Below are 144,179 nucleotides of genomic sequence, written 5' to 3' on the forward strand. Positions count from 1 at the left end.
TAAGTTTTCTACAAAAAGCATTACTTTATGACTCGTTTCCAACATATGCGTATTTGCTCCTTGCAGCTGAAGATTCAACGTATTTAATTTCTAACATGTCGACCAAACAGCTCAATTTCGTCTCTCATAAAGGATTCTACACTTCTTGGCTTCCTGCTAGTTATCATCTTCTAGAAAAATAGCGATTCCTAATCCATAAACACGTTGCAAAAATTTCAGTGCACACACACATGTACACAAACACAAAGTTTCAGATACTTCTCAAAGTTTCAAAACTGGTTTTGTCAATGTATCGAATCCACCGATGTTGCGAAACAGCAATAAATTTACGTGCTCTAGGCAGTTTGTAAAGTTTGTAACTTCGTTACTTTAGCTTAAAAACCCTCAAAATCAGCGAGGGAATGGGGATACACTACGAAAATTATGACGGAAAATTCGGTCGCAAATACTAAAAGATTAAGAAACGCTGGTGTAGAAGATCTGTACGCTTAGTGACAAAAGTAAAATCATAGTTTGTATATAGCGGTGCACAATCTAGACCCCAACAGGTAGAAGGCATGTAGCTAATGGGGTCCTGAAAGCAATATCAAGCTATGAAATGTGACTCTCTAGACGTGGACAGGTCTGTGACAGCGAACTTGTCCTAGAAACAAATCATTGTCCTTTAACTGCCAGGTAAGTGGGAGGCAGCTAAGAGAGTTCTATCTTCAATAGTACCACATCTGATAAAGCAGTGTAGCGTTCAAACCATCCTTCCGTTTGGTAACAGTTTTACGAGCTTAATTTATGGATTGTTTGAAAATGTCGTGTTATTTTCTTAAGCCCATTTATTTCTTCACATAACCAAGCGTATGAGCCTTTCATCATGTACAAACAAAACAATAGTTATATTTTTTTATTTATACAGCGATTGGTGTTACCGCAGAAAAATTTCTGCCTTCATCTTTACAATTTTATCCATAAAATTAAGTTCAGTAGTTCACACGATTTAACTCACATCATGTGCCTATGGAGTACCGTTTAAATTGTACATCTGCATTAGTGATTTCTTGTAAAAAAAGGCCACAGTTCGTAGTAACTGACGGGAATGTTTTTAATTTCCCAAAATGGTTTTATAGGCCTTCTGCTGTTCTTAATCTATATAAATGATTTAGGAGACAATCTGAGCAATCAATTTACGTAGAAGATGGTACTGTCATTTACCGTCTAGTAAAGTCGTCGGCGAATCAAAACGATTTAGGAAAGATAACTGCATAATGTGGAAAGTGGCAATTGACGTTGAACAATAAAAGCTGTGAGGTCCTCCACGTAGGTGCTAAAAATAAATTCCGTTAAATTTCGGTTATTCGATACAAGCACCAATCTAAAGGCTCTTGGTTGAACTGGCTGTCTAGAGACTATAGTTACAAGTAACTTAAACTGGAATCACAACTTGGAGAATTCTCTGCGGAACGTGAACCAACGACGACGTTTACCTCGTAGAACACTTAGAAAATACAACAGACCTGCTAAAGAGACTGAGTACACTAACTTTGTCAGTCCCCTTGCGGAGTCCTGATGCGTTGTATGGGATCCTTCCCAGATGGAACGATCAAGCTAGGTATCGCACATTGGACTCGCATTCGGGAGGACGGCCGTTCAAGCACCCGTCCAGCCATCCTGATTTAGGTTTTCCGTGATTTCCCTAAATCACTCCAGGCAAATGCCGGGATGGTTTCTATGAAAGGGTGAGGCCTTCCCAAGTCCTATGGGACCGATGAACTGGCTGTTTTGTTCCCTCCCCCAAACCCAACCAACCAACCTGATTGGACGGAGGTCCTCGCGAAATTTCAAAGACGGTAGCTCGTTTAGCATAATCGCGAATCCGAGAAGATAGTGTGGCAGATATCATAATCGAGTATCTATCAACAAAGGTGTTTTTAGCTGCGATGAAATCTTCTCACCTGCCATCATCTACCTATGCCAAAATGTTTTGTAGAGCCTCACGTACATTGCGATAAATGACCATCAAATAAAATAAAATAAGAGAAATCTTAGCTCGGAGAGAAAGATTTGGGTGACCATTTTCCACCTGTGAGATGGGAAAGGTCGAGAAACGGTCTGAAAGTGGTTCTACGAATCCTCTTCCAAATATATGATATAAGGCCTGGATTCGAACCGAGGTCTTGTGCTCACTAGGCATATGTGCTAAGTAGTACGCCACCCTGGGGCAGTGGCTGTGCACAGCTGCACACACTACCCTAGCATTCCTCCCTCCTTAGCCCAAACTCCCATTCACACTCAGCCCACCTGATGTTTTCCCTAAGCTCGAACAACATTGCAGAGACTCTGCAACTGTATTGGAATAGCATCTCAGCTTCGAACGGGAGGGGATCCTGCCTGCAACCCAGGCACAAGTCTAAAACATCTACGAGTATAATGTATTTATGCAGACTGAAGCGAGTAATGAATATTTGTATCAAGGCTAGGATTCAAACCCATGTCTCCTGGTTCTGGTTGCTAGGCAGACGCATGAAGCACCAGGCACAGTGGCTTTGCATAACTCCTCGAATACTGTAGCACTTTTCCCTCCTAAATCCCAATTCCCATTCACACTTCAACCTCAGTGCATATGTACTTCATATATGTTGAGACTTGGTAAGATATCTGGAACTATATTGTTTTATTTGAAGTAAGTTTGAATTGCAGAGTATTTATGCAGACGTAGATGCAGAACTAGCGGAAGGTGTTAAAGTATTGGGGGCAAATAGTTTTTAGCTGCCCAGTACTGTCCTACTTTTCCTCCTCTTAGGACACATAAGTAGCCGAACTTCTGTAATAGCCCAACAGACATCAATACTGATTTGAAAATTCTCAAATGCAGCAACAGCACCCCACAAAAACAAATAATTTTGAGAAAATTATCAAATACAAAGAACCATAGTTGAAGGAAAGCAAGAAATAAATGAATACACAGTTCTCTCCAGTGGAACTCTGTTCTCTACTCTCAAAGAATTATTAGATAATATCAGCCTATAGAACTCCCCCGCGGTTCTAGGCGCTACAGTCTGGAACCGAGCGACCGCTACGGTTGCAGGTTCGAATCCTGCCTCGGGCATGGATGTGTGTGGTGTCCTTAGGTTAGTTAGGTTTAATTAGTTCTAAGTTCTAGGCGACTGATGACCTCAGAAGTTAAGTCGCATAGTGCTCAGAGCCATTTGAACCATATGGAACTCCCGCCTCCCCCTACACGTTCACACAGACACATTCATACGTACATACACACACATAAAAGTAAAAATAAATAAATAAAATTATAATAATAAAAATAAATCCTCAAACCTATTCTCTCTCTCTCTCTCTCTCTCTCTCTCTCTCTCTCTCTCTCTTTCTTTTCATACGCGCACACACACACACACACACACACACACCAGTGAGAAATTCAAAACAACCACCTATGACATCTTCAATTGTTCCACAGTCTGCCATCTTGTTTTTACACCTTCTACTGTTCCACTGTGCGCCATCTTGTTATTATAGCTGGTAAAGAGTGACAGGGACAGTGACAACTCAATACATAGAACTTGACAATGAAGAAGATGACGAAAAAAGAAAGGGTAAGTGAAACATAATGTAAATAGACACACACACTCACACATACAACCTTTCACATGAATTATTAATCTCTGGCATTGCCACAACACTTTAGAAATATCAATTTTTGCGTAAATGTTTTGCCTACATTAAGTTGTATATAGTTGCAGGTGACAAACTGTAAAGAAAAATAGTCACTGTAAAAACGTAATACAGCATGAAAACCACGCCATGTGCTAAGAAGATACGAATACACAATTTAATGCGGTCTTCAAAAATCTATGATTACGATTTAGAAACTAATATTGATATATATTTGCCAGCCGAAGTGGCCGAGCGGTTCTAGGCACTACAGTCTGGAACGCGCGACCACTATGGTCGCAGGTTCGAATCCCGCCTCGGGCATGGATGTGTGTGATGTCCTTAGGTTAGTTAAGTTGAAGTGGTTCTAAGTTCAGCGGGACTGATGACCTGGCCAGCCGAAGTGGCCGCGCGGTTCTGGCGCTGCAGTCTGGAACCGCGAGACCGCTACGGTCGCAGGTTCGAATCCTGCCTCGTCCATGGATGTGTGTGATGTCCTTAGGTTAGTTAGGTTTAAGTAGTTCTAAGTTCTAGGGGACTAATGACCTCAGCAGTTGAGTCCCATAGTGCTCAGAGCCATTTGAACCATTTTTGAACTGATGACCTCAGAAGTTAAGTCCCATAGTGCTCAGACCCATTTGAACCAGTTGTATGTATTTAAAGAACATTCCTTATGTTTAACAGCCATAATAATATTTTAAAAAACCAATTATGATTGTGCAACTGCAGTGAAACATGTCTGGGACAAAAAACAAAATTGTGTTTTGCTATAGGCGGACCCCACTCAAAAACATATGTTATTGTTAAAGCAAACACAGACAAAAGAGCTTCACCATCAAGATGATTATCCTGTAGTACTGTTATCTTCTGACGTTGACTGTACGATAACATCGATAAAGCAGGGTATCAGAAGGACGACCCCTCACACGCTCATTCGTATCTGCACGCTCCACACACGTAAGTATTCCCCCTCGGCGGGCGGTATTGTCCGCTCGGAGACGCCTACACGAGCCGCTTCCAGCAGACTGGGAAACGTCGGCGAGCAGCGGGAACCATCCCGCAGTGTGTTGGCCACTCGGGTGCCTCTCGTAATGGAGAGGCTTCCAGGAAGCCGCCGTGAGCGCGCGCACCGCCTCTTGGGCGGTCACGTACGGGCTGATAGCTGTCGCACAAATCACCGTGCCCGAGCCGCCTGCGATCACCACCGCGCACGCGCCATCCTCTTAAGTGGAAGTGCGTTAGCGCATTTAAGCAGTCGGTCGGCGCGCTTTCATTGTAGATGCTCGGATCCGATTCCCAACAGCTCTCTGCATTTTTGTTGTATCCGCAGACTCTAACCAACCTGTACACCGCTTACGAAAACTATCCTCTTTTCCTCTCGTAAAGACTTCCATTTCATTGATTAGCAGTTCTCACTTTTTTGCAGCCTCTTTACCCAACAATTCGTAGCTTTACTTTGAATGCTCTAACCTCCCTCTGACTCAACGTTTCGTCTTATTTTCTCCTTTCAGCAAAGTTTCTGGCTGTCGTAGATCACCTCACACAATCTTTATTTTCCTTCTCTAAAAATTACCAATATCTTTATCTTCTCGTATATGCTATCTAATATTTGTTTATGTGTATATTTTCATAGTACCTCACCCAACAACCTCGCACCTTGTTCCTTTTGTTTCCAATTTTTCTCTAGCTGGACAGTTTCTCTCCTCCACTAATTGCAAGACAGTTAACTAATTCCGGACGCCGTAGAACACCTCACACAAATCCTTTCTTGCTTTCGCATGTAATTGTCAGTACCCTTATTTCCTCACCTATCCTTTCCAATATCTTTTTTTTTCGTAATTTACATGCTACCTATTACTAGCTTCTTGGGTTAGTCGTATTCTTCCGATTGTTTTAACGCCTATATCTGTCCGTACTAATTATATCCTACAACCCCAAACCTTCATGTTATAACCTCTATTTAGCTCAACAGTTCCCCTCCTGCACTAATTACAAAATTTTGAGAATTAAAACACGGTGGAAGTACTCTGTAATCTGTGTATTATCCGTACAGTTGTCCTATTTCAACCCTGAGTCGTCTTCAAGCATATGATTTAAATCTCACGCTTCATTTCACATTTTAATACATCTCTTGTACATGTGGACACGTATACATCGTGTTTCTGTGAGTAAGGAACATGTTGTGGCTGTGGACTCTTACGAAAATAAAATTTTTATTACAAAATAGTTGAGTAATTCTGAATGCCGTGGTACACTTAAAAATATTCTTGCTTTTCTTAAAAAAATATGAAAAAATCTGCCAACCGGTTGCATAGGTTTTCTATATACCTTGACCAGGTTTCTTCACCTCTAAGGGTGACTTCATCAGAAGGTAAGGTAATTACATGAAGAATATATCGTCAAACCTGGTCAAGGTATATAGAAAACCTGTGCAACCGGTTGGCAGATTTTTACATATTTTTCAAATTTGTGTATAGGGTTGCTGCAAACGTCAGCAATGTTCAAAGTTGGATTCTTGCTTTGTCTTATAATTTCGAATACGCTAATTTGCCCGTATGTCCTTTATAATACCTCTCTGTTTCGTAGTTTGTCTACGTAGCACTAACTTTCTATAGCAATCATCCTCTTTCGATTGCACTGACTTCTCTTACAAACTCCTGTATTCTCACACTTACCCTACAACCTCGAACCCTATCCTACATGTTCTACTCTAACTGTACAGTTCCTCTCCTCCACAAATTACCAAATAGTTTTCTAATTTTGAATGCAGTGGAGCACTTCACAATTGTGTTTGTCTCTAATGATAATAAATATCCTAATTTACTCATGCATATTTCTAATATTCCTTTATTTCGAACTTTTCCTGTCTACTCAACACCAACCTATCAGTACACTTCTTACAGTAATAATAATCTCTCGACCGCTTTGACGCCTGTTAATAACTCCTTGTTTTTCAGAACTATTAAACGCAACAATCCAGAACTACGTACTACACGTTTCCAGTATTTCTCTAAATCGAAATTGTCTCTCCTCTACTTCTTTCAGAAACGAACTGATACTGAATGTCACGGAACGCATTACAGAAAAAATTCACATTTTTTCATATTAATAACAGCAGAAAAAGAAAGGGTAAAAACAATTAAACGTACAGGTATAAAGCAGTGACGGCTGAAACAGAGGAAGAACTGCAGACTACGATGGAGAGAGTTTTTAAAGAAAAAAAAATGGTATTCAATGATGCTAAATGAAGGAGAGATCAGAATGATGAGATTCAGCTAACATACTTTTGTGAAAATAGTGAATGGAAAGACTTCGGGACAGTCAAAAACCTTTTAGTTACTTAGGGTGTTTGTAAAACTGTGTGGATAAAAGAGATTTTGGATTAATGAGGCGAAAAAATGTTCTTCACATTATCAGTAAACGAGGTGTACAATTGTGGCACTAGCACAGTCTTCTCCGAACACAAGTTACCCAAATCTGCAGCAATAACGACGTCTTTCTTACCACAATTTCTTTGGAAGATCGCTCAGCATTTCTGTATGCACTGTTCCGATATGATACGGTCTTACCAACGCATTTCGAAAATCCTTCGATGAGCAATGAAGAAGTACTTCTAAGAGCGCGAGAATAACGGAAACTAGTGAAATGATATGAGTGAAACGTGTTGTATCTTACGAACGGTTTAAGTTGGAAAGAACACATAGAAAATGCTGTGGGGAAGGCAAACCAAAGACTGCGTTTTATTGGCAGAACACCTAGGAAACATAACATATCTGCCTACACTATGCTTGTCCGTCCTGTTTTGGGGTACTGCTGCGCGGTCTAGGATTCTTACCAGACAGGATTAACAGAATACATCGAGAAATTTCAAATCTTTTTGAGGCGATATCTTCTTACGTAATTTCAAAAACCACCTTCCTCTTCTGAACGCGAAAATATTTTCTTCACGCCGATTCACATTGGTAGAAACGATCATCATAATAAAATAAGGGAAAGTAGAGCTCATACAGAAAGATATAGGTGTTCGTATGTGTGAATACTGGATGACAGTACAAAGCGTTTGACACTGTGCCGCATGGCAGACAGTTAAGCAAGGTCAGAGCATGCGGAATAGATTATCGTATAAGCGGCTCGAAGACATTTTAAGTAAAACAAACCAGTGCGTTAACTTGGATAGCGAGTGTTCCTAAGACACAAGAGTATCGTCAGGAGTGTCCCAGGCGTTACGACCAGACCAAACTACAGTCGTCCGGCCTTAACTATGAATTCTTTGATTGCTCTGGGAGATGGATCGTCTGAAGTGCGACATACGAAATATTACCAGAACGAATTTTCACTCTGCAGCGGCGTGTGCGCTGATACGAAACTTCCTGGCAGATAAAATTGTGTGCCGTGCCGAGACTCGAACTAGGGAACTTTGCCTTTCGCGGGCGAGTGCTCCACCGGCAGAATTAAAAGATGTGAGGAGGGCTGCTGAGTGTGCTTGGGTAACTTAATCGGCAGAGCACTTGTCCGCGAAAGGTGAAGTTCTCGAGTTCGAGTCTCGCTCCGGCACGCAGTTTTAATATGCCGGGAAGTTTCGTATGAAATATTAGTCGACTTTACTGTATTAGCTCACTTCATATAACTAAGTTGATGCGATCCTTTGCCACAGGACTGCTTCATAATTTACAACTGAGACTTGAATAACTCTTTAGTCCTACTCGAAGATGTTGGCTGCTTCAGCTGAGGTCGCGAAACGGGTTAGAGGGCATCCATGCTCGGCTCTATATTGACCTCTGCGTGAGGCCACTGCTGTGCTGAGAGAGAGGGCGTGTCTTCATCTCTCATTCGTCGCTACGGATTGCAGCGAGACATCGCTAATGCCTGTTATATTGATGATCGTTGCCGACTTTGGGGTGACATCACGATTTCTGGACGTTACCAAACTAGAGAAGTGTGACATGCAGCTCTCGTTATGTACATGCACATATAAATGATCTGATGGATACGACTTGCAGCAGTCTGCGACTATTCGCTTTTGTGTACTGCAAAGTCTCCTCGTTGAGTGATTATAAGAAGATACAGGATGACCTGGAGAGAATTTGTACTTGATGTGATGAATGGCAGTTAGCTGTAAATGTGCGAAAATATAAGTTAATGTAGATGAGTAGGAATAATATTTCTGTAATATTTGAACACTGTAGTTTGCTGTCAAAAAAATTTTTCCGGGTTTGTGACAGCATTGTCAATACGTAAAACTGCTGACGTTTTGATCACTGTTGCAGGTGGCCATCTTCAGAGTGTTTTGTAAATAAAAACACCCTGAAGATGATCACTTGCAACACAGACTAAAATCGGTAGTTTTACATATGACAATGCATTCACAAACACGGAAAAATTTTATTTACTGTGACAATGACCGCGGAAGCCCACGTTTATACTGTAGTGTGCTATTTGACAGTCACCTCGCTTACATACATACCCGTAATAGTGCGAAGCCATATGAAAATGGACTAGCACTAAAGTCGGTTGTAGCGAAGATGAATAGTCGACTTCGGTTTGCTGAGAGAACTCTAGGAAAGTGTAACTAATACAAAAAAGAGGCCGCGTATAGTACACTAGACCCAATCTCGAGTGCTGCTACAGTATTTTGGATCCCCATAGGTCGGATTATGTAATTCAGACGCAGTCTGGTAGATTTGTCTCCAGATCTACGTGCAAGTCTGCATCTACATCTGCCTGGATACTCTGCAAATCACATTTAAGTGCCTGGCAGAAGGTTCAACGAACGGAAATGCTCTGTCGACTCACATGGGAATGTGTGGAGGAAAGATGACTTTCTCTTTGCAAAACTTTGTCGAGAAAGTTTAGAGACCCGGCATCTGCGATAGATCATAGTGATCCTACAGCCACCAAGCACGGCAAATACAAAATGCAAGAAGTCGGGGTCGTACTGAGGCATGCAGTCAGTCGTTTTGCCAGTGGAATAGGTTAGGGAGTGACTAGTGGATTCAAGGTTTCTTCTTCCATGTACCATATGATTTGCAGAGTATGTATCTGCAGAACATAGTGAATAGTGATGGTTCCAACTAGGAGCGCTGCGGGAGTCTTACTTTAATTACATGGAGCTGTATAACTGGACGAAGTTAGCGGCAGATTATACAAATGGCACAGTCTATATGGTTACAAGTCAGACATATCAGAGATGAAAGGAAAGCGGGAGAATAGCTGTGGAACCAGATCCTCTTACAGAAGATTGTTTTGAGTCTCGTGGCCCAGCGTGGGGAGCCTGATAATTATTCACTCGTTACGAGCGCTAGCAGGAGCCGTTCGGGGCAGGCCGCTCTGGGGTGAGGTGGGACTCGTCCCGGCAGACCGGGTGCAGTAACGGGCGCGTGCGGACAGACACGTGGGGGCCACGTGGTCTGCTCGCTGCTCGCGGCTCATCCCGCGCATAATGAGCGCCAGGTGAGGCGCCGCCAAGACGTCCCATCACACGCGCAGCGCGTCCACAAAAACCAGAGAGATAAAAGGCGGCGAGCGTGCCACGCACACGACGCATTGCGGCGCGGTTACACGCAAAAACTGCGGCGTCTGTCGCCGATGTCTTCTGCACCACTGGAGCCGCCAGCGAGCAGCGGAAGGCCTCACTGCGCAGCAAGGGACACGTGCGTACGGCCGAGATTTTGTAAGGCGTTGGCAGTCGACCTTCACCTTGACTAAATGTTAGGCACAGCCCAACGGCCGAGTTGTAACGTAATCCGACCCAAGCACTAGCGGTGTCGCGCAGACCTGTGCTATGGAGCTTGCACCGGAATAGGATAGGCAGTCAATAGCTGTGCTACAATGTCCACTCTTCCATGCCCCGTAAGATGGCTTACGGAGTATGTATGTGTGTGTAGAATTTCATGAATAGTTTTGGACCCAACACGAAACCGTGGGGGACACCTCTTCCTTCAGTTACGTGTAGAAGTAGAAATGGACGGAGTTTGTGGAAGATTAAGCAGGTGCCACAAGACAGAGAACACGTAGATTGCTCAGTCACATGGTTATTCCACGAGCCATCATACGACGCATGTAAGAGGGTACTTTGTATCACAGCTAATCACTCCGTATCGTGTTACGGTGCAAGCTTCGTAACACACGTCGGCGACCCAGCTGTGGTAGCGGGTGGATGACCCTCAGGTTGTGGTGTCCCGAGCTCCGCCTCAGAAAAAATAAGGTTCGCAAACAGTTATCCGGATCACACCAGGCTGGTGTTCTGCCAGTTGCGTTGGCTGTTGCAAGGTGGAAATCTCGTACCGCCTTTTCCCTCTTTCCCTGTTCGTGTCGCCGTATCTTCCGCGTCGCTGTGGAGACAGCGCGTGTAGGCAGCACAAGGTGTAGCCGTCAGAACCGCTCTAATAGGCCGTCCACAAGCAGACGCGGCTGCCGGTCGCCGCATTAATCGCGGAAACGCAAACAGTGGACGCGCCCAGACCGTAGCTCCCGCCACTGCTCTTGACCACGGCGGGCCAACTATTTTCCGCGGCGGCCGAATAAATAAAAAGGAACCGCGTGAGTTGTAGCCTCTTGTCCGCCACCGCGACGGCGCGCATATTTCGGGAGCGCCGCCCGGCTCGTAGGCCGCTGGTTCGACAACCGCCTGCTGCGTCATCCGCTGTACGAGGTCAACCGGAAGCCGCCGGACCGCTTGTTAAAGCCTACAGCCTGCCTGGCTCCGACGTTCGTCTGGAAACTTCTGTCCCTCGGCGTCTGAACAGTGGTCACGACTAATCGGTTCCATCGCGCCCGACGAATTCCGTAACAGCTCTCTCGAGTTGACTGAACTCACGTGCATTAGCTTCCCGAAGGCTGTCCAGGAAAAAGGAACAGCATTTCGAGTACCAGAGTTCCACTGCACCTACATCTATTATCTGCAAGCCACGTTGCGGTGTTTGGTGAAGGATGCTTCCGTACCACTGTAATTCCTTTGCCTTCAGTTAGCGAATATTATGTGCAAAGGATAGCTGTAGGCAAAATCTACATTCTTTTCTTGGTAGAACAGCTTCATAATTGCGGCATGGATAAAATAAAACTGGCCAGTAAAATAAGGTAGGCCTTAACGTAGGCATCCCAAATTACATCACCCTGTCGTAGCTCGGATGATGAAGTTGGGTTGGTGCACGAAATACACTTATCAGCGTAAGTGGTTCAAATGGCTCTGAGCACTATGGGACTTAACATCTATGGTCATCAGTCCCCTGGATCTTAGAACTACTTAAACCTAACTAACCTAAGGACATCACACAACACCCAGTCATCACGAGGCAGAGAAAATCCCTGACCCCGCCGGGAATCGAACCCGGGAACCCGGGCGTGGGAACAGCGTAAGTGTTGCATCGATTCGATGTGCCGTGCAAGTGCATTACTATTGTGACTGTTCCTGTACCGATCGGAAGGTCATCCCTGACATTGTTTGCAGAGCTAAACATTGTTACCCCTCGCGATATCCGGCCGCAGTGGCCGAGCGGTTCTAGGTGCTAATGTCTGGAACCGCGCTACCGCTACGGTCGCAGGTTCGCATCCTGTCTCGGGCATGGATGTTTGGCTCAAATGGCTCTGAGCACTATGGGACTCAACTGCTGAGGTCATTAGTCCCCTAGAACTTAGAACTAGTTAAACCTAACTAACCTAAGGACATCACAAACATCCATGCCCGAGGCAGGATTCGAACCGGCGACCGTAGCGGTCTTGCGGTTCCAGACTGCAGCGCCTTTAACCGCACGGCCACTTCGGCCTGCCATGGATGTTTGTGATGTCCTTAGGTTAGTTGGTTTAAGTAGTTCTAAGTTTTAGAGGACTGATGAGCTCAGAAGTTAAGTCCCATAGCTCTCAGAGCCATTTGAACCATTGAACCCTCGCGATACGTGTGGGTAGAACGTAGCAGACGAATGGATTGAAGAATTTCAGTTGAATGTAAAGCAGCAGTAGGGTCGTTTTAAAAACGTTTGAGGAATACGAACACAGTATGCTGTAATAGGCTGGGTCAGCAACTTTCGTTAATCAGCAGAACGAAAAGCCAGTCCGAGTTGCAAAACTTTTCCTTTTATTGATTAGATGACTAGTTTCCTCCCAAGACCCATATTCAAATGGTCTTAACACAGTCGAAATGGCATTTCCGAAGATGTCAAAAAAGCGCAATGAACATTTCCGACGTCTTCGAAAATGTTTCGACTATGGTATGATGATATGAAAATGGGTCTCGTCCAAAAACTACTCATCGGATGAAGAAAAAGTAAAAATTTTGAAACTTGGTTTTTCGTTCTTTTGTTTGAGGCGTAGTAGATTGAACATCCATCATGCTACGAAGACAATCGTGACCAGTCATCGGGTTCGCATCATAAAGTTAGTCGCAGAAGGCTCGTCAACTAGGAAAGTTGCTTGACGTGTGCGCCCTGTCGAAGTGATGAGGTACATACATATAATCGGTTCCATTTATTCAAAAGTAGTTTTAGAACTTAACACCGAACAGTCCGTCTTCATTCGTCAGACGTACAGGCTAACAGACGTCTAAGACTTTTGAATCAAACGAACCGTGGGCTGAAAGCTCCAGAACTGTATTCACCGTTCCAAGAGGCTGCATGACGTCATGTATCGCATCGAACTGTCAGAACACGATTGCACGACGCGAATCTCAATTCCCGACGACCATAGCGAGCACCACGTCTTACACCACAACATTAACTCCATTAGACATGGTCCAGAAATCAGGCAGACTGGATGTCCCAGGATTGGCGTCGGGACGGCCGGAGTGGCCGAGCGGTTCTAGGCGCTACAGTCTGGAACCGCGCGGAAGCTACGGTCGCAGGTTCGAATCCTGCCTCGGGCATGGATGTGTGTGATGTCCTTAGGTTAGTTAGGTTTAAGTAGTTCTCAGTTCTAGGGGACTGATGACCTCAGAAGTTAAGTCCCATAGTGCTCAGAGCTATTTGAACCATTTGATTTGATTGGCGTCTGGTGTAGTTTAAGGAAGAAACGCGTATCTTTTCAGTCACAGAATGTGTGTGTGTGTGTTTGGAGACTACCCGGTGATACCGAAATGACTCCAATACAGTGTCCCACATATGTTGGATACGGAGGGCACCACTCTACGGTATAGTGACGAGGTTATGCAACCATATCGCCAACATTTTGGTGACAGTTTCGTTTTGACGGATGGTGACTCGTTCCTTGAACTAAGAAACATTTATAACTCCATGCCAGACACCACTGTTTAGCGCAGTCTTAGCGCAACCGGTGATGTCAAAACCATATTATAAAGCAGTGTGAAATCTTATTCCAAAAAGGCACCGAAACATTATAAAATGTTACATTTGTCAGGTGGTCATGAGCTAAAATTATATATTGCTCGGCTGTCGGATGAATGACAGTTGCTAAAATCAACAGGACCTATTATGTTTGGCATACTCTGTATTACCTTATTTTTCGTGTATTTAACATAGTTCGATGTTGATTGGCGACTCCATGGAGTGTTCTGTGCACCACGACCAGATAATGGATATAAATGGAAGGAGAAACAGCATTGGTCGTATGTTTTTGTTTTATTATCCGCAAAATCGATTTTCGGTCACTTAGTGACCATCATCAGTGCTCTAAGATACAATTAAAATTGTTAGGCACTGGTATTAAGTCTTATATGATCTCTCTAAGATTGTTAATACCAGTGCCTAACAATTTTAATTGTATCTTACAGCACTGATGGTGGTCACTAAGTGACCGAAAATCGATTTTGCGGATAATACAAGAAAAACAAATAAAATACGACCAGTGCTGTTTCTCCTTCCATAGTTCGTCGTAATTAGTTGTGCACTTATAACACACAATGAAAGTCAGAAAGGTATTGCCACGTAAATATAGTGCGATCACAGCAGTAGAAGGATTAACGCAGTGGTGTCGTAAAAGCAGAAGGATCGCATTTGGTAGCCTTTGTATGTAAGTATCTGCTATACTTTACACCCCATCTGACATGTATGACGTAAAGGCGACTAAATGGACGAAAGATATCTCGTACAATATGGCAGCATCAGACTCACTGGAGAATGGAATGACGCTTGTCGTTGGGGTTCGCACTGCAACGTCTCCCACAGATTCGGGTCACGTCACAACACACACACACACACACACACACACACACACACACACAAGCGCGCGCGAACACACTCGCTCTGTGAGGCCAGATGGAATCGCCGCCATTGGACAATTACCGGCCAACTCCCGGGCCAGTTAACACGGTGTTTACAGCAAACAGCCGCTGCGCTGCGCGACTAACCCGCCGGCACCCACACACACACACACAGAACTCGGCAGGAATTTAGCGTAATGCAGGCCGCTATGCTATGCCGCCTGCGTCGCGCGGTATCAGCAGCTATAGCGGAGCTGCGTGGGCGGACGGAGCGGTGGAGGATGACGCAGTCGCGGCTGATAGCCCCTGGTCACACAGACAGAGAGAGAGAGAGAGAGAGAGGAGGCGGCCAGGGGCGGCAACGGCGGCAGGCGGGGTTGGTGGTGGTGGCGGCGCAGCACCCCCCGCCCACGCGTCGGTTGCGGCGCCCGCCGCTAGGTGGCAGCAGCAGTACCGTTTAACCGCCACTGTGCGCCGTCTTTTGTTTGGACGCCCGTGGACAGGCCTGGAGCGGCCGCTAAACGAGCTCTTTCTTTGTCTCGGCGCCGGCGTCTTCACCGCAGAACACTTCGCGAGAAGGCGGCCGTTCTCTGCTGTTAACCCGAAAAACTTCCAGCCATTTTAAAAATAAATGAATTGAACAAGGAGATGGCTTAACGCAGGATGACCTTTGTAGCGGTGTAGATACACTTTACATGTCAGGCAAGTCATCGGCTTAATTCAGTACATATGTTCACTTATACAAGTCTATTTTTGTGGGATATATCTATACAGAATTAAATTTAAAATACTTTCCACCCACGGTTCTGACCAGGGTTCTCTGGAGGAACCGGAAACCCTTTCCCAAATATTTCCAATTGTGACTCCATTTGCCACACCACCACCTCCTCTGGCTGAAATGCCCCTGATTCTTCAATTGGTCATTAGTTGAGTAGCCTATTCTACTTTTAGGGGTAGGGAATGAAAGTAATATTCTACTTTTAGGGGTAGGGAATGAAAGTAATAATAAATTATAAATACCGACATAGCTCACAAATGCAAAATTGAAGCTATACAATGTGGCGATTGAAACGGGATGTCTCTGTGCCTCAAAGTACCTCACCATAAGCGCTGTGAGACACTTAAATAATTTGGAGAAGTAACAAAGAAGAGGAATGTGAAAAAATTTGTGTCTTAAGTATGTGAATGGGATATGGAAATTGAGAAGCGACAAGGAGTTGTATGAAAAAACTGCGAATGTAATAGATACTATGAGAATTCAGAGGAATACATTTTATGGATGGATAACAAGAGGCTGTCAAAAAATTCGACTTCTTTCCTAAGTATTCAGAAACCCAAATTTAATTGTTTTTAGAAGTTAAGAGACATATACAGGAGTTGGGAATAGCAGACAGACACAGGAAACAGACATGAATTCAGGTAACGGTATAATAAGTCTGAGGTTACGAGAAGAAAAAACAAAAGAAGTATGGATGGATATGGACAGAAGAAAAAGGACATAAATGAAGCAAGAATGAAGAAGTACAGTGAAACTTCCTGGCAGATTAAAACTGTGTGCCGGACCGAGACTCGAACTCGGGACTTTTGCCTTTCGCGGGCAAGTGCTCTACCAACTGAGATGTGCATGAAATATAACGCACAGCGTATTAAGACAAGGACCCGTATTCAGAAGGACAACGGTTCAAATTCCAGTCTGCCAATCCTGGTATGGATTTTCTATAGTTTCGCAAAATCGCATAATAATGCGGAGATGGTTGCTATGAAAAATAGCTTAGCCGATTTCCTTTTCCATCCTCCTGAAATCCGAACCCGTGCTCCCGTCTCTAATGACCTAGTCGTAGACGTGACGTTAAACTGTACACAACCTTCCCACATTCCACGATGCTAAATTCAGGAACCGACAGTGCACTGACAAATTCGCCTTTAACATGGGCTGTGGATACGAGTCTGTGAGAAGTACATTCCCTGCGGATGCTGTCCGGTAGCTACGTTACTAACCGAACGCTCTGCACTTTATTTCGGCCGGCAGGCAATTACGTGCACGGCTAACAAATGAAACTCATTCCCTCTCGCCAAGTATGCTGCTGACTCGGCTGCCTTCCATATATTTCCCGCGATTGATTTTTTGCTCTGCGCCGACGTAGCCGGCTGCGACCAGCGACAAAACGTTTCTTCCTTCCTCACAATGAGGCAATCGGTCTAATATTCCCGTTCGTTACAAAGAATTTGCGGGAGTTCGCGAATGCCGGCAGGTCGCTTCGCGACAGCGGTGAAGAATATCGGCAATTTTGGCTAACGTTGAACGCTGGCCCTGTAAGGACGTGGAGTGGCGGTTCAGACAGAAGCAGACTGAAACAGGCGGGTAAATACATTGGTGCACAGAGGTGCACTAGATCAGGTACAGGAAAGAGGGTGGGGTGGTGGTGTTAGTGGGGGATTATGTGTGGCTCTCTCTGCGGGCTAAATAAATGAAATAATAAAACACGAGTGTTTCATTAGCATATTGCCGCTGTGCTGAAACGACTATGCAGCGTCGGGTATTAAAGCAGTTTGATGTGTGTGTGTGTGTGTGTGTGGATGTGTGTGTGTGTGTGTGTGTGTGTGTGTGTGTGTGTGTGTGTGTGTGTGAGAGAGAGAGAGAGAGAGAGAGAGAGAGAGAGAGAGAGAGGCAGAGTCAGAGAGAGCACAACGTATGTAACGACGTGCAAGTACATTCCGCAGGCCAACGTGCGGTAGATGGCGGAGTATACTTCGAATCAGTGTTTGTCACTCCTTTCCCAGTCAAATCAACATTTACAGCAAGGGAAGCGAAGAGCCTGTGTGCTGCTTCCTGCTTTGTCTTTATGCTTCTGAAGATTCCGATCGAGCTCTAAATTCACTATTTGCCTATAAAAAGGCGTTTAAAAGAAGACAGAAATGCGCTACCATCAATTTTTTTAAAATTTTATTCCATTTATTTATTTTTATTTTACTGTGTTACATTTTTCAGCTATTATCAGTCTTTAGAAGACTTCGATGCGGACCGCAATAATTTCCTCTCCTGTGCCAAATCTGCATCTCGGAGAAGAGCTCATACCTAATGTTCTCACATATTTGTTCGACATATTCCAATTTCTGTCTTTCCCTACCGCATTTACCCTCTACAAATCCCTCTAGTGCCATGGAAGTTATTCTCTGATGTCTTAAGATATCCTATCACACTTTCCCTTCTCCTTGTCAGTGTTTTCCTTATATTCTGCGTAGAACCTCCTCACTTCTTACCTTATCGGTCCAGCTAACTTTCAACATTCTTCTGTTGCTCCACATCTCAAATGCTTCGTGTCTCTTTCATTCCGGTTTTCCCGGAATCCGTGTTTCACTATCACACGTGCTGTGCTCCAAACGGACATTCTCAAAATTTTCTGCCTGAGACTGAGGTCGAAGCAACCGAAGATATTTACTTCTTCAGATGCTTCGGCAGCATACTAAAATAAAAATAATAATATATAAAAAATAAGCACTATTATAAAATAGATACAAAGTATGAAAAGATAAGTACCCTCTGTACAAAGAGCATATTATGGTGTCACCGCCAGACACCACGCTTGCTGGGTCGTAGCTTTGAATCGACCGCGGTCCATTAGTGCGTGTCGGACCCGCGTGTCGCCACTGTCAGGGATCGCAGACCGAGCGCCACCACGAGGCAGGTCTCGAGATACGGACTAGCACTCGCCCCAGTTGTACGGACGACATTGCTAGCGACTACACTGACGAAGCATCGCTCATTAGCCGAGCAGTTAGTTAGAATAGCCTTCAGCTAAGTCCATGGCTACGACCTAGCAAGGCGCCATTAGCCTTACATAGCAATTTATAGTTTGATAGTTATCGTATGAAATGTCTCATCAAGAACGCTGTATACAAATGGTGGATTAAAGTTAAGTATTCCAGCAGCTACGTACTTTTCTTTATAGCATTTATGAAGTATCCTGTTTCAGACCATCAAGTCCGCCTGCTTGCTTAATGGCCGCCTCCCTTAAATAATGTGCGTAGTGTTGGCAATCTGTCAACACTACACATATCATTCTCTATAGAAAACCTATAACATTACATCTGTCGATTACATACAAAAACATCTTTTTAACTATTTGTTTATGTAAGTTGTTCTTGGTATACACTCTGTTCAGAAAGTTGTGTGTAATTTTTAACATGTGTGAGATTCTGCACAAAATGACCATAAGAAAACTATAAGTACAAGTTCTTTCAAATTTCGCCACAAACTACTTATAAAGATCGATAGCCAGCTAAAAATTGCGCATTTTTTTATATTGCAGTAAAGATAACAGAATAAAGTAGAACCTGACACATAAAAAATATTACAGTGGTATAATACACAGAGAAAAACGAATTTGAAAATGGAATAATTTCTCGAAATACGTAGTGTGAAATATAAATAAAAGAAAATCGTGACTGGTAGCAGGAATTTTCTTTAAAAAAACACCGTACAATAACTAAGAAGACCAAAGGACACAGTCAGTTGAAATAAAATATTAAAGGAAAATAGACGGGTGTACTCTGAAAGGGCAAATAAAGAATTCTGTAATTAGAAAAGAGTTTAATGTATTTTGCATGAAGTAAGGAATAGGAAACGAGACAACAGAATGGAACATGCGTATTGAAAAAACGGGAAGAGAAATAATAGTCAGATGTGTAGTATAACGTAGACTTGTAGGAAAGAGAGATTTAGGACCAAGGAAAAGGTGGCTTCTGTGAAGATGGAACAGACTATGAAACTACTGCACTACTGCTTAAAGTAGAGAAGAGACGGCAACTTGACTAAATGAAGGGACTGGTTAAAAAAGACACCCCTGAATCATAAAGGAGTTTTCAATCTGATAATGCAATTGTGTGTGTGTGTGTGTGTGTGTGTGTATGAAGGTAAAAACTATAGAGGGAAACAAGAATTGAATACAGTAAGCAGATCCAGGAAGATGTAGGTTACATTAGTTACGCATAGGTGAAGTGGCTTGCACAGAATCGTCTATAATGGAGAGCTGCATCAAACCAGTTTTCGGAATTATGTGTAAATTACAAATGGAGAAGGAAACATTGTACCTGTTGCTAAGCGTTTTTGTATTTAGGAGTGTTGAACCCGATGAAAAGCTGGGCAAATTTCTTTATTTCGCATCTTGTTGAGTTACCCGTTTACTGTGCTTGCTGCGTAACAGGAAGCGAATGTTTGCGCCTTGCTCGTATCTTATCCTGAGGTATCCACAGCAGGACCTCACACCTTGTCTACCTCGGAGTCCCTTTCTGACTGGCGGTTAAAAACATGTTTCGGAAAATCGTCTTCATCAGCTTATGAATAAAAATATAGATACGTAGGACCCCGTCATAGCTTGCCAGTGGACTGGTTCCGCAACTCACCCAGTTCCCGTAACACAAAAAGACGTGTGTCGTGAAATTCCTTTTCCTCTTGTAGTTCTGCCAAGAGGCGGATGGACATTTCCCTGAAGCCTTCTTTGCGCTTTGGATGTTTGGACTCGTTAAGCACTCTGTCTCATGTGACACACACACACACACACACACACACACGTACATACATGGATATTGTTGCTAAACGAGTCTTTCAACAAGTCACTGCGAAGCAACAAAAGCGGAAAGACGCGAGGTCGGTGTTTGCTCTGACAACACGCAAAGAGACGACACTTTCTCACACCAGTATTCCACTGTTCGAGCGCCTATACCATGCGCGTGTGTGTGTGTTTTTGTGGTTACTCTGCAGCTAATATTTGCTGGACATTTCGACGTGTCTGCGGTCAAACAGTGTCCGCCGGAGCCGTGGTGGGCTTCAAGAAACGATTACTGTCGATACTCGTTGGAAGACGTTTCGCAAATGGGGTCTTGGAACGGAAGGACACGGTTGCGAATGCCCATCCTTCCAACACATTGGAGGAGAATCACGTCGGGAAAATGTTTTTCAGTGACGAGTCAAGAAGCTGGCTGTACTTACCAGAATAAACGCTGCACAGAAATTTTCTAGTTTACAGAAACCGCATGAAAATTCAGGAGACCAGTGTTAACAATTTCTGATGACGCTGGTACCGGCTGTAAACGTAAACAAGAGTTTAAAGGACCAGTTGTATGGAATGAATATCTACTGTGCGCTGATACGGACTGAAAGTAAAGTATACAAGGATTATAGCTCTTTTTTTTTTTTCTCCGCAAACATCTGTTCACATGGTTCAAATGGCTCTGAGCACTATGGGACTAAACTGCTGAGGTCATCAGTCCCCTAGAACTTAGAAGTACTTGATCCTAACGAACCTAACGACATCACACACATCCATGCCCGAGGCAGGATTCGAACCTGCGACCGTAGCGGTCGCGCGGTTCCAGACTGTAGCGCCTAGAACCGCTCTGCCACCCCGGCCGACAATAGTAACAAGGAGCCGAACAAATAAATACAGATGTTTGCGGAGATCTTGCTACGAAATGTACGACTACAGCTGCGAATTCCCAGACTATAGAGTCGTTTGTAAAGATAATAGTATTGTGACAGCGGACGCTAGACTGAGATTCATAGAAAGAATCTTAAGGGAATATAACTCATCCACGAAGAGAGGGCTTATAAGGCACCTGTTCCGCCTATTCGTTATTAACAATGTGGGATGCTTACCACGTAGGACTGATAGAAAGGATAGAGACCATCGAATGAAGAGGAGCGCGTTTCGTCACGGGATCGTTTAGTCGACGCAGGAGCGTTACAGAGATAACAAGTGACAGGCGTTACTAGAGAGACGTTGTGCATCACTAGGAGGCTTAATACTGAAATTTCGTGAGAGCACTTTCTGGGAAGAGTCGGACATCATATTACTTCCTCCCACATACATCCCGCATAATGACCAGGACGAGAAAATCTGAGAAATTTGATCTAATACAGAAGCTTACCGACAATAGTTCTTTCCACGCGCCATTAGCGAGTGGAACCGATAAAGGAGGAAATCAGTTGTGCCAAAAGTACCCTCCACCACACACCGTTAGGTGCCTTGCGGAGTATGATATAGACGTAGACACAGCAGAAATTAAACTAGCAACAAAGTTTACGACACGGTAGATGTAGTGAGACAGCTGTTACTACTTTGGAAGCAAAGTAAACCATGAACGAGGAGGATATGTGAAGCACTATAGCACGAGAATTCCTCGGCAGACCAAGTCAAATGTTATCAGACAGTTGAGAAAAGATACTCTGCGACTGTCCGCCTGGAGAAGAACGCTGTATGAAATCAACGGCTGTGGAAAAACCGGAAAAGAAGAGAATCGAAGAATTTGATATGCAGTGTTATAAAAGTGTGTTGAAAACCAAATGGACTAATAAAAAACGAGTCATCAGAAGAATTGGCGACGATAGAAATGTTTGTAAGCCTTGTCAAGAACAAGGGAGATTCGTTAAGATGTGGGAGCTGTACGGGGTAAAAACTGTAGGAGAAGACAGAGATTGAAATACAGGCAAGAAGTAATTGTGCTGCTCTGAGATGAAGAGGTTGGTGCAGAAGTAGTGGTGGAACGTGTTAAATCAGTCAGAGAGCTGAAGACCCAACAAAAAAAGTAAAGCGAGCATCTTTTACACGTCAATGCCATCGTAGATTACACTAGACTAACACAAAAAAATGGCTCTGAGCACTACGGGACTTAACTTCTGAGGTCGTCAGTCCCCTAGAACTTAGAACTACTTAAACCCTACTAACCTAAGGACATCACATACATCCATGAGCCGAGGCAGGATTCGAACCTGCGCCCGTAGCGGTCGCACGGTTCCAGACTGTAGCGCCTAGAACCGCTCGGCCACCCGGGGCGGCAGACTAACACAGACGTGGTCATATGTACTTTTTGTGTAATACGTTGCTTATCTTTTCCTGTAGCTTACAACCATTTTCCTTAGAATTTCGAATATCTTGCACCATTTCCCGTTGTCGAACACTTTTTTCTACGTCGACAGATCCTATGAACGTGTCTCTTATTTTTCCTAAGTCTAGCTTCCATTATTAAGCGCAGCGGTAAATGCCTCTCTGGTCATTTTTCTTAAAGCCAAGCTGATAGTTATCTAACAGATCCTTAATTTTCCTTTCAGTTCTTATGTATATCACACTCTGCAGCTTCGACGCATGGTCTGTTATGGCGCCTGTGCGATAGTTCTCGTATTTATATGCGCTTTCTCCATTCCAGTCTCATAGATTCTACAAACTAACTTGAATAGTCGCTTGGTTGCCTCTTTCCACAACAGCTTTACAGTCTTGTTTAATGTGAAGTTGCAGGGGGATGTAGGCTTGTTCCACCGAGCGCGGTAAGATACTGTGGTAAAACTGTAGTTTTTTATTCTGGAAGTTGATGCTTTGAAATCAAAAACCACAGTTCGGGTCGAAATTTAAGCAAGTTTGCCGTAAATCATGTAAGACGAATATTAGAATGTTTCCTTTGAAAAGGCAGCTCTGTACTCACGTGGAAGTGTAGCTTAGCGGGCGCCAGGGAGAGAGAGAAAGACATACGGAGTGTTGTCTGTATCGGCGCAGAGTTCAAACACTCGCGCGGAATGAATAACAAATACGCCCGGTGTGAGTACTGTTATATCTCCGTGAATGCCGGACCCTCATAAACAGACACCGGCATCTGCGTTGGAAGCCAGTCCCAACGACAAGCGCGAGTAACACACATATTTCTTTCCACCAGGTGGCAGGGCAGCGTTCACGGGGAGGCAATAAAGCAGCGAAATACCTCGTATTGTCCGTCGGTCCTCCTGATACGAAATACGTTTCTCGCTAGCTCGATGAGAAATACTGTTTGCAAATAAGGGATCTACTACTACATCTCCTCAATCGACCTTACAGTGTGTGGCGGAGGGTACATGGTCTAGCTGTGCGTCTGCAAACAAGGTGGTCATAATTAAACTGACGATGTTCCGAGTAGTGCAGTGCGGGCTATCTACATCGCAGGACGATGAAATGCAGTAGGTATATTGATTAATCGAAACGCTCGCAGAGTACGCTGGAAAAAAAATCCAGTAGTTCCGCTTGCTGCCATCATGGCGCTGTAAGCAGTCAGAATGTGAATTATTTCCTGTTATCAGTATGCTCTTTCTCGCTTGGCGGCACGAGTTGATTTCTTTTGTGAAGTGACAGTGTAAAAGGTTAAGAATATTGAAATTTTCCGTACGAAACGCAGCGCCTGTTGAGAAGAAAGACCGTGCAGTACCGCTAACATTCATTTATCAGAAAGCCAGCAGCAGTAGCGCTGCATTACGGAAACAGCTGCGAAGAGGAGGCTGTATGTTAATGGAGGGATAAAGTATATGATGAAAAGATTTGAAGAAACAGCTGAATTAGGTGGTGCAGCAGGAAGAGGGAGTTGGGCTATTCTGCCGTAGCCATTCGCCGACTGTGCAGCATGTCCGTCAAATTCTTCAGCCACTGCTCGATCTGTGCTACAGGAATTTCTCTCTCCCCCTGATCAACAGTTAAGAATATTTTGCAGCGCTTTCTACACTGGTATCCCTGTTGTTGTTGTTGTTGTTGTTGTTGTTGTTGTTGTGTTCATTCCACAGGCTCGTTTGATGCAGCTCTCCATACTGCTCTGTTCTGTGCAAGCTTCTCCATCTCAGAATAACTACTGCAACCTACTTCCTTTCGAATCTGCTTAGTGTATTCATCTCTTGATCTCGTTGAGCGTATTTTCCCCGGATTTTTCTCATCGGGGTGTAAATTACCATTCCTTGAAACATGTTCGTACAGTATCTCTTCCTTATTCTATGAAGGATTACGAGGTTATTTTCGACTGTCTTGTATGAGGTGAGTTGAGAGGGCGAACTTACTTCCAACGTTTTTGCTGTTTAATTGCCGGCCAGTGTGGCCGAGCGATTCTAGGGACTTCAGTCTGGAACCGCGCGACCGCTACGGTCGCAGGTTCGAATCCTGCCTCGGGCATGGATGTGTGTGATGTCCTTAGGTTGGTTAGGTTTAAGTAGTTCTAAGTTCTGGGGGACTGATGACCTCAGATGTTAAGTCCAATAGTGCTCATAACCATTTGAACCTGTTTAATTCTGTATATATCGTCTTTTAAAATTTCTTCCGACGTAGATTGCCTTAAAATCAGAGCAGTAAATTTTGGATGTGAAAGTTTTGTGTTGTGTCAATGTCGCTTATTAAAAGACGTAACAGATATGGTTGAGATTCATACCCGTTAAGTATACTATGTATTTTTTTTTTTTTTTAAGAATTGTCGGGTCTATACGAGACCTGGCCCTAGAATTGAAACGACACAAACTGTTTTCTGTCTCAGCCGGGTTTCGCGAGAACTCTATCGTCCACGGCTCTCCGTTTAAGTTCTGCAAGCTATGCTGTTGCACTGATGCTTGGGCTATACTTCCCTGCTACGGTCCTAAGCACCGAGTGTAACACGTTAAGTTAGTAAAGATGATATGGCGAACGTCGTACTTAGGTAGAGACTCCTAGGTAGAGACTCCTAAGTAAGCATGATTCTGAGATGCAGTTATTAACGAAGGTTTTATGGCCAGTAGACTACTTAGGTATTCATTCTGTAGTAAGAATGGCCTAAAGATCCGTAAACGGTAATCAACAAATAGTGTTTGCATATTTTTCATTGCGATCTAGAATACTAAAAATTTTTAAAAAATAAGACAGATCGCTCCTTGTCCTTCACCCGGCGGTACAATTAATTTGAGATTATTTTTTGACATTGACAGTGGGGACATACACCATCTGTTGATTTAAAACGCTAAAAATCCTACGTCAGGATCGCAAATTTTCTTTGCTGATTACTGGTTTCGGCTCATTGATGAGACATCTTCATATCAGTCTAAGATGTTGTTCAGCATGTGACAATCATTACACATCGTCGTATTCTTAGAACTAAGTCGCGCTTAAATGAACAAACTACAAAATTTTGTACATGGCTGCACGTTCAGAGATCCCGAATAGTTACAATTGAAAGAGAAACTGTCCTCGGTCACTATATTTTTAACAAATTAACCTCGTTTCAACACTGCTAGGAGTGTCTTCTTCAGAATTGAAAACAAAGAATGATCTATATTCTATAACATGGTTACAGAACGTTTTTAGTCATTATTCTGTCAGCATGTTATAGAATATAGATCATTCTTTGTTTTAAATTCTGAAGAAGACACTCATAGCAGTGTTGAGACCAGGTTAATTTGTTAAAAATGTAGTGACCGAGGGCTGTTTCTCTTTCAATTGAACCAACTACAATTTATCATTTTAGGGTCATTTATCTCTAAGACTACGACGATGTGTTATGATTGACATATAATGATGAACGTTTTAGATCATTTTAGATTGATCTGAAGGTGGCTCGTCAATAATCCGGAACGGTAACCAATAAAGAAAATTTGCGATCTTGGCGTAGGATTTTTGTCCACATCCGTTTTTATCCTTGAGGTTAGAACATCTGCTCTAGGATGCAGCGACAGACGTACATAATTGGTTATGTTCTTTAATACTCTTCCTCAGTGACGTGGCAGCAGTAACACCTAACGGTGAAGGTAGATTTGGATGGTTCGAAATTTTCTGGCTGACTGCAACTACCGACAGCTATCCAGGCAACTCACAACAGGACAAGGTCCCGGGTTCGAGTCCCGGTCCGGCACCAAAAGTTTAAACCTTCCAGGAAGTTTTAGCTCAGTGCCCACTCCGCTGCAGAGTGAAAGTTCATCGCGGGCTTTTTGGCTGAGTCGGTGCTGTCCTGACGGTCGGTCCAGTTGTGGAGTGCGGGCGGAAGCCGCACCGAGGCCGCGATGCGAGTGCTGTGATAAGGGCGGCAGCTCGTGGGAAGCCGAGGCGGCGGCCCTGTTTGCCGTTCCCAGGACACGGGCCGCAGACCCAGCCGCCGTATCTGCCCGACCCGCATCCCTCGGGCTGGTCAGCGCGCAGCACTCTCCGCCACACACCGCACCTTGCCACATTCCGCCCGCGTCCGTAGCGGAGGCGTAGGCCCGTGTCTTCCACAGCGCCTGTAGTAACCAGCGAGTCCGCGATTAGTAAACAGCTCGTTGCTGCAGTACTCGGAGGAACCACTTCGGGGAAAACGACACCGATGTTGCAGCAGGGCAAGTGTCTGACGCACAATAGCGCGGTGATGTCTTGAACGGGAATACAAGTTACAAGCTTGACGGTGGAATAAAATTGCCGCCTGAAGTGTTTAAGGGGCGTAGGACGTCAAACGGGCCGACTTGGAGCAGGAGAGGCACCACAGGACATTTTAATATCCACTGTCCATACTTTTACGAATAAATTCATAAAACTTTTTGAGCATGACAAGTAAGGATTCAGAACTCACATTCATAGCAGTGGAAGTTCGAAAACATAACGAAGTAATTTTTGATACATGGGAAATTTCAACATTTTCTTCACTTACTAATGGCAGCATTTGTTCAAAAATGGTTCAAATGGCTCTGAGCACTATGGGACTTAACATCTTTGGTCATAAGTCCCCTAGGACTTAGAACTACTTAAACCTAACTAATCTAACGACATCACACACATCCATGCCCGAGGCAGGATTCGAACCTGCGACCGTAGCGTCACGCGGTTCCAGACTGAAGCGCCTAGAACCGCACGGCCACACCGGTTGGCAGCATTTGTTGTTATAGGTACAGTTTTCTTCATAAGTAAGAGAGATAGTTCGATGAATTTCGCACAGCATACAAACCATACTTAAAGATGTATGAAACTCTAGAATTTTCCAAATCTATTAAAAACTGTGGTAAAAATTGAGGTAATTAACTACAAAATTTGTGTTTTTTCTAAACATGAAGTTTAAAATACAACAGATCATTCGTTTTTTCATAAATTAAATAAATTCTAGAGTTTCATACACCTTTAAGTATGGTACGTATGCTATGCAAAATTCATCGAAGAATCTCTCTAACTTATGAAGGAAAGTGTACGTATAGCAACAAATGCAGCCATTTAGTAAGTGAAAAAAATGAAGAATTTTCACACATAAAAAAAAAATTGTTATGTTTTCGAACTTTCACTGCAATGACTGTGAATCCTGAATCCTTCCTGGCGATGCTGACAAAGTTTTATGAATTTATTTGTAAGAGTATAGACACTGGAAATTAAAATGTCCTGTGATGCCTCTCCTGCTCTAAGTCGGCCCGTTTGACGTCCTACCCCCCTTAAAAAGCTCACACCCTCTGAGAATATCCTACGTTAAGACACAACTATTACCGGAATACCTAATCAGATATTAGCTAGTAATCCTCCCTCCCCCACCATCATAATATTAGTACCTGACTAAACTTTAGACTCAAATACAGTTGCTTTGAAATTTTTTACTTCTTAAAATGGCGAAAGATAAATGACATTTTTTTTTCTTGGTTTATTGAACCGCGAGCCAACGAATCAATGAGACAACTGGTATTGCTTATTTTAATAACTTTTTTTAATTGAATGATGAAGCAATTCTTATTGCATCGAGAGCGAGGGCTACCTACAGTTTCTCAGAAAAGAGAGTAACTGTCCTCATTAATGGCAGGCACTTGTTACAAAGTACGCTTCCTCAGCACCACTGTTCTCCCTAGCGGCACTTGCTTCATCCACACCCTGCACCTCTTAAAGTCAACCCAGATAAAATGGCTGCCCTGTAATTATTGTTTATAAATGACTTGAATGCTAAACTTCTCATTTCTGACCTAACTGTCGGGCTGGGCTAGGATGGGTGACCATCCGGTCTGCCGAGTGCTGTTGGCAAGCCCTTGTGAGGCAAATTGCGCAGCTACTTGATTGAGAAGTAGCACCTCCGGTCTCGTAAACTGACATGCAGCCGGGAGAGCGGTGTGCTGACCACATGCCCCTCCATATCCGCACCCAGTGACGCCTGTGGGCTGAGGATGACACGGCGGCCGGTCGGTACTGTTGGGCCTTTCAAGGCCTGTTTGGGCCGAGAGAGAGAGAGAGAGAGAGTAGTAGGCAGTACATCAATGTAGTATCCAGTACCTAGTTACTCTGCTGTTAAGCTGTCAATTGGTTCATTTGTCCATTGCGAACTGAATATTGATGTTATTTCTGGACCATTGTGAGAACTACCTTCGATTCGGACAGGCCATTTTCATATATTTAAACGTACATGACATGTACGTCTCAATTTTACTGTCATAGATAAGTGGTACACAAAATGTGTATAGAAGATGGACCATATGAGGAAAATATTGACATGTTCGTTTAACAAGCTTTAACCTCCGCCACGTTTGTACCAGGCGTTAATGCTAGTATTTGAAAAAAAATGTAGTTATTCGTAACCTGTGCAAACAGCACCACAGTCGTAATAAACAGTTGCATAATGGTAACGATTTTTTAAAATAATTTGGTTTAGAGATCGAAATACGGTCAAACCCTTTTGGTTTTTACCCCTCAGGAAATGTTATTTTACCCCTCAGGGCGGAGGGGCGGGGGGGGGGGGAGAGTAATTAACACCAGCTTGGGAAAGACTGCTACTCGATCCCAGTATGCTGGACCAAACGAATTTAAACAGTTTTTTAACTACTGGACTCCCTGCCATTTATTTCGAATGACGTAGTAGTGTCTTTAAAATATCCGTCACCAACCTGCTACAATACGAGAGTGCGCTCCAGTGCAATATAGAAAATCTTTAAAGAGATCGGCGGTTTTAGTACTTATACACAGTCATTTTTAACATTCTTGTATTATTCAGTAGTGCCTGTAAACGAAATTGAACTGATTACAAGACGAATAAAATGAAATCATTGCTTTGTACATGGTGTAACCGATATAAGGGCAAATATTTTTGTGTGTGATACCTTCATATGCACATACATCAGTGTGTTGGTCATTCTGTCTCTGAGTCGAACACTCTTCCCACAAACACATCACAAACTTTGTGACCTGATGTTTCCTGTACAGTCGTAACTGCACTGCTGATTGGACTGCGCCTGTCAGTATAGACCAACCGTTTTACATCCATGTGACCAAACTTCAACATCTGACTTGCCGTCCAGGAGAAAACGGGCATTAATGACTTGGTCTCGCTACGTGTTTTTGGAGGTAACGCCCAATCTACACTCCTGGAAATTGAAATAAGAACACCGTGAATTCATTGTCCCAGGAAGGGGAAACTTTATTGACACATTCCTGGGGTCAGATACATCACATGATCACACTGACAGAACCACAGGCACATAGACACAGGCAACAGTGCATGCACAATGTCGGCACTAGTACAGTGTATATCCACCTTTCGCAGCAATGCAGGCTGCTATTCTCCCATGGAGACGATCGTAGAGATGCTGGATGTAGTCCTGTGGAACGGCTTGCCATGCCATTTCCACCTGGCGCCTCAGTTGGACCAGCGTTCGTGCTGAACGTGCAGACCGCGTGAGACGACGCTTCATCCAGTCCCAAACATGCTCAATGGGGGACAGATCCGGAGATCTTGCTGGCCAGGGTAGTTGACTTACACCTTCTAGAGCACGTTGGGTGGCACGGGATACGTGCAGACGTGCATTGTCCTGTTGGAACAGCAAGTTCCCTTGTCGGTCTAGGAATGGTAGAACGATGGGTTCGATGACGGTTTGGATGTACCGTGCACTATTCAGTGTCCCCTCGACGATCACCAGTGGTGTACGGCCAGTGTAGGAGATCGCTCCCCACGCCATGATGCCGGGTGTTGGCCCTGTGTGCCTCGGTCGTATGCATTCCTGATTGTGGCGCTCACCTGCACGGCGCCAAACACGCATACGACCATCATTGGCACCAAGGCAGAAGCGACTCTCATCGCTGAAGACGACACGTCTCCATTCGTCCCTCGATTCACGCCTGTCGCGACACCACTGGAGGCGGGCTGCACGATGTTGGGGCGTGAGCGGAAGACGGCATAACGGTGTGCGGGACCTTAGCCCAGCTTCATGGAGACGGTTGCGAATGGTCCTCGCCGATACCCCAGGAGCAACAGTGTCCCTAATTTCCTGGGAAGTGGCAGTGCGGTCCCCTACGGCACTGCGTAGGATCCTACGGTCTTGGCGTGCATCCGTGCGTCGCTGCGGTCCGGTCCCAGGTCGACGGGCACGTGCACCTTCCGCCGACCACTGGCGACAACATCGATGTACTGTGGAGACCTCACGCCCCACGTGTTGAGCAATTCGGCGGTACGTCCACCCGGCCTCCCGCATGCCCACTATACGCCCTCGCTCAAAGTCCGTCAACTGCACATACGGTTCACGTCCACGCTGTCGCGGCATGCTACCAGTGTTAAAGACTGCGATGGAGCTCCGTATGCCACGGCAAACTGGCTGACACTGACGGCGGCGGTGCACAAATGCTGCGCAGCTAGCGCCATTCGACGGCCAACACCGCGGTTCCTGGTGTGTCCGCTGTGCCGTGCGTGTGATCATTGCTTGTACAGCCCTCTCGCAATGTCCGGAGCAAGTATGGTGGGTCTGACACACCGGTGTCAATGTGTTCTTTTTTCCATTTCCAGGAGTGTATAAACGTATCACTTGTGGTAGCTACAGTTGCTAGTCAACAAATGACATAAATACTGATGTAATGTTGTTCAGTACCCGTGATAAATAAATGTCGTATGACTAGGGGCCTCCCGTCGGGTAGACCGTTCGCCGGGTGCAAGTCTTTCCATTTGACGCCGCTTCGGCGACTTGCGCGCCGATGGGGATGAAATGATGATGATTAGGACAACACAAACCTAGTGATTGAGCGGAGTAAATCTCCGACACAACCGGCAATCGAACCCGGGCCCTTAGGATTGACATTCTGTCGCGCTGACCTCTCAGCTACCGGGGGCGGACAGTACATCGTAATTAGCTATGCAGAGAAATATTTCCACTGAATACACGTTACACCCTGGGTAGTGTGTTAGCCGCTGACTGTCGATAAAATGAACGTGCGAAATACAGAAAAACTAGATACTTGCAACAACACTAACATGAGGATAAAGTTGTAACTGGCATCACAACTTACAGTGCAACGTATATACAACACCCTGAGAAGCATCGGAGTGCAAAACATAATTTATTTTTTCAGGCTTTCTCGACAAGATTCAGCAATAGTGTGCTTCCGGGTCTTCTGACGAACTGTTGCTTCCATTCTTGTTGCGTGCACTCGCTGCCTGGACTCCAGCTGGACTCGCATCTCCTGATGAGAACGGCTCGGTTGTTCGTGGAAATAGTGTACACACAACGGAAACAACTCATGGGAACACCGGGAAGCCTCCTGTCAACTAAACGCAAACACTGCAATGAAGTACACTGCTTGAGGAAGCTGAAGGTAGCGGTAATAAATGTAAACACTGCTAAGCCGGAATGCTCATGACGAGACCACGGAATGTGAAGCGGTCGGACCATTTGCAGGAAGTTGAGAAATTAATTCAGCCTCTAGCTCGATCGGTTAGTTAGAACACACCATTTACGATGTGCGAATGGGAATTATAATGCAGTGCACAAGGTGGAAACGGCAACAGATTACTGACCGAAGCAGACACATTAAGTCTTCAGTCCGCTTACGAGGAATGGATTGTCGTATCGTAAATCTTGTAAGTCCACTGCCTGCTCCGCCAAGATCAGCTTTTTATTATTATTTTTAATCCGGTGCAGGTGGCAGCTACAAGGTGGGAGTGCAGTAGGAGACGAGAGGCGGGTTTGCCATCCGGGCAGCAAGTGCGTTCATTTACGCAACCCGAGGCAGCCTGCGGGGCAAGAACACGCAGCTAATGGATGTCGGGAGGTCGTTCCGCCTGGGCTTCCACGCTAAAACAAGACGTCGCACCCGTAATGGACATCCAGCACATGCTTAGCGCCGATAGCTGCGGGCAACCGCTCAACACGCGTCTTCTCTCGCATATACTGCACCCAGCAGAGAAGGCTGCAGGCACTATGATTACGCCAACGTTAAACAGTACGACGTATTTACAATGGTGTGCAGAACTTGAGCACAAAAGTATCCTTTGCTTGATGTGTCACTGGCAACTAGCATAGCTTGACGTGGCAAGAACTGCTAAGTATAGTAGAGTAGGTGACTAAAAGAAATACGCAGTGAGAGGAAGAGAAGTGACACTTTTACTCAAATTGTTTCACTGAACTCAGAACAGTTTAGGATGGTCCGCTGGACATTACAAAACGCGGCACATGGTTCTTAATAGTATGAAATTACAATGAAATGAAAACCCTTAGCTGCTTACCGGCGTTGACATACGTCAGCGGGGACATATGAAAATGTGCGCCCCAACCGGGCTCGAACCCGGGATCTACTGCTTACATGGCAGACGCTCTATCCATCTGAGCCACCGAGGATACGGAGGGTAGTGCGACTGCAGGGACTTATCTCTGGCACGCATCCCGCCAAACCCACATTCTCAACGTATTGTCCCGCACTACATTCGTAGTGCCCCCGCCCATTATACTCATTACTCGCGGCGCGTTGCCGATTCCCGTAAGAGTTCGGGCACTGTTTGTGCATCTGCACAGAAGAAGAAGATGGTCAAGTGGACGGTGAGCCTTAACTATATATATACTAAGATGGTATCTGTTCTTTCGGACATGTCCGAAAGATCAGATATTATCGGTGACCAAGGTGTTCTGTTCTTTTCTGAACGTGAGTCTATTTGGCGATGAACACAATCGAAAGAATTAAATCAAAGAAGACGCCTGGTGTCTGAAAGTTTTTCTTTAAGCCGTCCAGTTCCTCAGAGAGCGAAAAGAATTTAGAATTTTCAGTTGTTAAATCGCTTCGATGAATTGGCGAATTGAATAGGTATGCTGGTATGAAATACATACCTGCACGCATTGTACAGTCGCTTGCGGAAAAAGTGAGTGGTAGGGGTGCCTCAGGAATCAGTGCTGGGACCACTACTGTTTCTTCTGCAGGTGAATGATATGCCTATTAAAACGCCCGGTGATTTTAAGACATTTTTCTTCGCAGAAGACACTAGTTTGCATGTCAAGGTTGCTGAGTGCAACGTAAGCAATGTCCCTTGCCGAGTGTATATGTTAACGCAAATTACAGTCGTGTTGTATACGATGGTGCACCTGTGACGCACAGTGAACGCAAATAACATCGTCCGACTTGAGTCGCTTGCCACGGGCCAGAAAGCGGTGGTACCGTCTACGGTAGACAGATTACCAGTGTCGTAAAGATGGGACGGGGTCCTCAGCGGCGCCTTGTACAGTCTGCTGATGAGCCCCACACGTGGGTGAGTCGTCATGAGGATCCCATGTGGGCGGAGGAACCGTTGTGGCTACAAGACAGCAGGCGCCACTCTTCCGCGTAGGGCATGAAAACAAGCCGGCAAACAGCGCTGCAAGTCTCGCCTCGCAAGACTCCAGCGAGGGACTTCACTCACTGTGCTGCTGTCAGCGGGTTCCATATGGTAAAGCACAGCACAGTCACCTACTACTCGTAGCATCTGTACGTTTCTTAAATTGCAGCTATTTTCATCAACATTCCCTGTTTCGTATGAATTCAGCCGTTTAATTTACCACTTCCGCAGTCGAATGTTGTGTTCCTGTCTGTCGTAAGTAACGTACTTGATTCTCGGGAGACACGCCTGTTTATACTGAGTAGTTGTAATTAAAGTACTGCTTCTCACAGAGGTCCAGTGGGCTGTAATTATCGCATGGCAGCAGACTTGGCAAATATGCTAATTCGTTAATGCGGAACCGATTTACGCTAGAAAAAAATTGATTCTGCTTTTGTCCACCAGGTGCAAATGTGGCGCTGTGCAGCATCTCGTCGTCTCCGGTGCTCATATTGAACAACTGTCGAAGTGACGGTTAATAATAACATAAAAATTAATGCTTTCTCAGCTGTTTCACTTTTATGCCCACATCCCATTCCTAATCGATTACACATCGTAACATTTCTACACGTCTTTCTTGCATTCATAGCGCCAGATTTGCACCTGGTGGCCAACCTTGGAACTAATTTTATTTCCAGCGTAAATAGGTTCTGTATTATCGCGTTGGTACATCCACCAATTTCCACTGCCATATGATAGCTTCAGTACACACTGGGCTTCTGCAAGCAGCTGCACTTTAATTATGACCACACAGTCTAATGCACTTGATCCACCATTATGTTACATGCGGTACATAAAAACCAGACAAGTGAATCGTTTTAGGATGAATCAAGTCAATGTTACAAAACGAGTAAAATAGTTGGAGGTTGGCCGTGTAACTACTTTCAGTGTCAACAATAATTCGATATTCATTGTTTCATATAGTTATTGACAGAGTTTGAAAATCTAGAATTCTGTCATAACCTACTCATTAACAAGTACCATCTTGCGGTAACAGTCAAACGCTATAAGACAAGCAAGTCTTATAAGTTAGTAACTGTGTGTGTGTGTGTGTGTGTGTGTGTGTGTGTGTGTGTGTGTGTGTGTGTGTGTGTGTGTGCGTGCGTGTGTCTTGAGACCGAAAATTATCCTGACTATATTCACCCAGTATTTGAGATGACTTACCGTCCTGCAACTAATTTTATGGATAACTTAGAACCTTTTCGAAACTATTTCTCGCTGGAACTCCCGCACAAAATATAACTTGTTACAAAAAAAAAAAAAAAGAAAATGGTTCAAATGGCTCTGAGCACTATGGGGCTTGTTACATTTTCGCTGTCCATGCAGTTAAACTGCAGCAACAGGCACGACGTTTCTGTTTATTGCTTCTTTACTACTAATTCTACTCGTGACACATTTTGCAGACGGTACCCACACACACCTCTGACTGTACCTGAAGCATTATACGATTCACGACTCGGGAGACATGACGTCAAAAACATTAGTATGCATGAAAAGTACGATGTATTCAGTCGTATTTGTTTCACTTGCTTAACGTAAAATATTTAATAACTTCACTCATCTTTAAAGCGATCAGACGTTTGAAGCTATTTTATACGTGGGAGCGCGTTTCTTTAATGTCATGGAATAACCGTTTTAGCCTAAACCAACAACATTCATGAAATGTGTCCGTCGAATCGTATTCACTTACGTGAATGTGCGGTTGGATGTATGGGTGCAGGTAGAATTAATCACGACGCTATGGTATGAAATGGTACTTCTAACAATCGGTCTGAAATGTTCTAGGTGCCATGTACTGAGTGTATGTGATTTTTTGTCATGATGCAATCATGAAAATTTTCGAGTTCCATTGTATTTCAACAAAACACCTTGTCCTTCGCTGGGCTTGGAGCGGATTTACGTCTAAAAGTACATCTATAGGCAAGGTGATTCTTATTAACGTTTAAACTACAGCGAAGCGGAGTAGATGACATTGAGACAAATAATTTAATGTAAACACACATGGCGACGTAAATGTCTGGAAATACCCAAACGTGGATGAGAAATATTGAGCAAGTGACGTCACCAATGACTATCTCACCGCACGTGCAGCCGTCGAGCCTATCGATCTCTTGCACCTGGACATCCCAACCTAAGTCAGCTGATGACGTCGATGTGGCTCCGGGCCTGCGTGTGCGACTTTAGCGCCTGAAGTTCAGGGTTCGATTCTTGCGTCTGACAGGCAGCATTTCCTTGGATCTCGTTAGCCATTTATGTTTTTCATTAAGGTGTGGTTTATTATTCTGTTTACCCGTCTTGCGGTCTCCACTGGTTCACTGCAGAGCACAATACAGCAAAAACCTGTCGTATTGAGTAGCAATTGAGTAGAATTGCATCGCAACCAGTAAATGACCTACGTTATATTTACTGAATACAACCTGCAAACAAAGAAAATTTGCATTGTTACAGCGAGGACAATAATTCTGTAGCTTCTACGTTTAGAACAGATATATTTACGAAAGTGTTCGAAATCTGCAACGTTTGATTGCGTTGCTCAATCTTCGGTTCACGCTCTCGCTCGAAAATACCCTCCGTATTTTCGGTGTTTGATTTAGCGGCGTCATATGTTCAACATTTTTCATGCACTTTTGTGATATTCCCTGACATTTGCGGCCCCACGTGTTCAAAGTTACGTTGCCTGTCTCAGTATCATCTACATCACTTCAAAAAAATCGTTCAAATGGCTCTGAGCACTATGGGACTCAACTGATGAGGTCATTAGTCCCCCATAACTTAGAACTAGTTAAACCTAACTAACCTAAGGACATCACACACATCCATGCCCGAGGCAGGATTCGAACCTGCGACCGTAGCGGTCTCGCGGTTCCAGACTGCAGCGCCAGAACCGCGCGGCCACTTCGGCCGGCTACATCACTTCGGTTGTTTTTGAACATTCATAAGAATCACCCTCTGTGTATATTATGTTTTAAAGCTAAGAATAAAGATCCTGAAACGTCCCCGTGGAAAAATTTATGAATGACAGTGCTGGTAAACCTCTACGTTATTTGATTTTCAAACAGCTGAGCAAAACTGAACGTACTCAGCCATTACTCTCTTTACTTATTCTGATCAACACTAAACTGACACACAAATTTTTAGCGCAACGCAATCTGACTTTCAAAAATCCCTACAAAAGAATGCCCCTGACTAACAATAACAACCTGTACCTTTCATGAATCACTTACCTCACAAAAATCTTCGTTACTCGAACTACTGCAATACAGCGAGCGCCACTACTGCCAGCTAAATAAAAGATTCTAACTACTAGCCGACCAGGAGGGCCGAGCGGTTCTAGGCGCTACAGTCTGGACCCGCGCGACCGCTACGGTCGCAGGTTCGAATCCTGCCTTGGACATGGATGTGTGTGATGTCCTTAGGTTAGTTAGGTTTGAGTAGTTCTAGGGACTGATGACCTCAGAAGTCCCATAGTGCTCAGAGCCATTTGAACCATTTGAGCCATTCTAACTACTGAAGGCACTAACTACTGATAGGCATAGTTAGCAAATGAAAGATTTTGATAGAGAACAAACAATGTATTTACCTTCAAATTGTTCAAAAGTCGTCATATATATATATATCAGTTCAAGATATCCATTATTACAATTTATCTTTCTGATGGACACACGTCCAGATCGTCCGCTGTCAAAACTCTGTCATCTCTCTCCCCACATCCACCACTGCTGGCGGCTCACCTCCAACTGCGCAACGCTACGCGCTGTTCACATCCAACTGCCCAACACTACAACAGCGAATATTCCAACAATGCCAGCCACAGACTGCACACAGCACAGTCAGTGATTTTCATACGGAGCGCTACGTGACGTTCCCAACATACAAACCTAAACAGCCTACTTACAGTCCATACACACAAGGATTTTCCCGTTTTTTTTTTTTTTTTTATAATCTCACTTTTTGATTTCTCAGTTTACTTGATAATTTACCTGAAGAATTTCTTCTGTTTTTATAACACTCGCCAATGGTACTGCGGTCTCTTCATATTCACCTTGTCCTACCTAAGGTCTTCCCAGTTTCAGTTATAGTTTCCCTCGCCTAGTCTCACTTCTACATCATCTACATCTACATTTATACTCCGCAAGCCACCCAACGGTGTGTGGCGGAGGGCACTTTTCGTGCCACTGTCATTACCTCCCTTTTCTGTTCCAGTCGCGTATTGTTCGCGGGAAGAACGACTGTCTGAAAGCCTCCGTGTGCGCTCGAATCCGTCTAATTTTACATTCGTGATATCTTCGGGAGGTATAAGTAGGGGGAAGCAATACATTCGATACCTCATCCAGAAACGCACCTTCTCGAAACCTGGACAGCAAGCTACACCGCGATGCAGAGCGCCTCTCTTGCAGAGTCTGCCACTTGAGTTTGCTAAACATTTCCGTAACGCCATCACGGTTACCAAATAACTCTGTGACGAAACGCGCCGCTCTTCTTTGGATCTTCTCTATCTCTCAACCCGACCTGGTACGGATCCCACACTGATGAGCAATACTCAAGTATAGGTTGATCGAGTGTTTTGTAAGCCACCTCCTTTGTTGATGGACTACATTTTCTAAGGACTCTCCCAATGAATCTCAACCTGGTACCCGCCTTAGCAACAATTAATTTTGTATGATCATTCCATTTCAAATCGTTCCGCACGCATACTCCCAGATATTTTACAGAAGTAACTGCTACCAGTGTTTGTTCCGCTATCATATAATCATACAATAAAGGATCCTTCTTTCTATGTATTCGCAATACATTACATTTGTCTATGTTAAGGGTCAGTTGCCACTCTCTGCACCAAGTGCCTATCCGCTGGAGATTTTCCTGCATTTCGCTACAATTTTCTAATGCTGCAACTTCTCTGTATACTACAGCATCATCCGCGAAAAGCCGCATGGAACTTCCGACACTATCTACTAGGACATTTATATGTATATTGTGAAAAGCAATGTTCCCATAACACTCCCCTGTGGCACGCCAGAGGTTACTTTAACGTCTGTAGACGTCACTCCATTGATAACAACATGCTGTGTTCTGTTTGCTAAAAACTCTTCAATCCAGCCACGCAGCTGGTCTGATATTCCGAAGGCTGTTTTTGAGGTGACAGTGCGGAACTTGTGATACCTTTTGTATCTTAGTGTGGGTGCGAAGTTCGAAAGGCGTGACCGTCGGTTAGCCGGAGTATCTCTTCCCCTCTGTACGCAGGTCGGCATATTTCCACTCGTCATGCGCGACAACAGTTAGGAGCACCGTTACGGCTCTCACCGGGGCGTAAGCGACGCTTAAGAACCCCCCGCCGCGCGCCAAACTGATTGTCGAAGAGACAAGTATTCGACGCCAGGCGTGTCTCGGCAGAGCGAACAGCTGTTCGTGCGTCCGCGCACGCGCATACTGAGCAGCGGGCGAACAGGTAGCAGCCGCGTGTCGCTGCCCTATCCGGACAAGCCCGCGCGTATCGCGATCGGCCGCCGCGCCGTGACAGATGAACGGCCTCTGAGGGCGTTGGACCCGTGTTTATACGCTGCCAAACTAAAAGACCGGTGTCTTAAGTCGCGGCGAAAACACTCTATCGTCACCTTTGAACACTAAAAGTTGTGTTATGAGGTGAAGGAATAGCGCTGAATTAGAAATTTTTTCTGGAGCAGGAAGACGTGTGACACGAACGAAAATTTTATCGTGCACAAACTGACACGATGTGGGGGCTTCTGTCTCATAAGACAGCACCCAGTTACGTGTTCAAAACATATCTCATGCCTGTGAAAAGAGACCATACGTTTAGTGGAGACTTCGGCACAACTCATCCGGGTGAAAACAGAATTACCATATCTTAAACAGTTACGAAAATAATCACCATGTATTTATTCATTCAAACTGCACCGACAAACTGTGTTGTCCAGTCCGACAGGAAAGTCATCTCGAACACACTGTCATATTGTCACTTCACTACTGAGATGGCTGCATAGGCACGAATCGGAAAAAGATAAAAAAAAAAAACATAAACGAGATGCGTATTGAGAATGAAATTTTCACTCTACAGCGGAGTGTGCGCTGTTATGAAACTTCCTGGAAGATTAAAACTGTGTGCCGGACCGAGACTCGAACTCGGGACCTTTACTTTTCGCGGGCAAGTGCTCTACCATCTATTTTTTTTTTTTTTCCTCATATTGTTCACTTTTGTTCGTTGCCTCTGCTCGGGGCGGACGTCGTTAGACATCCGTTTAAGTTCGTTATTGATTGATCGATTAACTCAGTTTTTATATTACAGAGGACAGCTAACCCTCTGACCAAACACGCTGAGCTACCGTGCCGGCTACGATCTGAGCTACCCAAGCACGACCCACGCCCGGTCCTTACAGCTTTACTTCTGCCAGCATCTCGTCTCCTACCTTCCAAACTTTACAGAAGCTCTTCTGCGAACCTTGCAGAACTAGTACTCCTGAAAGAAAGGATACTGCAGAGACATGGCTTAGCCACAGCGGAGTGTGCGGTCCCGAGTTCGAGTCTCGGTCGGGCACACAGTTTTAATCTGCCAGAAAGTTTCATATTCACCATGTATTTATTGATCCAGAACTCCACCGCCAAACTTTCAGAGGTTGTTCAGGAACACCTTCCGCGTATTTTGCCACAGCGAACCCACGGCCTCCTCCAGATCGTTACAGAGTAGTAATTTTATTATGATTTATTCGGTTTTGTTACAGCAACCACCCTTGTTTCTGCGGAAATAGTGGAGAAGCCTGTAATATGTAATAACCGAAGCGTATAACGCACGAAACAGTAATGCGACAAGCGTCAGACGAATTAGCGTGCTGTGTTGTGGTTGCTGTCATTGCGGGAACAGCGCACGATGGAGTCGTTGTGCTGCTCTTCCACTGCTTTCAGTGAACCTACACACAAGTTGGGGGGGAAACAGGAAGGCACGGTAAACAAACAATCATTATTCGTAGAATTGTGCTGTCCTAGGGATAAGGAAAGTATCGAGACAGCAAAAACAATTTGGAAACCATAAAACATAAAATCAACGTAAAGGCCGCCCTCATTTTTTTTTAACATGAATAAAGTAAATGACAATCCTATTGAAAATGAAGTTATCATCTGCATCACAATCCCTGCAGCACGCGGTATCGCATCATAAATCTGGCAGAAAGCCATATAATCTTGACCATTTCTGCCACTGTGGGCGGCATGTATTTCTCCTGCGTCGACCATTCGAAGGGCCATTATCTGAGGCGGTTTCGGTGTTTACCATTGTTGTGTGTGTGTGTGTGTGTGTGGGTTTTTTTTTTTCACGTGAACATAATCCAGTCATAACTGGCGCCAACAGGTAGGGGCCAGTTTTCTTCTCAGTGTGCCATGTGCCAATTTAATTGAACCGCACAGTACTCTCTCTAGTCACCAACTGAGCTACCCAAGCACGACTCACGCCCCGTCCTCACCGCTTTACTTCTGCCAGTACCTCGTCTCCTACCTTCCACACTTTACAGAGCCTCTCCTGCGAACCTTGCAGAACTAGCACCCCTGAAAGAAAGGATATTGCGGAGACATGGCTTAGCCACAGCCTGGGGGATGTCTCTAGAATGAAATTTTCACTCTACAGCGGAGAGATCGGAGGAGGTGGAGGAGAGGGAGAGATGAGGATTCGGCAAGGGCCGGCGGAGGGAGTGACGGCGTTCCCGCGGTGCCGGGCAGGGCGTGATCTCGAGTGGCCGTGGCCGGGTCGTGGGACGGCGGCCCCGGTCATCTGCTGTCTGCTGGGCGGCGCGGCGCGGCGCGGACACAGCCGGAGAAAGTCGAGTCCGCTTGCGAAAGGCAGCCGCCGGCGTCGCGGAGTGGGTGGCTGGGAACTGCAGGCGGACGGCGCACTGTGTGCGTGGGCGTGTGTGTGTGTGTGTTTGCGGCTATCTACACTGCATGGCTAGGGCTGCTGTCCAGGCGTGACTGATGCAAGACACACTCTGCCGTCGCCACTTACGATTAGGGACTGTTTGTACAACCTCGGGGGGGGGGGGGGGGGGGGGGGGCTGGTACTGAACTCTCATAGCTCTCCACGGTTATCTGTTATCTGAAGAGGGGCTGTCTTGTAGCGTTCCCAGCACTAGCTCGTCACGCACTAAGCAAAACCACCTACACTGTACCAAATGGTGGTTTCTCCTGAGGGGTATAAGGAATGCCAAGATTTCCCGAGCATCCTCCTGTCAAACAGACACTACCCAAATCTACGAATGGCAATAAAGAGCCAGCTCTGAAGTCAGAAAATAATTCAACGAAACAGCAAAAATCGGCACGCGTTGATAACTGATCGTTGCTTTTGTTCAAATGGTTCAAATTGCTCTGAGCACTATGCTTCTGACGTCATCAGTCGCCTAGAACTTAGAACTAATTAAACCTAACTAACCTAAGGACATCACACACATCCATGCCCGAGGCAGGATTCGAACCTGCGACCTTAGCGGTCGCTCGGCTCCAGACTGTAGCGCCTAGAACCGCACGGCCACTCCGGCCGGCACTGCTTTTGTGAGACATGTAAAGCAATGAAGCGTGCAGTACAGTTTTAGATAGGTAAAGAAGTTAAATATGCCAGAATGAGATTTTCACTCGGCAGCGGAGTGTGCGCTGATATGAAACTTCCTGGCAGATTAAAACTGTGTACCCGACCGAGACTCGAACTCGGGACATTTGCCTTTCGCGGGCAAGTGCTCTACCATCTGAGCTACCGAAGCACGACTCACGCCCGGTCCTCACAGCCTTACTTCTGCCAGTATCTCGTCTCCTACCTTCCAAACTTTACAGAAGCTCTCCTGCGAACCTTGCAGAACTAGCACCACAGGACATTTTAATTTCCACTGGCTACAATTTACAAATATATTCATAAAAGTTTGTCAGTATGACCAGGAAGGATTCAGGATTCACACTCATAGCAGTGCAAGTTCAAAAACATACCTTTGTTTTCTTTTAATGTGAAGTTTCATGGCGGAGACATGGCTTAGCCACAGCCTGGGGGATATTTCCAGAATGAGATTTTCACTCTGCAGCGGAGTGTGCGGTGATTTCAAGTGAAATATGTTCCTCCCATCCCCCCCCCCCCTCCCCCGCAAACCGAAGACGACCATCTGCCTTCCGCACAACTGCCATTACATGCTTGTCCCACTTCATACCGCTCTGTAATGTTGCGCCCAAATATTTAATCGACGTGACTGTGTCTAGCGCTACACTACTAATGGAGTATTCAAACATGACAGGATTCTTTTTCCTTTTCATCTGCATTTACATTTATCTATATTTAAAGTTAGCTGCCATTCTTTACACCAATCACAAATCCTGTCCAAGTCATCTTGTATCCTCCTACAGTCGCCGGCCGATGGTGGTCGAGCGGTTCTAGGAGCTTCAGTGTGAAACCGCGCGACCGCTACGGTCGCAGGTTCGAATCCTGCCTCGGTCATGGATGTTTGTGATGTCCTTAGGTTAGTTAGGTTTAAGTTATTCTAAGTTCTAGGGGACTGACGACCTGAGATGTTAAGTCCCATAGTGCTCAGAGCCATTTGAACCATTTGCACCTCCTACAGTCACTCAACGACGACACCTTCCCGTACAACACAGCATCATCAGCAAACAGCCGCACATTACTATCCACCCTATTCAAAAGATCATTTATGTAGATAGAAAACAACAGCGGACCTACCTATAACATACACTCTGTATTCCTAGAAGTGTTAATCAAAAGGCCGGCCGCGGTGGTGTAGCGGTTCTAGGCGCGCAGTCCGGAACCGCGCGACTGCTACGGTCGCAGGTTCGAATCCTACCTCGGGCATGGATGTGTGTGATGTCCTTAGGTTAGTTAGGTTTAAGTAGTTCTAAGTTCTAGGGGACTGATGACCACAGTAGTTAAGTCCCATACTGCTTAGAGCCATTTGAACCATTTGTTAATCAAAACATCAGAAGAGCATCCCGCCATGAGATCTATAAATGAAAAACAAAATAAGACTTCAGATGCTGTAGCGAGCTTATTTACGGGAGACGGTAGATAGAGTTTCGCTCCCGTCTCCGGGAGCAGGCCCCGTCAGATAAACGAGCGCCGAGTGCAGTCCACCTGCAGCTAGGGGGAGGTCTGTTTTCCTCGCTGTTTTCCACGTCCAGGCTCACCCAGTCCGCTCCGCTGTTCTCGCCCGCCCTAATTAGAAGAGCAGCCGCTGAATCAGATATCCGCCCTCCCACATCCGCGCCGACGCCGCACTGCGCATCTCGTGAGAGAACACGCGCGCGCTCGCGCAAACACACACACACACACACACACACACACACACACGAGACTCTTTAGACTCATCGGCACACCTACGTAACTGTCTGGGTGAACGTACGGACTTTTTTTTTTTCAATTTTTTCAGCAGGACACAGATGTGCATAGATGCTGGCAAAAGAAACGTGACGAGCTTATCAGAGATGAAGTACCAACGCTGATCGCAGGAAGATGGCAACGAAAACCAGTGATACACTTTTCGAATATGCACCATCTGTTCATCAGCACTTAGCGACTAGCATAGCCAGAAGAATTTCGACTAGTTTTCTAGGCTCTTTTGCCTGTTTCATTGACCCTGCAACGGATTTTGGCTGCTGTGTCAAGGCATGGATGTACGAGTCTACACATTGTTTTGACCCCTAACATAGACAGCGGTCCTCCATCTTGCCCTTTACAATGAGGAGACAAATGATACATACACAACAGTATCTAACTTTTTCCATATATAAATGATTCTGTTGTACCCATGTCTTGTCACAGTCACCAAACACCGCTGTACAGTTCACAGATCAACAAAACGTGGAGGAAAATAGTCTGACATTCTGTCACTGTAGCTTTTGTTCCGTAATCACTGTACAGTTTACACGCCTCTCATGCTCTGGGGCACTTACTTGTAAAACAATATAAGGAATGGAAAAACTAGTCTTTTGCCACAGGAGCATACTGGAATGTGCGTAACAAATATTATTCGTATGTCAACAAGATCCGAAATTCAAATCTTATCACATTCGCCAATTTCCACTATACAGTCAAATAACGGCAGAAAAAAACGGCTCTGAGCACTATGGGACTTAATATCTGAGGTCTTCAGTCCCCTAGAACTTATAACTGCTTAAACCTAACTAACCTAAGAACATGACACTCATCCATGTCCGAGGCAGGATTCGAACCAGCGACCACAGCAGCAGCGCGGTTCCAGACTGAGGCGCCTAGAAGCGATCGGCCATCGCGGCCGGCGAATGCTGGTGGTGTCGTTGCTTCTTTATTCAAACAGCTCCTCATTTGGCTTGACAAGGGTTGAGTGGACGCCATGCCAGACCTTCATGCCTCAGAAAAAAAACGTGAAGAGGTACCGGGAAAGCAGGGACGCTCACCATTCAGCTACTCAGGCGGTCCAGTTCTTTGGCGAACCTTTCTCTCAGCCCAGTAGTCTCTCATCCTTGCGCTATGGGTGTTTTCTTTCCGTTCCTGACCACGTTTCATCTCAGTTCCCAAATGCACTTTCACTGCTTTTAGTGATTAGAACAGATCACATTGTAATATGTTGAAGTTCTTTGCTACATCAGTGGGATTTCCCAACCAATGTTCTATCATGTCGCCTCTTTCCATTGCGGAGTCAGTGAGGAAGTAGAGTCTGTAAGGTAACCAAAAAGCTGAAACAGATTTGTTGAGTTTCTGTGACAGAATTTTTGCTCCATAGTCAGAAGACGTCTCAAGTCTTTCATTTCGGTTCTGACGCTCCGAGAACACCCATTGACCTCTGAGACGGTATTGGGAAAGAGGAAATTACAGTCTTCAGCCACAGGATCACGACTAGAGAACAGGTCTGCTTGCCGCATTGGGAAGGAAGAATACTGCAAGACGATTTACTCCGCGAAAGCGTGGCTCGCCTTTGGCGAACCCTGTATGGACGGCAGCTTGCTAGCCCCTGGTCAGCCTGCTCCTCGAGACGGCCAAAGGTCGCGGAGCGCTCTGCGGCCCGTCCAAATACCACGACCTCCGACCCCAGGCGGCGGCGTTTCCGGACCGGTTCTGGCCGCAGCCCGCAGAAGACAGGTGCCCGACTAGCCGCGGACCGCGGACGGGGCCGGCCGCACGCTTTCCCAATTCCGCCACATGGCTCGTTTTATGGGCCGCATTTTTCCGACGCGGGAGCTGATTGCTCAATCGCCCTTATCTTGCTTCAATGCTACCTCTCAACTAAGTGTTGCCAAACAACTCAATCTATGAAGTTAAATTCTTCTGGGTTATAAGGCCGCGTCATGTTTGTTCTGAAATGATCGACGTTTCGACCCCTCTGCTGGGATCTTCCTCAGGATCTTCTTGTGTTCTGGTGTCTACTACAGCTAGAACACTGTGTTCTAGCTGTAGTGGACACCAGAAGATCCTGAGGAAGATCCCAGCAGAGGGGTCGAAACGTCGATCATTTCAGAACAAACATGACGCGGCCTTATAACCTAGAAGATTTTAACTTAAGTGACAACGGCCACGAAAGCCTGAAGACTTACATAAAACTCAATCTATCCCTCTCTGTTGCATCCCCATTTTACCCCTTCGTAGTCGGCCGGTGTGGCCGTGCTCGATAACCATTTTGGAAGCCGAAAGTAAAAGAAACCTGAGGGACTCCGTGGCTATCTGCTACCGCGTTTACTAGCTCCGTTATAATGGCCGCACCAGCGGACGGTCGCTGCATAGTCGCTCCTAACGAATAGCACTAGTGCGAGACAAACTATCTGCGCTCGCGCGACAATGCATGGAAACGCTCTTTGGCGACTCGCAGATATTTCACCGCCTACCTCGCACGCACGCGCGTCGGTGTACGCACGGAGAGACACCAGGTTGAACAGCCGTGGCCGGCGAACAGCAAACGGCCGACAAGATGGACTGGCGGCTCGCGCGTCGTAATTAAACCGGCGCTGCAGCTGCCCGATTACCATCTGCAGCGCTCGCGGAGCCGCGGATTAACAACCCGCCGGCGGATTATTAGCTCGGCCGTCCGCATTTCGTTGGCGGCCCTCCGCTTCCGCAGCAGCGACGCACGATCGCGATCGGCGGCGCAGCGGACGCGTCAAAGATTGTGACGCGTAAAGAGACGGCCCCCCGCCGGGCGGGGCCCGCCTGATATAGAAGGCAGCGCGCGCGCCGTTAATTATGTAGAAGGCGGTGAGTCGCGCCCAGATGGCTATCTGGCGCACTACATCATCGCGGAACCAGAGGAGCCAGCCGGGCCCGGCCGGGAGCGCTGTCTGCTGACGTACGCGCCACAGGGCGGACCGCAAGTCGCGCGCCGAATCTGCTCCGTGTAAGCTATAGTCGGAACCACCATCGTTGGAGAGATAGGTTACATCGTAGTGGCGATACACCAAGGCGTCTCGTCAAGAGGCTACTTAATGCCAGACGACGTCGTTGTTCTTGTGATCAGTCCGAAGTCCGCGCCCCCCAACATAAACAAACTTCCCTCTACTTCTAAACTGACAGTTCCTTGATGCAACACGGCGTATCTTATCCACTGGCCCCTTCTTGTCATCAAATTGTGGCATAAACTATTTTTGTTCAATTCGCTTCAGTAGCTTCTCACCTAATCTACATCGTCCGAGTTTCACCACCATACTAGGACACATTGGAAAAAAAAAAAATGCGGCTCTGGAAAAGATTTCCTAACACTTGAAATGCCGGTAATATTCGATATTAAGTGATTATGTTAAGTGCTGTTTTCTGAGTGATTATATTAAGTACAGTAATTGTCTTATGGCAGCAGAACGTGGTAGATATGCTAATGCGTAACCGATTTACGTTAAAAAAAAATTAGTTCAAATTTTGGCTACGAGGTGCAAATCTGGCGCAGTTCAGCATCTCGTCGGTCTCCGGTCTCTGGTGCTCATATTGAACAACCTGAGTAAGCGGCGGTTTATAATCTGTTTGAAGCTACTTACTCTAAGCCCCGCCCCCCAACATAAAGAAACTTCCCTGTACTACTAAAATGACAGTTTCTTGATGCAACACGACGTATCGTATCTACTGAACCATTCTTGTAATCAAATTGTGGCATAAACTATTTTTGTCCAATTCGCTTCAGTAGCTCCTCATCTCATCTACATCGTCCGAGTTTCACCACCATACTAGGACACACTGAAGAAAAAAAAAACTGTGAATTGGTGAACGAAGGGATAGTGTTCAAACGAAAAGTAGTAGTAGACAAGGCTAGCATCGTGCCGTAGTGCAGGTTGCCGACTTCGGGGGCAGGTATGTACTCAGGGTCAAACCTATTTTTCTCCTTTTTCTGACAAATCATTAACCTATTGTTCTGCTCCTTCCTCTCCACCACAGGGCTTCCATTTTCCAGGTAGGGGAGGGGTGAGGAGAGGGGGAGAAGTTAATGTATCAATTTAATTAAGTAGGCAAACAAATTGATACGAGTGAGAGGGGGCTATTCTAATAACTCAGACCTGAAAGTGTACCTGTATCACTGAGGGGGAGGGGGTGGTTTGGAGGTTTCTTGAGGGGTTGGGGAGGCGGGAGGGGGAGGCTGGGCGAACAGTATGTTAAGGATCCTACCCATTATACTTAGTAATCCTTCTGTAGCTATCTGCGGAGACTGATCTTTATAGTTCACGTAACTTTCAGCTCCCTTCTGTATAACCATTTCCGTGATTTCCATAAATCGTTTAAGGCAAATGTTGAGACGGCTCCTTCCAAACGGCACAGCCTCTTTTCTTCCCCTCCTTCCCTAATTCGAGCTTTTGCTCCGTTTCTAGCGACCTCGTTGTCGATGGGACGTTAAATACTAGCCGCCTAATCCTGTTCCTGTATCACCATATTGCAGACACTCACTGACTCAGTTTTCATATCCCAGGCGGCCCGAATCAAAGAGAGTTTTCCCAGTTAGTAGGCGAGATAAATACTGATCTCGTGTATTTTACACAGTATCAGGGAGTGGGAAGGCATGGACTACGACTCTACCTGCAGGGAGCCACCGAGTTGAATGGATACTAGGGAAAGATGGTAGAGACTGCAGCACAAATAAAAGACTCAGAACGTGGCACAAAGAGATGTATTCTGAAATTAGCACAGAACAACGTACTGCTAACCGAGGGCAGTCTCCACATTAGCAGAATGACATACAGAGATAGGATTCAACTATAGCTACACGAGTTTAGCTAGGGCACTTGGTAGAGAGAGAATACTGAACGGTGAGAGATAAGTTGCGGCAGCAATTGGGGGGGGGGGGGGCAGAAGTACTCGCGATCGCCAAAGGATGGAAATAGCGATCGAAACCGAGCATCATTATTTGACTGTGCCCAAAGTCACGAACGGTTAAGCTTCACAATCGCAAGCCGGAGCGAACCTGTGGACAAAAGGCGGTAGCGGGCGAGACGCTAGCTGGTGGAGCTTCCAGGAAGACGTTCCAGAATGCGCCGGAGTCAGCGATGTTCACGGGTCGGCACCTTACAGTAGTGTGTCTGCAGCTGACAAAGCAGTTCCGGCATTAACACGCTGCTTGGTCAAACGGCAGGCTGTCGCCTGCTGGGTGCTTCGTGTCTGCACTCGGTGCTCCCTAAACTGACGCTCTCACGGTCGTTGGGACGGCGGGATGTTCTGTTTTCGTGCGCACCTCAAGAAAGTGCTCGGTCGCCATATTGAATAATTTATTAATTTCCCTAAAAATGACGGCAGCCGAAATTTGCTTACAGATTTCGGTTCGTGAGTTTGTAGGGATTTGTTATCACAAGATTTCTTTTGTTTCTGTAATTATTTATACTCTTTAATTGGCGGATGAATCTTTTGATACTTCGACATAAAACTGACATGCAGCCGCCTGGGATTAGCGGAGCGGTCTAAGGCGCTGCAGTCATGGCCTGTGTGGCTGGTCCCGGCGGAGGTTCGAGTCCTCCCTCGGGCATGGGTGTGTGTGTTTGTCCTTAGGATAAGTTAGGTTAAGTAGTGTGTAAGCTTAGGCACTGATGACCTTAACAGTTAAGACCCATAAAATTTCACATACATCTGAACATTTTTGAACTGATATGCAGTTATGGGTGGAACAGCGACTTGTTCGTCAGCAAAAGGTCTAGGGTCTACCACCTGATTTCTCGTTCTTTAATCACTTCTCGATTCGTCCTTTACTTCTGGCCTTGAGCTGCCGCCCACCCGTTCGTCATTGCAGTTGCCTTCCTTGAGAGGTTTTGTTGTGTTGGCAGAAGAGCCAACACCGTGTTACTAGAGGAGGCCTAAATGCACGCGTTTTAGCTCAGGCAGGGTGGCATGAGGAGGGAAGGACTATACCGACGTGAGGTCTGGAACATGACAAGGAATTAGAATTCAGAATGCGGTCGTAATTAGTTTGATACTTAACTTTAATCCATTAATGATGAACGTCGCTCTTGACAGTACATGATTCAAAATATTATCTGTTCAGGATACATAGTAACTGAATATGGCGCCTTGCTAGGTCGTAGTAAATGACGTAGCTGAAGGCTATGCTAAACTGTCGTTTCTGCAAATGAGAGCGTATGTAGACAGTGAAACATCGCTAGCAAAGTCGGCTGTACAACTGGGGCGAGTGCTAGGGAGTGTCTCTAGACTAGACCTGCACTGCGGCGGCGCTCGGTCTGCAATCACTGATAGTGGCGACACGCGGGTCCCATGTATACTAACGGACCGCGGCCGATTTAAAGGCTACCACCTAGCAAGTGTGGTGTCTGGCGGTGACACCACAGGTTTCGAAACACAATATAGGTATTATAATGCCTCCTCTTTTACTGGTGCACTCTAGCTTTGCTCACAGTGTGTAAAACTACGTTTTCCGCAACGCGTATACCAGCTTCGGACTTGTAGAAAGGTCTGAAATTTGTAGTTTACCGTCTTGTCAACGTTGAGGTCGTTAGAGGGGCCGTTCGTAAGCTCGTACTTTTGGAAGGAACCGATCGTATCCACTAAAAGGAACCACCGTGGTAATTAACTCGAGTGATACAGGGAAGCCGGCAAGTGGTGGCTGAGCTGTTCTAGGTGCTACAGTCTGGAACCGCGCGACCGCTACGGTCGCAGGTTCGAATCCTGCCTCGGGCATGGATGTGTGTGATGTCCTTAGGTTAGTTAGGGTTAAGTAGTTCTAAGTTCTAGGGGACTGATGACCTTAGAAGTTAAGTCCCATAGTGCTCAGAGCCATTTGAACCAAGCCATTTGATACAGGGAAACCAGGACAAAATCTGACTCTAGCTGGTCGGTGTGGATTCGGAAAGCTGTCCCTCCTCCCTTCCCTCCTCCCCCTTCTCCCTCGTTCGGTGGCTCGCAATGTCGGGAAGCGACCTGGCGCGCCAGTAAACACTGTTCGCGAATGGGATAAATGTTGGCGAAGGCTGCTGGCGACCCAGAAATATGCGCGCCCAGCTGTTCCCAACGGGACGCCATCTAAATCGTAGCGGCCAGCTCGGGCGGCTCATTAAGATGCGCGAAGAATGGGGGCGTGTCGCGAAGAAAGAAGAAGAAATAAAAGGCAGTCCAAACGAGGCACAAATGGTGGGGTGTAATATAGGGGGCAGAGAATGAGCGAGACAAACGAGGTGGAACGCCGATGAGTTATCGCAGCGCCGGCGCGGAGATATACCATCTGGGCCGCACCTGCGGCCGGGCTCCACGGCCGCCCGAGCAGCCGTACAGCGTCGGCGACCAGTCGGGCTGGCCGGTGTTCGAACACCGCTCGTGCCGCAAACGAATCCAGCATCAGTAAAAATCTACTCCCTTGAGCTTCGAGCGGTTAAATTGGCTCGAGCTTGTGGGCCAGTTCACTTCGACTATTGTCACGTGGTACCTGACTGCCGTGCTGTTGGCTGTGATGTCGCCAGCGCTCGTCAGTGCGTCGTTATGATGACACGACTGCAGAGTCGCAGTCGCATGCGTATAATATCTAAGAATCTTCAGGAAGTGTAATCCGCTCACAAGGGAGCAAAACTCTAGTTCGACGATACTTGAGTACTGCTCATTAGTCTGGAATCCGTAACAGATAGCTTTGTTAGAGGAAATGGAAGACATCCAAAGAAGAGCAGCGCGTTTCGTTAAAGGTTCAATCAGTAAGCGCGAAATCGTAAAAGTGTCGCGGAGACACTCAGCGAGCATCTACGGCAGAAGCCGAGGGAGAGGCGTCAGGGTTTGATTTACTACTCAAGTTCCGAGAATGTGCGTTCGTACAAGAGGCCACCAATGTATTGTTTCCTCCTACGAACACCTGCAGAAAACGTCATGAAGCTGAAATTATAGAGAACCGTGCTCATATGCTTATCAGCAATCGTTCTTAACGGGAACCATTCGCGTCTGGAGCAGGAAAAGACGAAAGTCACAGTGATATACACCGAAGGTGGCTTCCTGGGTACACATGTAGATGTACTACAGCAATATTTATGTGCCGCGTGCTAAGCTTCAGGTCGCCATCTCATCTCCAGCATTCTCCTGAGATTCTCATTTTAGTCACTTCTTCCATCATACTGTCTCAGAAAAACGGTTCGTCCTCATAAAGGACATCAAAGACGATTCCATGCCACTCAGGATGGCGTCGATTTCGACGCCTGACATATTCTGCCTGGCATCGTTCGACCTGCCAAATAAAAAAATGGCTCTATGGGACTAACTTCTGAGGTCATCAGTCCCCTAGAACTTAGAACTACTAAAACCTAACTAACCTAAGGACATCACACACAACCATGCCCGAGGCAGGATTCGAACCTGCGACCGTAGCGGTCTCGCAGCTAAAGACTGTAACGCCTAGAACCACTCGGCCACCCCGGCCGGCCTCGACTTGTCAGATGTAATAGTATCTCTCCTGGCCGGTTGTAAAGAGGACCGATATCAACTGAAGGGAATGGACAGTATATTTAGCACGGAATAACGTTTACGGATAAATGAAGCAAGGAAGAAAGGTAGTGTAAAACAGGACAACAATTTGCTTAACATCAAAACTGTGACTGACAAAATAGTGGTAGTAATGAAATAATCCTAAACATGCCGTCTCTTGTGAACTATGTTTCATCTGTAGATAAAATTCACGCTTCGAACTGTCCATCTTCAACGTCCCATATCTGAACACGTCACGAATTTTACGACCTGATGGTTTCTGCACGGTCGTGCTGCAACACTTAGCGGACTACTCTGTCAGTATAGACTAACCGTTTTGCATCAACGCGTTTACACAACACCTGACCCGCTGCCCGTGGGAAAGTAAGCGTTAATGGCGTGGACTTGCCAAATATACTTGGAGGTACCACCCATCCTAAAAATTTACGAGTTATAATGGCTGTCATTATTAGTAACGCAAATACTGATGTAATGTTGTTCAGTATACCGTCCACACTCACAAACAGAAATATCTGGACATACTTTGTTAAACCCTGAACAGGTAGGTTATTTGTGCTTAGCGTCCACGAAGGTAGACCGTAAGACAGCACAGCCCTCTTCAGTTCCTCTTACAGTAAATGCACAGCGAAAATATACAACAGCGGGTACTTTCCAAAGAGTAATAAGTCAACGCAGCATGTGCTATATTATTTATGATTCCACCTTAATCTTCCGAACAGCAAAGACGCAACAAAATAGCATCTCCCGTCAGCAGCTGAGCTATAAGAAATTCGCTCCAAGCGGACGTGCTCAGAGAGTAAGAGGCTCTCTTAACGACGGTAGGCGGAGCTGATGGGAAGCAAATCGGACGCTAAACGGCGGCGTTGATTGGCCGGCAAGACCTCCGGGTCGCTTATGCGCTGGAAGCTGCGCGCGTCGTTTCGAACGCGGAAGACTTCCTCGGGTATCAGCGGCGAGATCGCGCATGCGCGCGCGCGCTCTCCGTGCTCCCACGTAACCCAGCCACGCAGACAGCTGAAGGCCGCGGGCACCGGGGAAACAATTGCCTGCTCATTACGGCGATCTGATAGCGGCGAATCCTGCGCGCTCAATGGTGGTAGCACTGCGCTGCCCCGGGCCGAGTCTGGGTCTGCGAAAGCCGCACAGGTCTACCACCTTTTGCGTCATTCCTTTCGTCACTGCCACAGTGCTATGTTTCACAAACATTTCACACTAATCACGTACAGAATCATAATCCGATTATCGTAATTCCCGAACGTCATTCCTCTATATATTTACGTATCTCTGTTCCTCTGGGCACTAACTGAGAACGAGGTAAACTAGACTGCTGTTCACGATGTATGAACGTAATACGGTTAATTAATTTTGGAGTTGCCAGTTTAATATAATGATGTAGTTCATTGCAGGAATGAGATTAGTGACAAACATCAGAATTCTGGTCCATCTAATAGATTAAATAAAAGACTTTTTTTTTTTTACTTTGGAGTAAAATAACGCATGATCGATGATGAAAGGAGGACGTAAAACGATACCAGCAGAGCACTACACGTCAAAAGATGTTCACTTGTACCACATATAAGATTTGGTTTCATAGAGAAGTATCTGATACTGTATATCTGGGACACGTCATACTATGAAGTAAATAGTGAACTGAGGCAGAGATTCGCTGTGTTTAAGATGTGATGGTAAGGATGAAACACAGAATTTATTGGACCGTTACGGTAAGAGATGAGATGCTTCTCTGCTAAATCGGAGTAGAAGGAAAGACAGTAATGTAAGACACCTGTTTAGGCGCCAATCAATAATTTCCATGGAACTAGAGGGTCTGTAGAGGGTAAAAACAGTAGGACAAGAGAGAGATTGGAATACATTCAACTAATAATTACGATGAGTGTAGGTGCCAGTTTGGGGACCGTCAGACCTGTTAATAACGGATTCTGATGAGTCTTAGGTATTTTGTAGAAGTAATTCTCCTCACTACCTTGCTAGCGGCTTTTCATGTGACGGCCTCCGGTTTCCAAACAAAAGTTTTATGCATACCTCCTATACTCGTAACGTTAAGTACAATTCCGATGCGACCCATGCGTATTTAATCATTCCTGTGAAAGCAGGTGCGCTGAACTGAGCAAGCATGAAAAAATGTCAGTCGAAGCAATTTGTCTATTAGTCTCTAGCAAGTCGGCGAATTATCAAAAAAAATTTTTTTTTGGTGAAAACTTTTACCTACCTGTAAAAATAACATCAAAGGGTGGGCAAAATAGAGTACATTCGGGTGGGATTAGTTTTAAGGTGCAGATGCACGCTGCTGTGTTCAAATGTGTGTGAAATCTTATGGGACTTAACTGCTAGGGTCATCAGTCCCTAAGCTTACACACTACTTAACCTAAATTATCCTAATGACAAACACACACACACCCATGCCCGAGGGAGGTCCCGAACCTCCGCCGGGACCAGCCGCACAGTCCATAACTGCAGCGCCCTAGACCGCTCGGCTAATCCCGCGCGGCTGCACGCTGCTCTTTCATCTACAAGAATAAAGTGTCTGATCACTCTACTCTCCTCACGAATCAATAATTTAAAGACATTTTTCTTTTCCCACGTACGGAAGAGTGACAGATTTGCATAACTATCTGTGTAGGTCAAACCTAGGGATGGGTACTTTCGCCGGTATCTAGAATCCATCCACAGCTGTAAATTTTTTGTCCATCTCTGAGAACTCTTTGGAGCTGTCCAAAAATTTGGAATTTTAATTGCGAAGCACAAATGTATTACAAATTTGAAGGAAGTGTGCATAATACTTGAACATCGACTTCCTTGGAAACTACGGACCGTTGCACGAAAAGGCACTAGAATTTTAGACTGGACAGGTGCGAAACTTCTACACCAAAGGACCCTTCGCAACATATCATAATCCGTGATTAACAAGTCTGATGGTCCCCTAGTGAGTTTAAAAGATTGACACAGGAAAGGATATTGTGGTGGGCCACCTAAAGCTATTCAGAAGACTGATGGCAGAAACTTTAAAACATATTATGATTAAATTTGGCGACCATGACAGGACTTCATGCATGAAAAAAACTTAGTTTTGTATATTCAGGGTTCAGACCATCTCCACTTGGTGTAGAATATCCTCTCTATAAAAGGAATGGATAGAAGATAATGTTCTGTCGACGTCTTCCTCATTAGAGACAGACTGAGATTTTTTAATGTGCGTAGATGTGAAATAATTGGGTGATTATTTAAGAAACGGCGCAGGTATTCCTCTTTAGTGACTTCCAAGTCACAGAGAGTCTGAATCAGGATGGTGTGACGGAAACTGAGCCACCTTCCCCCAAAGTACCAGTCCAGTACTGTGTACATCTTAATGCGTTTGCGCGCAGCACTGCCGGCTCGCGCCACACGAGGGCTGCCGGTGTTAGCCGAGGTGCGGCTACCAGCGCTCGCGGAACAGGAAGGCGAGCGATCCGGCGGAAGTCTCCGATGACGTACGCGGAGCACCCGCGCAGAATGCGGGCACACGTGGCCACCACGTGCCAGATGACCGCCGTGCACGGCCCGCCTCGTCGGCTGCTCTGCAGAAGAGGGGGCACTTCAGAACTGACGTCGATGGACTCGAATTTGTTGACCCATCTGTAACATAGTTACTACAATCGTGGGCAGTAACGCTAAAAATGTCTCGAAGCCGCCTAGGAGTCTATTATTACGTTCCAGCTTCAATATTTCTGACCGATATTCGGTGACATTATTTCAAGACCCTGCATGTTCATCCCACTATCTGTACGTTAATTTCTGCGAATTTGATTCAGATTGAGTTGATGGCAACTCAGTATTTTATAACGATCGTTACAGATAACATTTCTATTCCACGACCGCACAGCACAGCAACGTATTCATAGGTTTTCAGGTCATGGTCCCGGCGGAGGTTCGAGTCCTTCCTCGGGCATGGGTGTGTGTGTTTGTCCTTAGGATAATTTCAGTTGTGTGTAAGCTTAGGGACTGATGACCTTAGCAGTTAAGTCCCATAAGATTTCACACACATTTGAACATTTTTTCCAGGTCATCACGAATGTAGGGGAGCGTACCGCTACGCAGATGCTGAAAGGACTGAATTGGCAAACGCCTGAACTATGCCAACAATGTCTATCAGGTTTCAAGAATCACCTCTACATCATGCGTCTAGGAATATACTACGACCCTCTTACGTATAACTCTCGTCGGCACCACGAGGACAAGACAGAATAGCGCACACAGATGCTTTTAAACACTCATTCATCCCACGCTCTAAACGTGTACTGGACGGGAAGGAGACGTAATAACTGGAGCAGTGGAAAGAACCCTGCATCCATAGTCCATTGTGTCTTCTGATGAACTTGAGCAATTCCAGCAGGACAATGTGACACCCCATGCGTCCAGAACTGCTACAGAGTGGTTCCAGGAAGACTCATCTTAGTTTAAACACTTCTGCTGGCCAACAAACTCCCCAGACATGATCATTATTAAAAAACTTCCTGGCAAATTAAAACTGTGCCGGACCGAAACTCGAACTCCGGACCTACGCCTTTCGCGGGCAAATGTTCTACCAACTGAGCTACCCAAGCACGACTCACGCCCCGTCTTCACAACTTTACTTCTGTCAGTACCTCGTCTCCTACCTTCCAAACTTTACAGAAGCTCTCCTGCGAACCCTGCAGAACTAGCACTCCTGAAAGAAAGGATACTGTGGGACTGGCTTAGCCAAAGCCTGGAGGATGTTTCCAGAATGAGATTTTCACTCTGCAGCGGAGTGTGCACTGATATGAAACTTCCTGGCAGATTAAAACTGTGTGCCGGACTGGGGCGTGAGTCGTGCTTGGGTAGCTCAGTTGGTAGAGCACTTGCCCGCGAAAGGCGAAGGTCCCGAGTTCGAGTCTCGGTCCGGCACATAGTTTTAAGATTAAAGTTTCCATTAAAGTTTCATATCAGCGTACACTCCGCTGCAGAGTGAAAATCTCATTCTGGATTATCATTATTAAGTGTATCAGGGATGCCTTGCAACGTGCTGTTCAGAAGAGATCTCCACCCCCTCGTCCTGTTACTGATTTATGGACAGCTCTGCAGGATTCATGGTGTCAGTTCCCTCCATCGCTGCTTCAAACATTAGTCAAGTCCATGCCACGTTGTATTACGGCGCTTGTGTGTGCTCGAGGGGGCCCTACACGATATTAAGCAGGTGTATGCAGGGTGAAAAGTATTTAAACTGACATACTCGAGGAGTTTGTAGGGGACATCAAAACAAATATTTTTCCCTAATGTAATTTTTTCCTATGAGGATTATTGAAACCGGTGGAGGCCTATTACACTCTTCAGTTGTTAGAGGCCGTATTACGATCTTCTGTTGTTAGAGGACGTATTACGCTCTTCAGTTGTAGGCAACTGCTGTCCACCAGTCTAGTAGTGCATTGTCTCTGATACACCTGGAGTGAGTACACTAACATGCTTGGTGCGTACTACGTAACGCACCACAACGGACGAGCTGCACAGCGGGTTTATCAACAACAATATCCTATTCGCCGTATCCCGCATCAAACGACGTTTGCTGCTGTGTACCAACGTCTGCGTGAGACCGGGTCATTTAGCGGATCACCTGGACAGGGATGCCGTCGCACGGTAAGAACGCTGCAATTTGAGGAAGCTGTCCTGCAGCATCTGGAGCGGGATCCTTCAATCAGCACTCGTGCAATTGGACACAACATGGCATCGAGTCAGACGAATGTAAGAACAGCCCTTCCAGAGCAATTGTTACGTCGGTTTCAGTTACAGCGTGTCCACAACCTGGAACTAGTTGATTATGCACTCAGAGCACAGTTTTCGCAGTGGTACCTGGGACACTGTGAAATGCATCCTACATTTCCATCCTCTGTGTTGTTCACCGATGAAGCAACGTTCGGGCGTTTATGGAGTCTTCAACATGCACAATTCGCGTGTTTGGAGTGAGGATAACCCACATGCCACAGTTACTAGCACTCATTAAGTGCGGTTCTTCGTTAATGTGTGGGTCGGTGTTGTTGGAGACTGTTTAACTGGGCCGTATCTGCTACCTAGGTCATTAAATGGCAGGCACTATTACAATTTTCTCACCAGAGCATTGCCAGAATTGCTGGAAGATGTCCTGCTCTCTACAAGACAATGCATGTGGTTCCAACATGACCGGGCGCTGGCACATTTCAGTCGTCCTGTGCGTCGATTCCTGGATTGACGGTTCCCAGAAACGCGGATTGGCAGAGGTGATCCTGTACCATGGCCTGCTCGATCCCCAGATATGTCCCCTCTGGACTTTTTTGTGTGGGGAGGGATGCGCAACTTTGTTTACACAACTCCTGTTGCACCATAAGAGGATCTGGTTGCCCGGATAGTAGCAGCAGCAGGAACAATTAAGGATACTCCTGGGGTTTTTGCCTGTGTCAGACAGAACATGATCCGACGGTGTAACCTTTGTTTACGTGTCAGTGGAGGCATTTTTGAAAATCTACTGTAATTGAAATTGGGCTGTGTTAATGTGTTGTCTCTTGGTCACAAAAAATGGGAAAGTGTTTGTTGGTTTGATTAATTTGCCGCCAGAGAAGTCTTCCTCTACCGGTTTAAATACTCCTCATAGGAAAAAATGACATTAGGGAAAAATATTTGTTTTGATGCCCCCTACAACCTCCCAGAGTTTGTCGGTTTAAATTCTTTTTACCCTGTATGTTTCTTTGGCTCTTCAGTGTAGAACGGCGTGAGTTGACCAAAATCCTGTTGGGGATGTGTATGCTTGGGTGCGAGGTAAGCTGTAGCTATCACGACCGAGCGCTGGCGGCTGTGGAGCCTCCACGGCGGCCGCGAACTGACAGCCGGAGAGCGTGGCGGCGCCAGCAGGAGCACGCTTCCGCGGCGGTCACGCCAGAGCGTCCCGGGGCGCGGAGCGAGGCCCGGGGTCAGCCGGCGCCCGGGGCACCTCGCACAGTTTCGAGACGCCCTCGCCCGGTCTGGTTTCGCCACGGCGCGCCGAGGCAGGGATACGGCGGAGGCCTTGCCCCGTATCCGGCAGCGCGGAGAGCCGGCCGGCTCTGACATTCCGCCAGCGCCAGCGCCGGTCTTGACCTATCGTCCGCTCCGCGCACCCACCGCCCACCTGCCAGCCGAGGAGCGTCCATTGTCTCTCGGCAGGTCCGAGGAATGCGCCGTGTGGGACGCGCCGAGCTGCGTGCGCTCTGCCCACTTCTGGGAAACCGCGCGCGCTCCACCTGTTCATCTGTCCGCTTAAGCCACGCGCGACAGCGCTGGCTGCTCTTCTCCAGTTTAATTCTCCCCCAATTTTAAAGAAAACAGCAGCATTAAAGAAGGTCGTGCCCCACCAACAGTTGCTCGTAAAAATTTCTTTATTGTAGAAAGTGTTTCGATCTATAGACCATCATAAAGTACAGTATCGCAAAATATTTACATCAGCAATCAACGACGAATCATGAATTTTATATTTTTGACGCTTTTGATTTTACCGGGTGATCAAAAAGTCAGTCTAAATTTGAACACTGAATAAATCACGGAATAATGTAGATAGAGAGGTAAAAATTGACACACATGCTTGGAATGACATGGGGTTTTATTAGAACAAAAAAAAAAACAAAGTTCACAAAATGTTCGACAGATGGCGTCGTTTGGTGATGATCGTGTGCTCAGTCGCCACTTTCGTCATGCTTGGCCTCCCAGGTCCCCAGACCTCAGTCCGTGCGATTATTGGCTTTGGAGTTACCTGAAGTCGCAAGTGTATCGTGATCGACCGACATCTCGCGAAATGCTGAAAGACAACATCCGACGCCAATGCTTCACCATAACTCCGGACATGCTTTACGGTGCTGTTCACAACATTATTCCTCGACTACAGCTATTGTTGAGGAATGATGGTGGACATATTGAGTATTTCCTGTAAAGAATATCATCTTTCCTTTGTCTTACTTTGTTACGCTAATTATTGCTATTCTGATCAGATGAAGCGCCATCTGTCGGACATATTTTGAACTTTTGTATTTTCTTGGTTCTAATAAAACCCCATGTCATTCCAAGCATGTGTGTCAATTTGTACCTCTCTATCTACATTATTCCGTGATTTATTCAGTTTTCAAATTTATACTGACTTTTTAATCACCCGGTATATCGCCATGTAAGCTTCTGATACTAGAAGATGGCCAGTGGACCGGAATTCGCTGTTTAATAAAGAAATTTTTATTACCAACTGTTAGCAGTGAATCATCACGTTTTCCAAAATAATACAGTCGTATGTACAGGGTAATTCAGCTGCCCCTACCATTACGTTTTATACAATCCCCACTCTCTTCAGATACCACTTGCAAGAGTTTCGTAGTCTCTCGCTCGATACTCGCTAACTAATAGTCCTACAGAAAAAATGAATAGGAGATTTTTGTAGGAAATTTTATCTAGTTGAATTTTGCACAGCGATACGTTTTCGCTGGAGGCCACGGTTTTCAAGTTATTCAAGAAAAACGCGTCTCATCGTCAGTTTAGCAGGTTTTTCTTGAATAATTCGATAACTACCACCTCTGGCGAAGATGTATTCCGATATAAAATTGAACTATATTAAATTTTCTGCAGAAAGGTCCTATTCATTTTTTTACAGATTAACAGTCTGCAAGGCCGGCCGAAGTGGCCGAGCGGTTAAAGGCGCTACAGTCTGGAACCGCACGACCGTTACGGTCGCAGGTTAGAATCCTGCCTCGGCCATGGATGTGTGTGATGTCCTTAGGTTAGTTAGGTTTAAGTAGTTCTTAGTTCTAGGGGACTTATGACCACAGCAGTTGAGTCCCATGGTGCTCAGAGCCATTTGAACAGTCTGCAAATAACGAGCGAGAGAATTTGAAAATCTTGCACGTGGTATCTGACGGTACTGCAGGACGCATAAAACTCAGAGGTAGGGGCAGCTGACCACCATGTGTGCGATGAATCTGATGACTTTTCTATGAGTGAAAGGAAGAACTGCAGGACCTGTTGAATGACAAGAAGTCTAATTGGTGCACTGTGTATACAGACAGTAAAGCGAAGAAGGAAGGAAGTGTTGGGGAGTAAGAGAAACGAGATTAGCGACAAACTTAACAGAAATTGGGGACCGAGCAACGAGGAGAGAAGAAGCAGACCAGTACAGGCCAAATGAAGTTTACTAATATCAAACATCGACCTTAAAGAAATTTTCGGAATATACATATGGAGTACGGCGATGTGTGGAAGTGAACCATGAAATGTTACAAGACCGACAAAGAAGACCATCTAAGCGTTCGAAATGTGGTGCTACAGAAGCATGTTAAGAATTAGATGGATTGATGAAGAATGAAAACCTTCTCCTCCACGGAGTAAACGATGAAAGGAAACATCGAGGAGAAGAAGAGAGAGCAAGGTAGCGTACGTGTTAAAACACCAGTAAATGGCTCCCAAGGCACTTGAGCGCGTAAAACCTGTAGGGAAATCAGAGAGGAATATACCCTACAAATAACTGGAGCATTGGGTGCAACTACTACCAGAGATGAAGAGCCAGAGAAAATTATTACCCTCCCCTCCTCCTCCTCTCCCAAAACAAATGATGAAATCTTCTACTCACCATCCTCAGACGAGACAGCTGTCGATCCACTGCGTCCCGGATTTTGAGCAAAGCAGCAGCGTCATCTACATGAAAGCAACGTTCCAGTATTCGTCATTTTCAGGAGAGGCACTAGACAGCTCAGGACAAGGCAGTTATTTGATTCACGTACCACCAAGAATTTCGTCAGCGAAATTCCTTTCGCGTGTGAGAGTAGTGTAAATACGTAACTGGAATTCGTCATCCCTAAAGAAGTCGCACTCTGTTTTCAGTGAGGGGGCAATGGCTTCTTCATCGTTATCTGGTTTTGGACGATATAACAGCAGCTGTGTTTCCAAAATAAATTATAGAAGTGTATTTCGTTTGCTTTTGCAAAACACAAATTCTTCCTAATTTTCGTTTTTTTACTCGTGCTTTATTCATTATCTATTTTTGGTCACTTGTTTTTCATCATTTTTGACATGTACAACTATTTATTGACTAATACAAATACAGATTGTTTCATAATACTTGCGAGTGAAAATTACAACCAAAACAATTATTTTTTATTGCATTCGTTAATTTTTGGCTATGTCTGCGCGTAATTTACTTGTTGTCAGGTTCCTTTCGCCGCAGTAGACAAAACCTGAAAACAATATTTCCAGCAACGGGACAAATTCCTATGTGTACTGCGTTTTCTTACGTCATTAATGCATAACATGTGCAGCGAAGTCCCTATTGCACTGCCTGGGGTCACACACGATACCACTACAGTACATGTAGGCGTGTGTCTGTCAGCGATAAAATACTGTTTCCCGCTAACTCGTGAAATTTTCTGTCCAGACACATTTCCGATGAGACATCCCGCAGGAACTTATTTCGCCAGTCGACATTGATGTGGTACAAGCTAAACGTCTTAACCATTACACAACCTCACACGCACTAAAATAACTAAGCATGTATGGGCGCAATGGACCACCCATAGATTCCACTATACTGTTTCGTAGACGTACCGTTTTTAAAATTCACGATCGCAGTTGTCACGGGGCACGCCCTTTTTCTTTTTTTTTTTTTTTTTTTTTTTTTTTTTTTTTTTTTTTTTTTTTTTTTTTTGTCACACTCACAGTGAAGGAGACGTCGAAGAAATGTGTTTCATTTTCAGTGTAGTGTGTAGCTGCGTATTTCTCGTCAAGGGAAGGGACGTGGAAGAAAAAGAAAAGTAATTCGCGATGTGTGATCGTGTTCACTTTTGCCCAACCGGCGAGGAGGGAAATACGAGTCTGCAGCAAGTGGACGGACGGCCACACGCAGCAGTTTCAGTAAATACTGGACGCACGCTACAGCCGGCTGACCTGACCACAACGCGAACTGCTTGCAGGGTCACTCCCCCCCCCCCCCCCCCAATCTGTCGCCAAGGGTACTTGCTGGTGTGCAATTCTGCAGACGGACAACCGCCGTAAAAGCTGGCTCTGTGGTGTTCGGTCAGCCGTCGTTAATGGTAGTAGAGGTCCCCGACTGGAATGTTTTAAGAGTCGGTCGGACCGGTGGACGAAGCGCATCGAGGGGCTGTAAATCGGCCGACGCGACGCGGAAGCTCCGCCATTGTGGTCGGCGGTCGGCGAAACCTTCCGGGTCGCCACAGCCGATAAAACAAGTCCTTGGCCCGTGTCTCATGGAAAGGCCAGCCGTAAAATCCCGCGAGGAGCGGACTTCTCCGCGCCGGCGTTTCTTGTTACTGGAGCCACCAGAGTATCCCTAACACACTGTATATATACCACCCTTCACTGGACAAGTCACTGTAGACTGTAAAGCCAGTAAATAGCCTCCGTGTTCAGATCGCAACAAGGTCTACGCTGGAGAGGGAATACAGTCGAAGCATGTAAGATGTGGTGTTTCAGAACGGTACTGAATTGAAAATGAAATGATCATGCTGCATTAGGGGTGGGGTTTTTCATCCGCCTTGTGAATGTCTTTCTATTTGATGCTACTTTGGGGACTTCGCATAGATGAAGATAGAACATACGATGTGGCCGTGCGGTTCTAGGTGCTGCAGTCCGGAAACGCGGGACTGCTACGGTCGCAGGTTCGAATCCTGGCTCGGGCATAGATGTGTGTGATGTCCTTAGGTTAGTTAGGTTTAAGTAGTTCTAAGTTCTAGGGGACTGATGACCTCAGATGTTAAGTCCCATAGTGCTCAGAGCCAGCCAAGATAGAAGATACACTCCTGGAAATTGAAATAAGAACACCGTGAATTCATTGTCCCAGGAAGGGGAAACTTTATTGACACATTCCTGGGGTCAGATACATCACATGATCACACTGACAGAACCACAGGCACATAGACACAGGCAACAGAGCATGCACAATGTCGGCACTAGTACAGTGTATATCCACCTTTCGCAGCAATGCAGGCTGCTATTCTCCCATGGAGACGATCGTAGAGATGCTGGATGTAGTCCTGTGGAACGGCTTGCCATGCCATTTCCACCTGGCGCCTCAGTTGGACCAGCGTTCGTGCTGGACGTGCAGACCGCGTGAGACGACGCTTCATCCAGTCCCAAACATGCTGAATGGGGGACAGATCCGGAGATCTTGCTGGCCAGGGTAGTTGACTTACACCTTCTAGAGCACGTTGGGTGGCACGGGATACATGCGGACGTGCATTGTCCTGTTGGAACAGCAAGTTCCCTTGCCGGTCTAGGAATGGTAGAACGATGGGTTCGATGACGGTTTGGATGTACCGTGCACTATTTAGTGTCCCCTCGACGATAACCAGTGGTGTACGGCCAGTGTAGGAGATCGCTCCCCACACCATGATGCCGGGTGTTGGCCCTGTGTGCCTCGGTCGTATGCAGTCCTGATTGTGGCGCTCACCTGCACAGCGCCAAACACGCATACGACCATCATTGGCACCAAGGCAGAAGCGACTCTCATCGCTGAAGAAGACACGTCTCCATTCGTCCCTCCATTCACGCCTGTCGCGACACCACTGGAGGCGGGCTGCACGATGTTCGGGCGTGAGCGGAAGACGGCCTAACGGTGTGCGGGACCGTAGCCCAGCTTCATGGAGACGGTTGCGAATGGTCCTCGCCGATACCCCAGGAGCAACAGTGTCCCTAATTTGCTGGGAAGTGGCGGTGCGGTCCCCTACGGCACTGCGTAGGATCCTACGGTCTTAGCGTGCATCCGTGCGTCGCTGCGGTCCGGTCCCAGGTCGACGGGCACGTGCACCTTCCGCCGACCACTGACGACAACATCGATGTACTGTGGAGACCTCACGCCCCACGTGTTGAGCAATTCGGCGGTACGTCCACCCGGCCTCCCGCATGCCCACTATACGCCCTCGCTCAAAGTCCGTCAACTGCACATACGGTTCACGTCCACGCTGTCGCGGCATGCTACCAGTGTTAAAGACTGCGATGGAACTCCGTATGCCACGGCAAACTGCCTGACACTGACGGCGGCGGTGCACAAATGCTGCGCAGCTAGCGCCATTCGACGGCCAACACCGCGGTTCCTGGTGTGTCCGCTGTGCCGTACGTGTGATCATTGCTTTTACAGCCCTCTCGCAGTGTCCGGAGCAAGTATGGTGGGTCTGACACACCGGTGTCAATGTGTTCTTTTTTCCATTTCCAGAAGTGTATATTTAGGACTGCACAAACATCCAGACTTCTTTAAGCAGTTGAGCATACTTACAACAGCTTAGTAGTGCACTTACTTTCCTACGTAGTTTTTACTCAACGATCAGTTATAACATGCGTAAATATAATACTACTGTGGCAAATGATACACTTTTCACCATTCAGAATTAACATAAAAACAGAAAATAAAAACTTTGAGCAGTTATGCAGTGATTTGACTACTCCAATAATCGTAGATATCAAGATTAACATCCAACACAAACAGGAGTAACACCTGTTTAACAAATTATTCTGGTCCAAGATGAATTTATGTTGATTGGCGACTCCATGGCGTTTTGTGTGCACCATGACCAAATAGCGGATAGAATTGGAAGGGAAATCAGCATTGGTCGTATTTTGTTGTTTTATTGTCAGCAAAATCGATTTTCGGTCACTTAGTGACCATCCTCAGTGCTGTAATATACAATCAAAATTGGTAGGTACTGGTATCAGGCTATAACCACAAACTTAGAGTGATCACATAAACTCGCTCTATGTGATCGCTCTAAGCTTGTGGTTATAGCTTGATACCAGTGCCAACCAATTTTAATTGTACATTACAGCACTGAGGATGCTGATTTTCCTTCCAATTCTATGAATTTATGTGTGTGTGTGTGTGTGTGTGTGAGAGAGAGAGAGAGAGAGAGAGAGAGAGAGAGGGGGGGGGGGGGGAGAGGGAGAGAGGGAGAGAGAGAGAGAGAGAGAGAGAGAGAGAGAGACAAGGAGACACAGAGAGAGAGAAAGTGGACATAATATATAAATCACGACGCCTGAAGGAAATGTGTGAATTTAATGAAAAATATAGTTACAAACTGGTTGAAGTGTGCCCTGTTTCTCATACAGAAAGAGTATTACTTTTGTAAAACGAACTAACACATTTCACATCGGAGCCGTAGTCCACAAACCAAGCAAAAAAATAAATAACACAGAAGCTTTTGTAATCAGTGATATTTCGTACAATGAAGACACCGGCACTTGTGGTTTTCATACATCACAAATATCTCTCTCGTGCTCAGTTCAGGTATTTTATTCTTCATTGCGTTATTTGCTGCAACACAAATCAAAATTCAACTCCCGAAACGCTCATTATGTAATATTGATCTGAGAGTGATGAGAAATTTTGTTCTAGTAGTCTTGCATTTTGATAACTTTACTGTATTGTAACAAACGCTCTAAATTATATTAGTGCATGATTCGTACATTTAGTTAATTCTCTCGTGTTTTCTGTTTCAGGTGAGATCACGCAGACCTTTAGCATACTCAGTAACGGATATAATTAAAGTTTACGTAACAACACAGCTCAAGGTACGTGATATTGAAAATTACATATAATAATTTAAATGGCACTAAGAGTCCACTTAAATGGCACTAACAGTGCTAAAGAACACAGTTTCATAGTACGCTATCCCATCACGAGAGCCTGTGAGTATAAATCTTGTCTTACATAGAACGAACTAGACACTTTTAACAAAAATATGGCACAGCTAATGTGACTGAATCAGCAAATGGTGATTGTAATTTAGCAGATTACAAATAAAACAACTTTCTGGAAACCGCACGAGTATTTACAGGAGGCGAATGCTACCTTCCGTTCTTAATCATTCTCACATGCTAAGCGTTAATTTCGTCCTGAATGGGAACATCTTCCTGTTACACAAGGTTTTCTCAGAAGCCGACACCCCAACAACCAGTACCTGACGACGTATTTCCACAATTCGATGCGTTTGTGTGTGTTTGATCGCGAAAAAATAAACACAGTATTGTTTTTCCCAGACATCACAGTTTTGGATTAGAATCCTCGTTTCAGAAATTTCTCATGAGGCAGGCCTCGATCACTGTAGTATGGGAAGTATATACATAAATGGACATACAATTAGCGTCTCTTAACGAAATCTCCTCCGCCGTAGGAAACAATTTGAAGTGGTTTAAGAAAATTATTGTAAACTTTCGGTCACGGAAATAAAATCCTGGCTAGTGAGAAAAGCGATGCGTCTCTATTGTATTTCGATTCCAGTTCCTTTTAGATACAATATATTTCCGGTCATGAGCGGTTTTGGCAATACAGGGTGTCCATGACATGCCTTGTAATGTAATGGATACTTTCTAGACAATTGAGAAGGCCGAACGTCCATTACAGCGTCGTAATATTCGTGTCAGTGAGTCACAAACGTCGAAAGCAATGAGACCAAGAAGCCGGCCGGTGTGGCCGAGCGGTTCTAGATGCTACAGTCTGGAACCGCGCGACCGCTACGGTCGCAGGTTCGAATCCTGCCTCGGGTATGGATGTGTGTGATGTCCTTAGGTTAGTTAGGTTTAATTAGTTCTAAGTCTATGGGACTGATGACCTCAGATGTTATGTCCCATAGTGCTTAGAGCCATTTGAAATTACACGATGGAGGTTGTGAAGATTATTTTGGAACATACTGTGCTGCGAAAGAAGCAGAACTGAAGCACAGTCTTACACCAATAGCGGTTCTGTTAATTTATTGAAAACAATGTGACTTTTCCCATCAGCACGTGTAGTTTTGCGGTAGTTACCGATGGTGTTAAAAATTTCTTCGTGTCGGCACCGCGTCATTATTTTTCCTCCGGTGTTCCGGGCTACTTCCTCGATGTCTGACCCGGTCTAACGCATCAAAGCAGATTTGTGTTTCGAGACTGAAACTACGATTCCGACAACCTTTGGACTCAGGGACGAGCAGGGGCAGCGACTTTAACGCAGTTAGGGGAGGAGACGTCCCGTGACCTGTTATTCCGAGTGACCACCGCGGCCGGGCCGCCGACACGCACACAGGAAGTGGTGGAGGGGGAGGGAGGGGATAATGAGACAACAAGGCGAGCCGGAGGATCAATGCGGACAGGGTGTGGCGCCGGCCGTGATGGATCGCCGGAAGGGCAGTGGTCAGCCGCCCGGCCGCTCCTCCACGACGATGACGCCGTTCTTTGCGGCCGAAACGTCTCGCAGTACTTCCGTTTTCTGTCCCAGCGGTCGCTCTTCCTTATACGCTGGGTAGCTCACACAGCATCGAGTGTACCAGAGTGACTACAAGTCCTACACACGAATATTTAGTGAACTAAACTATACAGTTCTACAGACCTTTAGAAGTCTCATATATCTATTATATATATATATATATATATATATATATATATATATATATATATATATATATATATGCACTCTAAGGCGATGAATGAAAATTTGTGCAAAGGCTAGGGTGTGAACGTGTCTCCTGGTCATTAGGCAGCCACCCTGCCACACTTGCTTTGCACAACTGCACAGCCTACCTTGGGCCCACCTCGCTCCTCACTACAAATTCCCGTTCACGCCTCAGCCCCGCTTAGTGCGATGCTGAGGTGCTACTCCAATACATTTGGAGAGCTCTACAATGCTGTTCTTGTTTACGGCGAATACCAAGTGCGTTGCGACGTTAATGGAAATTTGGATTGAGGAGGGCGACCTGCTATGGTAAACCTTGCAGATGTACAAAGTCGTTGTACCAGTGGCCGTAGTGGTTAGCACACCTGCCTAGTGAGCAGAAGATCTGGGTTCGAATCCAGGCCTTGGTATAAATTTTTATTCGTCGCTTCAGTTTGGATATACATATCACAAATATTTGAGACTTGGAAAGGTCTCCAGAACCAAATAGTTTCTTTCTGTTAAAGTACCTATGTCTGGGTGTCAGGCAGAATCGCCCGTTTCATTCAATGCTGAGGAATTATTTCATTACGGTTGGAGAGCCTCTGCAATGCTGTTCGAGTTGATGGGAATGCAAAATGGTCTGCATATATAGATCAACTATATAGTTGTCTCTGGTTGTGCTTGCAACAACTTTGAGCTGAAAAATTTCCTTTCCGTTTAATGTATGAGGACTGCAAAATATACTATACTGTCCTATCTTCCTGTAGCATTCACCATTGCAAACGAACAATTTATCACTCTTACTGGCGATCTATTATGCCACTCTGTCCTACCAAGGTCTCGAAATTTCTTGTTTCAGACAGAAATCTTTTCTCAGGCTATTTGCCTAGATTGTAACCTTGTATGTGGACGATAAGTAATTCGGGAGAGAAGAAGAAAGTAGAATCTCATGAAACATACAGAAGAATACTGAAGATTAGGTGGGTAGCTCTAGTAGCTGAAGTGCTGGAAGTCCGTTCATTACAATCAATTGTGATTAAAAGAAAATATTTCCCTAAATTCACAATGTCAAATTTCCTAGACGTGTGACACCAAATTATTATACTTCGTTCCATACCAGAATGTGACACTGACTCACTAACGTCAATACAAAGTACTCTCTGTCACACACTCTAAGCATTAGAGGTATCTATGTGTTAGACTTATTCCCACATTGCGCACACAAACGGAATGACAGACATCGTCCAACATTTGTGCGAAATACCCTGCGCCGTGTAGTTCCCTAGCAGCAGAGATTTCAAATAAGCGGGTCACGAGGGGCCGGAATAGTCAGTGTAGCAAGGGAAATCGGAACAGGAAGCGATCGCCCGATGGACGAAATGGTCGTGTTGAGGAGGAGTGCTACTGAGCTTCACGCCGCAGTCAAATTTCCGTCGCCGATCACGACCAGCCCGATACGGGAGCCAGGCCGGCTCGCTGACGCCTGCTGCGGTCGTCACGACCCGCCCGGACAGCCCACCGGGGTCGGCGCTCGACCCCGAGACCTCCCAGCACGGGGTCCGCGCTCCTCACGTGGCCGCCGTGTGCATTGTTAACGACCGGCCGCCTCTTAATTTCATTACGGAGGTCGGCCCCAGCGTTAATTAGCGGTCAATTAGTCCCTACAGGCCTCGCTTATTCTCCTTACATCGCGTTATCTCTCTCGACTGTCGCTCATACTTCCCTCACATTCCTCTCTTCTCTTTCTCTGTCTCCCTCTCTCTCTCTCTATCTCTCTCTCCCTAATTCTCTTCCTCTTTATATGTCCCCTCATATACTCCCCCATCTTCCTTCCTTTTTTTCTTAACTTCCAACCATTCGCAGAGTGAATGCTCATCAGACAATTGTCCCTCTTGCTGTCTTTTAGGGCTGCCTGCATATTTCGACTGAATCAATAAACTCTCCCATTATCTCTTTGCACGAACACCACTTTCTCAGTTCTCCGAACCTCCCCCCCCCCCTCCCGCACTCTCTCCCCTAATATCTACATTTTTATTCACATCAAATGAATTCGCAATTGTGAATAAGTACTACCATCAGCTGTAGAATGGAATGACGACAATGAAAATTTGGCCCGGAACGGGACTCGAACCCAGATTTCCCGTTTATCGCAAGCGTTCGCCTTACCATTTTGTTATCTGTGCACGACTCACGGCCACACCCAAACTCTCATATGTCATCAACCATCCGTCTAAGACGTGCACTCGTACATCCATTATGCACATTCTCATACAAGTCGTATACTGTACTTGAAAGTCGCTCGCCCGGTATCGGCAGATAAATATGATATTGCAGTGTCTATGTTATTCTGGAGCGATGCAAAGTTCCTTTGGACCTGCACACGTCCAAAGAAACAGGCACTGCGGCAACCACAGCCGTTATAAAACACATCAAATGATTTCGCAATTGCGAAGATGGACTACCATCAGCATTTTTATTCGGTTGTGGACTACGGTCTAGACATCCACCCCTAAAAAGGGGATGAAAACTGATTCAGCCTAACTGATTGCTAGGAAGACCAGTGGACAAGAAGACACCTCCTGCCTTTCATAATGACGCCCGTCACCACCACACCACCGGGATTCGATAAACCTGGCAAACTCTGGATTACTCTGAACAAACTACGGTAGATGTGCTGGTTGGTTGTATAATTGGGAGAGAATTGCTTTTCCGAAGTGCTCTTGTAGAGCTGCTAGGCAAACCATTAATATATTGTTGAAGACTGCCCACTGAGAGCCATCACATGTTACCACTCAAAATTTCTGAATGCTACACAGAAGGCAGTAGAATACATCAGCAGTATGCATGCATCGGCTGTATCGTTTTTCCGAATATTTTGTGGTTTTATATATTTTATATGGTTTCATATCTATGCATTTTCTTCTTGTATGTTCTTTAGCTCTCATATGTCCACATAATGTTTGCATTGTAGGCTATTCATATTTATTTCTTCACATCATGTACTAAACTGAATGCTAAATAAAAAAAATAAATATAATGAGGTTCGGTTGTTATAGTTCTCAGTTTGGGGCCTTCGGCACTATTGTGTATTCATGTACACATTACATTTTGCAGTGTTAATCTACATGTAAGCAACTCATACATGTAGCGTTATCACCATCACCATCGTCACCACGACTATCAGCACCATTCTCAAACGATCATCATCACCGTCATTATCATAATCATTATCATCATCATCATCATCATCATCATCATCATCATCACCGTCATAACTATCACCATTACCACTATCATCACCTAGATAACCACCACCATTGAGTGATAGAAAAAGACTACTTCTAGACTTCTCTATGAATAATAGGCATACATAAACAAGTTGCTTTTGCATGTTTTCTGATGCCATCTACCCATCTTAAATTATGTTGTCACTTCTTGCTTTTCTTCTCTTGCTCCATCTACCATTCATTCACCCAGATATCTGCTCTACACTCAGCCATTTCATTTCCATTACTATCATAATTATTTCTCCTACTCAGTCTGCACTCTCACTCATTTTCTGTTTTTCTGTCTCTCCAAGTAATTCTAATATGCGCCCAACCATTGCTCACTTAGCAAAGCCAAGTATGAATCCACGTAAACTACGACCAATGTGAGAGAGCTTTACTTGTCTTACACTACATTGGTATACTTTCCAAATAATTAGAGACCAAGTTTAAGCGACGTACAAATTATCTCTATAAGCTTTTGTCTTTAAACGAGAAAACGAAGAGGAAAATGTGGGAGGTGGAGAACAGAAACAAACCAATGGAATATCTAATATTGCAGAAAATCATTTATTTGTTCTGATCAGTTTACGGCCGGTAGGAATTCCCTTATCCAGGACAAGGGTTTTACATATACAGCAGATTTTTAAATCATAATTACTTAGAAATGCTAAATTAAATAGAGTGATGATACAATATCAGCTTCAGACACCAACAAATGAAATACAAAATCAACAAACAAACTGACAGAGTAAAGACAAGAAGAATATAAAAATAATTCTGTATTGTCGTGTACAGAAATCAAGATATTTAGCGATCTTGACAGGAAAGACAATAAGGGGATTTGTGCGCATGGGAGATGGAGGATGGAAGCAAAGTAAAACTGTTGATAACGCAAGAAATTTTTTTTAAATCTGACGCAAAAATGTCGACAGTAGACACTAAGAAATCTGGGGACCATGCTAGGACTTGACAGCTTAACAATGGGAGTGTAAAGGAGAATGGTCCGTTGTCTTATTTACTGATTTCCCCCATTGTTTTGAATTCTGATTTGGGTCATTTTCTTTGACATCGTGACGATTTTCAGTGGATTCCATTACAGAATGAATGAAACACTGCAAGACACGTAGTGAAGCCCGCGTGCTGTTACAAGTTGATTGGAGTTCTCAGTGGTGAGTGATTCTGATGGTGGCCAGTGACAGAATGGCCGCCTCTCCTACCTCCCTCCGTGCCGCGCCGTCGCTAATTTGAATAAATCTCCCGCAATTTATAACTGGGAGCGCGGCCCGCTGCGCCGTGTATCGCTCCGTTGCCCAGGCCTCGTGTCTGGGTGGGTGGCCTCCGGACAGAGTGGAGTGGGCAGGACAATGGGAATGTCCGGCGGGTCATCAGAAACATCGACCATCCCCCCCCACCCCGCCCTGCCCCACCCCCAGAATTAGGCGCGACCCGTGCTAATGGAATAAGCCCTGGGGCGGCCTAAGTGTCTCCTGAGCCGGCTCCCCCACCAGGCAATCCTCAAGACGTCTGCAATCTCCGTGCCATCGTCTAGGTGGGGCCTTCCAACCAGGATGTAATACTTGAGAGCAGAGCATTGTATCAACCACACCTGCCGAGCGAACGTTTGTGTGTCCTGAACGATTTCTGTCTCACTAGTGAAATCCCGATCGTGTTACACAACTCTTATTCCTGATTCTCTCTTTACTTGCTCTATATGACAGTGGAAAGCCCCTCCATGATATCCTCTTTCTTTTCTTCCCTGCCTCTCTTCACATCCTTCTATTCTTCCATTTTTATGGAAGATTCAGTTGTTTCTACTATTGCCTCTCCTTCCGATTATCCTTTCCTTAATTCCATTTTCATCTTTAACTCTTGTCTGCCATAAGCGTTGGAAATCTTTTACCTCTGGTGATCGCTTTCATTTGTGTTTTGATATCGACAGTGACCAGTCAGAACATTATGACCACCTACCTAACAGCTGGTATGCCCACTTTCGGCACCACATCTACACACACAAGTCATCCAATTCCCGTAATTTCCAGGAATGGGTTTAGATCTGGCGAGTTGGGGAGGGGGGGGGGGGGGTCATGCGAGGGGCAGCACATCAATTGGAGCTCGCGACTGTGTTCCTCAAACCACTCCACAACACTCCTGGTCTTGTAACATGGACCATAATCTTGTTCAAAAGTGCCACTACCATAGGGGAACATGACAACCTTGAAAAGGTGTACATGATCTGCAATGAGTGTACGATAATCCTTGGTCGTCATGGTGCCTTGCACGAACTTCACTGGACCCACGCATGCCTATGTGAATGTTACCCACGACATAATGGAGCCGTCCCATCTTTCCGTGCCGCAGGACAGGTCTCAAGAAGATGTTATCCTGCAAAACGATAGATTCGCGCCTTCCCATCAGCATGGTAAAGAAGGTATCAGCATTTATCAGACCACACAATGCTCTGTCACTGCGCCAATGTGCAGTGCTGATGGTCACGTGTCTATTTCAGTCACAGTTGTCGACGTCGTGGTGTTAACATTGGCACATGCATGGGCCGTCGGCTGCTGAGGCGCCTCGTTAGGAGTGTTTGGTGCACTGTGTGTTCAGACACGTACTCTGTCCAGCATTGAAATCTGATGTTAGTTCCGCCACAGTTCGCCACTTGTTCTGCTTTATCAGTTTGCCTAGCCTACGACATGCGATATCTGTAATGGTGGGTTGCCTCCAACCTCTCGACGCCTGGACATGGTTTCACTTTCAGAATGAGATTTTCACTCTGCAGCGGAGTGTGCGCTGATATGAAACTTCCTGGAAGATTAAAACCGTGTGCCGGTCAGAGACTCGAACTCGGGACCTTTTCCTTTCGCGGGCAAGTGCTCTACCAACTGAGTTACCCAAGCACGACTCACGTCCTGTCCCCACAGCTTTACTTCTGCCAGTACCTCGTCTCCTACCTTCCAAACTATACAGCAGCTCTCCTGCGAATCTTGCAGAAAGGCAAAGGTCCCGAGTTCGAGTCTCGGTCCGGCACACAGTTTTAATCTGCCAGGAAGTTTCATGGTTTCACTTTGTCTTCGCCACTTGTTGAAGACACTCACCACGGCACTCCTCGAACACCCGATAGGTCGCGTAGTTTCGGAATTGCTCGTGCCCTGACCCGTCACGATCTGTCCCCGGCCAAACTCAGATAGATCAAGCACCTTCACCATTCTGCACACGGACAGCACGCTCACTGATATTAGGTACACGGTGCCTGTGCCTCACTAGCAGTCATTCCTTGCCAGGTGACTCTCCTATTGCCTGGGCTGGATCATATCGACAGCAGGTCGGTGGTCGTAGTGTTTTGGCTAAGTGCACTTCACCGTTCCTTACTGAGTTCATTAACCCACTTAATTCCAGTGTTTCATGTGGTCGTACTCATTGTCTCCCGGAAGATGTTTCTGAATTCTCAGGCATATTAGTGTTGCTTCTCGCTTATTTGAATTCAAGAAATGACTGTGTGAGGAGAGTTCCAAGTTGCGCCATGATTTGTACTCGACGTCAAAAAATATTCAAATGTGTGTGAAATCTTATGGGACTTAACTGCTAAGGTCATCAGTCCCTAAGCTTACACACTACTTAACCTAAATTATCCTAATGACAAACATACACACTCATGCCCGAAGGAGGACTCGAACCTCCGCCGGGACCAGCCGCACAGTCCATGACTGCAGCGCCTTAGACCGCTAAGCTAATCCCGCGCGGCTAGTCGACGTCAAACTGTAGGTCAGTCCAAATGTCGCGGAAAATCTACGGCACTCCACCGCCTCGTCCATTACGACCACGTCTAGTCAAGCACCTGCTCAGGAAGTGCAAGTGTTTCAGTTAAATTTTGAGACCTAGTAAACAAGTTACCAAAATGAAGGGAGGCTAAGAAAAGAGATGATCAAGAACAGAATCAAAAACTAAGAACAACGGGGATGAATATACTGGAACAAAATTCGGGAAGGTATTACGAAAGATAAAGCATAAAGACAAATCAACTACAAATAGTAAAAAGGGTACCCATCTTGAGGTAACGATTATTTTCAAGAACCAAAGTTATCAAGTCGTCAACGACGAGGTCATTAGAGGTGGACCACGAGCTCGACCCGAGAAAAGCTGGGCCCGGGAATCGACCATGTAGTTTCAAGAGCAACAATCCCAGCGTTCACTGTAAGCGATTCACGGAAACCACGGAAAACCTGAATCTGAAAGATTTTACGAAAAGTTATAGCGGAATACGCTTGAATGCTAGTACTGTGTCGAAACTGAAAGGAGGAGGTGAGAATTTTGTCAACCGCAGACACTGTTTTCTTCCTTTACGTACGGAGCTTTACATGTTTTACTCTAAGCTAGTCCGCTAATGAACAATTAGCACTGAACGCTATGGACAACTACTTGCGATGACTTATAGCTGACTAGCGGGCGGTGGCCCTGCGGAGGAAGCGAAATGGAACTACAGGCGCGACGAGACAATGATTAGGTGCCTCATTCGCTTCGGCTCTCGCGAAGATATTATCACGTCCGCCGTCAGGGATTGAAAGATGCGCCAGGTAATGACGTGTCTTTGGCCGGACCGACGGGCCCCCCCATGGAGCTCCCCGCCATAAACCGAGTGATGGACGGCCTGGAAGGACTTGGACCCTGCCGGCCGATCCGTCAGCATCAGTCCCAAAGTGTCCCGCGCGCCTGTTTATAGGCAACCCGCGGAACACGACACCGGATAGGTGCCTACTCGTCGTCACCGATTACGCCCAAATTTATCGTATATTCATATTTGACCAGAAATGAATCAGACATGTATGGGAGCTAGAAAAAAATACCATTTTTGTAAGTTATGGCGAGAAATGAGCTGTTTATGTTAGCGTAGTTACCAGGCAGCTGTGGACGCAGCGGAAAGAACACAGAACGATAATACGAGGTTTGCAGGGTCGAGACTCCGTTTTCTTTTTTTTCAATTTTTACGTTACTTGTACCACAAATAAACCGAAATAATGTTCAGTTTCTTCATTAACGGCGTGAAAAGGGGAGACTAAGAAAAATTTGGGATAGCAAATAAATTTCCAAGGACGGGTTGTGAAGCATACACGAGAACTTCGTATATAAACTGAGATGGATCGAAGTTTGCCATAATGAGAAACGAGAACTAGCATTTTGCATGTACTTTTGAGAAATATTTTGTAGGCAAGATCGCGTTCAAAACTCCATTTTGTTGATCGGTTTCGACAGGTAAGACCGTCATCTTCACATATTTTTGGTTTTACGTCATATTCCATTGTGCGTTCATTACCATATAATCATTGTAGTGGAAAGTACATTGCATATCAACACAGCTTTCTCAAAAATAAAAGTACAAACAGGTTTGTCACAAGTAAAAATGAACAGCTTAAGTGCTCCCCGTAGAACTGCACGTGCCTATGTATGTAGCACTGCTTTGATGCTTGTCAGTTGTCAGTTGTAAAAATGCACATTTATGCCGGCGTTCATATTTACATGACTAGTGAAGAACAATTTGGAACAATTTCATTCTAACGCCTTCCATTTCTCGTCTTAGAATGTACACACTCGAAATTCCAACAGTTAACGTGTTCAGAATGCGTAGTGTCTCACTTGCAGCGTCTTCCAGTGGAGCCTGTCAAATGTCTCTGTAGCAATCTCGCACCGACTGAAAGATCACGTGACGATACGCACCACTCCCCGTTGTATCGTCTCCGTCCGTTGTAATTCAACCAGATAAGGATCCTCGACCGAATAATACTCAAGAACCGGTCGAACAAGTGTTTTGTAGGCCACTTCGTTCGTAGGTGTACTATATTTCGTTAACATTTTCTTGGGAGGTATACACTAAATCATTTATATAAATGTAAACAATAAAGTCCATACACCACTCTCGTATCGTACTATGGAAATTACTATTACTTTTGTCGCCAACATCTAGTAAAGACCGAAGGAAGGAAGACTAAAGGTTAACATTTTCCACCACTCACTGTTTCCAATGATTTGTCGCCATAGGCTACAATCGAACACTAGTGAATTTCTTAGCTTGTAATGTGCGATACAACGAAGTCATTAGAAGCAGGTCACAGGTCTCTTTAGGGAATGCTGGCCAAATATATCAGACGGGTTCTTTCAAGGGAACCATTATGGAAAATGCCTCTATCAGTTTAGGCAAGTCATGGGAGACCTAAATCTGGACGGCTGAACTAGGGGTTCGAACCGACGTTCTGCTGAATGTGAGTGTACTATTTTCCCACTGCACCACCTCAATCCATTAAGAAAGAAGTGTTCTGTCCGCTGAGAAGTCTTTAATCCAATCACAAATGTGCTCCGATACTGGGTAAGCTCATTTTTCCTCCATCGCTACTGCGTGTAACTGTATCGAATGCCACAACGAATGTTCACTCTTGAGATGTGCATTGATTTGGAACCTCCAGGCAAATTAGAAGTACCGTAGTCTAAGGACTGAACTTTGAAATCACGGCTTACGATACGCCCTCAAAGTACGGTAGGAGAGGAGGTACTGGAAGGAGTGTAGCTATAAGAGAGGTCTTCAGCCTAGTAGCTCAGTCGGTAGAGCACTTTCCCCGAAAGGCAAAAGATCTCAACTTCGAGTCGCATTCCGGTACACAGAATTTGGTATCGAATACCTTTAATATTCAAAGACAGTCGCACCAATCTAAATTCTCAGCAAGAATTTCTACGTTTACGGATTTGGGCTACTGCTGATTCAGTGTACTCTAGAAAGGAGCACACAGAACATGACCGCCTGGGACTGACTCCTGACTCGCGTTGCGGCTGAGGAGTGTCCCGAGCCAGACGGGTCACGCTCGCTGTAAATCGTCTCGGCGCCCGCCTGCGCCGCTGTTATCACCGCTGTAAATTAAGTCCCGCCGCAAACACCGCACAGAGCAGCTACCGCCGCCGGCCTTGTTTTGCGTCTCCCCGGGCGTCACTTTGGGGTCACCCTGTGTCCGCCCGACAGGTGCCAAGCACCGAATATTCTAGCAAACGTACCAGCAACTCAGGACAGGCGATGACGTAATGGCCCCGCGAAGATGAAAACACGATCCAACCCTACAAAAATTTCTATATATGCTATTTTGTCCCTTAACAGTCTGAAAATAGGGAAGCTTTCGCCTATGCTGTAGTATCATACTACAGCGTTAGTTCCCCATTCATATTCATCACAACGTATTATTCTCTTTTAAACCACTCTGTTAGACTGTCCTGTCCTGTCAGGGTCGCCATATTTCTTGGTCTCGTTAGCTAATGTTGTGGCAGTATTTTATTGAAAAATTTCTCAATTCATTAGATACTCCACTTGTTCTTGTCGTCCTTTATCTCTTTCGCAACTCTCCAGCTTGTCTTTTAAAATGTCATAAACTGTAAGATGCCTCTGATTATAATAACTTTAAACTGACAGCTCTCATTTTCAGTCAGTGTCTGAAGACTGCCAAATCCTTATCTGCATTGTGCTATTTTCATGTAGAATTCAGCACTGTATAGAAACAATCTATCACTCTAGTACATGCCATCTATTATGCTATTCTATCCTGCCAGGGAGGCCAAATTTGTTTCTGTAGTTGATACGTTTTCCTGAAAGTATTTTTGGAATAATCATGTGGTTCAGTAATTTGTTCCATTCTCCAGTTATTTCTAACCCCTCATTATTGTGTTTTGGGGCAATGACATAGGTTAAGTAGCAGTAGAACATAATATGACATAAGGATCAATACTACAATGCAACTCGGATTACTATGAGCGACATTCTGATAGAATGACAAAACGAAACACCATAAATACAAGTGAGAATAAAGGATTCATAACTGGTTTTCATTTATGTATGTCAGCATTATTTTTCCAACACGCGAAAATACAGGGCGAGCATGAAGAATGTTCCTGATTACAAACTTTTTAAGGAAGTATGCTACACACAGCAATGCACTTTGTTGCAATGTCACCCCATAAAAAATATCAAGAAAGGTTATGTAAGAATGCAGAGTCCCATGGGAGAATTTATAGGGTTTACAGCCGTGTTAAGTCATTAAAATTACACGAGGTTTCATCCAAACACTCCTTAGCCATAGTCAAGTGGTATGACCCACCACTTAACAATGGTAAAGGAGTGCTTGGCCTAAGGTTCATGTAGTTTTAATCACTTGAGGTGCCTGGAAATCTAAGAACTTCTTATTCAGTGTTATCCGCAAGACTCTGTTTGTTCAAGAACGGTCATGTGAATGTGCAGACCACAGTGTTGGACTGTCTCTACCAATCTATCTGTCCAGAAAGGATTCATCCAAGAAATGATGCCACACCATCTTGTTCAGACACTACCGACTGCTGAAAGAAAGGAAATACATCAGATGCTGTCGGTTCAAATGTAGAAATGCACCCATAAAAATTTAAAAAACATGCAAAACAGACTGCATGGAAATTTGGAAAATGAGTTAAGCTATCATCTGCTACCAACCACGTAGTTGTATCTAGTTGGTGTAACTCCTCAGAAATAAGTTTCCATAATCAGGGAAACACTTTTATCCATGTTGGACCCTGCAGCCACCAACTTTATGTTCACCCTGTTTCCTTGCATCAGCTTGAGTGCAACGGCTATATATATGTGCACTGGCCCTGTGCCACGATTCAGCAAAACAGTAGACCATAGGAGTCACTGGCGAGTCTAAATATTTGGAAAAAAATACGTTCTGCATATGGAAAGAAGTGATTGACGTATATTGCACGATTCTTATTCTTCTAGGCACAATCGCGAGGCACACTTTAATCATAAACGGTTTCGGACGCGCAGTGGCCATCATCACACATCGTAACATATGGAGGACAGAGCGTCTTTACCATGCACTGCCTCTGAGCCTGTGGGTTGTTCGTGGAGCGGCTCCGGCGGCGGCGGTGTTTGATCAGCGCTCGGGGTCCCGAGTTCACGCACACGGTGAGTGGCCGAGGGTGGTACCGCGGCGTGTCGCAACGCCGCCGGTACGGAGGCGGCCAGATAAGTGCGGCGAGCCGTAACTCAGGCTTATCAGCGGGCTTTAGCGCCGCAAACAGCCACGGCCGACACAATGGGCCGCGAGCCGACGGCAAACAGAGGAGAGCGCCGGCCGCCGTACACAGCGCGGTACCTGCAGCGTGGGCGGCGCTGCCCAGGGGGTCACATCTTCAGGGGGCCGACGCGACGCCGCAACAATAAAAGCGGAAAGCGGGCGCGCGCCAGTTCTAACACGTCCACAGCCTCCACGTTCGCTACGAGCTCTGGTAGCCGCTTAACCGTCACCATTATGATTCAGTCGTCAATTGAGAGAAGATACGCCATAGAAGTACTAACATAGAATCCATAACTTGCAAACGATCACTAACTCACTTGTATCCCACCGCTGGGCTATCCTATCCTGTCATGGTAGCCAATTATTTTGAGCCTTTTGGCTGATATAATTTTCTTGAAATATGTCTGGTATCACTTACTCCCTTATGTACCCTGTCCTGTCAGGGTCGCCAAATATCTTGAGCCATTTGGCTGATATTATTGCTTGAGATGTTTCTAGTATCTCTTACTCTTGTACATATCCATTATTGGGCTATCCTATCCTGTCAGGATCGCCAAATTTCTTGGGCCCTTTAGCTGATATCACTTTATTGAAAGATTGTTGGTATAATTAAAAATTTCAGTCATAAACATTGCTGCAGTATTATGAACTAATGGGGCCTGAATTAAAAATTGAAACAATGGAGGAACCGCCGGCCGCGGTGGCCGTGCGGTTCTAGGTGCTCCAGTCCGGAGCCGCGCTGCTGCTACGGTCGCAGGTTCGAATCCGGCCTCGGGCATGGGTGTGTGTGATGTCCTTAGGTTAGTTAGGTTTAAGTAGTTCTAAGTTCTAGGGGACTAATGACCACAGCAGTTGAGTCCCATAGTGCTCAGAGCCAGTGGAGGAACCTAGTAAATAATGCTATATACCATTCCACTCCTATTGTAGGCTATCCAGGTTTCTTTGTGCCTACAGTGAATATTTTGGTATCACTTTCTAAAAGCTTTCTTGCGTCCTTCATTCTAATTTCAATGCTCTCATACACAGTTCTTCACCCAGAGCCGCCACATTTGTTGTTTCCTGTGTATGATACTGCAGTGTAACTCAAGTCTATTGGTCTGTTTTCTTCTTCTTTCGCACACCTCTCCTGTTGTGTCAAAGAGGCGAAATTCATTGATGTCTGTAGAAGGTATTACACCAGCGTGTTCTAAATTACTATCAATATTAAATAGGATGTTTTAAAAAGTACTGTATATGTAATACCCATGGTACAATGTAAGAGAGGGCCTGACGGCTAGAATACGATCATGATATATATATATCTCAATCAGAAAAGTCATAGGAGGCAGGATTCCATGGCTATATTATAATGTAGAACTGTATTGGGGCTGAATAGGTCACTTCAAAGCAGTTATCCAGCAAGTGGCGAAAAACGACTTTATTACCCAAGTTGCTAACTTCATTAATGAAGTCATTTTTCGCCACCTGCATGACTTTTCTGAAGCAACTTATTCACAATGCTACATTATATGACCGGGATAAACAAAGAAATAATTTCTTGCAACATTAGATATTCTGTTGACTAGTTCCTGTGCCCCATGCCTCACACACCTCTCATCATTGTGTTTTGGAGCCATAAGTAACAGTACAAGACAATTTGATAAAAGAACAATCGCAATGTTCTGAGTCTGTAGTAAATCTACTAGACGTTTCAATGGCCATACCGGCATTATCTTGATGATTTGTACTGTCGTGATGCACGCGGAAACTTGCTCGCTCGCAGTGATACAAACAACATTTTACCTCGTCAAATTCTCAACTCGGCCACCATTACTGGGTGTCAGTCACGGTCGCCTGCGTTAATCTTATCGCTATGCCGGATTAAGCTGCTCTCATGATTCCCAGCCTTTGGTGGCCAGTACCGCTGGACTTGTAAGCTGTACGTAATGGCCGTTATTCTCCCAGCGCTGTTCTAACAGCAGCTAGCCACGCACGGAAATCCGTGACCCAACAGACGGGCCATCGAGATCAAACGATTTTCCCTCCTCTCTTATTCTAGGTCATCCTCAGTGCTTGCAAAGCTTCCTGCACGACTGCTGTGCTACAGATAGTCGTAACAGAGATGCGAACGTTCAGCAGGAACGGAAGTAACATCACGTGCCCTACAAGGGGGCCTTTTTCCAGGTCGACAAATCCTATTAACGTGTCTTGATTTTTCTTTAGTCTTGCTTCCATTATCAACCGCTACGCCTCTCTCGTGCCTTAGCCAAGTGATCGTCATCTAGCGGATCCTCAATTTTCTTTTCCAGTCTTCTGTAAATTAGTCCTCTCAACAACTTGGATGCGACAATTCTCGCACTTGTCAGCTCTTGCAGTCTTTGTAATTGTGCGGATGATATTTTTTCCGACCACCGAGGAAAAATACATGGCAATAGCAAATCAAACCCGGGTCCTCAGCATGGTAACCAGCCGCGCTGACCACCCAGCTACGTGGACGGACGATATTCGAGGAAGGCTGTGTGGTAATTACGCTGTCGCCACTGTATTTCTGTCGCAGGGACCGTGAGAATAACGTTGGATTATGTTTTTGCGCCTCTGTCCTTCTGATTGAAAATTTCGGGACTTTGGCCGTTTACTTATGTGAAAAAAATTATATTGCAACCAGTGTCGGTGACTTAGCACACCATCTTCAGGCCTTAACCTCTTCAGCGTCAGTTAAGGCCCGACGATGTTGTACTAAGTCACCGAAACTGGCTATTACGCAGTAAATAATATCTAAAGGACGGTTGCAGGTGTTTCATTTTATTACATACTGTTAGATTATGTTACATACAGAATCATATAGTACGTCATCGCCCATATGTGAATGGTATGGTGCCGAAATTCGCTTTTATTGGTAGATGTTTCCACCGCCATACACTGGAAAACGGCTTTCTGAGTATATAATATGTAGATGTACATACTCTACGTCTAGTGGCTGCTGTAGAACAAATGCGGTCTTGCGCTTAACGTCAATGTTCTAGTTACTGTGGTCAACAGATACGTCTGAAAATGCTTCGCTATTTTCATTGCATTCACTTGTCTCTACAAAGATTCTCCCAAATCGCGCTCTTAGTGAGACACAGCACGTGCAAGATGGAGAATGCTTGCTCCGTCGGTGCGTTTGATCAGCATGAGATTTCCTTCTTCTTTTTTTTGTTTTTTTCACTGTTTGGCATTGGGCGAAAAGGTCTAAGATGGTTTCAATGTCTACTGCTGTTACACCGCGCTCCACCGAGCGGCAACACGGTAAGTCTTTCAGAAACTCCGCCATCTGTCTCTCTTTCGGCCCCATGTGTGTATTTTGAGCTTGTGTGTATGTGTGTGTGTGTGTGTGTGTGTGTGTGTGTGTGTGTCGGTAAGAGCGACTGTCCGCTATCCGCTGAGACTGGACATGACAATTTTATGGCGCCGTTAAGATACGACGCAGGTAAGCGCTGAGGGAATCGCTGTCTGTTAGCGTCCGAAACTCGCCTCAGCGTAACAGCTTGCAACCTGGGAGGCGAAAGCAACCCTGCTTTTCTCAAACAGCCTCCCTTCGAAAAAGAGTAATTCAACGGCAGCTTCAGCGAACAATTAGACAGTGTAATTAACGCTCAGTGAAAGCAATTGCACCGTCCTTCCTTAACTCTAATAGACATCTAGTCGAAGGAAGGTGCGACTCTACGTAGTTGGAAAAGTGTGTTGTAAATATTTTGCTTTCGCGAAAAAGAAAAAAAAGTCATCTTCCGTCACAAATTGTTATTTTTATCTGCATTTCGAGCTCTGGGGGCTGAAATTCAGTTGACTGATCAGCATACATAATTTTTTGGAAACATATTACTACAGGTCTCATTAAAGAGTATGAAAATACGTTAGAAAGTGGCATGTGGTGTCTACAGTTTTTAGAAAACTAAGATAAAAAAATACTGACTGTTTCCCACAATGTTACGTACTTTTTAGGGACTGTACGTAGAGCTATTGCAAATTTACTTACATGTATTTCGTCTCACAGCAGTTTTGTGAACAAAACTCAGACCAATCGGAGAATATTCAGATTAAATTTCCAAAGATACACTGATGCTACTTTTTTTTAAAAAAAAATCTTATGGGACTTAACTGCTAAGGTTATCAGTCACTAAGCTGACGCAATACTTAACCTAAATCATCCTAAGGACAAACACACACACACATGCCCGAGGGAGGACTCGAACCTCCGCCGGGACCAGCCATTGATGCTACTGTTTCTAAAATGATACAGAGATTGTACATTATTATTTATACAGGGATGTCATTTGCGCACCAGTTATTTCTGCAGACATTAGATGTCACATTTTAAAGGGTTCAAAAGGCATCGCTTATCGAAATAAAAATTACTATTTATGAGTGAAGCCGTTTTTGTTTTTTCTTCTGCCCTAACCGCTTTGCGAACCAAAACGAAATACAGCAGCTCAACTCCACTTTATCAGTGGACTCCACCAACTGGTCTCAGCTGTTCTAGCGGCGTGCTAAGGTATTTTATTTTTTTCCAAGTGATAGTTACAACTTGATGACTCCATCTCGTATTAGTGGGGTAGCAGTAACGTCAGTTTTAATCCCGTATGGGAATGCACGCTTTCTTCGCGAATTTGACTGGTGAAATCTTCTCTCGTTATCAGTCGGGTCGCGGCGTCGTACTGTGTTGCCGCAACGCTTCGACGAGTTGACTGCTCGAAATATTCAGGCGAAGCGTTGGGTTCGTTTCCATTTCACTACTTTTCCAAACGAATACTACTGCCCCCACTGTTGGCCCCTCGGCAAAGGAATCTGCGTTTCAGCGGCCACGAATGAACGAAATAGACGTGAACTCGAAACTACGCCTAAAGACGACAGTTATTGTGAAACTCGTCGAAAGGTTGAGACAACACAACACGACGCCACGACTCAGCTAACATGTTAAAAAGTTTTTTTTGTTTTTGTTTTTGAGTCGTCCATCTTTTGACTGGTTTGATACAGCCCGCCGTATAGTGCTCTCCTGCGTTAAAGTCTTCATCTCAGAGTAGGTAGGACTTGCACCATACGTCGTGAACTATTTTTTGTCGGATGTATTCCAGTCTCTGCCTTCCTCTACAGTTCTCACCCTCTGCTGCTGCTTCTCGCAGCATGGAGGTTATTTCCTGATGCCTTAACACGTGTCCTCTCATTCTGCCCCTTCATCTTATCAGTGTTTTCCATATATTCCTTCCTGCGCTGATTCTACGAAGAAGCTCTTCATTACTTACCTTATGAGCACACCTAATTTTTAACATCCTTATGTAGCACCACATCTTCTGTTCGGGTTTTCCTACACTAATGGTCTCACCACCATAGAGTGCTGTACTCCACACATACATAATCGGAAATTTCTCCATCAAAGTAAGGCTTATGTTTGATAGTGGTAGAATTATCTTGGCCAGTTGTGTCCCCTTTGCCTTCCCCTGTCCGGTTCTTTTGTTCTCCTTTCTCCGCCCATCAAGGGTTATTTTTCTTCCAAGGAAGTACAATCCCGTAATTTCTACGTCGTGATCATCAATTTTGATGTTAATGTCTTCGCTATTCTCATTCCTGCTACTTCTCATGATTTTCATCTTTCTTCGGTGTACTCACAATGCATTTTTTTTATATCGTTTATTTCATTCAACACGCCCTGTAATTCTTCTTCAGTTCCACTGAGGACCGAGCGAGGTGGCGCAGTGGTTAGCACACTGGACTCGCATTCGGGAGGACGACGGTTCAGTCCCGTCTCCAGCCATCCTGATTTAGATTTTCCGTGATTTCCCTAAATCGCTTCAGGCAAATGCCGGGATGATTCCTTTGAAAGGGCACGGCCGATTTCCTTCCCCATCCTTCCCTCACCCGAGCTTGCGCTCCGTCTCTAATGACCTCGTTGTCGACGAGACGTTAAACATTAATCTCCTCCTCCTCCCTCCACTGAGGATAGCAATGTCATTGGCGAATCTTACCATTGTCATCCTTTCACACCTTTCTTTTATTTCCGTCATTGCGTCTTCGATGTACAGATTGAACTGTTGAGTGAAAGACTACACCCCTCTGTTGCATCTTTTAGCGCGAGCACTTGTTTCTTGCTCTTCCATTCTTATCGTTCCCTCCTAGTTCCTGTACATATTGCGTCTCACCTGGCTTTTCGTATAGCTTACGCCTATTTTTCTCCGAATTTCGGAGATCTCGCCCCATATTACATTTTCGTTTACAAAGTCGACAAATCCAACGAACGTGTCTTGATTTTTTTGTGCAGCCTAGGTTCCATTATCAAGCACAGAGCTGCCCTGCTGATGCCTATACCTTTCCTAAAGGCAAACTTATCGTCATCCAACTTATCCTCAATGTTCTATTCTTATGCATATTATTCTTGCCAGTTTAGAGTGGATTAAAAATGCAGCAGGTGATTCATTCGGGTCCGCCAACAGCGTTTCCGCAAATGGAACAATGGCTCTAAGCACTATGGGACTTAACATCTGAGGTCATCAGTCCCCTAGACTTAGACCGACTTAAAGCTAACTAACCTAAGGACATCACACACAGCCATGCACGATGCTGGATTCGAACCTGCGACCGTAGCAGCGCGGTTCCGAACTGAAGCACCTAGAACCGGCGGCCGGCAGCGTTTCCACATATACCTGGCGAGCGCCACGTTGCATAAGTTGTCTCGCGCGGCCCTCATAGGTAAGATGTCGTGGACGGTGGTTGCGGCCGCCGTATGGAGTACACACGACGAAAGTCTGAGTGGTACCTGCAGTAACGATAGCACCGTTTAGGAGTCGTTAAGGTATGCGTAGCCTGGAAGTAGATGCGGTTTACGTGAAGATTTAGACTCCCTGTGACGAGAGGCAAAGCAGGTGTCTGTCGGTGAGGGAGTACCACTATAGACTCCGGCGCTGATGTTTGCACCGAGCGGAGGAAAGACAACGCAGACGGCCGCGGGAGGCGCATGCGGTCGAAAGGGTGGGCGGCGGAGGGTATTTCGGGCGTTCGTTAGGGAGGAAGGACGGCTGTCCCTAATTTACGGCCCAGATGGACGCTGGTTGTCGGGGGAGGACAGAGGAGGTCGGGCACAAAAAGTAAACCCAGCACGACTGCCGCCCGCCGTCTGGCCTGTCTAAGTTTAGGCTAGGTTAGGCCAAGGTGGCGGTGCCGAGCCGGCAAGGTCGAAATAGCCGCCGGTCCCACCCCCACTGGTCGCCGCCGTCCAGTGCGGGGGCGGGGGTGTCGTCTGGAGAGCCACCCTCGCGGCGGTCTGTCGCCTCGGAAGATCCCTCTCACGTCCGCAAGCCCCGCGTCGTAAATAGTGTTTGCTTGTGTGTGTGTGTGTGTGTGTGTGTGTGTGTGTGTGTGTGTGTGTGTGTGTGTGTGTGGGAGGGAGGGAGGCCAGAGGGTAGTTAACGCCGTCTGCGTCGCTTCCTGCGAGCGCTACCTCCCACCGCTTGGCCTAAACTGTACTTTTCTCTGGCTTTTCAATTTACTCGCTTCCTGTTATACCCTAATGTCACGATGAAGAACAATGGCCGCACCGTTTCATCTCTGGAAGGGCTGCTCGCACAGGATTCGATGGGCGGCCTCAAAATTTCGTAATACTCGGTCCATTCACATTAGTGCAGCCACCGCCTATGTTCGAGGTCAGTATGCGATAACCATTCACGGACGCCAGGTCTCAGCTCTAGCAGTGGAGGGTATACAAAGTCTGTCGAGGGGACGGGGATAACAGATAGTCGTTGCCGTAATGCGTTTCTCTTACACCCAGGAGGGCATTGCCTTTTTGTCCAAGGGTGGAAGCATTTCCGAAATGGCTGTATGTAAAATGTTCGCGTGCTCCCGTCGTCAAGAAATACCGTAGATGGCAAAACTGCGCTGTCCAGAACCGGTGCTGAAGTGCACCACAGGCCATAGATGACGGGGGTCAACGACGGATGCAGAGATGTATACGGCTGTACAGGCGTGGAACTGGTAATCAACTGACTACCCAGTTGAACCACTGCGAACAGTGCTCAACGACCATTCATCGATCATTGCTGCGTATCGGCCTCCGCAACATGCGTCTGGTGCATGCACCGTGTTCATAACGACGAATGCTGGAATCTGTCCGCCAATACCGCAAGGGGACATCAGCCGATTGGCGACAGGTAGCCTTTTCAGATTAATCGTGCTTTATGCTCCACCGGCGTGAAAAGTCTGAAAGCAATCCTGCAATAGGCGTCGGAAGGGTCCATGCCGGAGGATGGAGCGTTATGATCTGGGTAATGATTTCGTGGCATCCCCTGCCTGATGTAGTCACTCTGGAAGGTACAGTGGATCAATACAAATATGCATCTATGCTAGGGGAGCACGTCCACCCCTACATGAAGTTTATTTTTGCTCGGCACTATAATTCACTACAGTGCTCGCAGTGGGCATGCTTGGTTCGAAGAGATCCAGAATGAGTTTATCACACTCTCCCGGCCACCAACTTTCCCGGATTAAAATCCAGTCGAGAATTAGAATCTGTGGGACCTCTTCGATCTGGCTGTTCGCGCCACGGATCCTAAACCGAGAAATCTAGCTCAGCTAGCCGTGATACTGGAGTCGGCTTGGCTCCACACCCCTGCCTGTACCTTCCAGAACCTCAAAATGATTCAAATGACTCTGAGCTCTATGGGACTTAACTTCTGATGTTATCAGTCACCTAGAACTACTTAAGCCTAACTAACCTAAGGACATCGCACACACCCATGCCCGACGCAGGATTCGAACCTGCGACCGTAGCGGTCGCGCGGTTCCAGACTGTAGCGCCTAGAACCGCTCGGCCACCCCGGCTGCCACAGAACCTCACTGATTCTCTTCCTACTCACCTCGCAGAAGTTCATGCGGCCAAAGTACTCCCAACCATTGTTATAACCCGTTGTGTTTGATATGTCAGAAAGCACTTCCTTTCCTAATGGTCGGGAAAGGGAGGAGGACCTTTTTGTTGGAGAAGTAATAGTCATAAAAGCTCTCTTATGTTCTTAGCGGTTGGGAAGAAATATTTATTGGCACTGCGCGTTGTCTGATAACAGTCAAGAGTTCAAGTATACAGGAGTTTAGCTCATGTATTTCCCCCTAGAGGCAGCTGTGCAGGAGAAATAGTTGAGAACATTGGATGCAAGTGCCGCTCAGAGGATGAGAATGCATGGATGGTCTCATAGAACCGATCAGAAGGCATGTTTCGTGAATAAAACCTCCAGGTGAATGTCCTAAACGTGGAGGATAAACACAATTTCGTCTGTCGCGTCATGTGGACCCCATAACAACATACATCGCATATTATTTTCTTTCAAAAAAATGTTCAAATGTGTGTGAAATCTTATGGGACTTAACTGCTAAGGTCATCAGTCCCTAAGCTTACCCACTACTTAACCTAAATTATCCTAAGTACAAACACACACACCCATGCCCGAAGGAGGATTTAAAATGGCTCTGAGCACTATGGGACTTAACATCTATGGTCATCAGTCCCCTAGAACTTAGAAGTACTTAAATCTAACTAACCTAAGGACATCACACAACACCCAGTCATCACGAGGCAGAGAAAATCCCTGACCCCGCTGGGAATCGAACCCGGGATCCAGGGTGCGGGAAGCGAGAACGCTACCGCACGACCACGAGCTGTGGACAAGGAGTGTTCGAACCTCCGCCGGGGCCAGCCGCACAGTCCATGACTGCAGCTCCTTATTTTTCTTTCAAAGAGCTCATGAATTTTTGTTAATAAATAGCTATAGACACAGAAGTCCTCTAATACGCCGGTAAATACGACGCGTCGTTGGCACAGTACTCGCTACGCTGTGAAAAATTTGCTTAAATGTCGTCCACTCTTTCCTATGGAATTTGAATTCCACAGCGTACGCTACCTATGCCATAAATATAGCGCATACATTGTCCACCTTCGGATTATTTACGTCATAATTGGCTTTTCATGGACAACGCATTGTCGTGTATTCCGCAAATGGCAACTATGACGTATAGAATTTGAAAATGATCAGTGTTTGACCTAAATGAGATATCTGTTAACATATTACGCATTTGTTAATAAAATAAAAAAAGAAAACGTCTCTTCCCGATTTTATTTTTCCAGAAATATGTCGAAATGTATTTAATAACCTCATTCTGTATGAGGTCTGTTTCAGTCTTTCTGTACCGCTGGTGATACGGAAAAAAACATTATGAGCTTTCGACATCACGAAGCGCCCGACTGCAGTGAATGTACTACTAGAGAACGGATCTGCTACGGTACGAGACAAACTGACAAAAATAAAGAAAAAAGCTCCTAGCGAATGCCGAAAACTGCACAAGAGTAACCTTTCTAAAAGAAAACCTCTTGCAATACGTCGGTCGTATGACACACCGCAAACAGGAAATATCACACCTCGCTCTTCCTGTAACAACAGTGGGGAAATCGGCATGTAATGAGCATTGCGACGGCAGCTCGTTTTGCGTTTTACGATTTCTTGCGAAGCTGCTTATTTGTCCCAGTTTGCTGCCACGTCTCGGACATACACAGGAACTTTTGCGACGTTTCGAAACAACTCGCACGTCGTCAGGTCTCCGGCTATTGACGCAGAGCTGCTCGGAGTTTATGCGTAAAATCTGCACAACGCCTCTGCTATACGTGCGCCTGGAAATTGCAGGCACCCGACCCGCTAATAAGGAAGTGTCAATACGGCGGGGCTGACGTATGACGCGACCGCAAGCAGAAAAGGAACAAGGTGAGGGCGCGTCTTCAGTGAGACTTCACGGCCTCTGCCGGCGACAGGACGCACATTTGACACGAGGAATGGTCACAAGGCTTTACTAACCATCCAGTCCTTCTCTACATATTGACCCTCCCACGCATTCTTCCCAAAGAAGATTAACTTGGCGCACTCCTTCGTCACATATGTCTGTATTTTGGTTGCTCAGGAGACTTGCCACCTCCAACGGTATATCACATAGTTCTTAGTCATTTAGACTTGTTTGGCTACAATGGAAGCGTCTGCGCCACCGAAACTGCTGTGTCTTAAAATGCTGCTTTGTTGCTACACGCTTCGAAAGAAGTCAGCACGAATTGTCGTAGCGTTGTTCCCCATAGAATGCAGAAAACGCATTACCGGAAAATACTAAAATTTATCAATGGGCTGCGCCAGATTTTTTAGGCCTTATCTAGTGGCGTGCTACAACAATCTGGCCTGAGGATTTCAATGTATACCAGTACTGCAGGCATGTATGTGCAAACAAATGAACTACGTAACTTTATTTTCTTTTTCTTTAGCTTTAGGAAAAGTAAAAGCACCACAGAGGCATTTCTGAGGTTGTGGTTTATAAGACTGAAGAAAAATTGAGACACATCCATTGCATTAGACGACCTGGAAAAAGCTTTCGACAATGTTAAATGGTGCAACATGTTCGAAATTCTAGGAAAAATCTTGATGAGCTGCAGGAAAGACGATGTACAAAAACAAGAGGGAACTGTAAGACTGGAAGATCAAGAACGGATTAAAAAGGATGTACGGCAGGAATGTAGCCTTTGGCCTCTGTTGTTCAATCTGTTATACGTGGAAAAAGCAACGACGGAAATAGAAGGAAGGTTCCAGAGTGGGACTGAAATTCAGGCTAAAGGATATCAATGATAAGATTCGTTGATGAAATTGCTATCCACAGTGAAATTGAAGAAAAATTACATGAATTTTTGAATGGAATGAGTACAGGATATGGATTGAGAGTAAAACGATGAAATACGAAAGCAATAAGAAGTAGCAGAAATGAGAACAGCGAGATATTTAACATCAGAGTTGGGGATCATGAAGAAGATGAAGTTCAGGTATTCTGCTACCTAGGGAGCAAAGTAGCGTATGACGGACGGGCCAAGAAGGACATCAAAAGCAGACTAACACTGGTAAAAATGGCTTTCTGGGCAAGAGAAGTCGACTACCATGAAACATAGGTCTTCATTTGAGGAAGAAATTTCTGACAAAGTACGTTTCGAGCGTAGCATTGAATGGTAGTGAGTAATGGACTGGTGCTACGGAAGAATGTTGAAAATTAGGTGGACTGGTAAGGAATGAGGAGATTCTCCGCAGAACCAGCGAGGAAACGAACATACGGAAAACACTAAAAATAAGAAGGAACAAGATGATAGGACATCTGTTAAGACATCTGGGAATATTTTCCATGGCACTAGAGGGAGATGTAGATCGTAAAAACTGCAGATGAAGACAGAGACTGGATTACATCCAACAAATAACTGAAGACGTATGTTGCGGTTGCGGCAATAGGGAGGGATTCGTGGCGGGCCAGATCAAACTAGTCAGAAGACAGATGCCTTACCACTCATAGAGAGCCATACGCATTTGTCCTTTCTGTCTGTTTCCTGTGACTGGACGCAAAAAACTATGCAGGGCCCAAAATTGAACCCTGTGGTACAGCAGTCTTATTGCTTCTAGTGCTTCATGCACATTTTCTATATAATCAATATGATACACGCTGCTTTTAACAGGCGTCTTGGAAGTGTCTAGCTCAACGAGTCAATCACATCTAAGTTCTTCCAATAAGCCTGTCGTTAGCTTAGCCCAAAGGCTTGTGAACATCCAGTAATCTCAGGGGACCAGCCATATACATTTTATTGTCGTCACTCATTCCATTGACTTGTAGACGAAAGTGTAATAACACAGAACCCTAATTTTGCTCCCATCATTGTACTTGGACACACGGAGCCTACATTTCGGAATGCGTCGCTCTGTGCTGAAAAAAAATCGCTGGGCAAATGCTTAATGTCCACCATTACCAGTGTTAGTACATGTTCAGACGAGGCTCTAACCCCGCGCTGAAGTACTGTTCCTCAAGTACTCAGGCAGCCCGCGAGGCGTGCAGCGCGGTCAGGACTTGCGAGTTAATCCTGTAGGCTGGTCTCCGGCATAACCCAGCGCACGCCCCGGCGCGTTTGCCACTTGCCTGGGGATTAAGGCGCTCCAACTCAGAGAGGCGCCCGACAGCGACTCGCCATTGACGCCCGACCCCTGATCCGTCCGACAACTGGAGAACAAGCCCGGCCGCAGTTCCCAGCTGCCGCTGCGCCGTCCAAATTCTGCGTTAGCTGTGGAGGGTAGGTTGGTTTTGGCGCGGACCCTCAGCTCTTGACTGTACTGCAGAGTCTGTACGTAAACAAACGCGACCGAGTTTAGTGGTAGGAGAAAAATTCGATTTTGTATCATTACACCTCGCAAGTCAGTCACTGAAATGAGTTGCAACTGTGAGATGCATATGGATGTCCGTGCGAGAATACTCGACCACACAAGTCGACTCTGGGAAAAGTAGACGCCGGACTTATTGGGAAATCCTTAGGTAAGAGTGATTCACTCGTGAAGGAACCCACTTTCGTAACACCTGTTGAAAGCAGCATGTATCATTTTCTATGTCGATCACACAACAGACAGGTACACAGGAAATGAAACAATAACATGGTGTACCACAGGGTTTCATTTCGGGTCCTTCGTAATTTCTGATGTACACTCATTGGAAAGAATCACAACCGTCAAATGGATACGACTGTACATATACCATTGCTTTATGTTCAGTGGCCACAGAAATTGAGGTTTTTGGAATGTAGACGATGGACATATTGGAAGATACTTAGGTAAGTGTGATTCACTTGTGGAGGAAGGCACTTTCAAAAGGCTTGTTAAAAGAGGGTGTACCATTTTCAAAATCAGATGCGTATAAAATAAGAACAGAGAATTGGATCATCCGTAGTTTATGATGTACATAAACTTTCACCTATACTGTCAAAAGCACAATTATTTTTCCTTTCTTTCTTTTTCCATGCTGGAGAATGGGGACCATTCTGCTGTTCGTGAAAGATGAAGCTGACATTTTTCCCTTCTGTTACACAACAGTAAAATACATGCGCTAGACAGCGCGAAGTTTCTGAAACTACAAACAGATCGCAACCTTGACTGCTCTTGAGAGGGAGGGGCCACGGGGATGTGTATAGCAGATTAAGAACTCATGAACCATTACTCCGCCCTCATGACTACAGCTGTCAAAAGCTCGGTTCGAATCGCATTCAGTTTCTCGAATTTCAGGAGATTTTTTACCGCATCTGCATTTTCACTTGCGATACGAATGCAAAGTGGCATATTTGTGATCCTCACAAAACACAGCACCACAGAGAAGAGTATTTGATCTCTCGCCGAGGGCGCAATATTACTGCCCCAGGAGAGTAACAGAGCCGTTCGTCTCCGCGCCTGCGCCGAACCATTTCCGAGCGCCGGGCTGCGACTTCAAAGCGGCGGGTTTTAAAATTTACCATCGGCCGTCGCTTCCGGCGTCGCCTGTAGTCTGTTCCGGTAGAGGCTACCGCCCCGAATCAGTCGCTCAGCGGCGGGTTATTAATAAGGACGGCGGTGGTAGGATAGAGCGGCACCGCTAAATCCTTCGTCTGCACGCTCGCTGGCTGGGCTCCAGGCGCGCTGCGGTAGGTCAGCTCCCGGCTCCTGAAGATGGCAGCTACGACGAAACGCAAATGCAGTGTGCTACCGGTGCGTCTGCGACATAGCAGTCTCCTAGGTACAGAGCTTATATTTAAGTCCGATTACGAATCCAAAGATCAGGGGTTCAATCGCCGGTCAGTTTTACGGAAATTTATCTGTCACTTACCACTGATTTCAACTCTAGCAACACCTGAAGATGGAGTACTCTGACGAAACACAAAGGCATTATCCTAGCGCTGCGTCTGAAACCAAGTAAGCTCGTAGACTCAGAGCTCACTTCTAAATTACCTAACTACGAATCCAAAGGTCTAGGGTTACAGGAATCCTGAAATTATGCAGGTTATGATTACCATCTTCAGATCTTGAAAAGGTCCCTACTCCTAATCAGAATACATGCATACACATACTATCAACACTTCCACCACTCGTTCGTCGCATTCGCAGCAGTGAGGGTCACACAGCGACTCGTACGTTTTCACTCCATGAGTCGATCACCTAAGATGATTGCTTAAACATTGAGAGCTCACTCCAGTCCCTATCTGACTTGGTGTCTCAGCACCACCAGCATAGCCGGGTAAGAAATGGTAAGATTCGGTATGTGATGGTGGTACTGATATCTGCACGCTTACAGGTGAAACAATGCACTTCCTGGTCAGATATATAGAAAAACTAAATTCAGTTCCTCTCTTTCTCGCTTCTATCTCACCCATCAACGTGACTCCACATCCACGGCAACCATCTCGACGTCCATAGCAGCCATCTGCATGTCCATAGCAACCATCTACATGTCCACAGAACCCTCTCCATATCCAGAGCAACCATGTCCACATCAACTGTCTGCATGTCCGTACCTGCCACATATTCAGCAACCATCTTAATGTCCATAGCAACCACCACCGTGTCCACAACAACCATTTACATTTCGATGGCAGTCGTCGACATGTCAATAACAACTGTCTGAATGTCCATAGCAACCATCGGCACGTTCATTGCAACCATCTTGATCCGTATACCAATTATAGCTATGTCCATAGCAACATCTTAATATCCGTAGCAACCACCGCCATCTCCATAACAAACATACACATTTCCATAGCAACCATCGCCATCTCCATAGCAACCAGTGCCAGCCGGCCGCGGTGGTCTAGCGGTTCTAGGCGCTCAGTCCGGAGCCGCGCGACTGCTACGGTCGCAGGTTCGAATCCTGCCTCGGGCATGGATGTGTGTGATGTCCTTAGGTTAGTTAGGTTTAGGTAGTTCTAAGTTGTAGGGGACTGATGACCACAGATGTTAAGTCCCATAGTGCTCAGAGCCATTCAGAGCCAACCGGTGCCATGTCATGGCAACCATGTCAATGGCAATCATGTACGTGCCACTGGCAACCATCTCCATGTCGGTAGCAACTACATTCGCCACTTACACGGGAGGTGACTTCAAGTGTACGGAGATCAATACTGTCTTAAAGAAAGTGTGATCGCGAGTAGTTTGATAAATATAGTTTTCAGATTCGTGGCGTACACTAAAAACAGAATTATGGTTTTTATTTTCATTTACTGGACGGTGCGCTCAGTAGGAGGTGCTTTCGCCAGCGTCCTCCCGCGCCTGTCTTGACCTCGCGCGCGCACTGCTTCCCGGAAGAGCGTCTTTGTGGCCGAGGATCGACGCTAGCCGAGAGCACAAAGGACCCTTCCTAGCTGCAGCTAGCCCGGCGCATTTCCCCGCATTAATGCCGCGCCGCCGCCGCAACCGGCGCTGTGTCTTTCCAGTGTACCGTGGCCGCCGTCTCGTTAGTATTGGCCATGACGCGCCTCCAGATGGGCTCCGACACTCGGCCCACTGTCCGCCGCGGAACGGAACGGAATGCAAAATGCTAATGAGCAGCAGCAGGCGCCGCGCCTCACCAAGACCCCACATCACCTCACCTCAGCACAGGGAGCCAGAGAAACTGCCAGCGCCTCAACGCATATTTCTGTGCGCTCCTTATAACAAAGACTTAATGAGCTACCAATACACAAGGACAACAGTTACTCCAAACAACTGCGGAAAAATGAGTTTTCGGGTTACCTATCTCGTGCGCCAAAAATATTTTACCCGTCTTCACAGGAACGTGGAAGAAAGTAACAAAGAGTTAAACATAAAACTGTACATACAGGTGAGCATACAGACGTTTCCCGATTAGAGAAACTCATTTCTAAGGAACTATGTGGACGCAGCTGTGCGGTTAGTTGGAAATTGTAGCCGAACTTGTAAAATATTTTATGGGTACACTTCTACACATGTTCTGTTTACTGCCAGTACAACGTCTAGGCGACAGTTTTTCTACATATCTTTGCTGAAATCCCTCCCGTCAAGGACTCTAAAGCACCTCGTATTGTTGCTGAACACTTCATCCTTAACGCAGCTCCTCTGAAGAAATAAAGAGAGGTTACGTCTGGTGGACATGGCGGCCACGATGTTAGGCCGTCTATACCTATCCGTGTGACCGGAAATGTTACATCCAAGAACTGGTAAAGAAATAATCAAGTGGTTGAAATGGCTCTGAGCACTATGGGACTTAACATCTGAGGTCATCAGTCGCCTAGAACTTAGAACTACTTAAACTTAACTAACCTGAGGACATCACACACATCCATGCCCGAGGCAGGATTCGAACCTGCGACCGTAGCAGTCGCGCGGCTCCGGACTGAAGCGCCTAGAACCACTCGGCCGCCGCGGCCGGCGTTGGGCTAACAGTTGCATTTGTATCCAGCGTAGTTCCTTAGAAATATGTTTCTGTACTCAGGAGAGGATTTAATATGCACCCTGTTTATACTTGTATCACTGTCAGAAGTAAATCAGGGAAGTGACTACGTACGTATTTAGGACGTTCCACAGTAAACTCTAGGACCGTAACGGGTCGGTATTACCTATAAGTCAATTTCGAAAAGTTTTCGAATGCCGTTTGAAGGTGATCGTCCCGTTAAAAAAATAATAATCTAGAAGTAGTTGTTTGAATACCTCGGTAGATAGTAGAGACACAAGTGTTACCAAAACAGCAAATATATAATCATTTTTTGTGTGAATTTTCGCCGGGACCTTCCTTTCAATCCCCTGAGTACATTACAAAACGTCCTGACTGTCCAAGTTCTCAATGTCGTGGAGTGGCTGCTGATACAAAGGCAAAAGGTGTGGAACATCTTAGCCCATTTACTTCCAGAACATCAGACTGTTTCAAGTCCAGGAAGCTCCTGCTGGAATCAAACACAAGAAAATCCACTGCTGAATTACGGAAAATTCAAGTATTATTACCCGATCATGAGAAGTGACGGTGCACGTGGTTGTCCTCAAACAGACTGCGCACAGGCGTTGCAAGATCCAAACACAATCTCAAAGCCGCGCGGGGTAGCCGCGCGGTCTCAGGCGCCTTGTCACGGTCCGTGCGGCTCCCCCCGTCGGAGGTCAGAGCCCTGCCTCGGGCATGGGTGTGTGTGTGCTGTCCACAGCCTATGTTATATTAAGTAGTGTGTAGGCTTAGGGACCGATGACCTCAGCAGTTTGGTCCCGTAACACCTTACTACCATAACCTCATAAAAGTGAGGTATCGTGGAGTACGGAGGCTCACTGTAGGATAGGTGGGGGGGGGGGAGGGGGGGAGTGGGGAACAGACTTCTAGTCGCGTCGTGAAGTGACGGTGGCTAAAAGCAATGCCAACAATGCAGCCAAATACTGGTCTTACCTTGAATGAGTATTGTGTACAGTGTAAAAATGTATGTCCAATTTTTCCTGTGTAGCATTTCCTGTGCAGTTTATAAATTGTCAGTTAATTAGTCTATGTATATTTCAGATTCCTTAAATTTAGTTCCTGTTTTGTTTTATACCTCTGACACGAATGAAAAGAAGAGTATAGAACATCGATGTGGATAAGGTCAAAACTACGAAATATTTACCTGTAGAACACAAACGGTTCGATAACAGATGTTTGGAAACTTAGATCGTCAGAATGTTTATTCTAATAAAAACAGTTAAGATGTCAAAGAGCGAGACGTAAATTAAAAGACGATGGTTCTCGCTTCCCACGCCCGGGTTCCCGGGTTCGATTCCCGGCGGGGTCAGGGATTTTCTCTGCCTCGTGATGACTGGGTGTTGTGTGATGTCCTTAGGTTAGTTAGGTTTAAGTAGTTCTAAGTTCTAGGGGACTGATGACCATAGATGTTAAGTCCCATAGTGCTCAGAGCCATTTGAACCATTTTTGAAAAGACGATGTAACTGTACGGTGCCACGTAACTACTAGTGGAGGTAGCGAGGCTGCAAGGTAGAGGACCAGTGCCGCGAAACTGAGTGCGCGCTGGGGCAATTGTGAAATAAAGATGAAGTTAGTGGGAGGTCTGAAAGAGGCAAAGAGTGCCAGCAGCACTTCCACGCCGTGTACTGCCGTCAATATTTGTCGGTTGTTACAGGCGGGGCCAATAGTTGCGCGCAACTGTTAGGACGACACGGAGCGTGCGTAAGACCGGGCAATAAATCACGTGACGTAATCCCGCGTAATGGACCCTTAATCCGATAAGCAAGCGCAGATAGCGGTGCTGGACCGTGGCTAGCTGCTTTAGTGTTCTCTCGCCTCACCTGGCCGATGCGAGCGAATACATCTCTTCGTCCGCGCCAAACTCAAACCTTTTACGGTATGATTCCGAACTACACCACGCTTTGAAAGCTACTGAAAATCGGCAGAAAACTGTAGTCTGCTTCGCAGTACAATAAAGACAGCTCGAAAATTGTTTTATTTTTCAAGTACCACACCTTTCTTTTTTACCTGCTGCAATGTCGTCCTCAGACGATTTCAGTGTTCTTAGTTCTTCGCCAATATGAAAGAAGGAAAAAAGGAAAAAAAAGCTGCATTTTCTGACAACGCAAGTGAAACAAACCACAGACGAGCCTAAATGGAGCCCTTTGGCATACCATGTCTGTTTGCTTGAAGTTATTTGTATCTATTTGCTATGCGATCGGCATCGAAAATTGCGTACTGTGCTTTGAACAGGCGTTCTTTTCTGATGTGTGTTCTGATTTTGATCATGATGTTGAGGGGTATGAAAACATCTGCAGCGTTCTCCTGGCTTGCAAAACCTTATATGCTTGGTAGCGGTTTTAACGGCAACGACTACCATATGAATCATCATTTCCTCCTCTACTGCTCATTGTAACAGCATATATTTACTGCACGTATCTTTTCCCGCCGATTCAGCGGTTCTTCTTCTGACATTAGATTTTATGAGTCCATTTTATTTTCAACAGGCTCCTATAGTCCAACACTTCAACCCATTCCATTTTGTTCCTTTACGACTTTCCAGCCTACCATTATTCACTGCCGGCCAGAGTGGCCGTGCGGTTCTAGGCGCTACAGTCTGGAACCGAGCGACCGCTACGGTAGCAGGTTCGAATCCTACCTCGGACATGGATGTGTGTGATGTCCTTAGGTTAGTTAGGTTTAATTAGTTCTAAGTTCTAGGCGACTGATGACCTCAGAAGTTAAGTCGCATAGTGCTCAGAGCCATTTGAACCATCATTCACTCCCACACAATGATGTGTTCTAGACGAAAATGCTCAGAAACATATCCCTGATTATAACATCTACTCTTGATATAAGCAGACTTCTTTTACCGCGTTGTGTCCTCTTTTCATATGCTAGTCTGCTTCTTAAATTCTCTTTCCTTTGCCCGTCACAACTTATTTCGGCTTTCACCAACGTTTGTGCTAATTTTATCGCTAATCTCGTTTCTGCTACCAGTCTTCACTTCCGTCTTGATCTGATGTGCTCTCGGTCCATATTTTATGTTCATTGCAGCTTTTCGTTCAAGAGGACCACTAACTCTTCTTCACTTTCACACTGAACAGAAACGTCATCAACGAGTCTTACCATTGGTATACTCCAACACTGAATTTAAATGCCACACTCCAACTTTTCCTTTATTTCCGTCATTGTATCTTCGACGTACAGGTTCGCGTACAACCTTAATCCGAGTATTCTTGGTTTTAATTTCACTGACGCTACATACCTAAAATTTCTGCGAATTACTCCACAACGTCGTGCTAATGAGCATTTTACCTTCTACGTAGGTAATCGTCGAATATATCAGGCCAGCATCGCCTTCGGTAAACTCATAACACTTTTTAAAGAGTTTAACGAAGGCGATGTTGGCCAGATATATTCGACGATGCCCTTTGGCTACACAGACTAAATTAGCCTTCTAAGAAATACCAAATGAAGATAACCTGAAGATGCCTAAATAAGGCGAAACGTGTAGTTGAAAAATAAAAAAAACTAAAATTGCAACAAGGACTGTTTTTAACCAATAAAGATATAGAAACAAAGTCTTGTCTTTATCTAGCAATTTAGATATACGACTACAATCGAAGAACTAGGGTCAGGATTTTGTACATTCCCCAAATTTACCACAAACATTGCACCGACGTTTTCTACTGAGTTTCAATGTAAACAAACTTTCATCTTTTGCTGGTGGCTAATAACAGTAAATTGCGAGTACAAACTTCAGTCGAGGAAACGCGACCGGAAGTCCGTGCAGCCGCCCTCCTCATACAGACGGGACTGGTTGCCCTAGGAACGACAACAGCTGTACGAGCTGCCGCTGTCAATCACAGGCCGGTTTGGCTGGTCCTCCTCGCGAATTCCGTTGACCTTCCGACCCTTTGCGACCCGGCCTTGCGAGCACCCTTTGATTTAAGCCCTTTCCCCACCTCGTCGCCTCTCTCGATACAACGAGACCCGCAGAGCGAAAACCAATCTGCTGCTCTACCAGCGACTGGTGAACAGTCGCCATTCCGGTTCCTGAGCGCGACCGCTTCGCGCGGACCTGAAACGTCATGCAGACCAGTGGCTAGGCGCGAGAGGGGCGGGGGGGAGGAGGAATTATTTCACACACCCCGCTCCCTCCCTCCAACCTCACCCCTCTGCGGGGGCCCGTTTCATTGTCGAGTTATTTGGTTACGTCTGGCCACAGAACCGGACTGTTGTTTCTCCGCCACACACACACTCACACACAGGCGCGGACATACACGCTTTGCTTTTTATTCCCGGCTAGGCCCGTGTAGCGAGCGCCTTGTACCCTAACGGCTCCGCGCTGCCCGGCACAAATCATCGCCAAATAACGACCACGGCGCGCCCACTGCGCAACCTCTCCTGCCGCTGATTCGTTGTCAGCTTCATGAAAATTTAATTCCCGCCGCGGCTCGCCTGTTTCTCCGTCTGTCCGTCTTACTTATTCACACGCTTCCGTCGCCGCATGTACTTCCCGGGTCCTCCTCCCACCCCACACCGGAGAAACGTCTTTATGTATAAATTAACATACGCTGACGTGAATGTACTCTTCTAAAGAAATCCTGTACTAGGTGGATCAAACACGATTTCGAAACACTTGTTGACACTGTAAGCATTGCACTCTCTCAGCTCCTCTTCAAGGTTTCCGGCAACCGATCCAGACATCTGCTCAGCGACGTTTATGCCTTCATCGGAAGAGAACCGGCTGCTGTGGCCGAGCTGTTCTAGGCGCTCCAGTCCAGAACCGCGCCGCTGCTACGGTCGCAGGTTCTAATCCTGCCTCGGGCGTGGATGTGTGCGACATCCTCAGGTTAGTTAGGTTTAAGTAGATCCAAGTCTACGGGACTGATGACCTCAGATGTTAAGTCCCATAGTGCTTAGAGCCATTTGAACCATCGGAAGAGAGACAGCACGTCCTGCCTTTTCGCTTGCATGCATAAAGCTATCCGACGAATAACATGCTATGGTACGTCTTCAGCCATACTTCAAAAGCATTTATTTGCCTTACGGTTTCCGGTCATACAGGGTGTTGGGAAATCCCCCTTACTGTGTTCTAGGACTTGTAGAGGGGAGTCAGTATAATATTTTGAACAGGAGCCCCCCCCCCCCCTCCCCTCGACGGGGTCATTTCGGGTGTTTGTCATTCACTTCTGCTCGAAGAATTGAATTAGGCGTGACGCAGTACAATTATCAGGAAAAAATTCGAACGCAAGAATAACGAAACACCCATTTATCACTTAACCACATTTGTTTGTATTAACACTTATGTATTACGTATTTACTTTGCTCCAAAACACAAAAGAAGCCAGCATGCTGTACGTACAGTACAGTACTGATAAATCACAACAGCGGTGACCACCAATGTTGTTACGGACGTTGTGCCTACGTAGCATGTTCTGGTGCACACTCTCCATTCAACCTGGGGTCTCTTCAGTTTCTAGAGCAGCGACCAGAAATCGTGCCAGCAGAATTTCCTCTGCCTCTACAGCAGTCTCATAAATTAAACTTTGCATACAATCCCACAAGAAGTAGTCTGACATGTACACTTATCCTGTCTACGCTACTGCATTCCAGGGCAAGCAACTCCGAGACCCTCAGCACATCTCAATTGACACCGTAATAAAGCAGAAACGGCACTTTTCCGGGCATCGGTTCCTATTCAAGAATATCATGCACTCACTCCCCTCAACAGGTCCTCGAAGTTAGTAATGGGAATAATCCATTACGACAGACCTTTAATACAGAGAATTAAGAAACACATGCACAGCAGTATTGATAACACAGAATATTTTGTGTACACTAAAGTGGACAGATACATGCCACCGAACTTGCCGCAGTGGTAACACCGGTTCCAGTCAGATCACCGAAATTAAGCGGTGTCGCGTCTGCCGACCGATGTTGGCAAGCGAGGTTCACTCACCCTTTGTGAGGCCAATTGAGGAGTTGCTTGACTGAGAAGTAGCTGCTCTGGTCGCGAAAGCTCACAGCGGCCGGGAGGTCAGTGTGCTGGCCACATGCCTTTCCAGATCCGCGTCCAGGGACCCCTGTCGGCTAGGAATGACACGGCGGTCGGTAGGTACCGTTAGGCCTTCCAGGCCTCTTAAGACCGAATTATTTTTTCAAGTAGATACGTCACATGATTTACATGCTCTTTGTTTACATAGTATGACATGTCTGTCGAGTGTAAATGTTTGTGACTGCAAAAAATGATGTTGGTCTGGTAAAAAAAATACAGGGTGATTCAAAAAGAATACCACAACTTTAGGAATTTAAAACTCTGCAACGACAAAAGGCAGAGCTAAGCACTATCTGTCGGCGAATTAAGGGAGCTATAAAGTTTCATTTAGTTGTACATTTGTTCGCTTGAGGCGCTGTTGACTAGGCGTCAGCGTCAGTTGATGCTAAGATGGCGACCGCTCAACAGAAAGCTTTTTCTGTTATTGAGTACGGCAGAAGTGAATCGACGACAGTTGTTCAGCGTGCATTTCGAACGAAGTATGGTGTTAAACCTCCTGATAGGTGGTGTATTAAACGTTGGTATAAACAGTTTACAGAGAATGGTTGTTTGTGCGAAGGGAAAAGTTCTGGACGGCCGAGAACGAGTGATGAAAATGTAGCACGCATCCAGCAAGCATTTGTTCGCAGCCCAGGAAAATCGACTCGCAGAGCTAGAAGAGAGCTGCAAATTCCACAATCAACTGTATGGAGAGTCCTACGGAAAAGGTTAGTTATGAAACTACCCGAGGCGATGGATCGGCCGCCAGGCAGTCCGTGACAGAGCACTTCATCACTGGCCTCCAAGAAGCCCTGATCTTACCCCCTGCGATTTTTTCTTATGGGGGTATGTTAAGGATATGGTGTTTCGACCACCTCTCCCAGCCACCATTGATGATTTGAAACGAGAAATAACAGCAGCTATCCAAACTGTTACGCCTGATATGCTACAGAGAGTGCGGAACGAGTTGGAGTATCGGGTTGATATTGCTCGTGCGTCTGGAGGGGGCCATACTGAACATCTCTGAACTTGTTTTTGAGTGAAAAAAAAACTTTTTAAATACTCTTTGTAATGATGTATAACAGAAGGTTATATTATGTTTCTTTCATTAAATACACATTTTTAAAGTCGTGATATTCTTTTTGAATCACTCTGTATTACAGAGAATATTTAAAACGCAGTAGACCATGACAGGGTCTATTATCTGTCTTACCTCCGCGGTACACCAGTCGTCGTTTGTACATGTTGTAACTGTCAGACCAAACAACCACACCTGCTGGTCGTATAGGTCAGTATGAATAGAGTAAGAAAACACTGAACTTTTTTCCGAACTAGAAGAACGGGAAAGGAAGAGAAAGGTGTAGGTGGAAAATCATGACTCCCAGCCCCACAGTAGATTGTGGTACTAGAATGGCGAAATTTGAAAATTTGTTCCGACTTGGTCTCGCATCTCGATGCTCCGTTTGTTTAGAACGGTTGGCATAGCCGTCTCGGCCATTCGGGCACGCTTCCCATTCGACTAAAATTCTCAACTTATTGTACGCCACACTGCGGCGACCCTCGTTCATTACACTTCCCAGTCGCAAATTCTCGAATCCCGTAGGAGTTACAAAGATTTCTGTGCATCCTTTCCGAAACGTACATCATAGAGCCGTCGAGCGCGCCTATGTTAATGTGGTCGAGCTTTGCCTCCCGTGTCCCACGGACCACATAATAGTCAGTTACATTAAAACACTGAGGTGATCGCCAGAGCAAATAGTCTCGTAGTATTGGGCCCTTGTAACCTCTGAGGCAATACCTTGCTAGAGCCGTGGCACTCACTCAGTATGCACTTTGAATACCTACTTTGGACAAATTTTTACTCTCCTTTGAACGACGCGCGACCCTAAAGTGTTCTCTGTTGTTTGCTTATCCTCTGTATCAAGCGGCACTGTTGATGAGCAAATGCCCGAATACCGGACTGGGAAATAAAAACTGTTCATGTGGAGCTGAAGTGTATTTCCTTTATCGCAGTAGGGCACCCACCATACAAGATGTTTACCTAGTTGTATTTGCGAAAATTTCCTTACAAAATTTATACCGCAGAACTCTAAGAGATTTTAATTTTAATTAAAAAAGTGTTTCACTTATAGGGGGTGTAGGACGTCAAACGGACCGACTTGGAGCAGGAGAGGCATCACACGACATTTTAATTTCCACTGTCTATACTTTTACAAATAATTCATAAAACTTAGTCAACATGACCAGGACGGATTCAGAATTCACACTCTTAGCAATGTAAGTTCAAAAATAAAACAAAGTAAATTTTTTTTACGTCTGAAATTTCAGCATTTTTTCACTTACTATTGGCTGCATTTGTTACTATAGGTTCACTTTTCTTCATAAGCAAGAGAGATTCTTCGATGAATTTTGCACAGCATACAAACCATACTTACAGGTGCATGAAACTCTAGAATTTATTTAATTAATGAAATTATGAATGAGCTGTTACATTTAAAACTTCATGTTTAGAAAAACTTAAATTTTATGGTTAATTATCTGAATTTTTACCACAGTTTTTAATAGATTTGGAGAATTCTAGAGTTTCATACATCTGTAAGTGTATGCTGTGGAAAATTCATTGAAGTATCTCTCTTATAAAGAAAAGTGTACCTATAGCAACAAATGCAGCCAATAGTAAGTGAAAAAATGATGAAATTTCACACGTAAAATAATTATTTTCTTGTATTTTTGAACTTACGTTGCTAATAGTGTGAATTCTGAATCCCTCCTGGTCATGTTGACAAAGTTTTATGAATTTATTTGTAAAAGTATAGACAGTGGAAATTAAAATGTCGTGTGGAGCCTCTCCTGCTCCAAGTCGGCCCGTTTGACGTCCTACCCCCCTTAAATAGAAACATGCTTACAATATTGCAGTGCCTATGTTATTCTGGTTACGATACATGTCCAAAGGAGCTTTGATCGTAACCAGAATAACACAGGCACTGCAGTATCGTATTTATCTGCCGCCACGGGGCAAGCGGGCAAGCGACTTTCAAATAGAGCGTCTGACCTGTACGGGAATATACATAATGGATGCACGAGTGCAAGTCGTAGACGCATGGTTGACGACATTTGGAAGCTTGGGCCTGCCCTTGGGTCGTGCACGGATAGCCAAATGGTAAGGCGACCGCTCGGGAAGTCTCGGTTCGAGTCCCGTTCCGGTACAAATTTTCATTGTCGTCATTCCACTGTACAGCTGATGGTTGTCCTCATTCGCAATTGCAAATTAGGGCAATAGAAAGATACTTGATGAAATCTTCTCGGGGTCTCAGCAGAGTTGTGGCTTCGAGTTCCCGCAATGTTTCGACGTGTTCCTTAGTCGCCATTTTCAGGTGAAGTGTCAGATTCAAGTCCAGATCAAAACTCTAGGAAACGCTGTGACAACATGACGCCACGACACGGTTGATAGTCCGAGAAGGTTTCATCATACAGATTCGTCCAGACAGCCTACATCTCCGTACAGAAAAATAGATGCTCTGTTATAAACTGCTTATGTAGCGCAACGCGCGGCGCGTTAGCTTTAAAGATAGGGAGTGCGTCATACCCAAGTCCTCCTCGAGCAGCGGATTAACGATCTTGTCTAGAAATGACAGAAGATCGATGTACAAGTCCGCATGTAGATTTTACCGTATACTCGACTGAAGAATCGTTAGTCTGGACGCGGCGCATCCCAGCCTCAACCCACTGGACCAGATCCTGGTTCCACACCTCTCCACCATATGGTGGTAATTCATCCCCTCCACAGGAAAATCCCTGCGCCGTGTTTTTTTTAAGCGGACGGCCCCGTTCGTTAGGAAGCCCACTGCCATTGGCCTGTTCTCAGATTCGCTTTTTGTCGGGCGCCTCTGGACCACACCCCGCCGCCAGCCATTGTCCACCGTCGGCGCATTGTTCGCCAGCGGTCGCCATCATTTCGCTGGACCTGAGGTGACGCACTGCAATCTCGGGAACTGAGCTGAAAGTTCTCATACGTGTCGCCGCGTAAGGCGAAAGCTCCACCCACCGCACCAACCATCTCCCTCCATCTGATACCAAATCCCTTCTTGCGCTCGTATTTCGTATCACGTCCTCACACTTAACCTATTTTTGGTGGAAGAATACGACAACTTTATCAAATAGTGGCAGGTAACTTCGCCCTAATAGTACGCGACTAGTTTCAACTGGAAGGGGAACTTATTGTCGGTGTTCCACAGAGCTCAATTTGGAAAGGCTCAAAATGGGACCGCCCTTACACTGATTTTTATTTATTTGACTGCTATAATGTGGCTCATTGCCATTTCTTTTAGTGTCCTAATCTCTTTCTCTCCTTGCAGAGTATCACCCTACGTTCTCTATTATTGCTAGATGTATTCCAGTCTCTGTCTTCTCCTGCAGTTTTTGTCCTCTAAACCTCCTTTTATTACGATGGCAGCTATTCTTTGATTTCTTATTGTCCTGTCTCTTGTTGTTGTCAATGTTTTCCACACGTTCTTTTCTTCGCCAGTTCTGCGGGAAACCCTATCATACCTTTCACACTGGACTGGCATTCGGGACGACGACGGTTCAGTCCTGCGTCCGGCCATCCTTAGTGTCACCGCCAGACACCACACTTGCTAGGTGGTAGCCTTTAAATCGGCCGCGGTCCGTTAGTATGCGTCGGACCCGCGTGTCGCCACTATCAATGATTGCAGACCGAGCGCCGCCACACGGCAGGTCTAGAGAGACTTCCTAGCACTTGCCCCAGTTGTACAGCCGACTTTGCTAGCGATGGTTCACTGACAAAATACGCTCTCATTTGCCGAGACGATAGTTAGCATTGCCTTCAGCTACGTCATTTGCTACGACCTAGCAAGGCGCCATTACCAGTTACTATTGATGCTGTAAAACATGTACCGTATGTACCGTCAAGAGCGATGTTCACCAATTATGGATTAAAGTTAAGTATTCCAGCAGCTACGTACGTTTTTTGTTAGTCTCATTTCATTGTCCTGTTCCGGACCTCAAGCCAGCCTGCGTGAGCTAAAACGCGTGCCTTTCGGCTTCCTCACATAGTGGGTTGGCTCTCTTGCCAATCCACAACACTTAGGTTTTCCGTTATTTCCCTAAATCGCTTCAGGCAAATGCTGAGATGGTTCCTTTGAAAGGGCATCCTTCCCTAATCTGATGAGAGCGATGACCTCGTAGTTTGGTCTCTTCCCCCCAAATCAACCCAACTCTTTAACAGCCTACCTAATTTTCTATATCCTTCTATGGCACCATAACTTCTCTTCCGGTTTCCCCACAGTCCATCATCCTCTACCGTACAACGCAGCGTTCCAAATGCACATTCCCAGAAATTTCTTCCTCCAATTGCAATGTTTGATGTAAATGAATGGGGGACGAAACGTCGGCGAATAGTTTCATACCTCGACCACAGCTTCTTAGGTCTGAACTTGTAACTGAAAGGTGTCAGGTTGGAATTACGTGCTGGAAACGCTCCGATCACAGGCCGCTTACGGAAAGTTGCGGAGCACATTGTAGGTGAACTTGCAGAGAGGTTCTTACGTAACGCCGTGGAGTGCAAGGTGAACTTCTGTTCGAAGTCCGAGAGGTAGACAGATCAGGGACGGAGGACTGCTGTTAGTGTGTGTGTGTGGTGTCGCCGCAGATTACAGAGGCGCTCGCAAATGAGGCCGCAGTTGCAGCGATTGACCTGAGGAGGGCAGATGGCGCGTCAGCCGAAACAATGGCGTCGCCATCCGCCGTCCGCCACCCCTCGCCTCCACCATCCGTGCGCGGCAGAGACAATGAGGTGGGCGCGTGTGTGCCGCCATGGCCGCGGGATCACGGCCGCCTAATTGCAAGAGCCCGCTTCCAGCTCCAGTTCCAGTTCTCGTCCCGGCTCCAGGCGTCCGCCGCGGGAGTCTGCGTGCTCAAAGCTCGCTATTGGTCGCGCGCCCAGTGACCCCCCGGTGCTTTTTACAAACTGGTGCCACTCCCGACTGACGAGGTCCCTAGTCGCGCTCAGCATTCGTCACTCAATGGCGGCCGCCTGACCAGCCCACTGAGGTAGCACATCCAGTGTGGCAAGTGAAAAGTACCTCCAGCCTCACCATAGTGAATCGTACATCGCATTTGTTGAAGGAAGTACAAATTTGATGGTTATTGTCGTAGAGCACACATGCAGATGATGGAAAATTCAAGCAGGTTAGTGAAAAGTATCCTCTTCTAACAACCCTACCACAACAAAGGTCAAAAATTAATTGTGATTGTAGTGTTGCGCACGCTACTAAATATTGCATTTTCGGGCAACAACAACGTTATATTTTGTGGCAGGTGTCATTAGAGCACAGTTAATAAAGTCATTTCATGAAATAATGGATAAAATAGGCACTCATCTTGTCGTGTTTCCCACGCTGGTCTCCTTGTGAGCTCATGGCTCAGTCGTCGAAAATCTAGGTGGTGATGATTCCAAGCTCGGATGCTAAGAGGTCTAGGTTTTATTCTGCGATATTCAAAAGTTTTATAGATGTGTTTCATAAACCATTCTTGAAGATTAAACTTTTGCAAGTTAGCACAATGGTGATGTAAAAAAGTAATCAGCACTCCGAATTTAAGTTACACTTCTTTTTTATTGCAATATCACGTGACTCACAAAACGTCACTTCACAATATAAAACATACTTGAAAATATCTTCCTGACTGTTGAAGTTCACATTTTATAAACTGACTACAATTTGCGTCTTTTCAACATGACGACCAAGACTTGATTCTCCAATAACCGCTTACGCGCCCAAAAATTAGAGTTACAAGTACGACAAAGACCATAGTGACAAAAGAAAGAATACACGTAAGAATAATATCATTGCAATATAAACATATCGATGTATCAAAGTACCTCTACATTAATGAAATCAAATCTGAATGTTGTCAAAGAAATATGTAACACATTAGAATATTGCTGGTATCGAGAGGTTGAGGTGAGGTGCCGTAATGGTTACGTAATTCAAGTACCATTACACTCTGCCACGCACTTCACATTGATTCATAGATTACAGATGTAGAAAGAAGAAGAAGTGAAGCAAGCCAGTGGAAAATACCCTCTACCATAGACGCCATAATGATTCCTGAACTACAAATATTGAAGGAAGAAGAAGTGTGTGAGTGAAAAGTATACCCTTCTATACCCTCAATAGCGATTTGCAGAGCATAGATATAGAACAGAGTGCGTGAAAAGTTCCGTCCGTCACAAACTTCAGTTATCAAAAATGTTCAAATGAGTGTGAAATCTTATGAGACTTAACTGCTAAGGTCATCAGTCCCTAAGCTTACACACTACCTAACCTAAATTATCTAAGGACAAACACACATACCCATGCCCGAGGGAGGACTCGAACCTCCGCCGGGACCAGCCGCACAGTCCATGACTGCAGCGTTTTAGACTGCTCGGCTAATCCCGCGCGGCTTCAGTTAACCTCAGAATACAGTGAAATATGAATAATTGACTTTATTGCTCTGTCGTGCTGTTCACTCACATGAGAAACATCAGAAGATTTCTTACCCTTTCACCCCTGATAACGGCTATGCTTTCAAAAGCTAGAGTATAGCGATAATTTTCGTATTTTTTCATGTTGAATAAATCCGCTCCAGTCGTATTTGACAAATCCTTTATCTGGATAAGATCTTAGACACGATCCAGGTTTCAGGATGTATATCACATCTTCAGGTGTTTCATTGCATTTGAGAAAGTCGTAGCAGTAATGTAAAGATCCACCCAATTTATCAAGTAGCATGCGAGATCCAGCTGCATTTCGACTGTTACACGTTTTCGTACATAGTCAAGCGCCTGAAGGACGGGGTACGATTTTATCAAAATAATGGATTTGTCAGGTGCAACAAGAGCAGGTTTATTCATTATGAAAAATACGAGCAACAGTTGTGGATTTGTTGCAAAGAGATTTTATGCCAGTTTTTATTACCCCCTTTTTTTGTCCTTCGACTTCTGAGAAAGGTAGGTTTAGAAAGCTTGCGTATCACACTTCCTTTCGTGGCACATTTCTTGTCCATCTCCTGAGGAAGGAATTAGTAGTTTCGAAAGCTTGAGTGATGTTTTGGTTTTTATAGTAGCGTCTTCATCCTTCCAGTCTTGATAAAGGGCACTACGCTTCCGAAAGCTAGAGTTCCGCAGTTTTTTCAAAGGAATGCTTTTGTCCTTTACACTCTTAATGGAGGACACAGAAGTTCTGTAAGCTACAGTAGACCTATAGCGATTTTTTCTTTTCTCCTTTAGTGCCTTCATCTTTTCGACTCCAAACAGAGGAAACTGTGGGCCCGAAAGCTTGAGTACACCAGTATTTTCAAAGAAGAGATTTTACCCCTCCACTCTTGATTAAGGACACAGGCACTCTGAAAGCTTGAGTACTGAGATTTGTTTTCACGGTGAAACGTCCCCTTAGAAAAACTATAGGTGACTGTGCTTAAACTGACACACAATATTTTTAGCGCAACGCAATCTGACTTTCAAAAATCCCTAGAAAAGAATGGCCCTGACTAACAATAACCTATACCTTTCATGAATCACTTACCTCACAAAAATCTTCGTTACTCGAACTACTGCAATACAGCGAGCGCCAATACTGTCAGCTAAATAAAAGATTCTAACTACTGAAGGCACTAACTACTGATAGGCATAGTTAACAAATGAAAGATTTTGATAGCGAACAAACACTGTATTTACCTTAATAGTGTTCTCACATCCAGTCTTACAAATTTACTGTCTCTGATGGACACATGTCCAGATCATCCATTCTCAAAACTCCACCATCTCTCTCCCCATATCCACCACTGCTGGCCGCTCACCTCCAACTGCACAACGCTACGCACTGTTAACAGCCAGCTGCCCAACACTGCAATAGCAAATTCCAACAATGCAAACCAGCCACAGACTGCACACAGCAGTCAGTGATTTTCATATAGGGTGCTACATGGCGTTACCAACATAAAAACCTAAACAGCCTACATACAACGGTAGTCTGTTTGTCCTACCACTTATGACGTAGGACGCAGTAGATTCGTATGCTTGAGAACCTCTATTTTGTCTTGACGCGCTTGATGAAGGACGCGGAGGTTCCGAAAGCTCGAGTGGCGCTGTGCCCGCGCCGGGCCCCCGCGCTCGGGCCGGCAGCCGCTGCGCCGCCTCGCCGGCCCCTGGCGGGTGTCGAGTGTTGACCGCAGGGCAGCGGCCGGTCCTTCGCGGCCGTCTCCAGTTGCTCTGTGGTCAACACTCGACACGCCACTGGCCGGCGCCGCCCTCTGCGACCGCCGCCGTCTCCGGCCACCGCCTGTCTGCAAATCGCGCGCGCCTCCGACCGCAGCTCGCAGCGGGTCATTAAACGACGCCGTGCTGCTGCCTCGGCGGCCTTCCACATCCATCCGCAGAAGTGCTCTCTGCGATACTTCCGATTCTTTGATACTATCACCACACATTCTCTGGCAGTTTCGGATATCCATTTCTACTGCTACGTTTTCCTCTGAACTTGCCATTATGCAGCTATTATAGCTACACCCACGCTTCGCAAGGCACTTAACTGCCTGCAGCAGTGGGCAGTATCAGTACGATTATCACTTCCCCAATTCCATCTTTCAATCGGAAATGGTGCACGGGAATCAAAAAGGTTCCTTAAGAGCTAGAATCTCCCTGTATTTCCCATGATGGTCGTTTTTCTAGACCCTTGTAATACACTGGGCATTCAAAGTTCATGGGACGGAATTGTAAGATGACTCGGTCGTGGCTTGCTGTGATTTCTCTAACTAGAAGAAAATGTTTCTTGACGTCCCGTATACAGATCGGTGGTGATCTTACAGTAGACAGGCGATAGCGCGGTATGGTTCGGCAGAGGCGACGTGACATCTGTTCGTCTCGGACACTTGTGGTCACCTGGTGTTGCACCAACTGAACCTACCGATACCAGGAATTTGCTTCGTCTGATAACATAATAGTGTTGTGAATAACGTCATACACACGAATACAAGAAAAGAACAAAATACTGATGACTTTATGATTTATTTTTTTGGCTGTAGATTGTGATGTTACATATGCATGGTGATTCAGCTGCCCTTACAGCTGTCGTTTTAAGCAACCCGCAATCTTACAGCTGGCATTCATAAACCACGAACAAGATTTTCATATTCTCTCACTCGTTACGTGCGAACTGTCGGTCCTACAAACAAATTAACGGCACCTTTTTGTGGGAAATTTATTGTTGTTAAATTTTGTAGTGGCACACGTTTTAGCCAGAGGGCGTAGCTTTCGCATTTTTCAAGGGTAAACGTAATGAAGTGACCTTCAACTACAAAACCCATTCTCACACTCAGCCCTCAACGGTCAAGATTTTTAGTATTTTGTTCAAGACACTCCCTCCTACCACTGTACAACTGTCTGGAATTATACCAATTATTTCCTACATTCAACTTTCTTTGGTCCTCATTGATTGGCCATATTACAACACCGGCTTAGTCGATCACTTAAAAACTGTGAAATTGATGTTTGTGTAAATTTTACATAACGATTTTGTGAATTTTACCAGCAAAAATTAAACAATTCTATCTCCGTATTCCTCAGACCCTCTGACTACGAAACTACTGTGCCTGTAAGGGTTAAGTTTCGTTCGAATTGCCGACGTAATTCGTTGAAGCGTAATGTTCATAAAAGTCGTTTTTCTTTCATTACCCTCGTGGGCATGTTGAAATAGTAATTTTAAGTACAAACTAACTATGCTGCTGGCTAACAACCCCATCAATAGAGACCAAAAAAGGTGGAATTGCGGGAATAGTTCGCGTAGTTGTGGGAAGGAGTTCCACGAACAACGTACTAGAAATCCTGTCTGCTGAGGGATGAATGGGGGATGGAGGCGCATTTGAAGGTCACTTTTGCACATTTTTCTTGGAAACTGTGGCCCCCACCGAAAACGTATCCCAGTACAAGATTTATCTACATTAAATTTCCTACAAAAGGCTCTTGTTATTCTATCTGTAGGACTAATAGTTTGCGCGCAGCAAAGTGAGAGAATATGAAACCCTAGCCCTCAGACTATAAGGGAAGATTGCGATTTCCATAAAACAGCAGCTGAATCACCCTGTGTGTAGCGTAGCATGTGGTACAGGTTAGGGTGAAAGGTGGCAGTTGTGAATTGGCAACGAATGTGAACCCGAAATTGTGATCATGCTAAATGACTGATCTGTAGCGTAACTCGGTGTCTAGTTTAAGTTCAAAGGTGACAGTTTGGTTGAAATTTGGCAAAGCGGTATCGAAGGCTTCAGTTAATCAGCAGTTTACGCGTGTGGATTGTCTTTGCGATGTTGAATATCCACCACAGACACTGCTGACCGCAGAATTCTTTTGTAATGTCGGATATGTAGTGATTTCCGTTGCTTGTCATACCACGTTCACAGTCCTTTACTTATTTTAAAGCAAACCTGTGATTAAGCAATTGCCACGCGCTCCCGGAGAACGTCGCCGCGCGAGAAATAGGCAGTGGCGCGCTGGCCCCTGGGGTCATATTCGCGGTGAGCCTGCCGGGGCACTATCTTGAGCTCGGACCGCGTGCGCTCGTGGACTCCGCGACCCGGTTTCGCTGTTTGCAGAAGACTTTTGCCTCGGCGTAAATTACCCTCACGTGGCCATTCTCTAGCGCTCGCGGAGAAAAGCTGGCGGGATCACACGTGCTCAGAGTCAGAGTTTGCTCCGGTCCAAGTTCGCCAGGCGCCGTTACATGTCGCTGACAAGACAAGAGCGTCTAGACAGCGGCGGTACTTTTCCTCTCTGAACAGACCATCCTCACAGCGGAGTATCATCAGGTCATTAACTATGATGAACTGAGTAGGCCGTATTGCTGAAAGTTATCATTCACTAGAAACGTGCGGAAACAACCAGAAAGCACGTTAAATTTATTAGATCCTGAATACCACAAGTTGTTTCTGTCACACAACTCATCGTCAGATGGTGCGAGTTTCGATTTTTGACTAAGAAACGTAGTGCATTAACATTACCACAACAGAATAGGAAGTGCAGAGAAGGTACCTAAACTGAAGCAAGACAATTCTGGAATGCGTCTCTTTTGACGAAGGGCATTAAATTGTAAACTCTTTGTACGTAAAACAAACTAAATTTAATAGTTTCCGTATGCTATCACCAACACTTTCATAAATGTGTGGTTGCGGAGTAGCTGAGCCAACCTAGCACGTCTAAGACAACTTACAATAGGCTGCCCCTATATGTGTCGGTAGTGGGTACGAGTAATAGCAGTGTGAGCACAGTGCTTTGGATGCGAGAAGTGATTCAGAAAAGAGTGAGAGATTGCAGTTCATTATTCACTATTTATTTTCTGCCACATGTTAAGTTTCTGCCAGTAAGAAAACCCATTTAACCAAATGGTGTATGTTCCGCGTGTCTTAACTTTGTTCACAAAACTTGATTTTTCATGGTTCACCTGTCAGTGCAGTTGTTATGTAATATTTCGCTTTCACTTGCGGGTGATAAGACCTTTTCATTTTTCTGAATTGCCTTCTGATTCTCTCAGCACTTTCCTCTTCCCTTATTTCGATTCAACATTTATGACACTGGTATATTTCTTACGCTTATAAACGTAAGCTAGTATATAAAAGTTATTCGTCGTTATGTGCTTGTGCCACATTTGACGAGTTACTCATTATTTCGATGTTTTAATGATCTGACCAATCATTACCTGATCATTCGAGTCGGATCGTCCTTGTACAACGATTGTTCCTCCGCGGATGACTACCGTCACGTAAAACTTTTTGAAAGAAATTTTCGCCATTTGACTATATGTTACTACTCATTTATTTAAAAAATCATGATTTCGGCTTTATAGGCATAGGCGTTGTCAAGTGCAAGTTGGAATACGACAGAATGCCCCACGTGCCTAATTTCGACGATGTGTCATTCGGGTATTTTGTGAACTTTCAACTCGACAATGGCTATTGTGTGAAATAAATTAATAGTTAATTCAAATTGAGCAGATTTCTTTCAGAAAAATCCTTGCACAAATCTGCAGTCAGGACTAATTAATTTAATATCGAAAATTAAGACGGTGTACTACGCAAAAACTACCATATCAGGTATTACGAAATTATGCAAGATATTCGCTCTGGTCTGTCGAAATAAATAATCAATAGCGTCTTTCCGATTAATGCTTGCATTACTGATTGCGCAGCAACGCTAGAAATTTCAGTGTTAGAAACGTTTTTAAAAATCAGTAAAAATCGTTATTCATACACATGCTTTTTGGTTCGATCCAAGTAAGAAGAATAAATACGAAAACCACGTCTGTGATGTATACACTTTTCTGTGTCACGTGTCGAATATCACATCATTTCTAGATGTCTTTAACAAACAGACTAAACATGACAGTCCTGCCCACTGCATTTACACGAAACAGAGGTAGTCAAATTTAAATCTGATATTTACTTGAAAATATACAACAACCTGTTACATAATTTTTATTTCGCCATAACGCGTTTCTGTCGTTCATCATGGCTTAGCTAGACCGTCTGAAGTTACCGGCGAGGTGGCGCAGTCGTTAACACACGGACTCCATGTCCGTCTATAAAACGATCTTTCATAGTTCCCATACATAGCTTAAGACGAATGGTAGTTCGGTACCTATGACAAAGACATGGCCTATCTCCTACCCTATCCTTCTTCCGGGCTTGTACCCTTACATCAATGGCGTGGCCATAGTTTCTTGACGCTGTAGCTGTGGCGATGTTCCAGACGTGAAAGGACGAGCCATTATCTAAGAAAAAACAATAAATATATAAAAAAGAGTCACTCTTTTCTCTAGACAGTTCAGTCTACAGCGTCAATTTTAATCACAAACATAGTGGGTAATAAGATGTGCGAAATTTATCTAAGTCTACGTGCATACTTTGCCAAGCATTCTGTTTCATCTTGCCTTCGCGGTCCCCTTGGGAGCAATACATAGGGTGCTGAAGCATATCTCTAGATTCCCCATTCAATATCGTTTGTCAGAACTTTGTAAGTTTGCCTTCACATTAAGTAATGTTGGTCTTCAAGTGTCTGCCAATTGAAGTTTTTCACCATTCCTTTGAGTGAAACAAATCTGTGACAATTCGCACTGTCCTTCTTCGTATACCATCAGTATCCTTATCAGGCTCTTCCTACTGTCAGTCCAACACATCTAAGCAATATTCTAAAATGGTGCGGACAAGTGAACTGTAATTAGTGTCCTTTGTACAACTATTGCATTTTCTCAGTGTCGTGCCAGTGAACAAGTATTGGACAAAAATACGGGAGCACCGCAAGGAATGCATGCTTCAGCAAAAATGCAGACGCTAGGCAAGCCTGCAGGTTGCGCTGTTCTATCTGATCACGAACGGCCCGCGTGCAATGTCTCCAGTACTTTGCAAATGTCAGTCGTGGTCAGAAACAGTGTTCTGTGCAGATCTGAGTGCATTATGTCTGAGCTACTTGAAGTCTAACGGGGGGAGTTTGTTTGTGCTCGTATGGTGGGTGCATCCGTAATCAAGATACACGTTGTTATTTTAAGAGGCACAAAAGAAAAAAAGAATAAGGAGTTCAGTATGCTGGGAATTGCAGTGCCAGCTGGTATTTCAAACCCACTCATCACTGATTCAAATGCCGATAAGAGGAGAACATGACATCGGAGTCATAAAACCTGGACAGTGGAGCAATGTGAGAAGTGCATTTGGTCGCATGAGTCTTGTTCCACACTTTCTCCATCTTCTTGCCGAGTTTACATCCCAAGAGTGAAACACATCAGGGGTTCAGTGGTGAGTTGGGCAGCCGTATAGTGCTTCTCAGTGGATCACATGGTTACTATATAATGTCGCATTGCTGACAGGGGTTATGTGACCATTCTGATTGATCAGGTCCACGCCGTGGTACAGTGTTTGTTCCCCAGTTGTGATGCTGCGCTCCGAGACGATAGGGCCCCCGTTCACACAGTTCGCATCGTCAAGGATTTGTTTTGTGGGCACAGGGATGAATTATTGCGTCTCCCCTGGACACCACTATGGGACCTAATTTCTGAGGTCATCAGTTCCCTAGAACTTAGAACTACTTAAACCTAACTAACCTAAGGACATCACACACATCCATGCCCGCGGCAGGATTCGAACCTGCGACCGTAGCGGTCGCGCGGTTCCCTACTGTAGCGTCTAGAACCGCTCGGCCACTCCGGACGGTGACACCACAGTCATCAATGTCAATATTATTGAGCATTTGGCGAGAAGGGTGAGTTATCCCTATCGACTTCCATAATCGTAACCTCAACTTCCCAGTGTTTCGCAGGAAGAACGGTGCAGGATCCCACATGAGAAAAAAACTAATTGGGTTTCCGGAATCCACGCTGTCTCTTCTGGTAGTTCGCATCTGACAAGTGGCTGAGCTTGCAACTGCACAAGGCTCTCGCCGTAAACACGTGCTTATAATAGCGCGTAACACGAGGCTACATCGCCGACTGGGATCGGCAGCCGCGGCCGCTATCCGTCTCCTGAAGATGTCCGCTACGCGGAAGCCGAAACACGTCCATAAATCTCCCCTCGGCGCGCTGCGCCGCGCCTCGCCAGCCTGGGTTTTTATTGTTATTTTTTCGCAGCCGGCCGGCTGGCCGTTGTTTGTTTCTGGGCGCCGCGCTCCGCTCCTCTTTCTTCTTTTTTTACTTTTCTTCTTTCTTCTCCTCCCGCGGGTAGCGGCCCATCACCTGGCGACCGCTGCAGGACCGCCATTCAAGGCACAGCCATAAAGCGCCGCTGCTTCCTGCTTTGCTCTGCGACCTGACGTCACACTGACCACCTATGACCCCGTCGTCAGATCTGTGACTACGTCCGTGTACTCGGAGGCAGTCCTTTAACACGATCCACACTCCCTTGCTCCTTCTGTTAGCTATTTCTGAGAAATCGTGATTTTACATTATCGCCCATGTCACTCTACATATACGAGCAACTTCAGCTGAAGAACGGACCATCCTCAGGGATAATAAAAAGCGGGCAAGGGCAAGTAAGGGTTGCTCTCTGAGTGTTCCGCACAAACGTAATTATGTATACTGGTAGTTCATACATGGGTTTTGATCACTAAGTTTACAGCAAAATATGTGACATGAATGACCATACCCTCTGATTGCTTCAAGTCAGCAAGGGATCGTAGACATTAGAATTTGACTTAAAGATCACCGTGATATCTCTTGGGGAAAAAAATGGTTTCGACAGACAGACAGACAGACAATGGGGCGTTGCTAGAAGGGTTCCGTTTTTGCCTTTGAGTTTCGGGAGCCTAAAAAACGAAATTAATTTGGTATAAGGCCAGACGGTTCTGAATCAGGACCTGTCCTTTTGTCTATCAACATATTTCCAAATGTATAAATCGGGTACTATCCTGCATTTTATAATTTTGATGCTGTCAGAGTGAACATCATTGGGTGCATGTCTTGTAATGATTGCCTGAGGACGGTTTGTTGTCTGACAGATGGCAGCTTCAATAAAATGACATATTGCTATTGTGACAAATCCAGATTTTTCGAAATTACTTTAAAACTTTAAATCATCGTCTTACTAAATCTCCACACACCTCCTTTCCATTTTAAATGCAGCCACGATTGTCTATTGCATTCCCGTATGTTCCCCGATCCAATTTCTTGGTTTCCCTGTATCTTTTAGTAGCTCTCAGCATCCATATATCAATTTCTCACAGAGTGAACCTAATGTCAATGGCTTTTTTTCCCGTAAAGGTCAGTGCCTCGCTGCCACTAGTAAAACCTGTTGAATTGCCTGATTTCTTCCTCAGCTCCAAATTTCTCACAATTTCGATGAAGTCTAATAGAGTTGTTGTATTGGCGTATAAATATTTTAGTAATAAAATACGTCTACACTGTTTTCAATATTGATTTTTTTATTTAAGTTTGCCGATACACATTGCGACGTCACAAGCTTATGAGCGGGACCTTCACTGCGGTGTCTAGACGGCCGGCTTCTGTTGTATGTAACATCAGAGTGAAATATCTTCCACACGTTGATACGGTTTTCGATAATGACAACAGACAAATTGTATCAACAACATGTTGAAATTACTTCGTTGCGAGGTGACATACAACAGAAACCAACAAAATTCGCATATACGCTTTCCTGGTGTTCTGACACCGCATTGTAGGTCTGCATGACAACTGACGCTCTGACTATGAAGCTGTGACTTCTTGCATAAACATCGCGGGCTATTCGGAAAGTACGGCCCGATTGGTCACGAAATGGAAACCACTGTGAAAATCAAAAATGTTTTATATGCAACAGTTAGCTACATCTCTTCATATTTTTCACGTCGACTTAGACACTTGCCGTAGCGTTGACCAACTTTCCAACAACCTCTTCGTAGAAGGCCGTCGCCTGTGCTTTTCGCCAATTCTCTACGCTGGTCTACAGTTGGTTGTCTGTGCCAAAATATTGTCTTCATAGCCAGCGGTTGATGTGAGCAGAGATGAAACTCACAGGGAGCCAATTACGGGCTGTATTGCGGGCGATTACTTTTCACAGGAAACGCTGCAGGAGCATCTTCATTCCCCTGCGAAGTGCGGCTGTGAATATTGTCTTGAAGAAGGAAAAGCATGACAGTGGTGTAATGTGGGCTGCATGGCATCAGGCGACATCCCTCACCAGTCCTTCGTATTTGGTGTGCAACACTGTTTTCTGGGCACCCTTACATACTCACTCTGCGCACAGGACTGAACAGATCACCGTGACGCGATCGACGGGCATACTAGAGACACTACATCTACATCTACATGATTACTCTGCAATTCACATATAAGTTCTTGACAGAGGGTTCGTCGAACCACAATCATACTATCTCTCTACCATTCCACTCCCGAACAGCGCGCGGGAAAAACGAACACCTAAACCTTTCTGTTCGAGCTCTGAATTCTCTTATTTTATTTTGATGATCATTCCTACCTATGTAGGTTGGGCTCAACAAAATACACTCCTGGAAATTGAAATAAGAACACCGTGAATTCATTGTCCCAGGAAGGGGAAACTTTATTGACACATTCCTGGGGTCAGATACATCACATGATCACACTGAGAACCACAGGCACATAGACACAGGCAACAGAGCATGCACAATGTCGGCACTAGTACAGTGTATATCCACCTTTCGCAGCAATGCAGGCTGCTATTCTCCCATGGAGACGATCGTAGAGATGCTGGATGTAGTCCTGTGGAACGGCTTGCCATGCCATTTCCACCTGGCGCCTCAGTTGGACCAGCGTTCGTGCTGGACGTGCAGACCGCGTGAGACGACGCTTCATCCAGTCCCAAACATGCTCAATGGGGGACAGATCCGGAGATCTTGCTGGCCAGGGTAGTTGACTTACACCTTCTAGAGCACGTTGGGTGGCACGGGATACATGCGGACGTGCATTGTCCTGTTGGAACAGCAAGTTCCCTTGCCAGTCTAGGAATGGTAGAACGATGGGTTCGATGACGGTTTGGATGTACCGTGCACTATTCAGTGTCCCCTCGACGATCACCAGTGGTGTACGGCCAGTGTAGGAGATCGCTCCCCACACCAAGATGCCGGGTGTTGGCCCTGTGTGCCTCGGTCGTATCATCCGCGAACAACCTAAGAGAACTGCTCAGATTGTCACCCAGGTCATTTATATAGATCAGGAACAGCAGAGGTCAGAGGACGCTTCCCTGGTGAACACCTGATATCACTTCAGTTGTACTCGACGATTTGCCGTCTATTACCACGAACTGTAACCTTCCTGACAGGAAATCACGAATCCAGTCGCACAACTGAGACGATACCCCATAGGCCCGCAGCTTGATTAGAAGTCGCTTGTGAGGAACGGTGTCAAAAGCTTTCCGGAAATCTAGAAATACGGAATCAATTTGAGAGCTCCTGTCGATAGCGGCCATTACTTCGTGCGAATAAAGAGCTAGCTGCGTTGCACAAGAACGATGTTTTCTGAAACCAAGCTGATTATGTATCAATTGATCGTTCCCTTCGAGGTGATTCATGTTTGAATACAGTATATGCTCCAAAACCCTACTGCAAACCGACATCAATAGGTCTGTAGTACGATGGATTACTCCTACTACCCTTCTTAAACACTGGTGCGGCCTGCGCAATTTTCCAATCGTACAGATCTATCGGTAAGCGAGCGGTTCTATATGATTGCTAAGTAGGGAGCTATTGTGTCAGCGTAACCTGAAAGTAAGCAATGTTTCATCGGTTTTTCACAATGGTTTCCATACCGCGCGCCATCGGACCTTGCTTTCCGAATAGCGCATAGTTTCAATCAGTGCCTCGTTTCTCAAACGCACACCACTGTAGATTTTACTAAAAGGTTTCTCAAAAATCTTGGAATCTCTGACAGAATGCTGATGCATACTCAGTACACCAATCCACAATTCACGACCTGTAGATAGTGACCCTGCTATCACATCTTTAACCGACCCACAGCCTGTGCCAGAGTAGTCACTGTAAAAGGCATAAATAAGCGACAAGAGGTGGGGGAGACACTCGGATGAGTTAAGGTGAGGCAGTCACGGCCTCGCTGGGATGACGGCGCGGTCGCTTCGGTCAGCACAACTCGCCCCTCCGCGCACTCTGCTGGTGACACAGAAACACACATAGGCGCCGCGCAGGTGCGTGAGCACGTATACGCAATTAAAGCACAATGGCTTTATGGGCGCCGGCTGCCTGCAGGAGAGTACCACCATTTTATGGACGGAAAACGGTTTTCCCGATTCACACGGCGGGTGGAGAAAGCGGCAGAATCATGCGCCGGCATACGTCTGCGCGTCTGCCACCGATAGGGGCCGGCGCACCCGCCAATAGCTGCGAGATCGATGCTGGCCGCTCTCGCCGACAAGCCGTGCTGAAAACAGAAAGGTGATTAGTCATACGTAGCTAGCGATGCCGCAGTTCGTAAATTTCCACGAGGTTACTGAATAGTGACCATTCACACAGTAGAAAGATCGACACCAAATAGCTGTCACAGGATACGTAATTTCTGTTGTAGTTGCGTAGTCAAACTATCAGCATATGCATCTTTTGAGCATACGTGGTGTCATTCTGCGACATGACGTCCAGACGAACTAATACTTTTCTAGAATGAGATTTTCACTCTGCAGCGGAGTGTGCGCTGATATGAAACTTCCTGGCAGGTTAAAACTTTGTGCCGGACCGAGACTCGAACTCGGGACCTTTGCCTTTCGCGGGCAAGTGCTCTACCAACTGAGCTACCCAAGCACGACTCACTCCCCGTCCTCACAGCTTTACTTCTGCCATTCTGCCAGTATCTCGTCTCCTACCTTCCAAACTTTACAGAAACTCTCCTGCGAACCTGGTTTTAATCTGCCAGGAAGTTTACTACTTTTCTACTTATCTCAAAAATAATACTTCTTCGTTGGTGGTCGCGTTGAAAAATTATCAAAACGACGAACTGCTTCGAAAAAAAGAGTGGTTTGTAGCACATCATCGTGACAAAATTAAGCAACAGGAAACACAAAATTAACCAACAGAATATATACTATGTGATCAAAAGTGTCCGGAGACCCACCAAAACATACATTTTTCATTTTAGGTGCATTGTGCTGCTACCTACTCCCAGGTACTCCATATTGGCGACCTCAGTAGTCATTAGACATCGTGAGAGAGCAGAATGGGGCGCTCCGCGGAACTCACGGACTTCGAACGCGATCAGGAGATTGGATGTCACTTGTGTCACACGTCTGTACGCGAGATTTCCACGCTCCTAAACGTCCCTAGGTCCACTGTTTTCGATGTGATAGTGAAGTGGAAACGTGGAGAGGCACGTACAGCACAAAGGTGTACAGGCCGACGTCGTCTGCTGACTGACAGAGACCGCCGACAGTTGAAGAGGGTCATAATGTGTAGTAGGCAGACGTCTATCCAGACTATCACACAGGAATTCCAAGCTGCATCTGGATCCACTGCAAGTACTATGACAGTTAGGCGGAAGGTGAGAAAACTTGCATGTCATGGTCGAGCAGCTGCTCATAAGCCACTCCGAGATGCAGAAGTTCTCTCTTTTAGCGCCTGACACTGGACTGTGCTGAGCATTTACATCACGCTTTCGCGCGTATTAAATGAACCTGTAAAGAAACACACTGCTCTTCTTTGGATATTCTCTATTTCCTCTTTCCTACTTGGTACAGATCCTATACCGGCGAGCAAGTATTGGTCGAGCGAAGTTTTGTAAGCTATCTTTTCTGTGGGTGAACTACACCTCATGTCTTACCTGCGATTAGTTTTGTTTATGGTCCCTCCGTGCGGACTCTCCTCGGTACATTATGGACGTCACTGCTTCCAGAGATTGCTATTAAAACACGCAGTCATATAATTGGATACTGGATACACATTACAACTCATTTATAAAAAATATTTCATATTTTTACTTTTAAGATTCCTCTCGTGTATTCGGTGACTACATAACGCGACTTTTTATCTAAAATTTTGTGGGCTATCGATAGGCGTAACAATCAAGAATATTACAACGCTGCCTTATTAACCGTAAAATACTTTTTAGAATTGTAAGTAAAACAAATAATGCCTCATTTAGGCACCAACATGTGAATTATTAACTCATCCGTATACTGAATCATCAAAGACAAGGTGTTAAGTGCAGGTACATACATAAACCCGTGAGAAAGCAGCGGCCACGTCTGTGTACTGTCCGCCCGTAGCTCGGACCACGGTGTGACGCTTCACGACGGGCGGTGTTGCGGCCGAGTGTTCGCCGGAAGTCAGTCTGACCAGACCGGAGCCGCCGCGTGGTTCGCCGACTGTTGTCCCGCTTCGCTCTCATCAATACATGTATCCGACACGGACCCCCACTCACAGGACGCGCCCTAGCCCGAGGCTGCATTATTTACGTCGTCCATTCTCGCGGGCAGCCAGTCCGCGAGTAGTCGCCGAGTACGCAGCGGTCAGCAAAGTTCTCCCAAAAGGCTGTGGTCTACACGTGCAGTCGCAGTGATGAGCTACCGTCAGTGCTGTGCTCCAGAGGAGGAGAGATTTCACTCTAACGTCCCGCCGAGGGACGTGGTCATCAGACACGGAGTACAGGCTTAGACTGGAGGGCGTCCTTCTCAAAGGACCCATCCCAGCATTCGGATTGAGTTTTGGACAACACAGCAGCCTAGATATTGATGTCCAATAAAACAAGCACTTATTTCCACTGCCTTTCGTGACGCCTTCCCGCTATGAAAGACTTGGAGAAATGTATGACACTCACTCTGATGTGGTACAATACATTTATTCGCTTCCGGTTTGCATCATGGACCAGCTTCACTGTGGAAAACATCTGTTGTAACAACTTCATGTGGCATGCGTGCTATTTAACCAGAAAAGTATATGTCATCGCTGACGAGAAAACGTTATAAAATTGATACTGAAAGCCGTTATACAGGCTTAACCAAGCAGGAAACAACGTCGACAGCATGAAATCTGTAGGAACAGGCAGCACCATTGTTCAGGCATAACAAGACCCAGAAGCACTCCTCGATCGAAACCTTCATTGAATTAAAGTTTTGCAGGACAGCACAGTGTGTAAACAAGTATATCGATGCTATTGACAGTTGCCTGAAAAAAAATGCGCTTTGACGCGAAGCTACTTCTACATCGACAGCACTCAAGCCATTTTTACGTGCGGGGCGAAGGGTACTTCAAGCCTTCCACTAGTACTGTTATGTCCCCCTGTCCAAACTCATCTCGTATTTCATTGGCGAATGTGACTTGGGAAGAACGACTCCCGGTACGTCATCATTTTTTTTTTTCGCCATGTAAAAAGCAAAGCTTCCCGTTCTGGTCCGACTGGATCAGTCGGGACCGACCGACCGACCGCCGTGTCATTGTTTGCCCGTGGCATCATTGCGTACACTATGGAGGGGCTCACCGCTCTCCCAGTCGTCGTCGGCTTTCTTGACCTCCGGCTCACTACTTCTCAACCAAGTGGTCCTCGCTCGACACCAAGGAAAACCCTTGGCAGAATCAGGAATCGAACCCGGGTCCTTCGCGTAATATCCACTAACGCTGACCATACAGCTACGGGAGCGAAGGTGCGTTGTAAGTAGTGCAGTGCTGGAATTAACATGTTGGTTTACTGCGTGATGCTTATTAGCATTTACGATATATCGTCAATCAGATTAATCACGCCTTGTACCTGAGGATGGTCCGATTCTGACCGAAATGTTCAATAAAGTGACAATACAGCTGTGTGCAAATCATGATTTTTCCAAAAACTTATGTTTATGATGGATTTTAAATTTTTTTTCTTCGGGAATACTGTTCTCAGTCTGCCTTTGTACAAGCTGTTAATTTCCTATTAAGGTTACTCTGAGAGATGTACTTGGTAGAAAGTATTGGCCTATATAGATCAGTCCTGGACAATTTTCGGTCGTTACCAATGATTTACGACCACTTATATAATGGAACAGTAATTAGTATTTATTTATGCCCAATCCTCGCTTCGAAAGTTTCCTACAAAGACCACAATCCTTTACTACCACCGACCGTTTTGGAGGTAATATGCCGACCACTGGACTGGCCTAAACAGGCAGTTGCAAAAATTCCTGACCATGGTGCATCCTCACAATTTACACATTACCAAATATTGTCAGATTGAAAAGAGCTGGTAAGTGAAAAGTAAGATTCGTAGGACTGTCCGAGGACCAAATCCGAGACCATTGTAACCGTGGTTATGCATAGTACGTTAAATTTATTAATATTAAAACTCAACTTTCAGTTGCTTCTAGAATTTCGCTGTGATGTTCTGGGATTCTGACTTACATGTAGGTAACAGCATAAGCTGCGAGTGACCTCACAGACTGTATTCATCCGTTTGTAAATAAGTATCGCGAACAGAACCAGCATCATCTGCAAACACTTTCACTGCTTCCGTTTCTGTATCACCTCGAATGAAAGAACAAGTTACCAGTCACTGTTTATTTAAGTCCACAAAGCGCTTCGAAAGTTTAAACCTCGTCAGCTGGATTTACTTGTGTTTGTATGACATACTTGTCTGTTGTGACACAATTTTGGGGTAATTTTTGTCATTATGTCCAGCTGTCACAGGCTCCGTTCTCTGCCATATTTTCTAAGCACTTCCTCGTCTTTATTGTAGGCGCTACAACTGTCGAGTTTTAGTAATCGCTGTCATTTCAAGCAGTTAAACTTCCGCACGCCCATCCAATTTCCGGCCTCGCTTTCTCAGCAAATGATATTATTGCTCATCATCTTCAGTTCGATGTGACAAGCCTTAAGTTAAAGCTGAGTACTGTAACCTATACTATGAGACAGTGACAACATTTCAGTGTTCCGGTAATGGAGGCTCATTAGCTCTAGACGCATTTCGGATGTAAACACGAAAATATAATCAGTCAAAGATGTTCTTGCGACTCTGCCCTACATGATAAAATTACTTCCGTAGTCTTGTGCCCACAGCTCGTGGTCGTGCGGTAGCGTTCTCGCTTCCCACGCCCGGGCTCCCGGGTTCGATTCCCGGCGGGGTTAGGGATTTTCTCCGCCTCGTGATGACTGGGTGTTGTGTGATGTCCTTAGGTTAGTTAGGTTTAAGTAGTTCTAAGTTCTAGGGGACTGATGACCATAAATGTTAAGTCCCATAGTGCTCAGAGCCATTTGAACCATCCGTAGTATTGCATCCACAATTTTTATATTACAGGAATTATTTACCAAATACACACTTCGTGCGACATCTTCTTTTTTCAGTACAGAGAGTTGATATAAATGTTGCCGAGTATGGTCATATACACACAAGCACCGAGGCGTATGAGTAACACAGCAGTAAACAGAAATCGGTTGTCGCTATACAGACAGTGCAGTAACGCCGACAGAGCTCTCCAGACGCCGGCTGTTGTTTTCTGGAGAACCTTTCACTTCATGCGCCGGTAACGAGTAGCCATCTTCCACCGCAAGGCTAGTGGCGGGTAAATGAGCGTGTGATTAAGGACAATAATAATAAGCCTTGACATTTGCCGGGGCTCTGCAGGTAGCCGCTCGGCAATCCACCGAAGGTAAAAAAATATTAAGTAACGAGCGCGCGCTGGTGCTCCCCCGGATCTGTGGCGAGAGCCGTCCTTCGGTGACGCTGCAGCTGCACGTGGCGCAAGCTAATTTTTGCATCATCCCGATGTGGCCAACGATATGACGCTGCGGTCAGCGCTAAACGACAAAACGTTGCAATTTTTCATTTTCTTCTGCCGTCTAGAAATCTCGAATCGAGTTATGAAATTTGCAGTGGAAAAACGTTCCTGTCACGGTCGCCAAATCGAACAGTGTTTAGAGAGAGCCACCTCCTTTAGACAATTGAAGCTGCCTCTGTTATCACGGTCACAATTTCAAGATGATGCATGCAAATGGCAAAAGTTTACCAATTTACGATGACATGACAGAGTCCTGCATAAGCTTAGCTGATTCGAGCTTTGGGAATGAAGAACGTTTCACGTTTCGCTACAATACTTTTGGTTTACAACAGTGGCCCAGCTGTTGGAGGTGAAGGTTACAGCCTTGGAATGTTGTAGTCGCAAAATCAAATGGTTCAAATGGCTCTGAGCACTATGGGACTTAACTTCTGAGATCATCAGTCCCCTAGAACTTAGAACTACTTAAACCTAACCAACCTAAGGACATCACACACATTCATGCCCGAGGCAAGATTCGAACCTGCAACCGTAGCTGTCGCGCGGTTCCAGACTGAAGCAAAATCGCACAGTGCTTGAAGACAGAGCAGCCTTTTTTTTTTTTTTTTTTTTTACTTAACTGCACATGCTGACAACGTCATGAAACCACGATGATGACTGTAGAGTCCTCTACATATGTAGCCATTTTGAGTCCTGGGGAAGTCAGGCAAAGTGGGCTACAAAACATTTTCCGTAGTATATGACCCTGTGATACACAAGAAACCAGCTTGCCCGCAAAAGACAAAGATTCCGAGCTTGAGCCTCAGTCCGGCGAACAGATTAAATCTGCCTGAAAATTTCCTATCAACGCGCACCCGGCTACATAGTGGAAAATTCATTCTGGAAACATCGCCCAGGCTGCGGCTAAGCCATGACACCGCAATATCCTTTCTTCCAGGACTACTAGTCCCGCAAGTTTCGCGGGGTATCTTCACTGAACTTTGGAAGGTACTGCGGAGCTAAATCTGTGGCTACGTGAAATGTACTTGGGTAGATCAATCGGTAGAGCACGTACTCGCGAAAGGTTAAAGTCTCGAATTCGAGTCTTGTTCTGGTACACAATTTTAATCCGCCAGGAAGTTTCATATCAGCACAGTCCTCTTCATAGCGAAAAAGTCATCCAAGAAACAACAGTGTGTGCTAATTTGTGCTTGGGTCTACTTCCGAGCCCTCTTACTCCTTGAGCTACAAAAGTAGAGTTAAGAAATTTGCAGTGCAAACACACTAGTTACGGTCACCAAATCTCACAGTGTTAAAGAGCAGAGCCACCTTGTATAAAGAAGTGGAGCTGTCTCTGTGATCACGGTTATTGTGATGGCGCAGTGGAGCGACAAAGGTCACCAATTTATGCAAAAGTGTAGCTAATTCGAACCCTGGGAAGGAAGAAAGCTTTGCGACAAGACTTGTGGTTTACTAGTCACTGTGATCCAGCTGCTGGATATGGAGATTAAAACACAAGAAATCAGCTTGGGTAGCATCATCCCGATGTGGCCAATGATATGACTTTGCGGTCGGTGCTAAAGGAGCAGGTTGTGTGCAAATATATCCAGGTATTGTCTTCTCCCTTCCATATCTCCAACAGAAACATAGCGCTGAAATGTTCACTGTCAGGAAACTTCCTAACAGATTGAAACCTTAAGTCGGACCGAGGTTCAAACTCGGAACCTTCCCTTAGCAAATTCATTCCAGACCCCTGGCCTGTGACGAAATCAACACGCGCCATTTCTGCACATTTTGTACGAAAGGCAGAAATTCGCTTTTATTGGAAGGAAGAATCGAAAGATGGGATTCTGCCAAGGAACGAATATTGTGCTATCATATAATCGCAGCAGGAATTATCGTAAAGGGTCGTGGATTATGCCATTGTATCTCCCTTCCAGACGCCCAACATAACGCCAAGTCATGGACACATCGCAAACTGACAGCCGGACGGAAGCACACCTAACTTGTCTGCGTGAATAAATCATAGTCATCCCCTGTAACGTGCCAAATAAGCCAAGCCTGCACGCGAATGCAATGTAAATGGACCAGCAGTGCTAAAGACTAGGAAATCTGGAGCATCAATGGGGTTTGTGGCTGTAAGGATGCAAGCCTATCCAGAGGATTTTTCGAGTTGTGAGCAACAGATGCTGTGAACGACCTGTCGACAGGAGTGCAACTAGCAAGCTTGTGTATCTAGTGCAATGTTAGGGATGTCTATCACTGGAAATAATGGTCACGTGAGTGGAAGTCTCGGTCGTTCTATTCTCGGACGTATACGCGTCATGTGGGAGCAAATGGCAGGGGAGCGAGAAGGAACTGATGGTCCTCGTCTTTGACGGCCGTGGGATGCCCAGGGGTCAGGCGACACCCAGCTTCCGCAGACTGCTCGACCAGAGGAGAGAAGCAAACAGCTTCCTTTGTAGCCAGGCCGCAGCTGTCCGCCGCTTCCCAGGGACCTGAGAGGGCAGAAGAGGTAGGCGAAGCCGTCCAGGTGAGGATGCCCAAGGCGGGTATTTTGGCACGCGGTGACGTCTCTCAATACACTTCACAGATCCGTTAATAACAAGCAGGCCGATAAAAAAATTAAGGAGTTCTGTGTAGAAAGTCAAATAAACAGAGATACGAACCACATTTAAAGCAAAGGTGGAATTTTTATCATCAATAATAAAATCCGCTACAGTTGTAAAAATTATTTGTTTTTAAAAAGGAAAGCACAACCCGGTTTCAGGACCTGTGTTCCATCTTCAGGCGCATATTAAAATCAAGGATGCATAATTGAGGTTCAATCTCATTAAAACTTTTAACTTCAGTCACGTGTCCTTCGTGGAGTCACATTTTAATATGTATCTGAAGAAGGGACACAGGTCCTGAAATGGGGCTGTGCTTTCCTTTTTACAAATAAATAAATTTTACAATTGCAGCGGATTTTATCATTGATGATGAGTATCGACAGTTTTGGATATCCTGCCAAGAGAAATAAGTTACATTCCTAGTCTGTAATATTCTAAGACTTGATCACTGCCGAGGAAATTTCTCAGTGGATTGTGGACAGGATGCTAGAGAGTATGCCTTTTCTAGTTTTGTGATATGGTTAGGATGTGGAGAACACGACCTGATTGTCCAGTGCCCATTTTGTTGGTATTGGCAGCAATTATCCGTTTCAGTTGTTAGACGATCATCCCGAGACTGCATAAACTTCGTTACAATATCTACTACGTGTTAATCAATGTATACGTAGCAATTTTCTAGCTAGAAGAAGTGTTCCGACAGTTTAAAAAAATGCTAGATGTTCGAAATTCTAAAGAAAATAGGTGTAAGCAATATGGAATGAAGGGTAGTAAAGAAAGGGTAATACACAATCTGTACAAAAAGTAATAGGGAAAAAAATCAATGGAAGAACAAGAAACAAGTGCTTGGATTAAAAGCGTATAAGTCAGGGATGCAGTCTTTCGTTCTTACTGTTCAATCTATAGATAGAATAAGCAATGACGTAAATAGAAGTAAGTCAAGGAGTGGGATCGAAAGTCAGAGTGAAAGGGTATAAATGATAAGCTTCAATAATGACGTTACTAGCCTCATTTAAAATCAAGAAGATTTGCCGGTTGTTAATGGATGAACAAATTTCACTGCCTTATCTTCAAAAGTGTGGATTTGGCCCATCTTTGGAATAGTGTGTGTTTTTCATAAATATACCATCTTAAGGTCAAAACTGAGGACAAAGTAAAAACGAAGCACTTTTGTATCTTAGAAGGAAAATTTACTACTTTAAGTGTCTCATTTCCTAATTCCCTCAGCATCACCCGACTTAATTCTACTACATTCCATTATCCTCGTTTTGCTTTTGTTGATGTTCAGGATACCCTTCTTGAATCCACTTTTCCCACCTCTGAACGCATTTTTGTGTACCCCATCTGGCCCCTTCTACTGCTTGTACCTGAGTCGGGACTTGGGTACCAGCCTGCTACTTACCTAGTAGTATGTGAGAAATCGCCGAAAAACCACATGCAGGCTGGACGGCTTACCGCGCCTCGTCGTTCATCCGCGAGGCGGATTCGATCCGGGTGCAGGCTCACCTTCCCGAATCCCGGAAGCGTCACGCTAACGCGCTATGCTGTGCGGGCGGTTACGTGTCAGTGGAGTGACGGAAAAAAAAACACTGCTGAGTCACTACAGTTCAAAATAGTGACGTAGCAACAGGTGGAAGGGCTGTGTATTGTCTGGCTGTGGCTAAATTGGCGTCAAGCCAGTATCGCTCGCTTACCGACTTGGCAATAGTCCACTTGATGTCCACGTTGTCCATAAACTCCTCCACGGCATTACACTTACCTTCGCCGTAGGAAGGAAGACACGATTCGTCTGTTGCGGCTGACTCTGCATGCCACTGCGACCGCACGCTTTCCCAACGCATCGCCGACGTCGGCGACAGTTTGGTGTCCGCTGCGGCGCTCGCCGGAACTGCTGAGGCGACTCGGCGTTACGACAGCTTCTGGGAAGACGGGAGGTGGATGGGTGTGACCCGGCCGGCGCTGGCTGGCGTTTCTATTTGTGCCGCGCAGAAGAAGTTGCGGTCTCCGCGAAGGCCGCGGGGACCCAAGGCCGGCGCCTCCCGCTGCCGCATCACACTGCACTAAACTACACTACACTACAGTATTACTCTCTTCCACAGCATACTGCGATACATGTTTACTGGTATGGCTCCTCAGACTCCATGACGCATTTAAAATTAGCAGAAGTACGCTCTCAAACTTCCTAGCAGATTAAAAATGTTTGCAGGGCAGGGATCCGAAGCCGCAACCTAGCCTTTAGTGGGTGTTGATCTCACGTACTGAGCATATTAAACACCACTCATCGCATAAATTGTTCCAGTACCACTTCTCCTACTTGCAGGCTTCACAGAAGCTAAACAGCACACTTTTTATATTGTGGGCAGCCACAGCTGTAAGAATACATTCTTGTTCAATAACGCCGGATCAGTTGTTTGTATAATCCTTTATTAGTACAATCAGTTTCGCAACACTGAAATTGCAACATGAGTTGCATCGGGGAAAAAACGCAGATGTGAGGAAATTTTTTTTTTAAATTGACAAGAGCTCCAGTAAATCAGTATGTAACTTTAACGCTACTTAGGTATTAAATATGCGAAAGAGACAATAACACTCAGGGGTACAGGGTAGGAAATAAGCAGAACACTAAATCATTTACAGCAAAACGTACAGATCACTGGACGTCCCGCATCACTGTGCCATCCTGTATCAAAACATCCTTAAAAGGAACGGTAGTTAAAATTAGAGTGGCGTAATGAAGGTGACAACTGTGATATATGACTTAGGTTCCAAAAAGAAACATTGAGAGTACTATAACAAAAATATGTGAACTGGATAAAGTAGTGAACAGAACATGTAAGAGTCCGTTGTATCGTGGTTACCCGGAGGAAAATAACCACATTATCGTGCAGGGCCTTGAGGTGGACAGTACTATGAAAGTACCGTACTTTCTTTTTTTCTTTGGCTACTGCCTTTATCCCGCATTGTGCTCAAGGTGGGCAGGGTTAAGTGCGGATTTGGCATGGTGAAATTGAAGGGGTGGCCGGATGCCCTTTTTGCCGCCACCCCATATCCCCTGGGATGGAATTAGTGTATCCCAGCTGTCTGCGTCTAGTGGAAATCGTGAAATAGTGTGAATGTGTTTCAAATGTCAGCGAGTCGTGTAACTGAGGCGGCGCGTGGGGACCAGACCGGTATTCACCTAGCAGGATGTGGAAAACCGCCTAAAAACCACATCCAGGCTGGCCGGCGCACCGGCCGTCGTCGTTAATCTGCCGGGCGGATTCGATACGGGGCCGACGCGCTCTCGGCTAACCTGGCGGTTTATGAAAGTACCGAACTAAAATCGCATAAATGGCAGTGTGATATAGGAACCCATAGTGAAAATAAGAGGACCAGAAGATAAAACGAGTGATAAGGAAAACAAAGTAATGAACTGAAATACGTCGGGAGCATACGGTAAGATCCTGGATTTTTGTCCTTCTGTTTATTTTGTTTTCCTTGACACACGTTCTGTCTTCCTCCCCTCTTATTTGCAATATGAATTGAGGTATCTCACGACATTTCATACGATTGTTGTAATTTTATACTAATGTCCATTTGATAGCCCTACACGATAAAACGGTTATTTGCCTGCGGGTCAGTATGACACAACGAACTTTTCCGTGTTTTATCCAGTCCTTCAATTGGTTGATATATTTAAGTTATATGATTTATGTTCCCTATAGAACTTGGTATATTTACCGTGTGCGTCTCCTTCATTCCGCCACTGTTATTTAGACTACCGTTTCTTTTAAGGACGTTTTAATACAGCATGATTGAACGATGGGGACCTCAAATATTCTCTTAAGTTTCACTGTGAATGCTTTATATTTGACTAATGAGCTTATTGCGTACACGATTCTCTTAGCATGTTTAATATGTAACGATAACTGACGTAACTTGTTGATTTCACGAGATCTCTTGCCAAAAAGTGTTTTACTTTTTCCTCCCATCTCTGTTTTCCCTGTTCATGCAACTTAAGTGTTGCTAAACCGGTTGCACTAATAAAGGATTATGAACAGCTGCTGCCGTTTTATTGGATAAGAATTCACAGAAGTTGTCCTGCAGACGTTGCTGGAGTAGCACTCCTGGAAGAAAGCACGTTTGTCACAAATGTAGCAGCAGTAGAAGTAGGGTGTTGGACGTGTCATGGTTGGAGTAAGAGCAACAAAAATAATGTGAGTTTAGTACACGGCGGTGTGCGCACGCTTGCTGTGGGTAAGCCAGCGACCGCGAGCTGCCTACTTTTGCATAATCCCACAGATGATCACATACAGTTTGTTTTGATCACTATTGCGTTACCGCAGCAGATATTTTTACTCGTATTGTCACGGCAACGTTCTACGCTATTTTATGCCTTACGATCGACACTTAGCGAAAAATTGTTGACAATGAACTCTGGATCCTCCTATTCCCTTTTCTCGATCGGAATATGACTCAATTATTTTGCACCCGATAATGCCGCTAGAATTCTGCGAAACCGGTCGTGCCCATAAGGAAAGGACTTTTAAACCTAAATCGGTCTTAATCCGCGGAATATTTTGCAAACGTGCAGTTTCTACAAAATCAGATGGCTCTGAGCACTATGGGACTCAACATCTGAGGTTATCAGTAACCTACAACTTTGAACTGCTTAAACCTGACAGCACACACATCCATGCCCGAGGCAGGATTCGAACCTGCGACCGTAGCGGTCGCGCGGTTCCAGACTGAAGCGCCTAGAACCCCGCGGACACACCGGCCGGCCAGTTTCTACAAAAATACTAAAAAATCTTATATCCAAAATGCCAACAGTTTCTGCAGCTATTCTGAGAGCAAACGATGGATACTTTGAAGAGGATAAAATCCAAACCATACTGTTATGTACTTAATAACAGAGATAACATTTATTTTGTTGTTCTAATTCTTTTGTGCGATGTGTCTGTACATTGAAACAAAATTATTATCTGTAGTGCGTAATCTTCATTCCGTTTTCTTTTTCTCATCATAAAACTAATCGCTGAGCCCGGTGATGCTTAACCTCACAGAGGCTGCATATATTCTTCTATCGATCTAGAAGCGAAGCAACCGTGCGAATGAAGAAGGCGAAACCTGCAGAGCGGGAGGGCCCCCTCTGATCGGTGTCGGCATAAAACGTTCGTCTGAGGACGATGAATAGGAATCTTGTTGAAACTTCGCCTCGGAAAGACACTGCCACTCGGTCGGTAATCTTCCGTCTTTTAATGCCCAGGACACCCGCCGTGCGTGGATTCGCTTAAGATAAAACCTTATTTGACGGTCGAGCCGGCCGGTGTGGCCGAGCGGTTCTAGGCGCTTCAGTCTGGATCCGCGCGACCGCCCGGATGCCTCGGACATGGATGTGTGTGATGTCCTTAGGTTAGTTAGGTTTAAGTAGTTAAGTTCTAGGGGACTGATGACCTCAGATGTTAAGTCCCATAGTGCTCAGAGCCATTTGAACCATTTTTGACGGTCGACACCCCATCCACCTGCAGTTGAATAGCGCGTGTACAGAAATGCCGAGTGACCACCGGGTTCCCACCAGAACGCCGTCAACAGCTCCTGGGCTCTTTGTGGAGAGGGTCCAGACCACCCCCGCCACAAACAGCGACCGCCACTGACCGGCTGGTCGGCGCAGGTGCCCTGCAGGGCTGAAGGGCTGCCAGCATGTGGAGCGTGGGAGTCACTTCCCCGCCTGCAACCCTTCCGCCTTTGTGTGGAACTGCCGGACAGTTTCGCACGGCGCATCCGGAGCGTGGGAGAATGCGGCCAGTTGTGGGCAGGTGTGTGTCCGTCTCTCCGCATCCACCGCGCTAGCGGACAATCGGGAGCTGCGATCTGTCGAGTCAGTCCCACGAAAGGAGGCCTGAACTACTGTCCACCGCCAATGGTCACCACTTACACAAATACTAACACTTCGGCATTTATTGTAACAGTACCTGCCAGAACTGGTTGCAACAAAATTTAATTCAATCGGATTTCATCACCGACTACCAGGTGTACTGGTTTGAAATGAGCGTTGAGATACAAATGTGTCGATAGGGAACATTTGTTGTGAACGAGCCTTAATTTTTTTTTGTTTGGTTGGTAAGACATCTGTCAAAGATATTTAGTATACATCAAGTCATGGAACAAACAACATCATGTGTTTCCATCGCGTTAACAATGTCGAATTTTGTACCAGAAAGATATGATTTGCGGAAAGCATTAATTTTTTTGTTTTCATTTGAAAAAAAGTGCTGCAGAGTCGCATCGAATGCTTGTCGAGGCATTATGGTGTTCACGCTCTATCAGGAGCAACATGCAAAAGATGTTTTCAATGGTTCAGAAATAATGATTTTGATGTACGAAATGAAGAATGTGGAAGACCACCAACAAAGTTCAAAGATGCCGAATTGCAAGCAATATTGGATGAAGATGATACTTCGAGTCATAAGGAAATGGTAGCAATGCTAAATGTTGCAAAACAAACAATTTCTGACCGTTTGAAAGCTATGGGAAAGATCCAAATGTGTGGAAAAAGGGATGCCACATGAATTGAATGAAAGACAGATGGAAAACCGAAAAACCATTTGTCAAATTTTGCTTCAAAGACGTGAAAGAAAATCAATTTTGCCTCGAATTGTTACTGGCGATAAAAAACGGATTTATTTTAAAAATCCTAAACGGGAAAATTCATGGGTTTATCCGGGACAACCATCAACATCGACTGCAAAACCAGATCGATTCGGCAGGAACACAATGCTCTGTGTTCGGTGGAATCAGAAAGGTGTGGTGTATCATGAGCTTCTAAAACCCGGTGAAACTGTGAATACTAATCGCTACAGATAACAAATGATCAATTTGAACTATGCATTGATCAAAAAAAGACCAGAATGGGCCAGAAGACATGGCAAAGTAATTTTTTTACACGACAATGCGGCTGCACACAAAGCAAAACTGGTTCAGGATAAAATCAAAACACTTGGCTGGGAGCTGCTACCCCACCCGCTGTATTCACCAGACTTGTCCCCTTGCGACTACCATTTGGTTTAATCAATGGTTCACGCATTGGCTGAGGAACACTTTGATCCCTACGAAGAAGTCGAAAATTGGGCGTCTGATTCGTTTGCTTCAAAAGACGAACATTTCTATTGGCGTGGTATCCACAAATTGCCAGAAAGGTGGTCAAAATATATAGAAAGCAATGGTCAGTACTTTGAATAAAATGTTTTTAATTTTCAATTCAAAATTAGTGTTTCATTTTCACAAAAAAACGCTCATTTCATACCGTTACATCTGGTATGTGTGTCCTCCTCAGAAAATTCACAATTACCTAGATATATTATGAAGAAATAGTAACACAAAGAAAAACTAAGGAATAAACAGTTTCTATTCCGAACAGATTTATAAAAAGACTGTACTCACAAGCAGCAACTGACGAACAAATTTAAGAAAAAAACACTGACCTGAAGATGGCTGAATGGTTGTGAGCCGAAATATCGTGGCATAAAGTCGACATTATCCGGTTGCAATCCAGAAACTTAGTCGAATTACAGGTTCATGTGCAGAAGTTCCCACAGCGTGGACGCGAAACAAGTCGTCCTATCAGGTAACAGTCCCAGGTACCGGCTGCTTAATTTTCGAAAAATCATTTGAATACCGTATAAGTGTTTATCTGACGTATCAGTAGCCAGTATTGTATTAGACAATGCAACAGGAAGCATTAGGTACACTTCTGTACGAAACAACTACGGTGTAATAAACGAAAAACTGAGAGCAAAACGATATTTTTGAATATACTCTGAGGGAAAAGGGAAGTCAACTTATTTCTGAGTAACGGCTTTACACCATTAAAAATATTCTACTACGGAACTGTAGCTGTTCATTAAGAATGAAACCGGCATTCAGAGCGAGATGTTTGAAAATTTCTAACCCTCGAAAAATATTAAGTCTGAAGTCTTTCCTTTCATTGTGCAGGATAATAATATCATGAACTTCTTTAGGCTTAAAGCCTGTAAGTAAAAATGACCGTCAAAGGACTGGTTATGTAAGCCTATATATCTTTTTTTCCTTAGCGATGTTTTTTGTATCTAATAGAAACTGTTCGTCCCGCTTGTCCTCATAAAAGGCTGGACAGGTCTCACAGCTAATTTTATAAACACCTCAGTAAATTATATTATTACTTATTTATTTGTTTATTTTAGTCTTCAGTCTTGTCATTGTTTTGAAGCGGACTGATACGAATTCCTCTCCTGCGCTAACCTCTTCGTATCTCCTGCACCCTACGTCATCTATGTCTTTATTCTTATTAGAGTTCAACCGTACTTTCAGTCTTGTTATATGACGATATTTTTCCATTTATTGTATCATTATCACCAACAGCCTTGTCATCCTCTTTTCTTTTCTTGCTTTCTGTGATCATTAGTCCTAAGACTAATTTGATGCAGCTCGCTGCGATATTACATCCTATGCACGTCACGTCATTTCTGCGTAACTACTGCAACTTACATCCGCCTACAATCCCCGCCTATACAGTCACTACTATTACGCAATTAACATCCGTTGATGCCTCAGTATGTTTCCTTTTATCCTATTAATCTATGGTTTATTGTAGTCAAGTTCTGTCGTAATTCCCCCTCACTCCGCCCCTTCATCCCCAAATTCGATTCAGTAACTACACACTTGTTATTCGATCTACACATAGAGTCTTCAGCATGCTTCTGTAACACATTTCAAAAGATTCTAGTCCCTTATTGTCTAAACAGTTTAGCGACCACGTGTCACTTCCTTATGAGGCTTCACTACAGACAAAAGCCTTCAGAAAAAAAGACTCCTTCACTCTTAATGCTATATTCGATGTTAACAAATTTCACTTTTCCAGAAACTCGTTTCTTCTTTTTGCCCTCCCTACTCCAAGCATTGTCACCGAATTAGCCTACGAAATCTTACCAATTACTTTTACTGTCTCGTTATCAAACCTAATTCCTTCGGCCCCACTTGATTTAACATAACATTACCTTTGTATTCTCGTCTTTGATGTTCATCTTATAACCTCTTTTCACTTTTTCAAGATGTTATACATACCATTCAACTGCTCTTCCAGGTGCTTCGCAGACCTCGAAGTTTTTACCTCCTTCCTCCACACTTCGCCCCCCCCCCCCCCCACCCCCCCGCCCACACACACGCACACACACAAATTTTTCGTGGTTTTTTTTTTTTTTATAGCTATTCAGACCTCTGACTGGTTTGATGCACCTCGCCATGAATTTATGTCTTGTGCCAAACCCCTTAATTTCAGAGTAGTACTTGCATCCAACGCCTCAATTATTTGCTGGATGTATTCCAAGCTCTGCCTTCCTTTTTACGCTCTACAGCACCCTCTAGTACCATGTAAGTTACTTTCTGATGTCTTAACAGATGTCCTATCATCCTGTCCCTTCTTTTTATCAGTATTTTCCATATATTCTTATCCTTGCCGATTCCGCAGGAAACCTACTCATTCCTTATCTTGTCAAGCCACCTACTTTTCAACATTCTTCCGTAGCACCTTATCTCAAATCCTTCGAGTCTCTTCTGTTTGGGTTCTCCCACTGTCCACGTTCTGCATCTATAGAACGCTGAGCTCAAAAAGTACATTATCAGAAAAATCTTCCTCACATTAAGCCACATGTTTTATATTAGCATACTTCTCTTGACCGGGAATGCCCTTTTTGCTAGTGCTGGTCTGCTTTATGTGTTCTTCTTGCTCCATCCATCATGGTTTATTTTTCTGCCTGGTTAGCAGAATTCCTTAACTGCGTCTACTTCGTGATGTCCAGTACTGATGTTAAGTTTCCCGCTATTCTCATTTTGATAGTTCTCATTACTTTCGTCTTTATAGAAGAAGAACTGCTTCTTTAACGTACAGATTGAACAACATCGGGGAGAGGCTGTAAACCTCTGTCACTCTGTTCTCAACCACTGCTTGCATTTCTTATCATCCCACTCTTGTAACTACGGCCTGGTTTCTGTACCAAGTTGCATTTAACCATGAATTCCCTGTATTTTATCATTGCTATCCTCAAAATTTCAAGAACTATATACCAATCAATACCGTTCGTGTGTTCCTACGTTTCTAAAATCCCAAAATTGATTTCCGACATCGCTTTCTACCAGATATTCCATTCTTCCGTAAATAATTTGTGTCAGATTTTCAGCCATCACTTGTTGAACTGGTGTTTCCGTAATATTCACAACTGCTAGGATCTGTTTCTATCCTCTCTTAGTGTCCTAAGTCTCTCTCCTGTTCTCGCACGTTTTATACAGACACGTAGGTACGTATACGCACTATCACACACGCACACGTACCACTCACTCACTCATAACCCCCCCCCCTTTCACACCTACACACACACATACACATTTAAACACGTGAAGCACGATTCTTAATACGCGTGCCGACTAGCGGTAATCACCATTCAAGTCACACGCGGAAAATGTACGTATACGGCGATCACGATTCCTGAATCACGGGACAAAATACCAATTATCTGTCCCGCCTGCGCATCAGTAACCTCCGCTATAATTCCCCCCGAAGCACCTGCATATCTTTCGTGACGCGAGAGACACACAATGTCTGCTCCGTGGATGTCGTAAGGGAGTGTTACAACTCACGAGCGAGTACCGTAGGGTCGTGTGGTAGATTCTCGCGTTGCGGAACTCGCCAAACACAATCTGCATCTACTTCCACACTGCTCGAGCAAGTGTGCCGCTTTATGGTTTTTAGGGTGACAGATTTCGCATTTATAATCGTGCCAGTAGCCGCTGTCTTCCTAAATATGTTAAACTTGTCCTTGTCTTTTGTAATCAACTTCACATCCAAAAAACTTACGCTTCCTCCTTCCTCCCATTGTGAACTACGTTTTTTCGAGCATCCTGCTCATTCTTTCTGCTACCCCATGTATTTCATTTCCGTTAGCTTTGTATCGTAATATGATGTCCTGTACCGAGCGTCTTCAATAGATAATATTTCCTCATACGTCAGGATTTTATTATAAAATTATTTTCCAACTTTTTTTTTATGAAGATATCAGCTAAGGTTCCTCACTATTTGTAGCCCATTGCAAATCCGTCCTTTTGATTCCTTTTCATTGTTCAAGCTGGTTGTTGGTGCTTGGCAGCTCGTTAATTTATTCTTGATAAAAATCTGTGGAATTCTTCTTGTAGCCTGTAAGGCCTTCAAGACCCCACGTTCAAATTTCAGTTCTTAACCTTCTGTTGAACTTTCCTTTTCTTCCAGTGT

The sequence above is a fragment of the Schistocerca serialis genome, chromosome 10 (assembly GCF_023864345.2).
Source record: "Schistocerca serialis cubense isolate TAMUIC-IGC-003099 chromosome 10, iqSchSeri2.2, whole genome shotgun sequence".
Lineage (NCBI taxonomy): Eukaryota > Metazoa > Arthropoda > Insecta > Orthoptera > Acrididae > Schistocerca > Schistocerca serialis.